Consider the following 144,179-nt stretch of genomic DNA (forward strand, 5'->3'; position numbering starts at 1 on the left):
CCATACAGGTCTATGCCGACGACTTCGAACGGTGCTGACGGACAAGGTAGCGGTTGTAGCATTCCAACAGGAGGTGACGTTGGCCGTTTACGGTGCTGGCAGGGCGCGCAGGAGGCTACGTATTTGGCGACACTGGTGGAAAGGCTAGGCCAAAAGAAGCGACTTTTCACGTGGTGGTAGGTCTTGTGGAAGCCTAAATGTCCGGCAGTAGCGTCGTCATGAAAAACCCTCAGAATATGCTGCTGTAGCGATCGCGGAACGACGGCAACCCACTTGTCACCGGTATACGGTCGTAATTATAATGGTATGAAATACCGTCAAAAAGTCGAAATTTTTGCAGTTGGCAGCGCAAGCGGTTGTTAAGTGCCTTCGTCGAACCAGCAAGTTGATCAATTAGGTTTCTGCAGTACCGGTCTTCACGTTGAAGGGACGGTAGATCGTCGATGCGGTCGAACTTTATATCGTCCAAAGGTGCCATTGGTAAGACGACTTGGGCCGCATTGGATGGCGAATCGTCTTCTGGAGACACAGGGCAGCTGGAAAGGGCGTCCACATCCATGTGCTTCTTGCCGGACTTTTTTTTTTAATTTTTTTTTTAATTTTGAGAGGAAGGGGCTGGAGCTATAAGCTGTGGGTCCAGCTTGACAAAGGCTCCAGCCCCGTATACAATGGCATCAGTGTCGGCGGTGCGACACTCGTCATAGGTAAAACATAATTGAAATAACCATTACACAACAAAAACACTCAACATAACAAAAAAAATCATTATACATATTGTAAGCATAACTGCCTCAGATTGTTTTTAGGATAATATATAATGTTGCTGACAAACTTTGAAAGACGTAATATAGGCATATTAAATACTCTTGTTGTTAACTAAAAGTTCAGGGTCTTTTTATGCAACAAAAAGGTATTGAGCATCAGAATAAAAATGATTCTGGGAAATCCAAGAAACACACTGATGTCAATAAAATAAGTGAGTTCAGACGGTGCTACACAATTCCTGGCAATGTAACCTAATATGCGAGTTGGGATGGGAAGTGACGTCAAAATTTTCTGAGTGCAGCCTGTTAAGCAGGACCGGCAGAATATAGGTTAGCGATTGTGTGTCATAGGTTGTTCGGGGAGTAGGTACAAACCATTTCTCTGCATGCCTTGTCGGAAGAGTTGAACTTTTTTCTGTCAATTTGGCCAAACATCTAATGAAGTTATCATTTTTATTAGTGAACGATTTGTACCTTATTAGTAACTGGTAATTATATAATGCAAACACAGGAAGAATGTCATATTTCAGAAAAAGCTGGCTGGTAGACGAAAGAAAGGGTATATTTGAAATGCACCGAATAGCTCTCTTTTGAAGCATGTGTAGTTTTTTTAAGTTAGTGATTCCTGTCTTACCCCAAACTAAGCTGCAGTATTGCAGAATGGAGTATACCAGTGCATTGTAGAGCAGTAATTTGATTTTCTCAGGAAGAATATGCCGCATTCTATTAATTACACCAACCGTTGAAGACATTTTAGATTGAATATAGTCAACATGGTCGTTCCAAGTTAGATTCTTAGAAAAAATAACGCCAAGTGTCTTTACGTTGTCCACAATTTCTATTATTTCGCTGCCTAAACAAATGTTGATGTCGCTCAGTGCTTTCCCCCTGGGTAGGTATAACACCACTTTTGTTTTATTGCTATTTATTCTTAAGCCGATTGCATCTGCCCAGTTCTTCAGTTCAACTAGTGCATCATTTACTTTTCCCTCTACCTCTGTCTCTGATACGCCAGTAACGAAAACAGTTGTGTAAAGTCGTATTCCTGTAACCTCAAAATCCAGCGACCAAGCTGTCCATTTAGGTTTTTGAGCAACGAAAGCCAACAGAGAGCATGATGGTCAGTGACCACAGTGAAATGCCGTCCGTACAAGTACGGACGAAATTTCTGTACGGCTCAGACAACTGCTAGACATTCCTGCTCAGTGACTGAGTAGTTTCGTTCGGCAGGTGTCAATGCGCGACTTGCGTACGCCACAACGTTCTCCACAGAGGAGGCGTTGCGTTGTAACAACACGGCACCAAGGCCATGTCCGCTGACGTCTGTGTGTAGGACAGTGGCTGCCGTTTCGTCAAAATTATGCAGCACTGGCGCAGATGTTAGGGCATGCTTGAGCTTTTGAAAGGTGGCTTCGCAATCTTCAGACCACACAAATGGGGCAGCGGATGCAAGAAGTTTGTGGAGGGGGAAGCAAGGGCAGCAAAGTTACGAATAAAACGCCGGAAATAGGAAGCTAAACCAAGGAAACTGCGGAGGTCTTTTCGGCAGGCTGGGGGGGGGGGGGGGGGGGGGGAATTGCGTACAGCATTAATTTTGTCCGGGTCAGGGCGAATTCCGTCTTTGCTCACAACATGCCCGAGTACCTTGATGGACTTGCTCGCGAATCGGCATTTTTTCGTGTTTAGTTGAAGTCAGGCGTTGGTAATTGACAGGTTAGGACTTCATCCAAGCGCTTTAGATGGTCGTCAAAAGTCGAGGAAAAAACGACTATATCGTCAAGGTAACAGAGGCAGGTTCTCCATTTAAGGCCACGAAGGGCTGTCATTCTCTCGAATGTGGCTGGAGCATTACACAGCCCGAATGGCATCACGTTAAATTCGGAAAGACTATCGGGTGTGGCGAAAGCTGATTTTTCTTTGTCTGCCTCGTGCATGGGAACCTGCCAGTACCCAGAGCGGAGGTCGAGGCTCGAGAAGTTTTCGGCACCTTGTAAAGTGTCTAGGGCATCGTCAATGCGAGGCATTGGATAGACGTCCTTGCGAGTTATTTTGTTCAGTGCCCTATAGTCCACGCAAAATCGTACAGAACCGTCTTTTTCCTGCACCAAAACTACAGGAGAAGACCAGGGACTTGATGAAGGGCGAACATATTTCTCTTGAGCATGTCGTCGACGTTCTCCTGTATTATTTTCCGCTCAGACGAAGACACCCGGTATGGACGACGACGAATGATACAAGATCCATCTGTGTCGATGCGGTGTACCGCTGCAGATGTCTTCCCTAAGACAGAAGAGTACGCATCAAAAGAACCCTGGTGTTTGGTCAACAGAAGCACCAATGCTTGCCTCTCCTCTGGCGGAAGGTCGGAATTTATGGCGGTGTCAAAAGCCGAAGCTGCCGGGCGATGGGGAAACGTATTCATAAGGCCACTCTTCGCGTGATCAGCGGACTGCCTCGGCACACCCGCATCCACAGTTTGGAGCAATCGGTCCCCCTTCCACCTGTCGTGATTGAGGAACCACGTCTTCGCCACTTCATTCAAGGACCAGCCAACATTCTTCAGTTTGAATGCGTCGTCCCACCGGTTGAACGCGCTCACTCGCTCAAACTGGTCAAGCCGATCCTCAACGTCTTCGCAGCGAAGGCCAGCGAAAAAGGGTGGTTCGCGTTGGGTGGTGGTGACAGTAAAGGTGGGCTGGACGGGAACTGCAGCGTTGCTGCCATCATTGCTGCTCTCGCGCTGCATGGGGCTAGTTGGTAAGCGCCGACCTGATCGAAGCCCCAGCTGGGCGATCGGCAGAGGTAGTCGGCAGGATCGAAGGCACCTTCCACCACTTGAGAGAGTCGAGGACTCGTGAAGGACAACGGTTTATTCCAAGAGCCGAGGACCCAGGAAGACCCCATCAGGAAGCGGTGATGATGATGCGAGAAGCCGATATGATGAAGATAACGCGATGACGATAGTGCGGCCTATCGGAGCACGGCGATTGTCCCAGGACTGTATATCCTGCTGTTGCTCACAATATATATATATATATATATATATATATATATATATATATATATATATATATATATATATATATATATATATATATATATATATATATATATATATATATATATATATATATATATATATATATATATATATATATATATATATATATATATATATTTATATAAGACAGAAATAACGGTTGGCAGTCAAGAAAACCTCGGAAAGCAAAGGGGAGGATATGGTAGGTTATTGAAACAGAAAGAATTTTAGGAAGAAAGAAAGAACGTGGAGAAAAAATGCCCGCCAGGTGGGATCCGAACCCACGACCTCCAGAATACCGGTCTGGTGCGATAACCACTACGCTACCGGCGGGGCTATTTTCCCCTCCACTTTCTGGGGTATTTATGTCAATGTAATTTTTTCCTGTGCTTGGGGGTGGTAGTCAGCGCCATTCCGACTTCTCGGGGTGAAGGGGACCTTTTCTCCACTTTATTTCTTTCTTTCTAAAATTCTTTATCTGTTTCAATAACCTACCATATCCTCCCCTTTGCTTTCCGAGGTTTTCATGACTGCCAACCCTTATTTCTGTCTTATTTTTAACGAGCCCCTCATTTCCTATTCTGATTCGCTACATGCATAGCGAGGGCCTCTGTTCTGGCAGTCTTGGTGCCATAGGGAGCTTAAGAGGGTTCAACGCTGGTCGACCACTCTCGACATGTCGTAGACACTCGAGTCACGGCCCGGGGGTTAAAAAGAAGGCCCCCTTCACCCCGAGAAGTCCGAGTGTCGCTGGCTACCACCCCCAAGTGCAGGAAACAAAAATACTTAACATAAATACCCGAGAAAGTGCTGGGGAAACAGCCCCGCCGGTAGCGTAGTGGTTATCGCAACAGACCGGTATTCTGGAGGTCTTGGGTTCGGATCCCACCTGGCGGGCATTTTTTCTCCACTTTCTTTCTTTCTTTCTAAAATTCTTTATCTGTTTCAATAACCTTCCATGTCCTCCCCTATATATATATATATATATATATATACACAAAAAGATAGGTGGGCAGTCTAGACTGCCCACCTATCTTTCTGTATTTCCTCAACGAGCCCCTCATTTCCTTACTATATATATATATATATATATATATATATATATATATATATATATATATATATACACCTATTTATTTATCAAGGAGTCCAACCGAAAAGAATACCGGTTCGGTTACGGTTCGGGTTCGACTGATTTCATTTTGTTTCTGTTAAGTTCCGTTTCGACTAAATCATGTATCACGTACCGAACCGGTTCGCAAAAAAACCGGTCCGATGAGTTGAATTATCAGCGGGGTGAGAAAAAATGTTTAGTAGCTTAAAACTACAACCAAAAATACAAACAAAAATTCAAAATGCTGCCTTTTTTTTGTGAAATTTCATAGATAAATTTGAACAATTGGACCAGATATAAGGGAAAACAGAAGTAGTAGTGACGATTTACGAGATGCTCTCTCGCCTAGCCCTTGTGTTGTCCAAGGGGCTACATAAAGCCACCGCCAAGAGATATAAGGGTGGGATACATTTTCTTCCTTTTCCCTTTTGTTGAAATTGCAATCCTCTCTATGGAATCTCCCATCACGCGCTAAACGTCCAACTTCTAGAGTTAGGCCTGAGTACCGGCGCATCACCTCTGTATATTAGCGGGGAATATGTTTAAATACCAGCGGTGTACTTGTTTTTAATTGTAGCAAGCATAAGAAAAAAAATGAAGGCAGCCCACACTAACGCGCAAGACCTGAGGGTGGCGAAGCTGTACGCAACCTTCACGACCATCGCGAAGGTTCAAGTCCACGAATGCAGCCGATTTGCTTCATCTTCGCTGCCGCAACGACCTTTACTCCATCATTGTTGCTATAAGTGTGAGCTTCCTTCATTTTTGGTAAGTGATAATCATTTGACGTCACCTTGGAGGGGCGTACGTAAGGTCTGACGAAAAATTACGATTTGCCAAACAGCTTCCCGTTCCGAACGCTAAAGTCTTCGTCGTTCCGAGCAAGTGTTTCCACGATTACGGCGAATGCTGAAGTTTTTTGTGGCCAATCTTGGCCAATCTCCCTAAGTGGGTAGGCATGGCTTGACAAACGTGCGCAGTGGACGCTGGGCGGTAGTCGCGAGGCACGCACACACGAGCGCTCCGCATTTCCTTGGTTTTGTTAACTGCCGGGCGGTCGCCGCGAGGCCCGTGCTTACAGCAGCCACGTAAATGCTTATCTTAGCTTATGAAGGTAACCACGATTGTTTGGTTACCCAATATAATTTGTTAGCTGTCACGCTCTTGAGGGTGTAAACCAAAATTTTGTTAAATGTGAACCTTAAACGTATACATTATTGCTCTGATCACTGGAATGGAATCTGAGATAGCTATTACGGAAGTGTGCGTCCCTATGAATGCGCCTTCATTCCGCCAGAACCGTGCACCATCGTTCGGTCCGCTATATACGTTGCGGAATCTTATAACAGATTACGCAATTACAAACTGAGAGGGTCATCTGACGGGCGAAGCACGAAGTGGAAATTTTTGGAGGAAACGCTTTTTAATTCGTCGACAGTAGTACTCCCCCTCCGGAAAGAGTAGCGGTAGCACAAGAAGAGCAAGTTGGGCAGTCAGCAAAAGTGCACCCCTGAAAACAAATCAGAGCTGAAAACTGCAGAACAAGCAGAAAGGACGAGAGCTGGGTGAATGGGACAGTGCGGGACCGGCCCACCTTTCGGCTTGCGTCATCTACTTCAGTGCTGTTTTTTTTTTTCCAAGACAAAATGCGTACTGCCTGCAAGGTCCGGGGTGCAGTTTCTTGCAAAAGGAAAAAAGTGCGTACCATACGCTAACCGTTTTCACTGGTATATCTATTATCATTACTTGGATCTGTTAAAAAATGCGAACTTGTCCCCTCTCCGCGTCCTGAAAAACTGACGGTTATATCATGGCACCCGGCGCTCGCTTCCTCCGCAATGATGACACGTTCAGTTGTGGAAGGTCCGCCAAAGGAGGAAAGGACGTGTATAGAGCAATACCCACGTATTGGTTTCTCGCTTATTCGATGGCTGAAGGCAGCAAAAAAGGGCAGAAATCATACGGGTGTGAACACTAACCATTTAAAAATAACTGCGAGGTGGGCGCGTCGGTAAAGGCTCATGTTAGGAAAAGCGCGAACAAAACTTGGGCAAGGAGGAACACAGGACGAAGCGCTCTTCCTGCGTTCTTAATTTAAAATCACAATAATTTAAAATCACGTGATGGATGGGCCTTTTCTTTTGTGTGTGTGTGTGTGTGTTTGTGTGTGCGTGTGCGTGTGCGTGTGCGTGTGTGCGTGTGCGTGTGCGTGTGCGTGTGCGTGTGCGTGTGTGTGTGTGTGTGTGTCGCCGCGAGGCACGCGGTCCGCCTAACGTCCCCGGCGCACGTTTGTCAAGCCATGCAAGCATACCCACTTAGGGAGACTGGCCAAAATTGGCAAAAGAAAAAAATCTTCTGCGTTCGCCGTAATCGTGGCAACACTTGTTCGGAAGTAGAAAGATACGTCACGGTGTATGCCCCTCCAAGGTGATGTCCAATGATTATAACTTCAAAAAAAAAATGAAGGAAGCTCACACTCATAGCAAAAATGATGAAGAAAATGTCGTAGCAGCAGCAAAAAAGGAGAAAATCGGCTGCAATTGTGTATTTAAATCGTCGTGATGGTGGTGAAGGCTGCGTACAGCTTCGCTACCTTCAAGTCTCGTTAGTGCCAGCTTCTTTGCATTTTTTTTTATTCCTGTTAACATGCCACTCCTCTCTGTAACGCCTTGCGGCCCTTAGAGTAAATAAATGAAATGAAATAACAGCACGTTTTGAGAAGATTAAATTGCTGAAATAAACAAAGGCTAGAATCTGCACTTGTTTCTTTTTTCTGTATTCCAGAATAAACGCGAAGCTTTCTCCAATGCAACCTGAGTCAAAGTCGAAAATCCAAACTGCTTAGACCGTGTTGGAATGGGGCAAACGGAGTGACGTTGACTTCATAGTGCGAGGGACCCAGGTTCGATTCCGACCGCAAGCAGAGTTTTTTTTTTTGGGGGGGGGGGGGGGGGAGGGGGGGGGCGCTTGATGTCCCTTCGCCTATCATCATCAGAGTTCTCCCACTGTGTAAAGTTGTCTTTCATGCAGAGCGTTTCGGTGACGGGATGGTCGTCATCAGTGAGGCATAGAAAGATTCGCTTAAAAGGGGCACTGACACAAACATTTTGCATCTTGTTTTTTTTTTTTTGCGATAAGTAGCTAATTACCTGTTTATCGCGTGTAGAAACCTAATTTGCTTCAGCGCGTGACGGTTGTTCGAATAAAGACGTCCATAATGCGGCCCGTTGCAGTTTCGGTTTCAGCGGGTGCCGCGAAAGGCTGGATTTGGTAGAAACAAGGCTGCCCACGTGACTGTCGGACGGAATCACAGAGCAGAGCTGCCGTAGCACTGTCGATTCCGCGTCGGCGGAAGTTTCTGTTAATGCCCCTACGTACTAATCTCGTCAGCCGCTTAATTAAAAACCGACCGTGGACGTTTTCCAGGCGCGAATGCAGATTGCTGCCGCGGCTAGAGAACGACGCGCGACGCTTGAGAAAGTGGGTGGGGAGACGCGCGCTGGGAGTAGCCGGCCGGTCTGCCTACAGGTCTGCCTACAGAGGTGTCAGGCTTTACACTGCGGAGGATATTCGATTGCCGCTCTCGTAAACGGTGCAGGTGACGATTTTTAATGCAATCCGCCATCGCATCATTAACTCCTTTCTCCTATGTGCTGCCTTGTTTGGGACTTGATCCCTATTCCGTGCAGCGGTAACAATTAAGCTATCGCTCGAGCTACCTGCGTCGGTCTGCAGCGCGCCACTTCGCGGCCGTGGCCGCCGCCTGCGCAGCGGCCGTACGGCTCACTCAGTGCGCTTTTCGTGTCCCCGGCGCGTTTTCGCGTCCAGTGTTATAAAAAGCAATAAATATAGTACCTGGAATAGCTGTAGAACTTAGGTCGCGGCCAGCTGCCCGATGGACCAACGAAATTCCGCCGCTTCCGCCGTTACTCGAGAGCAAAAGTTCCGACCTCCGATCGGAGAGGCGAGCCGGCGAGAAACTCCGGCAGTGCGGAAGCGGCCAACACAAACTCGTGACGTGTTTAGATGTTTATTTACTTCACATCCAGGGAATGTCGATTGCGCGAGGTCCTCCGCTGGCTGCTCGGTTGCGTTTCGCACACTTTAAAATTGACTTTAAATATGTTCTAGGCTGTATGTGCCGCTGATATTTTGCAGATGATATATATGTGTGTTTACATCAATCTATGTCCGAAGTTATCTCGCCTTCAAAATTTTGTGCCAGTAAAATAATGGGTTTTAACGCGCAGAGGCTACAGCTGGGCTATGAGGCGCGCCGTTGTGGAGGGCTCCGGATTAATTTTGATCGCCTGGGGATCTTTCACGTGCGCCGAAATCTCGACGCACGGGCCTTTCCGCCTCCACCTGAAACCGAACCCACGCCCTCGGGCTCAGCAGCACACTAAGCGACATGCATTCAGGAATAGCTTTTTTCTTTTTGTGCAGAAGTATCTCTGAAATATCCCAATACATCAAATTTAAACGTATCTTAGTATCAGTATTTTAGACGCCCATCACGTATGTAGCACGATATGTGTGATCCGGTACACTTCTAGGGGTGTCTCTGGTATCTCTGCCCAACCCTGGTGTGCATGTAAATAATACGTTTGTGTAGCGGTTTTCCCAGCCAGAGTTCATACTACTTACTGCGACGGTTTTGCCCCCTCAATGGGTGAAGGTTTTCGATAGACTCCTCGCCTTGTGAGACTATCAATAAACATTGAATATAAATATTTATACACAGAAAGAGTGTGTTAGTTGTATGTATGTATATCGCCTCATGTGTGCGGCAGTTTGTTTCTTCCAGGCTGCGTAAATACGCTGTAGATGCATTTCTGCATGCTATAAAAAAAGTATTAGGGGTATCGGGGTATGGTGGTTGGAAATGCGTGCTCGGCTCGCACTTTCGAAGACCCTGTGTTATTTATTTATTTTTATTTATTTAAGGAAGGAAGACGACGGCGAAGAGCCTGCCGGTATGGTTGCGTATCGGCTCCTGCTTCAACGGCTTTTAAACTGTGTTCGCTACCACCCACCTTCTTTTAAATGATACCCCGTTGCTTGCGAAGCACCACGCTTCATTTTAATACCCAATTTCCCCAGTTTCGTTGATCCACGGGGCTTTATTTAGCCCCATCACCACCACTGCTGCCTTAGGCCTCGCAGCTATCATGTCAGCACCGCCGGCCCCCTGTGCTGGACTTGCAGCCGGCGTCGCTTCAACTTCCTGCGTCTACAACGCGTACCAGTCATTATCACGCTGCCCCCACTGACCGCGGCTTCGCCGCCACCGACCCAGAATGTGACTGTCCCTCCAACAGTGCCCTGCACCTCTACACCACCAAGCACTTCATCTACCACCCATGGAACAGCGTCCCATAGTGACCCAACTACGGCATGTGAAGATGTGTGTATGCAAGACGACGTGCAACACCCGCCAAGTGTTCCCAGCTCAGTTGAAGCTCATCCGCACTTCCCAAAAACAGACTCTCAACTCGGCCCTCTCAATGACCGTGCTTCATGGACTCGGCCAACCTCTTCCACCAGTAGAACCGTGAACAAAACTGATCGGGTGAGTAGGCCACGCTCGCTGCTCGTGCTCAGACCGCTCACTAAAATCAGCGTCAATGAGATTCCCAAACATACCTTGGCCCAACTAATTGGCACAACTGCACCAAACCCTTATCTTGCTGAACTAGCTTCCCACCGGTACGACACACTGGGTAACTGCCTTTATATCACCGTCTACGACGATTCCCACACACAACGTCTCTTATCGGCTACTCAGTTACATTTCCTCCTGAGCGGCTCTTCAGTCACCATTCCAATCGAAATCAAACTGTCCCCGTATCGGCCCAACACGTCTAGAGGTGTGATTGAAGTTGAGCCCAATGAAACAAATGAATAAATTTTGAAACGGCTTCGCTGTGAACAAGCCAAAATCATTGCATGTCACCGTCTTGGCCGCTCCAGTAGAGCCGTCTTAACGTTCGACTCTCCAACTCTCCCAAAAGTGGTCAAATACTATATGGCCATAATAAAAGTGTCACCATATCAACCGCGTCGCATGGTCTGTTATAACTGTCATAACATCGGGCATATGTCTCGACATAGTCCTTCCCCAGCAGTTTGTCGCAATTGTGGGAAAATGCATCCCGACACTACAGACTGTGGACCCACCATTTACTGCGTCGTTTGCGACGAGTTGGGCCACATTGCACTGAACCCCACCTGCCCTGGAAGAGTTTCCACGCCACCCAACAGACCCCCTGCCAAGGACCGCCCCAATGGCGTCTCTTGGGCGGATCTTGTGCAGCAAAAAGACATTTCGTTCCCCCGTCTTCCTACTACCCAAAACATTACAAATGAGCCCAAAAATACTCCTCAATTGAAAAACTCTGAGAGCAATATGGCCCATATCCTCGCTGAACTGAATGCCCTTCGTGCGGAAAACCAGCAACTCAAGGCTGAAATCACGGAACTTAAACGAGCCCAACAACCTAGACCCCCGCCCTCCCAACTGCCCTCCTCCCAACCGCCCACTTCGACGCCCCCTTCATCCACAAGGCGCACTAGAAGCCCTAGTACGAAACGAACTCCTACCTCCAAATCTAAAATGGACCCCAAACTTACCGAAGTACTACAAACTGTACGTACTGACATCCATCAAGAACGAGTCGACCGACAGGAAGATTGAAAAAACACGCATGCCTACATCGACACGCATGTGAATCAACTTCGCCAACTTATACAGCAAGTCATTACTCGCCTTCCGCCCATTGACCCATCCAAAGAGCCCCCGAGAAAGATCCCACCTCCGCGTCCGCAGATTGTCTCATGACTGCTCCAATAACTGCACTGCAATGGAACTGCCGCAGCTTCCAGCCCCAACGCACTACTTTACTGATGAAGATTAAACGAACCCAGCCTTCATTTATTCTCCTCCAAGAAACACACGGAACTCCGAGCATCCCCGGTTACGTTGTACACACAAACCCATCAATCACTCAACTAACACGCGGTCGCTGCAAAGTAAAATCAGCTATCACCCCAGGGTATGCCGCCATTCTTGTACAGTCTCATATCGCGACCTCACCGATCGTCCTCCCTGAGTTCTCTTCCTGTAATCACGAAGTCGTTGCAGTTCTCACACGCCTTCCTACTGGCCGCAAAATTATTCTGGTCTCAGCCTACTATAAACCTATCGAGAGTAGCTCACGCTCCTCCGAGTTTGCCTGGATCCCGGCTCTCATCACCCATCACCATTTGATTGATTGATTGTGGGGTTTAACGCGCCGACGCAACGCAGGCGATGAGGCGCGCCGTAGTGGAGGGCTCCGGATTAATTTTGACCACCTGGGGATCTTTATCGTGCGCCGAAATCTCGTACACACGGGCGTTTTTGCTTTTCGCCTCCATCAGAAAAGCGACCGCCGCGGCCGGGAATCGAACCCGCGACCTCGTGCTCAGCAGCGCAACGCCTTAGCCACTGAGCCACCGCGGCGGGTCATCACCCATCACCAAAATATTCCAATACTAGTTGGTGGTGACTTCAACGCCCCTCACCCTCAATGGGGTTACAGCCGCACCTCTGCTCGAGGAAGCTCTCTCGCCGACACCATGGATATCCACAATTTCATTCTTATCAATGAACCATTTCAAAAGACAAGAATTGGCCTTCATAAAGCTCAGGAAGACACCACGCCGGACCTCACTTGGGCAACGCCCGGTCTCATCAAGGGCTGGTCCCCATACTCTACAACCTGGGGTAGCGATCACTTCCCCCTCCTTATAACGTTTCATGGAAAGAAAACGCGTACCAAGCAAACCCTATCACGACTTGACTGGGACATTTTCCGCGAACATATAGATCAAAAAGATTATCCCACCTTATTCGATGATTTTACGAATCTCATTCGAACTGGTACCCAAGCAGCCACCGAAGAAATCGAGTGCTCTTCAGACACACCGGCTATTGGCGGTGAGCGCGAACACAGGCGGCGCTGCGAAGCGCGCCTCCGTGACGTCAGCTTAGGGATTCGCGCATTTGTCGTCTGCTTCACTCAGGCTCGCTCTCCCTGCTGTTTCTTTGCACTCGGTCAACGTCTGATGCTTGTCCGCACCAGAATTGGCGTGTGGGTAACTTTTTATCATGATAATAGGCTTAAAATCGCATACACTAGCTCATGGAGTCAATTAAACTATAGTTTTGGATACCGCTACGGGAGAAGCATTGCCGGCGCCACTCCATTCCTTGCGAAGCCGGTCCTGTGCGGAGCGCGAAGAGTCGGAGCTAGGCGTCAGCTTCTCATGTAAGCATTCGAACAAAAGGAACAGTCAGCTGCTAATAACCGACAACAGCGATAATGGAAGACCAAAACAAATTATAGGCCTTCAGGGCTGTCGGATTTGGCAGACGGCATCACGATTCCCGGTAATCATAGGTAAGGTAAAAGTTTTTGCAACCTTGCCGAACGCTCGTACGTGTTTTGTCACATCACTTTACGTTGTCAAGGCATGGAAGTTTGCCGACATGCACTATAGACTGCAAAAACTGTAGGTTGAGTTCCAAATAACCTAGTGTGTATATACGCGCGTGCTGATTCTAAACTAGGCATCTAACCAGTATGGAGGTTTATTGAGCGAAACGAGTCACGTCTTCGTTAAATTTATAGTAACACATATATGTTAAGACCTGGAGGGATATTTCGGAACATTTTGCACAGCCATATCTTCCCGATATTCGGATATGCGTTATAGGAAAACTGCACTCAAGAGGAGGAGGAGGAGTAAGGGGAGGAGGGCAAAACTTTGTTTAACAATTAAATCGATCTGGTTAGTGGGCCGGGTCCTGAGTCCAGGACAAGAGAGTAAAAGTAATTTTCTTCAAATCATAGAACGCCATCCCGAGTAGAATAGAATTTGTTCTTCGTGCCTGCATGAAAGGGTTGAAAAGCAATAAAGAGCTACTTGGAATTCTTCTTCGGTTTCGAGTCTTGTAATATATGCAGGTATACTATTTATTAGGTTAGTTAGCGAGTATATCATGCCTTCAACACCGTAATCATGTCATCAATGTTCGATTTGAGAGTCAGTTCGTTATGATAACGATATACCTAATTACGATAGAAATTCGGAGCACAAAAGCCGCCTTCCAGTACTGTGGACCACATTGTTTAGGGCGCGATCGCGGTGGCGTAGCACAAATCTTCTCATTGTATTTGCATGTGAATAAACAAAACACGCTGCGGATATACACCTTCTTGCACGCAGCCGTAATGAAAGCCAATTTGTGAAGAAGGGAATGTATGCCAAACAAAATGAAGGAAATATCCACACGACCTTTGTGAGGCTACCAAACATCCCGAAACCTCCCAATAAGAAGTTGGTGACGGCGCAGAAAAATAATGCGTTGGGCAGAAAAAAAAAAAGCAAGAAACATTAATCCGATACAAGACAACAACGAAAGAAACAGAAGAAAGCCGCTTTATTCCCTGTTGTGCGATGAGCGTGTAGAGGCCGCTGCTTGGTAAGTAGTATTAGACTGTTGAGTCTTCATAGCAGCATCTCAAAAATACTGCAGGGGAGCCTACGCATTTTGAATACTTATCGAGAACCTCTGATCGCTGATCCTCGCGAATAAGCAAGAAAGGACGAGTTACACACGATCTTCTGACCGATACTCTAAAGAAAGTTGTTCTCTATCTCTTCGTGTGTTGCAAACTTGTGGGGATACCAAGTTATTCAGATGCATCAGAAGCTGGCAAAATAACTGAGTCGCTATAAATACGCTTTTTCACGCACTACAGCAACGAAACGGGCGATTTCTAACTCAGGCACTGCTGCCCCTCACAAGCGGAGTGTAGCAGACGACAGCGGCGCGAATCCCTAAGCCGACGTCAGAGCCAGGGGGCGCCACTCAAAGATCTCACCGCCAATCGATGCCCACCTCACAAACCTCTGGAAAAAAGTACACTTTCTCACACAATTGCATAGAGTTAATACTACTGACTCTAGAGCAAAAGCTGCCCGGCCAGCCCGTGCATTGAAACCGTGCTACACCCGGGCGCTGACATGATGCCACCCTCACAGCGTTGCCCGCTGCCTTTTTGCCTACTAGAGTTGGCGGCAGTAGTCGGTATTCACCTAGTAACCAACGCATTCCATCATGGCAGCCACCGTTGCTGTGAGTGCGCCGTGAAAACTTTGCTGTGCAGAAACGTTGTGAAGTTTTTCATTTGGTAGGTAGCGAACTTTTGTGCCATGCTTCCGCGTTAGATACAGTTTTGCATTCTCGGCTACTGAGAAGGGTAGCGCCTAGATGAGCGGGTATTTCGTACGCTCGGAAAGGTAGCTTTTGCGGGTGCGTCAGGGGAGTTCGGTCGTCGCTTCGGAGTTGAGCGGACGTGTTTTTTCGTGCTCCTGTGCTTCGGAGGGGCTTCATTTCGGCGGCCCGTTGCGCGCGCGGGCCGTTGGACGTCGCCTGGCCACGGCCGCTCGATGGAAACTAGGTCTAGTTTCTAGCGAGCGGCCGTGGCCTGGCTTTCGCTCTGCTGGCGTGGGCGGTCGAGTGCCAGCTCCCGCCCCCCCCCCCCCCCCCCCCCCAGTACCCGTCTCCAAAGCGGTCGGGACCGCTGCAGACTTCGCCCTTCGTCGCACCATGCTCGCGTCCGCGCTTCACTATTCCCTTCGAGGTTTCTCGTCTCCCGGACGCAGCATTACGCCAGCCAACAGTGTTCGTGGTGTGTTGTGCGCGACGGAATCGACCACAGTGGAACTACTCTTCTCTACTCTTTCCTCACCTTTCTAATCTTTACTTTTCTTTCTCCTATCTTATTTCACCGACTATTCCCGCTTCCGGACTGTGTTAAATGCAGGTGAGCTCCCATGAGAGCCTAATAATATCCCCAGTCCATTTATTTTCCTGCTTCCTTTAAAAAGAAATCACTTCCCCCTGATTGCTTTTTTCCCCTGATTTTTTTCCTGGTGGCTTCCCCTGTATTCGCGCATGCGCTGTTTCTGTATATATCATTTTGTGTATGCTGAAAGAGTTCAGTTGATATGCAGCGCTAGTCCTGTGTAGTCTTTTCTTTGTTGTCCCGTCTGTACAGCGCTATTTTAACATGTTTCACACGCCTCCCCCCCCCCTTCCCCCTGTATGCGTCAGCTGATTGTTTTCGCAATCTATTGAGGTGCTCTTTACAACTACTTGCTTTTCTAGCGAATGGAAGTTCGAACTGGACAACGCTTCCAAGAAATGCATGTAAATGGAAATCGTATTTGTGACCGCACTTTATGCTAAACAAACGCGCTTTCTGTGCCTGTTCCTGTGCCTGTCTACGAGGCCCCTGCAGCACGTGTGTCAACTTTTTTCTCCAGTTGAAATGCTTTTAGGTAGTGGCCCTTGCATTAGCTTAGATTCAATAACCGTGAAATACCCAAGCCTAATATTACTAAGTTATGTGCATCAAGAAACTCTCTCAAGAGATTTTTCGTTTTTCTAGGTACGCTTAGAGGATTTGTCATTGATTGTATGCTTGGGACGTCACACAAGGTACATGATTAATGTTTTCAGGTTACATTAGGTCGCAATAATTCTATTTAATAGCAGCTTAAACAAAATCTCGACAAAAAAAAAAACAACCAGAGACTAGAAGATATCATGTAGAACGCGCATTTCCATTCTGGGTTTGTGGAACTATAGCTTCCAGTACTTCCAACTACAAAGAAAGTAGTGCAAGTGTTCATTAGTCGCTGCAGGGCTCTTTACCTTTTAAAATTTCATGCCCCCTCTCCCAGAATAAAGAAAGAGGAAAATTGTGTGAGGAACTAACTATTTCCAGCAAAGCTATGGCAGGTTTAAAGCCAATAAACAGGCAGGGTTAAAAGCCAAAAAACCTTTTTGAAGAAAAAACAATTTCATGATAAAAAACCTAAGCACTGGAGAAGAGGAGAAGAACGAAATAAACAAATACAAGCAGAGGCAGCATAAAAGAGCAAAAAATGAACAAAGCAAATGCAATTCTACGAGGCAGTTAGTCACGAAAGCTTGCCACGAAGAAGCAGACACTTCAGGAGCAATTTTTAAAAATTAGAAATTACGTACCCTATTTACATTATGTACACAGATAATCAGACATATTTCAGTGGTTTTAGACAAGATGGAGCTGAAGTAGCCAAATCAGTTCTTGCCTTGAAGAAGCACGTTGCAGTGATTAAGAGAGAAAAACAGTCACAGGTGCTGTAGGGGTGTTACCAGCATGCAGCATCCTTCGTTTGCCCATTTTGTCATTTTGCCTGCTTCTTTTATGCCTATCTTCTTTTCGCCCATGGTGCTGTCTTTGTACTGGCCATTTCCTCGCCATGTTTTTTTTTTCTCCCGAATTTTTTATCCTTCATTTTATGCCAGTCCTTTCCTTTCCTTTCAAGTTTACAGTTCCCATTTCCACATGTAGCACAGCCAGCTGGACAGTTCTTCTTCTTCTTTCCTTGGTTAACCTCCCTAGCTTTCTTCTACAGTTTCTTCCTTTCTTTGAAGTCGCACATTAGGTCATCTTAGCCTTGCTCTTACTATCACAAACTTCCCTAGAGGTCTGGTGGTATTACTGGTGGTGAAATTAAATTTGTTGGATAAGAATTGCTTGTACATATGACCATCTTGCTTTTTCTGTGTTTATTTTTGCTTCTGATACACGGACTGATGGCATTGCGATGGCCCATTATTTTTGATGAAAATAAGAATGCTGATGACCACAATCTGAATGAACATTAGCCAGAACTTTCATAATCAGCTACAGCATTACTGGAACCCAGCTTCGGTAATGCAACTTCGTCATCATCCTTGTTGCTGTGAGCACGCTGGAATGGAAGCGTGGAAGCGTGGAAACGCCCCACCACACGGGTACCCATCTCACATGAACGAAATTTACTCCTCCCCCACCTCCTCTGTGCAGGTATATACATGGGCCATATGAGAGCAGAGGTGCAAGTATACGTAATTAAACAACGTCACTGATCCACCGAATTTAAGAAATGTGTCATGCAAAGCATAAAATATATTCTCGAAAATTTCAGATTGCGTGTTTCAGCGATCGAAGGAGCATGCACCAATCGCACACACCCATACAGGAGATTTCTGCACCTACATTCGGGATTACCTTTCGGCTTCGCCTTGTCCTCCTCTAGAAAACCACCTTATCGTGCAAATAAAGTTACCATTATTATTATTAGTTGGCGGTTGTTTTATCTCTGACTCATGTAAAACACCGTTCAGTGAAAGTATAACAGCACCCGTAAACAAGAGCCTAGTTATACGCTAGGCATGGTAAAATGGTTCGTACATTTGTTTGTTTTTAATTTACGAATCATATACGATTAAAAGGAGCCGATCTGCCCAGACATGTTTCGCGTAACATGATATGACCGGCTGACGGCGAGTTCAAATCGGCAGCAGCCACTACGGACAAGTAGAGAAGGTGTCCTTGAAGATAGGTGGCGGCGGCTTTATTCCGTATCGTCGGCAGTCTTCGCAAGCTTGTCTTCGCAAGCAACGAAGTGACACAGCAGACACTAAGGCGTGTTAGAGTGAACCTTTGTAAATTAGCCCCACACGACTGACGCTTCTCACAATATACCGAAACTGAATTTGGCGCCTCATCCCGACGTCTTCTTTTTGCTTATAATTTCATTTTTTTTGTTCGTCAAGCATGAATATTTCAAGAAAACTAATAAAAAGCATTCAAACTCGTAACAAAACTCAGTTATTGCCATAAAAGGTGCCTAATTTTAGCTTAGGGCCCTAAATTTGTGCCTCATTTTCAAGAAAAATTGTTAGCCATATCTTCAACTACTGATCTGGCAACTACAGCGTGGCATCATGGCGGCATCCGTGTTTAGACACATTTTTGAGCCAGCTTTACCCGCCTGCACAATTGTACCGAACTACCGGCAAACGCCATTCAATCCTTGTCCGCATCCGCCGCCAGTATAAACTCATCACGTCATATCAACGTCACCTTTCTCATAACCACTGGAATAATCTCTGTGCAACGCTCGGTCATGGAAAAGGTCTTCGGGCTCTATGGAAGATCCACCAAAGTCTTGGCCAGGGGAGTGAAACTTCCTATACCTTCCATGGGACACGAAATTCGCTCGCAGCGCCCGACAAACCCCTGGTGTTTGGGGGCGGTACTAAAAACATGGCGGCGCGTTGCAGACATGCACTGGGAGACGCCATCTTAATGAGGACTGAAAAGCCGAGCGGGGGGTGGGGGGGGGGGACAATTTCGCGCCAAATTTAATTGGGACGCACATGCAAGGTAAACTGAGCGAGTGAAAGATATTCCGATGGCCAGCGCACAATCTTGTTCCTGTTGCGCAACCCGCCACATTATCAAAAGGGATATTGTTTAGTCCTGATTGATGAAGTTTTGCGCGTCCACTTCTTTTTGCACCACTTAATCTAAATACGACGTTGTTTTGGTTTAGTAGTGCACACAATCTAGACAAGAATAAGGAGTACAGTTATTTTAATTTTTATTGCCTAAATGTACCATTCATACAGTAAAAACACAACTTAGATATTTTGCGCCTTTAGTCGCAAAGAAAAGTGTATGGCACAGCCAGTGCATATGTGTCCTGTGACTTGTCTGCCCAAGGTCCGCGTAGTCTCTGCTGGTGAAATGGGCAGGACACAGCCGGTAGCTGCTGTAGATCTGTCGAGGTGGTAAATGAGCCAGGTCCTGCCTTCTCGCGCACTGGAGCCAAACGCGAGATCTGGAACATCAACAAGCACATTTGTATATATGGGTTAGAATGAATACTAGCTTTAATGCTGCTTTCAGGCGCACATAGTTCTGAGTGAAAACTGGCATCTGTATCCGAAATAAACGTTATCTGATATATTAGGAATCTTTCTTTCTTAAATTGATTTTGGCTACAAAGACGACTTGTGACAACACCAATCGTAAAGGCAAATTTAAAATAAAATCAGCATTTATTATTAAGAGACGTGGATACGTTTTTCTATTTGTGCGATCATAACGTTCGGTGGCAACGACCCACCTTTCCTCCTAATCCAAAATACATTTCAGCAGACAAAAGCAGCCATCCCACACCAGAATCGCTAAGCAATTATTAATGCATATATACTTTCGCGCACTATGCATTCCTTAGGTATTTCTCGGGGCCTGCAGTAAACTGGTTATAAAAACCTTATTTAAAAACCTCTAATAAATTACTAGCAAAGGTTAAGCCTGCATTGTCTAATTATTTATCGGCTTATAGCTGTAACTGCGTTTTTGTGAATATATCGTTCTTGTACTTAAAGCTCGAAGCACGGAACTGAAGCGTAAGATATAAATTATAAGTGGCGGAATTATAATTGTATTATAAACATATTGCTACAAATTCATTCTTCTATGTTCCGTTGATTCACGTGAAGAGAAAATGCAGAACATACAATTGAAACGCTATAAAATAATTTGTGTAGTCACTACGTAGTTAACATAGTGCTAACAACACGATATGAACCTATGGACCCACCCTTTGAGCCACAAGTTTATGGGAGATGCCTTCCTCCAGCTGTAGACTTAAATAGGCTGATAATAATAACGTTAACAATAATACTGATAATAATTATAATAATCACAATAATATTAATAATATTATAACAACAAGAACGCATGCTACGAAAGCAAACTAAACGCAGGCAATCAAAAGCTAATAAAAAGAGTGCAGATAGGCTCGCATTGTTTCATTAGTTATTGTATATGTTGCCTCATATACATTTTGCTGCATATATACATGCATTCACTTGCGCTAAAATGCAAAACTCACGATCGAAACGCATTAAATCAATAACGCATGTATAAACAAACGTGCGTAGCTAATGTAGACATTGGATTAATTACTAGATGATCTGCCGCGCATTTCATGTGCAATTCAAGAATCACAGAAAACAATCAGAATGTAATAAATAAATAGTGCACGTGTATGCTCACTTAAATTATAAAGCTACTGCGGCAACCTCATCCTGCTATCTCGTGCAAGCGTAGAAAAGCAAAACGAGCAGCATGCAGATCGCACCTTTCGTCCGCCGGGATCCAACAAAAGAATTTCATGTGGCCTGGCGTGAAGAATTTTGACACCACTCAGTACAGCACGATCTGTGATGATGGCGCGAATCCAATCATGCGTCTGTTTCGATGAAATGAACTTTACGGTGGTAAAAACGGCTCTCGGAGCACTGTGCACCGCAGCATCCATGTGGGTGCGACAAGAAACGCCCCTTCTCAGCGGTGCCAGGAAGGAAGGCGCGATTCCCGTTGCCCACTCCGGGTGGCGCTCGTATTTTCGCTATCTCGAACTGCAACTTTTAAGTTCACTTGCATATTAAAAACTCCGTAATTAGTAAGCAACCTGGTAATAAATTTAAAAGGCAACAACAACTTTCATTTATGCTCGTACGTAGTACAGCCCCCAAATGTTAGGATCGCTGCAGTCACGGGACAGAAAAACGGCGGAGTTTCATCCCCCTGTCTTGGCCCTAAGAAAAAACAGCGACTTCCCCTCTTTTCTACTCTCACTCTCACGAAAGACCCTGTCACCGTTGAGCATGATATTATTATGGCTTTCTTCCCCCACGCCCAACTCAATCCCCCTCCCCCTCTTCCATACATACCTATTTCCTCGCCGCAGGACGACCTCGACCTTCCCTTCACCTTCAATGAACTTCACACGGCCATTCATCAAGGTAAACCCAAATCTGCCCCTGGACATGACGGTGTAACTTGGAAACACCTCCGCAACTTGCCGAAGACTTCCCTTGTTGTCTTACTTGACCATGTTAACCGCTGCTGGGAAACTGGTGAAGTTCCTGAACCTCTTAAGTTAACTCTCATCTTCCCTATTCCTAAACCCAAGAAGCCTGGTACTGGCCCAACTGACCTCACAAACCTCCGCCCCATCTCGCTCACTCCTGTGTTCCGTAGACTCATAGAACGGCTCGTAAATAACCGTATGACCCATTACCTGGAATATGTACAGCCATACTTTCATCCTGCGCAGACTGGCTTCCGCCCAAACCTGAGCACTCACGATAGCCTCTCGCTATTACGCCGAGTGATAAATCGCTCCCATCATAACCACTCTCCTCCCGACCTGATACTAGCAGTGGACATACGTAAGGCTTTTGATCGCGTCAGCCAATCCGCCATACTAGAAGAACTGGCACACGCCTACCCAAGCGCCCGGGCTCAAACCTGGATACGCAACTTCCTGAACGCTCGTCCAATACGAATTCAAGGATCGCACCCAGGCTGGACTCCTCGCACATACTACCTTGACCGCGGGGTACCTCAGGGATCCATACTTTCTCCGATCCTATTTAACCTCGCCATGGCGAGGGTAGCTCGAAATCTCGAGCGTGACTCTGCTGCCCGCTTCACAATATATGCTGATGACGTAACCATATGGACTGAATCAGCCGACTTTTTATGCCCGGAAGACATGCCTCAGTAAATAGCCTTGAATGCTCCTTGACCACTCTTGGTCTCGAATTGGCCCCTGAAAAAAACGAATTCTTACCCGTATTTGGTCACAAACCCCCTCCGCGCTATAATCCTCTAACTCTTCTTCTCGCCGGTACCCCTATAACCGCTAGTTTCCAACCCATGAGATTACTCGGAATCCCAATCGAACACAAAAATAGCCCGTCGATATGGTTACAACAACTCAAACCTAAATGGAAAACAATTAAACATGACATACGTCGCCTGTCGAACAAATTTGGTGGAGCAAGCCAGAAGGCGACCCAAACATTAGCACAAGCTGTCGCCATTGGTACTATAACTTACGCAGCCCAATCCTACGACCTTAACAAAACGCACATGAGAATACTTCAAAATCTGCACAGAGCCACCCTTCGCACCATCAGTGGACTACCCAAACATACTTGTCTTGAGAACCTGCAAGCTGCAGTTGCTCTTCCCCCTTTGGAAAATATCATTCAAGAGCAAGTACATCAATCCCTTCATAAACGCTCATTAACTCATCAAGGTGTCTCCATCATCGCCTGGGACAATCTGAAGCCGTTACAACCCAACGACATCCCACCGCCTTTGGCTCCCTGGAACCGCCCTTCTGTCACGGAATCTACAACCACCCATCCCGTCCCGCGTAACGCCCACCCCGTCCGCGCAGCCCGCATCAACGCCCTCCGGAAGAGAAAACGCCCCCAAGAAATTGATATTTACACCGACGCAAGCATAGCTAATCCACTATTTGGCACCGCATGGACATCACCTGATCTCCCCTGCATCCAAGGCAAACGAACCCTTAATATTCCATGTGCTACCATTCTGGAAGCGGAACTCCATACCATCATTCAAGCCATCGACTTCCTCATGTTCGACTTTCACTCCGCCGTCCCTTCACAAATACGCATCCTGACGGACTCATTCGAAGCCCTGAAGACACTACAAAGTCCCACATCGACCAATCCCATTGCCAACAAAATCCTGCATCAGATCTCCATCCTAAAATCTAGCGGCATTCATCTTCGCATCGACTGGTCGCCTGGACACGAGGAGTCCTCACCGGGGAACCAGGCAGCTCACTCGGCTGCACGGGAGTGTATAACCTCCAGTCCTCCGCTGCTACCCGACTTGGCTCCTCCGCATCCTGAGTCATTACCGCCAGCCATACAGATTCTACGGTACAAAAAAGACCGCCTCAAGACCCTCACTCCAACCGGCTTTTTATCTGCTCTACCCCCGCTCCCAAGATCAGCCGAAATTTTTATGAACAAATATTTTGCAAATGCTAGCTTAACCCCAGAGACATTCCGTAAATGGTACACCCCATCCCTGCCGCCTCGATGTCCCTTCTGCGCCTCCCTCACACCCGCCAATCTCCAGCACCTAATTTGGCACTGTCCGAAATTTACGCGTTACAGAAACTTCAAGCCTCCTCCAAATGCCTCCTCCTCATACATCGACCCTCGAACACTGGAACCCTCCACGCCGACTTTAGAAAGCGGTCTAGCGCGAGCAGTTTAGAGCCGTGAGCCTGCTCTCCTCACCCCACGAGGCCTCTTCCGCCATCGTTAGGAGCCAACCAGCTTCAACTTGAACGGTTTATTTTCAAGATGTCCCAAGCTACGAATATCCCACCCTCTCTACTCCCACTTCCCCCACTTGACCTAGCGTCTTCCTGATGTAATAAAGGCTATCTCCTCCTCCTCCTATTTATTTAAGAAATACTGCAGGCCATAAGCCCGAGCAGGAGGGGTACATACATCGCACACACAAAAAAAAACATCAAAAGCATCTTGTGTACATACTGGAAAATACACAAGATGAGCCAAGACATTGATAGTATCAGTAACTCAATGACAAAACAAGAGGAACAACAATGGGTCGGAACAGTGAAGAAATGCAACAGAGCGGTCAGCAAAACAATACGCAGAAAAGTGGCTATGACAATTAAAGCGTGACAGGTATACATTTTAAACGTTGGGTTCAAGGCGCTCTACTGATAGCAGGTCCTCTACAGAAGTGTTATTCCAATCGTTGACTGTTCGCGGGAAGAAGGAAAATTTGAACAAATCGGTCCGAGCAAAAAGAGGCGTGAGAGATAACGCGTGTGAATGACGAGTTCGCCGCGTTGATAGAGGGGTTACGAAGGGGGAGGGGTCAAGACCGAGCCTGCGGTTAATAAGAGAATAAAGAAACTTAAGGCGAATAAACTTTCGTCGTGATTCCAAGATTACAATCCCATGGTTTTACGTTTTTGTAACTGAGACATTTCTACCATATACTGAATATATGAAGCGCACTGCACGTCTCTGAATTTTCTCAAGTGAGTTAATGTTCTTTTTTGTATGGGGGTCCCAAACAACGCACGCGTATTCCATTTTCGGCCGTATGAGTGTGTTGTACGCTAACAGCGGCGTGACCTGAGGTGGAGCTTCTCTAAGTTCGTGCATTAAAAGGCACAACTTGCGAAAAGCGGACGATGCTACATTAGTAGTAATGTGTGTATTCCAGCTAAGGGTGTTTGTTAATGTTATCCCAAGGTATTTATATTCATTAACTTCAATTAAAGGATGATTTGAAACGGAATATTAAAACAGAAGGGGCTTTTTTTTGTTTGAAATTCTAAGAAAGACCGATTTGTCCAAGTTAAGTTCCATACCCCATTTACTACACCACGCAAGAACATTGCTAAGCGCCGCGTTTAGAGCGAGCTGATTATTTTGGGACTGAATGTTAGAAAAAAGAATGCTATCGTCAACAAAAAGACGGATTTTCATGCGTGACATCTACTATATCATTACAATAAATTAAAAAAAGCAAGGGCCCCAGTACACTACCATGCGGGACTCCGGGAAGGTCGGAAGATCGCCCGTTTACGTCAACATACTGTCTACGGTCCCTTAAGTAAGCCGCTACCCATGCAATTAGGTAATTTGGAAGTCCGGTGAGCTGCAGTTTGTGAATCAATTTATCATGGGGAACACGGTCGAAAGCCTTGCGGAAATCTAAAAAGATGACGTCAACCTGGCCAGCCTTATCAAGAACAGGTGCAAAGAAGTGAACAACAGAAACAAGTTGGGTGACGGTAGAAAACCCCTTTTCTGAAACCATGCTGAAATGGTGATAAGATGTGATGTTCATCAAGAAAGTTCGTAATGCATGTTGCAATTAAATGTTCCAGCATTTTACAGCAGGAGGAGGTCAAAGAAATCGGTCGATAGTTCGGAATAAGTTGCGGGTCACCCGTTTTTAAAATCGGCAAAACACGGCCCAATTTCCAATCAATTGGCAAGGATGCTGATTTGATGAAAAAATTGAAATATCACGACTAGAAATTTAGCCACAGATTCTGCATAGCGCCGCAAAAACGCATTTGGTATGTTGTCTGGACCAGGTGAGGATTTCACTTTAAGTCGCAGGAGCAAATTGAGGACACCATCCTGGGAAATAAAACTAACGTCTGGAGATGGAAAGGAAATTTCAGTGGTTTGGGCGATAGAAGAAGAGGAAAAAACACTATGGAAATATTCATTAAATTGTTCTGCAATAGCGTCCGGGTGCACCATCACGCGGTCGTTCAGTGAAATTTTGTTAATAGTGGGTTTACGCTCTCTAACAAAGTCCCAGAACTTCTGAGGATTTTCACTAATATAGTGTTAAAATAAAAGCTTTTAGCTTGCTTAATGGCTTCTGAAAGGGAGACACGAACTTGGGAGATAATGCCAGGGGCGGCACGTTTTTTCCTGAGCCGTTTGGCTTTCCGCTTCAGGTGTATAATTGACCGAGCCATCCATGGCGTGCCTTTTGCGGGTTTTTTTTCTTTGGAAGTAATAAATCGCTCCATGCAATAAGAACAGAGTTGCTTAAATTTATCCCACAACAGAGTAACGTCATCACTATGGAAATCAAGAAAATGCTGTTCGAGGTAATTTACCACACTTGCGTCGTCAGAGCGCAAAAAATCTAACAGTCACATGAGCATGCGCCGATTTCACAGATCTATTCAGCACCGAAAAGGAAACGTGAACCATTTCATGGTCAGAAATACCAGGCTCTACAGAAACGTCACACTCAGTGATCGTGCGGGGAATAAATAAAGAGCACGAGGAGGTATTTATACGAGTAGGTTGTTGAACAACTTGGGTAAGATTATGGTCGAGCATAATATCTAGCAGCACACTAGAACCTACAGGATCAGACTGAGATTTCAATTTGCTCCAATTGATGTCAGGATAGTTAAAGTCGCCTGCGATAATTACTTTTTGATTGATATATGCTAGCATATGAGCTTGTAAATTCACCAAACAATCAGGTGCAGCATTGGGTGCTCTGTAAACCGCGTACAAGACAAAAGAACAGCCAAACATTGAAAGCTTAAAGGGACCCAGAAAAGACTTCTGTAAAAGTTACAAAAGGCCTGCATTGTCACGTAGCACCAATATAGCGATGCAATGCCGTTGGAATTATTGATCTACATTCAGTATTAGCTGCGCCAGAAGCAATTAAATGCACCTCTCCCCACTTGCCGATCGACTCCTCCTCCCTCTCTGCCTCCTTCAAAGCAGCTAGCTACATTCCTGCGCCTAGGCTCGCGTCAATCACTGCGGACCCGCCTTTGCCGCCTTTGGCTCGGGATCGCGCAGGAAGGAGGAAGAGCAGCCGGAAGCCAATGGCAGTGACGCCGCCGGCGGCCGACCTTGCCGGCGATTGGGCGAATCAGGGGGCGCCTTCACCGTTGCGTCAGCAGCGATCGCCATTGCGTCACCCGCGGTCGCCGTTGCGTCAGCCGCGGTCGGCTCGCTGCCGCGTCGCGCTCATCGGCTGAGAAAGGCGATCTTCAAAAATTGTTTACAAATTATCTGTACAACGTATGGGGCTCACACTTGGCTCAAAAATCCCCCGTTATGTGTTCTACCACCTGAATGCATTTGATTGCCACCTTCACAAAGCTTTTCGGGGTCCCTTTAAGACATACACATTCATTGTCCGCTACTGCGGGCAAACAGGTGGCTTGAATGCTTCTTTTAATCAGGACAGCAACTCCACCCCCCCTAGTTGACCTGTCCTTTCGAAAAATTTTGTAAGCAGGGGGAACCAAGTCTTCATCACGAATTTCACAATGTAGCCAAGTTTCTGTTATTACAACAATGTGCGGATTGTGGGTCAAGAGTAGCGCTTCAAGTTGGTCGATTTTGTTAACAATGCTACGAGCGTTAATGTTGATAAGTCTGACCTGTTTTTGGGTAGCAGTTCATGAGTCGTTTTGCTGGCTCTCGGTAACCGTTATTTGCTGGCTCTCGGTAACCGTGCTATCGGTACCGTCCCTAGCCAGCTCTGGATTACTTCGCGGGCTTATTTCACGCGTGTTCGTCGCATCATTCCAAAAAAAACATATCGTCGTCAATACGCAACTTATCATGTACCAAAAAAACCTTTTTACTCTCCGCTTTATCGGCTTTCACGCTATCCCAAAGCAACTTTCGCCGCCTTACTGTTTGTTTTGAGTAATCATTCTGCACGTTCACTTTAGTGCCCTTTAGATAGCCGCATTTTTTCAGAACTGCTTGTTTCTCAGCGAAGTCCTGAAAATACAAGATAACCGGGCGTTTAGGTCCTGGTCTGCCAAGTCTGTGAATTCTGGCGACAGATTTGCATTGCACGCCCAGTTTGTCTTTAAAAATTTTAGAAATAATCTTTTCCCCAAGTTCTGAGTCGGTTTCGCGTTCTTCCTCGCGGATACCAAAAACGATTAAATTGGAACGCCTTCCTCGATCCTCAAGATCAGTTAATTTTCTAGCCTGGATGTCAGTCGATTTTTTGAGCATTTTCACGAGGTTTTCAAGGTCATTCAACCTAGCAGTTTTCGCGTTTACTTCCGCCACATGTTCTTCCATTTCAGCGTGTAATATCGTGTAATAACGTGTAATATCGGTTATCATTCCTTCAGTTTTGCTTTTCAGGTCTGCTACTTCGCTGCGTAGAAGATTTTGCCCTTCTAAAAGTTTAGCCAACAATCCCTCGGTAGTCGGGCCGGGATTAAGTTCCACGTCACCACATAATAATAATTCAAGAACACAAAAACAATCATAGGCAATCTCACAACACTTCCGTGGGCACGGCAGAATCACCAAATAACGACAGTCGCTTTTAAAGAAGGTATAGGCACAACTAACCTGCACGAAACAGAAGAGTGGCTTAGACATGTTGCCGTCGATCCCACCGTACCCACTGAAGGCGAAGTTGTGCACGAGCGCCTTAGGTAGGAACGGGACTGCTGACGTCACACGATAGTGCCCTGCGTCTGCGCAGAAGACTGTCCTGATGGTTCGTCGATGTAACGCAGTTGATGCAAAAACAGCGGGGTTTCGGCTGATGTAGACTGTGGGAAGATGCTGGTCACACAGAGCATGAAGCCCTGCACGAAACAGAAGAGTGGCTTAGACATGTTGCCGTCGATCCCACCCAGTGGAAATTTTCCTACTAAAAAACTCAGTTACTGTGATTTTATTCTATTTGCGCCGTTGGCTATTTTAGGAGCCGTTTCTGTGCTACAGAGGCCGGACAGCGGCTTTTCCGCTCAGTGGGCCATTTAATGCATCCGCATAAAAACTGTGCACTTAATTCCTGTTACACATACGCTACAATCCAAAGAAGCTTGTGATTGGGGCCAACGTGAGTTCAGTTTCTAAGTAAAAATCAACCAACTCGTTATCGAAATAACTGTGGCTGATCCAAGTGGGAATGACCCGCCCTGCCCAAAACAAGCGCCTTATGAACATGTGCACTGCCAAAACCATAAATTGAGAGCCGTTCGACACCGGTGGATGCTGTGGTATGAGATAGCTCCAGATGAGCCCGTGGTTGCCATCGCTTTATCAGACAGACCCGGCTTTCACACTAGGCGCTCGCGTTCGTGAGTAGCAGCGAGCAGAGACAGTCGAACGAGGAAGAAAGATGATGGGGCGGATCTCCACTGGCCTCCTCCACTTCTTTCATCGTACCCCCCTAGGCAGGCAAGCCCCTCTGTGCATGCCTAACGCGCCTGGGCGTTGCCTAGCAGCAGGGACGCGCCCTCTTCTGTCTTGCTAACGTGGCATTCTTTTTGCTCGAGCGAAAAGGCTTCGTGATCACTGGCTTTTCCGGAACGGCGCGTACAGTGCTGTGCCCCTAAAAAAAGGGAAAAAAGGAACAGCCTGAAGCAGGTACTTCTCAGTGGTTCAACAACTTTTCGTTCTTGTGGTAGGATACTGTTGCACAACTTTTGGCCACACGCAACAAACAAAATTACTGCATAGAATACGCAAGCCCCGCGGAAACTTTCGGGAGAGGCTCGACTGCTGAACACTCACCCCTGCGCATGCAGCGGTTGCGGTCACAGAAAGTCGTAAGATCGGGTTCCGAGTTTCATTAGTGCTCTTTCACGCGCCTCCTTTATGCCACGTAATTTCGCGAAGCATTCATGCATGTAATTACTTCCTGTAGCAGTTATTGCTTCAGCCCGTTCTTTGCTATGTTGAATTTAGTACTTCGCTCGTTTGGACCGCTTACCAAGAAACTTTTTGGATCATTTTGATTATTCTGTAAAATGCGAAGTACTGCGGTAGAATTGCTTCAGAACTGCCGCGAATGTGCCGGACTTGCTATCCGACTCATTTACGGGCGCTGGTTTATTTAAAGAAGAAACAGAAATACAGGAGGGGTATATATAACTGCTTGGCGGTATTTTACAGCCGGTCCACGCAGCCACAGATGCAGGACGTCTGGGGAACGAACGCTAAGTACGTATGTTCTGCGCCGTTTTCACGTGTGACGGTGAAACAACCGATACAACGCAGCGTGCGCTGCCTCGCAATCGCCAGGATCGCCGCTTCCGTACGAACGTCAGTTGATGTTATCCGCGTACCTGTTTTGTGCGCCGCGGAAAGTATGCCACGTAGTAGGCTAGCGAGCCGAGGCGGATACGCTGCGTGCAGCAGCAACTCCACATCGATCTCCTCTGGCGCAAATCGCCGTGAGTTCGATATAAGTTAAACCAGATTCTCGTTCGCAGCTTTGGAACAGTTATTGATGATAAGCGCCGCGGATTCGCTCGGTACTGCTGCTCCACTGCTGCTGCTGCCGCGCGCGTAGTAGCGCCACGCTGCGCGTGCGAGCGACAGCGCGGTAGGTCGCGCGCTCATTCCGACAGGTGGCTTCAGCTGCTTTCTTTCTGGGCCGGCTGGCGACAGTCAACAACAAGCCCGTGCGTCGGCGGACTTTCGGCGGCGGTGCGTGCGGACAACGGGGAACGCGCTTTTCGCCGGGCGGAAGCCATGAGCGGGGGCCCGCTGCTGCTCCTTGCAAGGGGCCGGACGGAAGCGCAGTCGGAAATGTACGGGCGCCAGGAAGCGGCTATGCCGGACTGGAAGCGAGAGCTGCTCCGCAAGAAGCGCACCATGCACAAGGCCTTCCCCAGCTGGGCGGCGCTGGCGGCCGGCTCTGGCGGCGACCGGACCCTGCAGAAGGCTGTTCACCTTGGCGACGCGGCGCGCGTTCCGGCCGGACTGGTTTGCCCGCAGTCGCCCCGCGGAGGTGGCCCCCCGAGCATGGGCGAAGACAAAGGCGGCCACGCCGAGCTGGAGAGTTCCGAGGACCACGAGTGGCAGTACGGCCCCGGCTTCGTGGACCGACTGCGATGCAAGTTTCTCAGCCTCAGCTTGCGCGAGCCCAGCGGGTTGCAGCAGCCCCTGCGAGCCTACGCCAGCGTGGAAAACCTGCTCGAGCCCAAATGTAGCGTCCGGCCTGCGGCGTCCCCGAAGCCTGCGTTCCAGCGGGCTCGCAGCATGGAAACGCTGCTGGATCCGCTCATCAACGAGGACGTCGTCATCGTCGAACGGAGCCCCTCTGCGCCCAGCGAACTGCCGCGAGCGGATATTGTCCGCACTTGTAAGCGAATTTTCGAAGCTTCCGCTGACAACCGGCGGCCCCTGCGCCGGCGGCCGCCCGTGTTACGTGCTCGCGCCCCTCTGCGCTCGGACAAGGAGAACAACCAGCCCCTGGGCAGACCGCGGGCGGCCAGGCCCGTGGCCAACATCAAGCCCCTGCGGAAGCAGGACGATCCGCCACCGAGCGACGACGAGCCGCCGCTGAAGGCCCCATTGACCGTTAGTCGCCCGGAACGCCGCGACACTGCGCCGGGACCCCTATGGCCGCAGCTGCGGCAGGCCTCGCCGACGGCCACCAGTGTGGTGTTTGACTTCCGGGGCAAGGACGTGAAGCCGCACGTGGCCGTGACCCGGGCCCCCTGCGGCAGTCCACTGGACTCTGACGAGCTGGACTCGTCCGACGAGCCGCTTCCGTTCCCCTCGGGCATCGTGTTCGTCGGCGAAAACGTGGTGGTCGGCGGCGGGGCCCTGCTCACCACCAGGAACAAGAAGGTAGGCCGCTGACCCCTCCGGGCCACGGCGGGGCACACCCCTCTTTCTCGCGCCGAATGCCGCACGCGCCGTCACCGGGGCGCTTGCTGCACCAGGAATGCCCGGCTGATGAGCAATCGACGTCGTCCGACCGAGGCTCCCCTCGCCGAGCACTCCTTGAGCATCGCGTTTGCGCGCCGCTGTCAGGCGTGCTTGCTTGGTATAACGCTGCCCTGGTCACGTCTCGCTCGCAAATTGTGCCACGAATTCAGCGGGGGCTTGCTTTATAACCGCTTCAATTCAGTTACTATGGAGCCAATTATTTGAGTAACTTTTGAGTGGTTGCTCGCCACTGAAGAGTTTGAAAGTGATTGGCTCTGTTCTAATTGAAGTTGTCCATGTAGCGGGACTACTGCGTTTTGAAAATTCCGAGGGAGGGCTAATTTCGAGCTCCAGGCCCTCGACGGGTAGATGCGACATTTTCAGACGAGGAAGTTTATGGAAAATCAGGTGCCTGCTTACTTCTGTTTCTCCCTGAGCACAAGGGTGAGATGAGAGCAAAAGGTTGACAAAAACCTTCCGTTGAGTATATTCACAAGTACTCCTATATCAGACCCCCTCCCCTGAAGGAAATTCCAGGCTACCCCACTGCTTGGCATGTCAGAAGGGGCTGAACTGATTTTAATGGAGCATTTAGAATTGCTGGAAGCTTTAAAAAAAAAACTAATTTGGGACAAAATGAACTTGCTTGACAATAAGTTGCAATAATGGGAGTCCACATCTGAAAATACCATAATTTTAATTGCAATTTCATTGAACCTGTTATGCTTGTACGCTAAGGCAACAACTAATCTATGACATTGCTGTTTTTTCATCTCGATCATGCAACTTCAAAACTGTAGCACTACTGAAAGCGAAGTTTTCCTTGGGCATAGTAAGACTAATTGCAAGTTGCTTAGCCCTGGGGCATGCAGTGACCCAAAATTGTTTAATAGGCATTAATAATTAAGTCTTTTCTTGGGGATGTAAAGTTTACACAACAAAACCTCGGAACTATGCATCCCTACATTGATTGGAGTTTTTATTAGCCGATTCAAAACCGGTATTAATACTTCCTTTTCCAGGGTATGGCTGACTATTTTGTGATGCAGCCTAGTCCTTTCATCTGTCATTAGGCTGCCATTTCAAGTGTCCAATTAATTGATAAAAGAAATCCGTATAGTTAGTGTTTGCTACAGTGTATATGTAAATAACAGAATATTTCACCAACCTTGTTTGATCACTGCATACATTGTGTATGCAATGTACACTGCACTAATTCTGTAGCAGATCCACGTATGACCATTGCTTGTGGTAAATGAATTTCATGGCTATTCTGGCCTGGTATGGCCATCACCATAGACCAGCTAAGATAAAAATTGCACCTGTAGCAGCAGCACTTGCGATCTCGAACAGTTATTGCAACACAAGCCACAGGCTCAATTCCAATGAGTTTTCCTGTGAGAGCTGCAACATCATGAAGAGTTGGGGGAGGGAGTGCTAAGAGGTAGATCAGTAAAATATTTCAAAAAGTCAATGTTTGCTCATGTGAAGGTGGTGCCTTCCTTGTATACTAGTCACAAATGGCAGGGTATTTTTTTTTTTTCAATTAAACGCTGATGTACCATCATAACCTAGTGCAAAACTTGTGCTGCCTATGGCAGTCTTGGAGGCAATGACAATGGACCTCCTCGATTTAGTAGTCCTGGACAGTTCACAGGCAGTCAGCCAGCTGTTCAGATTGGAAGTCCCCTATGAATAAGTAGGGAAATTGAGCACCAGATAGCGTCTCGGGCAGTCCGCGGACGGTCTGAAAGTGGTAATCGAGGAGACCCAATGTCAAACTTAGTCTTACGGTTATACTCTGGGCATGCTGCAGAACATGACAAAAGGTGATCGGGGTTTTGCCTTGTCAGCAGGAAGGACGCTTAATCTTGCCAGGGCTGCATAGCTTCGCTGTGGAAGCGTCATCATTGCAGTTTGTGTATACTTTGACAGAGCATTGCTGAGAACTTCGCTTGGTTTGGTACAAAAAATGGTAACCTAAGGACAGGACATGCTGTCCTGATTGCTGGCGTGTTTCCAAGCCACTTTCGTCTCATCTGCCCGGAAAGCTCTTTGCCAAAAAATGGGTGAAGTGCAACTTGAAGGAAAGGGTAGTAACACCACTGAGCAAGGAGGGCTGGAAGGCCTCTGCCAGCTCTCCAGGCCTGGTGTCGGCCAAAAGTGGGCCACTTCATCTGAAAGACTCATTCGAGTGCATGGTAAAATGACAATGTGCTTAGGTCATGTGGCTTATTGCTTGCTGAATTTGTTATTCATGATGACACAGTATTCTTAAGAGCTAGTAAAATAAGGCTTAATTATCAGTAGCTTTGTTAAACAAAGGACGTGAGTAGCTTCCTTTTAGGAGGTAAGATTTTTTATACGGCGACCTTTTTATTTGGACACTGCATGCTCCGGACACAACAGGTGTTTGTGTCCGGAACCATGGATGTCTATTGTAATGAACTTCAGTAATGTTTGTGAATGAAAAAGCAGAATTCTGATTCCTATTTGAAAGGAACTGCAGAAGAGTTCATTGGCGAAAAAGCACAGTGTGGTTTGGATGTTTACAAAAGATGCATACGTGACTCTGCACTTGCGTGTAGCATGTAAAGAAGCATATCGTAAGAATTTAAATTGTACCAAAGGTGTGCATAGTGATGCTCAGTGCTTCAATCACACTATTGCAAAGGATAGTGTAGGCTTTATAAATATTATTGTTGCTTCAAATGTCAGGGATGATAAAATGCATTATATGTCATTCTTAAAATACATAATTCCCCATGATGTGAAAGGGGTGCATGTATCTTTTGAGTTTCTTGAGTTGAACCAATCCTGACTTTTTTCCAAGTGAAAAATAGTGCTGAATTGTATTGTGTGGTGTGGAGGGCCCTTTGTTTTCTAAATAATCATTTTAAAAAAGTAGAGGTAAGGCTCAACACTATTTGCCAGTAACACATTTTGAGACAAATCTATCTTGTGTGGTGGTGATTCAGCAAACTAAATCTTGGCTCATATCTTTCAGGAAGGACAGCAATTAGCATTATGACTCTGGGGTATCATAGAAGTTTTTTGCTCTAATGAGTTACCAAAAAAGGAAATGTAGTTTTGTAATTTAGGTGGCATTAAACCCCAGATTAGATTTCCGGGTATGTTTCGTGTTTACAGGTTGGCAGTGCTCAGACCAAGCTTTCACGATGTAATGGTGGCTTCGACTGGGAATCCAATCTGGGTGTCACTGTTGGTAGTTAAGTGTCCATGAATGAAAAAGCAGAATTCTGATTCTTATCTGAAAGGAACTGCGGAAGAGTTCACTTTGGTCGTAGTCGAACTGATTGTATTTGACTCTCTTGGAACAGAAATATTGAGACGAAATTGTTCTTGCTTGAATGGAGGGCTCTCCAGATTTGCAGTGCAGTATAAAGCTTTCGTGTATATTGTAGTTTGTGGGGTAGTTGCATTGGAAGTGGTTTGATTTTTGTCAGCGAGAACTGGCCATCACTGCATTGAAGACAATGCATTGCATGATAATTTCCATCTCAGTGATTGACTCCTTATTTTTAGATTCGTGCCTTTTAGTGAGAACTGAAGAATATGGAGTAAATTGAGGAGACTAAGACTAAGGAGGAAGAGCAAGGACACTTCTGCATTGCCCTGCTTGCACAGGGGCTTGGAATATGATTAAAATAAAAAGCTTTTTAAAGGCCTCAAACTCTTTGGGCCCATGTGTGAGCCTTGTATTAGTTCAGGAATCAAGTAAAGCTGCTTCACTTGAGTAACAGCAATGCAGCGTCGAGTGAAATTAGCCTGTGGAGCCTAGGCAGAGAGCGGTGTTCATGGAAGAATGTCTGGGCATGCTGCTTGTCTTAAAAAAAAAAAGCTTTTGATAACTCCTAATCACCCCTTTATCAGTCATCCACAACAATCTCTGTGGTGAACCTTTAATAGGTTTTATAAATTGAGCGTTAATGCTTGGGGAGAAGCACCTGCCAGGATTTATGTCTACCAATATTAGCTTCAGCTCCAGCAGGATTGATGGAGAAAAATAGTGTAACTGCATTACATCTAATTCCTAAAACCACTAGGAAAATTTTTGTAGTAGATTTGAGCTATGAGAAGGGCACATATTTAGATGCACATGCCGTACATTCCAAAAATGTAGTGCATCCTGCTGCTCTGTCAATAAAATAACCATGTTTTGTAACTGAAGTAATAGAAAAAACAAAAAAACCAATTTCGTCCTTTGGTACAAAGTCGTTCGTTCTAGGGACACTGAAGTGAGTTTGATGGTCTTTTTTTGGGGCTACATTGTAATTTAACCCATGTAAATTAGTGACTTTTAGCCAAGTCTGTAAACTTGGTTCACCTGTAATGCTTGACAGAAGAGAAAACACTTCCAACTGCCACACAAACTACCGTAATGACGTTGCACTGGTTTGCAGTGGGGCTTCATGCTAGCTGAGCCTTCTAAACATTGATTTTCACCCATTTCATGGTTGACGACTCCGTGTTTGTTTACATCAAGTTGTACAGGTTGAACATCCTAGAAAGTTGTTAAATTTAGCCCTGCAGACTTGCCAGTGGGTTGTCCAATCCAATGTCAGCAAACCGACAGGAAAGATAGATCTAGGGAGGTGGCACTTTCAACTGCACATTTCTCTTATAAAATTGCATGTACCGGCATCAAATCAAAAGTGTGAACAACAAAGATGCGGGTGCCAGTCAATGCATGGAGCGGCAGTTTGCGATAGCCATGGGCACATCTTTGGCATAATGGGCACTCACGAGGCTGGCCTTCTGCACTTGGCTGCTCCAGTGCATGCGCATAGCTTGTCTGACCAGTCCAGGCACTATTGCAATCTGCTGCTCTGTCTCGTTCTTTGTTACTTTTAACACTTTTAAAGACGGTACAAATCTATAAATATCTATTATGCATTTTATACTATCATCAGGCAAGGTAGTTAGAGCATACAATTCACTTCACTGTCCCTCTAAGTTGTTGTTTATTCGTGTCTGACTAGTGTTAACTTTGTTTATTGTTGGCACTGTTTCTTTCCAAACTGAAAAAAAAGGCGCCTGTTACTGTGCAGTTAAATGAACCATCCTATAGGCAGTGTTTACTGTTGTCTTTTAAAAACTGCACTCAATGTGGTGCATGAATTTTCATCCGGCGCTGAGATCATGTAGTTATGCTGCACATGTAAATTTAACGCTACATTCTTGGTTCCTTTAATTTCTAAGGCTTTGTGGTCTTGTGTGCCTATTTATGGCTGCTGGTACATTCTACAAATGGGGTTCCTTGCTAGGAATAGTGCAGCCAAGCAAATGCAGTGCTGGACTAGCAAGATGCACGTGATGGATGGAATTCCTGGCAGCATAACACCAGGACTAGCGAGATACAGATAGGGGGCAAAACATCATCATAGCTTGGGATACATTTATGGATTGTAGTCACCTCACCTTATTATTCTTCAAAGCTGAGAGTTGGCCTGGTTGGCTACCTGAATTGTGCATCTTCGCTAGTGATGTTAAAGATACCCAGACTGTCAAAATTAATCTGGGCCCCTCTATTGCGGCATGTTAAACGCACCCTAGTTTTTTTTTGTCAGCATCTTAGCTAGCACAAAGGAGGGAGGGACAGCACTAGCCCCATGTTGGACAGCATGGGACTAGCGCTGTTTCGTGTTCAAATAAAACATGAGCACAGTGGAATGGAAATGGGGGGAAAAAAAGTACAATGAACCAACTTGCCCAGCCAGGCATCCCTTGCTCCTTATCCTGTCCATGTTGGGAATACGTGCGACAAATCTTTGCCGAGGGTATTTGGCACACTGTAGTGGAAGGCTGCAGATTTTAGGCCACCTGTGGTTACGTGTGTCGAAATCTTTTAGGTGTTTTAATGTGTTACTTTTATCATACGTGCAGGCATTGCAGCAGGGAATCAACCCCATAACCTTTGTTATAGCTGCACAAGGGGCCATGAAGACAAAATACAAATTCAGTTCATTAAGTAGACTGCTTTGCCAAAATAACAATGAGGCAATTGTAGTGCAGACTTCCAGAACTAAGCTGGATGTTAAGAAAACTAAATGAAGCAGTGGCGACTTGCCAGCCGCTATCTTGCTGGGTCCTTATGACGTCACAGGGACTTGTTTGCGCATTGGCGGCCGGAAACTGAAGCTATTGCCAGAAAACATTCCTACAATTGCAGCGGTGCCTCTTGTTCCATTTCATCCTACTACTTGAGGTGTGAGGCCTAGTCAGAATCACAAATTTTTTTTCAGAATGTCAATTTTTTGTTTCCCCTTTGTTAGGTGTGAAATTTATTGGACATCATTTTGCTGAAAAAAGTTTCTTCCTACACAGTTTCTTTCAAAAGATACATAAAAAAGTGTAAGCCCACTAGGCATTTACGAAACCGAAACTGAAGCTGCGAGTTTTGTGTGCAACACAAAAATGCCCTGGTTTGGAGTTCTTAGCTTGTTATTTAACAATCATATACGTTCAAAAATGTAACAATGCTCCGATAGAGTTTTCAACACTTTATTTCTCAATTAAAATCAAACTTCTCAGAAGGCAGATGCGCGATGTTTTGCACGTGTTTACATTCTGGAGCCTTCGTGCATGCATCAAAGGAACTTCAGATTGTTTGGTAGATGTGCTTACTCTCTGTCGCTTACTTTTTGCTTACTGGCAGCCAAAGTATGGGGAAGTTTAGAACGCGAAGACGCACAAAACGAAAAACCAAATACCAAAAACGAATGATCAGCCACACATCGCAAAGGCATCCCCTCAGAGCACTGACACTGCATAGCAAGCTAGAAAAAAAAAAGGCGAGGTGTCACACGAGCAAAATCAGACCCGAGCAAAACCCAACAAGGAAGTGGCTACAAATTTGGGGAATTTTAGCTCTACTTATGTTTCATGTAAGCGCTACACTTGCTTGAAATCTTTTTTGTTGATTTTCTCAGAAATTACTTTTTGGCAAATTCTCCAAATGCGAACATTAATAACTTTTTTTCCTAATAAACATTTTTTAGTGAAACTTGGCACACATCTTCCTCACATTATTGGGTGTGCAATGAACCTCAAGAAACCGAGCCAAAGGTTTTGATATGGCCACCTTTTACACCAAAGCACTTACAATCAAAATGTTCAGTTTTTTTGTTATTTCATCACTATGCTGCAAAGATTTATCTGATCTTGTTACTTTTGGTTCATTGCACAGGCCAAAGCCTCCCCTATACCACTACCAAAAATTGTGTTCTCATGGAGATAAATCAGTTGTGTGCTGGCGCGAGATCCACATTTAACAATTTTCAAATAAAAAATATACAAACAAAAAAGGACATAATTTATAAGGCTCTCATGGGCTTAAAAAAATGTGCTTATGATAGACCAAAAATCTGCATTGTTTATCTATTAAAAAAAAAAACTTTCTCCACCACTAGGCCTCATACCTTGAATGCTAATGTATTCTTTCTAGTGTGCTCCTATTCCTCAGTATTCCCCCTAGCATTCCCTCTATTCTGTAGTATTCCCCCTGGTACGTCATTGCTGACATCTTGTAAGGCAAAGGTTGAAATTTCTTCAGTATTTATAAAGTTTTTTTTTGCTGGTAAATTCGAGTAAGTTGTTTTGTCTTATATTCCCGTTAACCACCGAGTCACCATAGTGGGTGGACACTTAAACATGCATCAAGCAACTTGTACCAGAGGAGATGGTTCCTTGAAATACTGGAAACAGCACGAGGCTGAAATTTATTCTCGAATGGAAAAAAGTGCTTAGGGTATCTTCCTAGTCAAACTATAGACGTGCCAAGGGAGTGACTGCCCTGGGCTGTAGCAATTCTTTGCTGGGCTGTAGCCATTGGATGCGACATTCTTTTTTTGTGTGTATATTTTGGGAGTTTTTGTTGTTAATTACTCTTCGTGACATCACATTTATGGCGATAACGATAAATATTAGGGGTTAATGTTTTTACGCTATGCCCACATGGGCATGCCTGCTTGAAAGTGTGTCCGCTAAACAGTGTGCATTTCATGTGGTCTACAATATCATGTTAATAGATGGGGCTCTTAGATGTTTTTATCATCGGAGAAAAAAATATCGTCCTAATGTTTTTAGCTGTTCTATATGACTTGTTTATTCCTTTACTTATGGTTATTGAAAAAAAGAATGACAGAGCATGCAAGCCCTACAAAAATTGAATTTAGCCAAGATAAGTAAACTTGTCATTAGCACTGAAGGGTTAGTGGTATGTTGAATATAAACGGGTGTACTATTTACGTACGTGGATGAAAAGGAGAAAACAGTGATTTTGATGGTAATGACGTCTGTAAGTAATAACGGCACTGACAGCATTTCAAATGACATCCAAAGCTGACATCTGCTATGACACACTGGTGGGTCCGCCGGGCTAAATTTTAGGAGATTGTTAGCATGTACAACCTGTGCGCGAACTACCTAAAAGTTGACATAAACTATGAAGCGTGTGAATATGAACATTTTGAACGATGAAGTAGTATGAAAACACATTTCACACCAGTGCAAGATCAGTCATTGGTACGGCAGCCAGTGTTTTCTCTTCTATCATCCAGTACACACAAATTCCGCTAAATAGTCTAGTAACGAATGGCTTGGGTTAAACTGCACAACTTAGCCACAAATAAAGCTTCAACAGACATATCCGCTAGCCCTTTAAAACTAAGAAATTTGTTTTGTGTGTGCTCAGTTTTGAACGAATTAAATTGAAAACATTTCCTGGATAATTAATTGGAATTAAATTTCACGAGATGAAAGAAAGAGGATAGTCACTTCTCATGAAGCCTTGGCCATTTAAATTTTCCCGATGTGTCTTCGCTCACTATGCTGCGCTGTCTGTGTGTCTCTTCGCTCACTACGCTGCATTGTCTGTGTTAACAATGGCTCAAGTCATGAGGGACTATTTAGCTACTTTAGCCATGTCGTGTCGCTGCATGTGTGCGATCTTTATACCAGTTAGTGAGAACACGAGTGCATGGCTTCTCGTACTGTTTGGAGGAGCATAACAGATGGGCGCAGAACTGGCGAAATTATTACTGCTCCTTGCCTGCGATCGTGGGTAATTTGCCAGGATTTTCCGACAGCACGAAGAGCCACGAAAGAGATTAAAATGATTTAGTGCTAAATGTTTGGAGAGCTGATCTCCAGCAAGACTCGCGAGCTAGTGTAATGAAACTAATATATCCTGGTAGCTTTGTTGAAGTCTGAAGACCCCAAGAGCTGTATAGGCGCTTTCAAAGGGATTAAGGGTTTGTTGTTCTCAGGCGAAAATTGTCATTTTTGTAAGGACAAATCCATCTGAATGTAACTGGGTACATTTTTTTTTTTTTTTCCAAGCATAAAAGCCTTCAAAACTGCCTGCACGATGATAATGCCAGAACCTTTGAAGTCGTGTTTTCGAGCAGCTGTAGGGTGTGATATGACAGAGCACACAAGTATTCCTTTAAGTGCTTGCTAAAATTTCAAGAGTTGTTTGTGCAACCAATTTTGGTGAATTGATGAACACCTACAAAAAATTAATCTTTGAAAAAATTAAGTTCGGAATATTATGCTTCTCCTGTTATTGAGTCGTTGAATTTTGGCTATTTAAATCCTGTTGCTCAATTTGGCGATGAGGGAAATGCGGAATCGCGATTGCACTCCAGACAGAGCAGGATCATGAAGATTCATTCCAGCTCTACAGTGACAAATAGTTCGTATTGCAGCCACAATGGACACAACCATTTGGATTAGGAATTTTTAAATGCTTGTCCGGTTTGAAATTAGAGGTGTGGGTTATATATGTAGTATTAATACCGTATGGAGGGATAAATAAGTATTAATAAGCTGTTGCTTTAACTGTGAGCACATGTACTGTAAAGTACTGTGTTGCTTCTTTTAAAGGAGCCATGAAGAGAAAACACAAGTTTGGTTCATCAAAAGATTGTCTCGTTAGAATCATACTGACACCACTTTTAACGTAAACTTCGCTCAAATAAGCTACATAATTAGGAAAAACGGGAATGGTCATGCGACACACCAGCTCATTTCCCGCAACAGAACCTGTGATGTCACATGAGCTTAGCTCTGCGATTGGCGGAGGCTGGCAGAAGCAGACGCAAATTAGGTAGAGCTTACAAACTAGACGAACGAGCGATTTGCGCTTAAATTTAGGGCACATTCTTTACAAAGCAATAAGAATGATGGGACAAACAGTGGAAGTTACGAAAGCACATGTAAACATAGAAGTACTGATGCGTTCTGCTGTTCGTACTGCACACAGCATGCTTGGTTTAGCTGCACAGCACTACGGGGCTTGGGGTTGTCTCAGACGACACTGGCCGATTGACGCAAGCAACGGTGTCTTACGTGACCCCATGTGTCGAGCGAGCACTGTTTCAGGGAACGAATATTTTCTCCCAGAACAAAAACAAGCCAGGTTTAAATGCGGGAAAAAACAAACCAAACGCTTGCCACGGTATGGTGGCGCCATCTAGGTTACGGAACGTAAAGAAACGCGGGAACAAACCAACACCGCTGTACAGGGTGGAGACAACCTTTGAACGGACAACCTTTGAATTGGGCCAACGGGCTCAACGCGTTATTCTTTTTGTTTCCGACGAGACCTAGCAACGCAAAACAGACAATATGATTCAAACTTCTTCAGTAAACCACGTTGCGGCGATAATTTTAGCGCGGTTTTGACACAATGACTTGCTTCGGCGGCGAGCGAGCAACCGATAATGACGGCGCCAGCGTATACGTGTCTCTACCCTGTACGGCGGATGCGTGAATGAAGGTACTCTAGGCTGCAGAGCGGTTGGTTCCTGTGATGTCATTTGGGACCACGAAAACGCACGATTGAGCGGGAAAATCAAAATTTTAACCTAAATTGTTTAATTTCTCAGTGAATAAAGCACCGTTTGTATCCGGACAAGCGCTGGGGGCACTATAAAACACGAAATCTTTCGAATAAAACCAACTTGCATTTTCTCTTCATGGCTCCTTTAAAGGTACCATGGGTATAAAATGCATGTTTGATTCATTTGAAAGATTGCCATGTCAGAATAAGTCATGCCATATTTAAAGCAAAATAAAAAAAAGGACAACATGAGAGTGGCCACTCACAGCCACTGTCTCGCACTGTTCCTATGACCTGACAGGGACTAGTTTGTGCGATTGGCAGTCGCCAGCAAAAGCTGCCGCCAACAAACCCGATTGTATGATTGTAGCGGTCACTCTGGTTCTGGTTGATCGCGCCACTTTAATGCGAGTATGGAGTTAATGCAGTGGCTACTGTTTTTTGCACCTTACTCGTGGCATCACTGCTCACTTTGTGCAGCAGGAGATTTAAGAGTTTGTCAGTACTGAGGGTCTCACCTTCCTTTTTTTCTTGTGTGACAAAAGAAATCTGTGGTCAGGATGGAGTTGTGCAAGTTACCAAGGGTTAGTTCTTTTAAATAAAACAAGGGTGTAAGCTGTCTTCGTGGGCAGTTTAATGAAAACAAGATGCGTGCACTTCATATCAGTATTTTGAGGACTGAATACGAGTGTAAGCCTTACAAAGTAGTTTCTCGTCTTGTCTTGTCTTTTGCACAGAGGACTGAAAACAAGTGCAGTCATTACATTTCGTGATAAGAACGGGCTGTGGCAGATGGTACACTCCGATGTAGTTTGACTGCCTAGCAGGCATGACTCTGCAACATAATTTTGGCCTGTTTGTTTTGCCTTTGTAAGGTCTAAAACCTTTGCTGCTCTTTCACAAACTATGGTGATACGGCAGGGCAGTGTTAGTGTGGCAGCACTTTCCAGACGCTGTCAGCATGCTGGTTACTGAAGCATGAAAACCAGTGCAGTGAAGTGCCGGCTGTATCGTGTTTTGTTTTTGTTGTTGCTGAAAATTTACTCATGTGTGAGCACAGTTTTATCCTTATCTTTAGTGTGAGTGTTTCGGCCAACTTGATGTGTTGAGTGCGATGATTGTGAGCTAAGCCAGTAAATTGTTGTGAGGTTGGCAGCAAGCTAAAGCTCAGTAATCAGTGGCATTGTCTTGGTTATAGCCACATTTCATCCATTGAATGCTTGCAGTCTCTGTGTTACACTATGGTGCAAGAGTTATTCAGTCTGATTTCAGGGTGTGAATGCTTATTTTGCATGCAATAACACTGACGGAGAGAGATGTAGCTCTGGGGCTCTTAAAGCATGTTCTGTGTTTGGAATCTGTCGCTGCTGCAGCTGAAGATCCAGTTCAATGACAGTGCCTTGGTAACCATTGAATATGCTGCTGAAGAATGCCACAGCCCCCGGGGAAATGGCCAAGACTTGGAGGCGCCTACATTGAACGGCAGGAGTTGCGGTAAGTGGGCTCTTCACTGCAATCTATATTTCTTTCGTGTATGAGACAAAATGCCCATCCCTCCTTTCCTGTCCCTCTTTTTCAGAGTAAAATTCTTTTTAGTGCACAGGTTTTAGTGCAGTCTGGGTAAACCCAGAAAACACACTTACATTGATCATAGTCACCACCATCAGCAGCAGCATTTTATTTGCGCCCACAGCAGGCCTCTTGCGTAGATTTCCAGTCGCTCCTATGCTGCATTGTCCCAATCCATTCTGTGCCCCCACTAAACTTTTTTTTTTTTTTTTTTTGCATCTTGTTCCTTCGCTGAGTTCCCCTATGTTACATGCCATCCTTCAGTGGCCATTCTGTAACTCAGGTGGGGGGTATGTTGTCAGTCCTCCCCATCACATGACTCCCCCTTGTAACTGAGCTAGGATTCACGCCTTGCCATTGTGGTCACCATCTGTTACGACCATCTTCACATTTTAGGTAAGATTTCCAATACACGTGCGTACTAACCACTTTTAAAGGGGTGATGAAGACAAAACACAAGTTCAGTTCATTTAAAAGACTGCCTAGCCCTGATAACAATTATGCCAGTTTTATTGCAAACTTCAAACGAATGCTGGAGACGTTAAGGAAAACAGATGAAGCAGTGGTGACTCCCTGGCCACTTTCTGGACATCTCTGACATCACAGAATCTTGTTTGTGCGATTGGCAGCTGCCAGTGAAAGCCACTGCCAAGAAACATGACTGGGCAATTGTAGTGAGGCCTCTAGTTCTAGTTCATTATATGATGTGTAACTCGTATAACATTGTATAACTTGTATGTATAACTGCATGTATGACATGCAGTCAACCCACTGATACATGCTTTTAGTGTTTCCCTTTGTCGGAAACACTAAACATGTGGATTTGGGTTGGAGGGTCGGTTGACCAGCTCCAACCCGGATCACTGACATCTGGTAGACCGGGCGAGACAGGCCGCCAAGACCCAGGGCTTCCTGGACTAAGGAGGTCCCCCACCTGGCGGTCAGCCCAACAACATTGGCTGCTCAATTAAATGTTTATTCCTCCTCCTCCTTTGTCGCATAACTGCTCCCTCTATTGTGTCACTGCTGACGTTGTGTGGTGCAAAGTGTGATCATTATAAAATATTTCTTACATTTTTTAATCAAAAATTCTTCGTAGCTGGAATAGAGCTGAGTGAGTTACCAAAGGGTGCTGCTTTTAAATCGAACAAGGTTTTATTTTGTCTTCACGGCCTTTTTAAGCACATTACGCCCATATCTTGGCGTTAATTGGTCTTTAGTGGCTGTGCGCCCTTAAAATATGTATACCTAGTACCACTGCTAGTTTTATTTTCAAATCTGTGACACTCCATTCCCTATCCCTAAACGTTACTGTTATTATCCATCCCTTCGTGGTTGAGTTAACCCAAGTTTGCTTCAAGGTGCTTATTCAGACATTTTTTCGTATTATTTGTTTTAGTGGCAGGTAGTCTGCTGTTAATTGCTGCACAGTGCTTCCTAAATGCCCCCGAGTTCTTACTGATCCTCCACTTGATTTCTTAGGGTTAAAACCAGCAGTGACAACTTATACAAAATTTTATAATCATCCTCCTGTTGTAGTATTATTACATGGCTGTAGGGCTGGCTTGCTATTTGGCTGTTTAACAAAGCCTTTGATTTCTTCATATTTACCTTTAAACTTACTGCTGCACTATCAGAGTGCACTTCCTGAACCATTTTTTGCAGTTCTTCTGCGAACTCGCTGAACAAAATCTGTCCACAAATCTCAAGCTGCTCAAATACCCAAATTTACTTGTATCCTGATTTCTTCCAGTCGGACCTTTTAACCGCTTAATGGGGCCATCAATACAAACTTTTAACTTTGTATAGATTGATTGTAGGGTTTAACGCGCCAACGCAACGCAGGCGATGAGGTGCGCCGTAGTGGAGGGCTCTGGATTAATTTCGGCCACCTGGGGATCTTTAATGTGCGCCAAAATCTCATACAAATGGGCGTTTTGGCTTTTCGCCTCCACCAGAAAAGCGGCCGCCACGGCCGGGAATCGGACCTGTGTCTTCGTGCTCAGCAGCATAACGCCTTAGCCACTGAGCCACCGCGGCGGGTCACTTTTAATTTTGTTCAGTTTAAAAGAACTAGCCTTTGGTAACTAAGTCAGCTGCATTTTAGCCTTGAAAGACTTTTTTAACCCCCCCAAAAAATCAAGAAAAATTGAAAAAACTTTCTAATTTTATGCTGCAGTGATATCATGCAGGCAGGCATGACGTCATATGGGCCAGCACTAAAAACATTTTCACCTGTTTTAACTGCACGTTTGCATTCAAGTAATACGATCAGATGAAATTAGAGGCCCCACTACAATAGCCCAGTCATGTTTCTTGGTGGAGGCTTAGGTCAGTGGCCACCAGTAGCACAAACATGATTCTGCGACGTCATAGAAAGTTGCCGGAAAGCGGCCGGGGAGTTGCCACTGCTTCACGTTTTCTTAAGGGGGCATTGGGATAAAAAAATTGCCCAAAAAAAGCATTTTTTTAGGTGCCACTTTTTCTTTAGTTTGCACAGTTTTTTTCTCTGAAAAGTTGGTTTTTGAACAGTACCAGGTACTTATTAAAGCCGTACAGGCCCGATTTTGATGAAAAAAATGAGTTTCTCTAATTTTTTCCTTTTTCGCCATGAACATAACGTTATTGCAGGGATAGGAAATTTTTGAGAGGCATATCCCAGCATGTAGAGAAGCTAGAAAGATAATTTCTTTTGCAGCGTAAAGCTGAATGCTTAAACCATCCAATAAGGGAATCAGATTTTGCATTTTGCATTTCGGTAGTTGTTCAGTGTTATTTTTAATTGGTTAGCAGGACTACTTTTAACCTAGAAGATAAAATCGATGTAAACTTGTATGTGATTGCAAAAAAAAAAAAAAACTGCTTCCCACATTTCATTCGTCACAACTTCTGGTATCGATTTATACCTTGCTGGTAATTTTTTGTTGATTAGTTTTTTTTTCTATTCTCAAGAACAATCAAGAAATATTTTTTATTATCTTGGTAACTAAATATCTTACATCAAAACTAATTGGATATTTGAAATAGGCTAAGAAAACTGAACAAGCCCATGAAGTTTCATCAAGATTCATTTATAAAGGCCAGTACTTAAATTTATTGATTATTTGTTTGAAGTTTGTCTTTTTGATGAACTAGACGTTCATTTTGTATCCATGGTCCCTTTAATGACTAATTTTTACAATGATAGTGGTGCCAAAATGGGCCATTTTATTGGTATGTGAAATACACCAACCACAGGTTTAAAGGGCTAAAATAACTATGAATGTATGGCAAAGGGTGATTGTTCATCTAGCATTATGTATTGGTGTTGCCCACTTCACTCCTTGAACTCTGGGAAAGAATGATTGGTTTGAATAGCAATAGTGTATTGATCTGTTTTAAAATGCATTATCCCTTGACTGATGCCGTTCAAACTACTCGAGACTACCACCAGTGCATTTGTTTGAAAACACCGGAAAATCTCGTGCAAATAGGGTGATGTCAGCATATAAAGAATCATGCCCGCTGTCATCTAATATGAAAAATAGCAATCGGTAAAAGCGGTGAAAGTGAGACTGCTACTGCCACCTACGCTGTAAATGGCGAAGCACCCTCTGATGGCCTGTTTGTCAAAAGTCGTTCAGAAAGTGGCAAAATGCCCATGACAAGGTGATCTCATCATAAGCAGAAAGGGACTACTCATGATGAGCTGAGGTCGTCAAGAATTCTCAAGGGGTTAAGTGCCCCCTGTAGAGAGGCTGTCAGTAATTTTGAAGAGGCAATATTGCTATGTGTGACATCCTTCTTAGTAGGTAACTTCACTCTATTTATGTAAAATTGTAACCGTACATTCTTTGGATGCCCTGCAAAAATTCTATGCGAGTCTCTTAAGTTATCCATCTTGCAGTGCTTCCATTAATGGGGTAGTTCACATTGAATAAAATGCTTTTTTATAACCTATGAAGACTGCATACAGAGGTTTATGTTCCATGTATTTCTCATTTGCCGGGTGATGGCGTGAATGTGTTCCATTCTTGATTGGCCTTTCCTAGCCTGTTGTCCCAGTTGGGGGAATGTTCCTTGTGCTGATCGATAGTGTTCCTCTTGTTGTGGTGAACGTTTATATAACAAAGAGTAGGCTGATGGGTCAATAATTCTTAACCTTTCTTTGACGTCACCCTTTTGTCAATTAGAATTAGGTTGGCATTTTCTCATGCGAGGGACTCTTTAGCAGATCTGCAGTTGTTCCGTCACCTTCTGCCGCTTTCCCTTGGATCTTCTTCAGTGCCTTTTCCACCTCTTTTAGTTGCTGCTCAAACTTCTCGTGCTGAGGTAGTCCTACACAGGATGTTTGTCAGCCTAACTTTGCTGGTGTACAAGTGCATATTGAACCTTTTCCACTGCTTTAACGGTCTCATCCATGTTGTTGGTTAAGTCGCCGCTGTAGTCTCTCAGTGCATGTATTTTGTCCCTACCAATTGCGAGCTTTTTGGTTCTTCCCCCAATCTCTCCGCTGTCTCAATCTTTCTAGTGGTGGAGGCATGCATATCATTAAATTTGCCTTTCTAAATCAATTTTGACAACCCTGCTGATTCTATTTGCTTTCTTGCATTATGTACTTTGTACTTTGATATGATATTTCTGAATAAGGTCCTTTATTTTCTGAGAGTTTTGCAGACTTTGTTTTAGGTTTTATTCGAGCTAAAACTACCGCTGATTCGGAGATTATCATAGGTGGTTATTCAGTGTATGCTATCCTCATCTTCATCTGCTAATAGTGAGTACTGAGTGCAGGTTTGCTTTGTTTTTGTGTTCACTAGTTGCAACTTTTTGCTTCTTGAGCCTAACCCAATTCTGCCCCATAGTGGCCGGTAATCACTGCTGTCATGGTCTTGCCTAGTGCCTCCCTAACAATACCAAGAATCAAGTTCATATTATTGTTTGTTTCAGTGTTGGGATAGCTCGTTTCACCTTGGGGTTATTATGTAGTGGGCAGTGGAAAATTCACAAAATAATGCCGGAGACAACTTTGTGCAGAGACTTCTTCATATCAGGGACTTCTTCATAATTGTTGGGACCAGGGTTCTCCCCAGGAAATTTTGAGAGGTGGGCATATGAAGACCGAGGGGGTGGGGGCTTGCCAGGAACATACTAATAAATGACAAGACAGCATCTGTTCGAGCGCAATCACTTTGTGTTCCCAACATCCTACACTTTCAGATTCCAATTTTTCAGTTTGACCCAGATGTCCACTACCGCACCTTATGGGTTACTCTCAACATCAGGCTCTTCTACCGCAATGCGAATGACAGTCCTTTGCTGTGATTCCTGTTGTGTATGATGAGTTTGAGCAAAAAAGTCTGTCTCAGTCCACTGTGGTCATGTCGTCGCGATTCCCTCCAGCTTCACAGCCTCTGTTTCTAACTCCTGAGGATGTGTGGCTGCTTCCTACCGGCGTCCGTACTTTCCCGTAACAGCGCGCTTGAGGAAGCGGGCTTCTCGGGCTCTTAGTTTGAATTCCGCTGCTGAGGCACAGGAAGCTGCCCACCAGTGGAGCAAACTTGAAGCCTGAGAGGCGGGCGGTGGTGGGCGGGTGGTCATAGAAGTGGGTGACCGGCCGGAGTGGTGGGCGGAAAAACCACTGCCACCCACCGTGGGGAGAACCCTGGTTGGGACAATTGATGGCTCATGTACAGTAGTCAAAAGTGTTAACATAGAAGTGGTGCCAGTCTATGCACAGAGTGGTAGCGAGCGGTAGCCACCAGCGCTTCTTTACCGGCTGATAATCAGTGCTCACGAGACTGGCCTCTGCACTCGGCTGCTCCAGAGCATGTGCACAACCTCGCTGACCAGCCCGGTCACTACCGTAAGCTGCCACTCTGTGCAAAGGCTGGCAACTCGTTCTTTGTTGTTATTCATTGTTGTGGAATGATATAGTAAAACCTACGCTTCTTTTGTGTGTTCAGATTTTCATGTCTGTATATCATAGCTAATGACTGCTTGCGTGCCCCTGACCCTGCTTTCTGGTACAATTCAACTGATGCACAATGCTTGTGCTCTGCTTGCAACTGGAAGTTTTGTAACATATGCGGTATTTGCATTGTTCCCAACATGTGCATGCAATCAGTGAGGGTACGAAGTAAGGTGCGTGCTTCAGGGAGGACACCAGAATTCTTCGATGTAGGCAGTTGTGAAACTCCACCTCAAAAAACGGCCTGCACCTAGACCGCTCCCAACTTTGGATCGTGCGTACGGTGGTGCCAACGCGGCTACCGGAGGCACACACACACCATCCAGAAAACATACGAATTATTAAACCTGACAAGTCAACGTTAAACTTTATTTTAAAGGTACATAATTCTTTATTTTTGTACTTTCATAAGCTCTGTCATTGCTTTCTTAACTGATGTTTTTATGTTGCGATTGTTTCTACGTCTGTGCAACTGCCTCGATCAATTGACGCTTGTGCGGCCACTTGGGCAAAACATAGGTCCGACGTTTGCAGTTGTCGCTTGGCGTACAGCCCACTGTATGCCAAAACTAATTCAGTAGCTGATCAAGTGGCTCGAAATAATCCTTTCAAGCTTGCGTAAAACCGTCGAATCGAATTTTTAACTCTTTTTTTATTGCTGGAAGTCCGCAGATGATGCGCAGCAGACGACAATGTGCAAGTGCAGACGCATTTCGCTGACCACATGGTCGCGTTTTTTTTACTACTCTTGTTTTGAATGCATCTAAAACATTTTCATGGTTGGAGGCATCGGGCTCCTTCAGCACAACAAATTTTTGTAAGCACCAAATACCATTCTTCGCCGAGGTTGCCAAGCAGTGAAGCACGTGTAGTTGATTTTGTCACCAACAGATGCCGCCACTGTATGAAACAAAAAAAAATCCAAAACAGTGGACCAATCATTCGGCCACGTTTTGATGCATGGGGTCTATGGGGAGTTTCGCAACTCCTATATCAAGTAACTCTGGGAGGACACCAGGTGACCCTCCTGTACTGGAGGCTTCATTGGCCCTGCAACCCCTTTTTGGCACTGTGCATGCAGGTGGCTCTCTGGGCAGCTACACTCCGAGTGCCCTGAGCACTGGCGAGGGCTTCCAGTTGGGGCTGTGCCGCCCAAGCCGGCCGCTGCCCGCACCGGAGCCCCCTGCGGCCCCTGAGCCTGAGGAACCACCAGCTGCCCCAGCCACGGCCTGGTCTCTGTCGGCGACCAGTTCGGATCTGCTCTTTTGAGGCCCTAGTCAGTTCGGCTCCTGTTTCCTTCCTGGCTGGCCCCTGCCGACTCACACATGGCAGGGGGCCCCTCCCCGTCTGTAGAGAATCCGCCGGTGTGCTGCCCCGATCCTTTTTTTTTTTCTCACTTGACTGTGCCTGCAGTCAGCAGGGCACTTTCCTGTTGGCCGTACTCAAGAATTGTTACTAAAACCACTGGTCGTGGTTTCTGCACTTGCTTTTTTCCCCCCTTTCTGTTTTAACGACATTCATGCGCTTTGTTGTCACATGTTTTTGTAGTCAAGGAAAGTACGCTTGCATAGTGTTTACATGTCTAGGGCCACAGTAATGATGTTGGCTGTTAAGTTTTTTTGCTTATAATACAGCAGTAGTGTGTGCCAGTGTTAATTTCTGTGGGAGTGACACACTGCAAAGATCTTCAGCATGTTTCCTCTGAGTTGAGTGTAGCCTGTTCATTGCACCAGTGCTTGATAGAACTGATGGAATGGCTTAACTGGTGTCATTCAAGTGCAGTTTATTTAAGTGTAGTTTCCTGCATAGGAATTGGCTGAAGGCGTGTGCTGATGCGAGTTTTAACGATGTGCAATGTTCCAGTGCTGCCAAAACTGCACACATTTGAAGTTCCTTTGTTTGAGCAAGATATTTCTGATTTTATGTGCAAGAAAAGAAGAAACCTGGTGTTGGTTTTGCACACAAGGCTTCGTTACTATTCCAACAGGTCTGAAAAACCGCACAATTTTAAAAAGGTGTGTGGCAAATTGTGTGCGGCGTGTGCTGTCAACTCTCAGGTTGTATATTTGCTGTGCTATAAAGAACTCGAGTATTTTGTTATATTTTGTGCTCTAATCTCTGTTCACCTACCTAGCCTGTTCCGACTGGCTATTTAATACGAAGCCTTTTATTTTTATTTTTTTACTGAAAGCAGTTAGGTTTCTGTGTGTTTCAGCGTTCTCTTCCATGTATGCTGGGGTAGCTTTTAGTGGTTACTTTCACGGGGCTAGAAGCTAACCCAAGAAAAGTTGACAAACTGCAGTGCATGGGCCAGGTCTTTTACATAAGATTTGCACTGAACCAGAATATGATTGAGTGAAGAACATGCTTTGCAGTGTTTGGAAAGTGACTTTTCTCTAGCTGTATAAGATTCTCAGTGATCTTTCATACTCAGTGAGTGGAAGGTGATTGATATGTGTGTGTTGTAATAAATTTTAGCCAAGTTTTGCTAAGTGAAAAGAAAGGCATTCACGTCAAAGGACATCGGCACTGAAGCTGCCTTTTTGTTGTGGGAAACATGGTAGGCATTGATGTTTATACTTTTCCTTGCCTAGGCAATGCAAGAAAAGAGTGTTACCCAGAGTGCGTGCATTTTGTTGAAGAATCTCATGTTGCTTAGACCCACACTTGTTTGAAAACTGCATGCAAGATTTGCAGAGAATGTCAGCCGAGGTGATATACGCAAAAGCTACTGGCCTATGTGTTGAAAGCATGCAGGCTGTCTTCTTTCTTTTTTAATTGCTAGGAGCGTGATTGTCTAAGTGATGTCTCCAACATGCAGGCCTTGTAGCTATGCTGCATTGTGAAAGGCTGAGAAGTTATTCCTGTTAGTCGGCATCAACGCGGGACGGCTGCATCCCATTCCACAGCAGCCTGCATTCCAGTGGCTGCGTTAACTGATGCTCTAAATAGCAACGTGTAAAAAAGTGCATTTCTTTCCAATAGATTTCTAATGCTCTCCTCCTCTCCCTTTAGTAGCGCCTCCTTGGGACATTCTGGTGCAAGGGACAAGAACCGGGCCAAAATTAACTTCTTCCCTGACCTGTGACCGTGCTATACGTACCGTGTATTGTTGCGACTCGGAGGACCAAGCTAGAGTTAAAATAACAAACCAACTCGCACGAGTTCAGAAATGGCCATCGTGAGGTGTGTGGAGTTGTACTATCCATGGTTCCACGCTATGCTACACCGACTGCCAAAGATTGCTTTCAGTATTTTAGATACGCAGTTCATGCTAACACAGCCCCAACTACAGAGTGGCAATCACAAATTTTGTTACTGTGGAAACTTTGCACCACAAGACTTGCAAATAGCTCCTACCGTTCCATAAATTTTTGGCACAGATGTTTCCAGGCTAAATAAATGACATTTTGGTGTCACCGTGTGCCTGTGTTTTGTTCACTTAATGATTTGCTGCCTGGAAAGCTGGCCCAGTGTGGAAATTCCAGCTCAAGGCAGGTGTGCATTGCTCCGTGTATGTCATGAAACGCCCATGGAATGGGCTAGATTTGTTTGGTCCTAGCTTGTGCGTTGGAAGTTTATTTTGGGGGGCAGTTTTGGACTATAAATTATGCAGTTACCAACCACAGAGGTGCTTTAGCCGTGTCTAATTATGCTTATTCGTGAGCAACTGTCACAAAAGCTTCATGCGTGCCAGATATTTTCACGAAGTGAAACGATGCACATGAAATCTGAGCAGGCTACATATAGGGCTATGTGGATGCTGCTACAGCGAACCACATGCCCTGCTTCAGTAGCTGCCAAAATTAGAAGTGACCATTTTTTAACGTTTTTTTTTTTTTTTTTTTTGCACAGGGTGCTGATATGCTCTATGGTCATCATTTTGCTAGATTAGAGAGTTTCGCAGCAAAATTGGGCATTGTTAAATGTTCATGCCTTTATTGCAAGGCAATTAAAAATGACTGGGAAAACGAAACGGCCGTGGGAGTGGACCCTTAAAAGGTCTGTCACATTTATCTGCATTGCCATTGAACAGCAGAAACTAGAGCAACTCTAGCATAACTCTAGCAGAAACAGCCCGTGAGATTAGAGCGTAAACCTCCTAAGAAAATTGGGTAGCCATTTTAGATGGTCCAAGTATTGAGAAATTAAGTTGTAGAGTAAAGCAATTGGTTTTTCTTATGTCCGAACTGACAGTGCAACACTCAAATTCCAATCATCCGCACCTCGGTTAAAATTTTATGTAGTTTGTAACGCTTATTTTAAAAAAGCCTGTCTGCTGTGGAAAATTAAAATGAAAACTGCCTCCTGATCTTGCATATTTAAAGATTTTGATATATTAATGCAAAGTAATGGCTTGTGAAAGACCATTTATACAAAGTGTCATGTTAAAGACTTTGCCAACAAGTGATTGCTACAGCCAGTTACAAATGAACTAAGCAGTCTGAAAGTGCACAGTTTATCTGTTCCAAGTTCATTTTTGAAGCATGTTGGCCTATATCTGTTGATTGGAGTGTCGTGAACACTTGCAGCAACAGCAGTTAATGCAAAAAAAATTTGCCATCCCTTTCTCAAGAAAGTTGAGAGAACCTCGAAAGCTAAAAGTGCGTGCAATTGATCATCGAAGCTTCAAAAACCCAAATTGCAAATGAAGAACGAACCCATGCGACGATTTTTCGGGTGCCAAGTAACAGCATCTACGAACGGCCTAAATGTATACCGATACGTGGGTTGAGATAAAGGTGTACTATTGTACCCCTTCTTTATGATCGATGCGTGTATTGTTTTAAGCGTTCCATTTTCACAATTTTCAAGTTGTAACCGTTTTGACACAATGGAAGCCCGGTTTCGCGCAAGCGCAGTGTGTCCTGAGATCTTATCGGAGCTTTTCGGTCGACCAATCGGTCTATGGATAAATGCATTAATTTTTTGACGGAACGCTGTCGGTCCCACTGAAAGTGAAAATGGGTATCGCTGCCCCATACACTCTCAACAATACGGTTTGTGACAGCATGAATCTTGAATGGTGGAGCAGGAGTGGTGAAGCTCGTGTGAGTTTTTTTTTGTTAGACACCGAGGCAGGGATGTGCAAATGCGAAAGAAGGTGTCCGGTAACTTTTGCTGAACACGTGGTTTTTAAAAGATGCAAGCCTCAGCTAGCAAACAAAATATGTCTCGCCACGGGCAGTAAGCTTTATTTCAGTGTTAGTTTTGTTGAAATGTTTTGCACCTTGCAGTACAAGCACGCTCAAGAGGAGCGTGTAGGTGAACATGAGAGCCTAATGCACTTAGTGTCTGCCGGTGCGTATGTTCAAAAAAGTCTGAAATTATTAGCGCAATCGGCCGTGGTGCTGGGACGGGACAGCTGTGGACCTCATTGGTGGACAAGCGCACTATTTTCTACATCTCCCACGCAGCAGGATCTCATGGGAAAGTAGCAATGTGGGTGGCATAGATAAATTCGGGCTAGATAGCCGTTTTACCTAGGCGCCACCATACCAATATGGCATCAAAAAGAACCTTCCTTACTGGCTTCCAATCAAGTGTAGTTGAGAATAGGGCCCTGACTTGCTCCAGGCACCTTGTGACGTGCACTTTGCCACGAGAAAAATGGAAGGGAAATAGGAGAGGGAAATGCCAGCCTTAATTATTTCTCAGCAAACAAGGCATCGTTGGCCGTCAAACAAAAAGCCTAGGGAGCTAGAAACATGGCATTTTAGTTAAAGCACAATCTGAAATGTCACTACGTGAATAACTTTCCACAAATAATTCGCACAAAAGTTATTCAGCCTTTAGTGTTCCTTTAACCGTGACCTTGCTGTACAGAATGGCTTGGTTTATTAAAGCCATGTACAAATTGCTTGAATTTGTTTGTTTTTTTATTCCAGGGCACATTTTTTGTTACTTATTGTTTGTACATTTAATAAAAACTAAAACTTATTCAAAATAGCTCAAAGACCTGGTACAGACAGAGCACACTAAAAGGTTTCATATAGAATTACAACAGTATGTTCAGAAATGTTAAGCTATGCAAATATTTTCTTAAGCCTAGGCTGCATGTAAATTATGCTGATGCACATAATGAAACACTGCAGTGAAAATCAGGCTGGATGGATTTAATCAGCTTTGGAGTGCACACTTGTAAAGAATAACTTAATCCATGACAATGCAGGGCCTAATTCTGTGTACTGGACGGGGCTCCTTTGTATGGTTTATGAATGATGCAAGTCTGCCAATTGGGAAGGGAACTGGGCAGCGTACCTTTATTCTCACAACAGGTTTATTTTTGGTCCGAACCTTCTAACCAACCAGAGGTACTAGCAGCCAGCTAAGCGTAGTAAGTGCAGAAACTGATATACCTTCAAGACCGATTTAGGCTGTTTTAAATTACATGTTACAATACTTCAGCTTCTCTTTATATGTTCAGAGAGTTTCCACCTGAGAAAGAAGTAACTATAAAAAAAAATTGACTCTAACATTGTTTTAAACCTCCAGTACGGCTACGGTAGGCCAATGTTAAAAATGTTTAACTTGAGTACCAACTTTTCTGTATGTTGATGCAAACTTGAGAAATGATCAATAAGTGCACATGCACTGAGTGTGCTGCCGAGAGCATCTTCTTTCCAGTATGACACCCCCTTTAGCCATGCGTTGAATGAGCATGAAGCATGACATCAAATTGTTTTGATGTAAAGTCTGCGACTTCCTTTCATTCAGGTGCATCTATGTGCAGCAAGGTAATTTTTACAATAAAAGGGGTAGCTCTTGTGACACCACACTTGAATGCAAAAAGAAACAAAAAATTGTTTAAACATGAATGTACGGTACAATGTTCATTGCGGACATGCAACAATGTGCTTCACATGTGTTGCCATTTGCACGAGGTATGGCTAACAAGGAAGATGAGGGGAAAAAAAAAAAAAAAACATCTGAACAGAGAATGCTCCTGGAAGTGTGTGCCTTGTGTGAATGCGATTAGCCTCAACCATTTTGCAAGTTTGCTCCATCCTAAAGTGCTACCACGCAGCAAAATTAAGCTCGCACAAGAGTAGTTAAGGGCTGGCCAGCTGTACCAAACGTGAAAGCTTCTAGCCCGACTACACTAGGTCCACAACATTGGAACAACACTGTAGTGCTTGAATACAGCAATTTTTCAATGTCAAGCACTCTTCACATCTCGACCGTGTCTTCAGTGTGTTTCCCACTGCTTTTGCGAAGCAGCCAAAGAAGGAGTGCTCTCAATTTGACCTTCCAGCTGAGCAGGATGGAGGGCTTGTTGGAGTGAGGGGGAGGGGGCTATCGGACTTTCAAACCGAGGAGGGTGGAGGGACGGGAAAGGGTGCGGAAGTGATTTTAGCTTGTCAACGCAAGTCTGTTGTTGCACACGGCCATGGAGCAGGAAACAAGACAAGTGGGGAAACTTCGCTTCCTAGGGCGGCCAGATAACATTGCAAGCGTTCGGCAGCATTTGTTGCACGCGAAGAAAGTGCGCCGTTGCCACGATCGGCATTTACCTGCACAGTCAAAACGTTGCCAGGGTGCTCTCATCTTGCCCATCAGGTGCCACTATCATATCCATTGCTGTCACAGCTGCAAAGCTTTGTAGTCTGCATTATTTTTCATTGTGACATTATCTGGTCGCTCCCCACGGTTCGCTGCAATGGGTGTTTCGCCTCCTTTAGTCTTGCTCTGTGCACACGGCTCTCGAGGAGCTTGATTCTTACCAAAATGCCCCGCCCGAAGGAGCTGCTCACCCAGGCAGAGTCCTCGGGAGCACAAATGTAAGTTTGCCGAGGCTGCTTGACACCATCATGTCGCCATGACCCCAGGGGCTCGCACTGCCATACAAGAATTGACACCAAACACCATAACACGAGCCAAGAGCTGCCCGAACAGCGTAACAAGAGGATGCCATTCTGGAGCAGCGTTGAGGGGTCGATGAGTGGTGTGGGCGGCTGTGTACCCCTGCGTGGCCGCAGACGGCCACTTTGAGAAGCACTTCACTGACAACCCATTCAGGACCTTGAGTGGAGTTTGTGTCTGGCTGTGGTTCTACTTGGACGTTGACCTGATTCATGGTGTCATTCGAGTACCAAACAAAACGCTTTGCACTGCGCTGCACTCAAATGGAGTTATGGCTGCCTTACTATTGAGAAAGATTGTATTTTGAGCATTACTGAGTGCAGTGCATAAAGCGCTGAGCATTCGCCCAATGTTTCCTTGATATGCTTTATTGAGAACTTCACTAGCGCTGCACGAGCCTGGCATCTACAGAGGAGCATCAGCCAGTGCTGCAAACTTGTTGGTCTGGAAATGGTCTTCCTCCTCCTCCTCTTCATCTTCCTCGTCACTGTCTTCATCCCCGCTTCCTTCTTGCTCGCTTTCAGAGGAAGCACCTTTCTCTGGGGGCTCCCCACGAATTCTTGCCAAGTGGGCCAGTAGAGTGACGTCTTCTGCGGAGTCTGCACGCATGCACAAATCCTCGTTGTAGCAAAGCTGATCGGGAACAATTGTTTCAAGCAGGTCTCACGAGGTGCCTCGGCATAATGCAGGGCCCACGATTTCAACACAGTTGCACTCAAAGATTTCTGGTATATTCTAATTAAAGAAAACTTATCTGTGCAAGATGTTGCCCAGTTTTACTCATTCTCGCAGACAAGCACAACGAGCTTATGAGCCACAACGAACGGATCACGTTTTGTGTCACTTTGTGCAACAGAGGGCAAAGAAGAGGCCCGACGGTCATCCCGGGTTTGTCCAACAAGGCTGTTTAATTTTTGATGAAGGTAGGCCCACACACCTTTGCTTTGTGAGTAGCCTTGTGGCCGGAATGCAAGGCAGAGTGTACGTCCATCCAGTGCCATGCGCAGCAGGCTGTTGGCTGCCCGGTACGCATCAGGCCGACCTGCCTTGGCCGTCAGGTAACCTCGATCCAAGGCCCAAGCTGCAGCAAACAAAAAGCAACCACGAGGCCTCAAATGCCACGCCTTCCAGCACTGCTCGGGGAAGGAAACCTTTTCACACGAGTTTGATGACGTCATACAAGCTATGTGCTATGTGTACAAACAAGCCCAGAGAGAGTGGTAGAAAAAAAATTCTTTAACAGGGCTGGCCATGGCAAATGCAACTGCACATGCAGCTCCCTACGGTTCTGCCTTGGGGCGTCCCTTCAGAGCCTTCCACACTTTCCCCAAAAGTAAAAACTGTCAATGCTGCTGTTCTACTATAATCAGGTGACCATCTCCGACATTTTCTTCACCTGCCCCATCTTGTTTCACAATTATCAAAACAACCCACTTATTTTACAGTTTTTGCTTGCTACAAAACAAGCAGACAAAGCAACATTTGGAGCATATACTTCAGTCATGCGTATGGATGCCATACAGGACAGGCTTGTTCTGTAGGACAAATTACAGCTGGTAAATATGATGAAACTCGTTATATCAAGCACACAAAGTGATTTAAAACGTTCTACCACATACCCAGGTGATGCAAGTAAGAGACAAAACACTTTCCTGTTTCAGTTATCACAATGAAGCATGCTATGCCAACCATACTTGATTTGCATTGGCACATTTCTTCACCATGAAGAGACAGTGAGCTGATGCAATCAGCACCAAAAAGTCTATTTCCAGGCTGGCTAATTATAGTACTGCAATTACTGAAACCTGGTTCCCACTTAAAAGCATAACGGTAAATGTTGAATGACCCTCCTACATTGGCCCGCACTGTTATTTTCTTGTACTAAACGGTTATTATTCATAAAACATCCTGCCTTGTTTTCGCACTTTCCACCACAGTAATATTACTGCATAATATTACACTTTACTACAATAATACGTTATTTTATTGCATTGATATTACATTGTATTCTGCTGACAATACGTCACTACCGAGATGATTTGCTTAACTGCGACTATTCTGGTGCTTTATTAACATCATGACAGAAGCTGTACAAAGACAAACGTCAATGCTATAATGGAGTATTACATCACATGCGCTGCCAAACAACAGCCACAAGGCAGCCCACAACTGGTTCTACAATGCTCACACGCTAGCATACCAATGATGCTTCCCCTGTAGCACGAATCCCTGCAATACTTTCGCTGATTAGTTGCTCTGCGTTAGCACAGGAACTGCGCTCTCCCAGTCTTGCTTGAGCAGCATGCGCTCTCAAGGTGAGAAAATAAGTTTTATATAATATAACAGTAGAAAAAATGGAACATTGAAAAGAAGTGACGTAAATAAGTAAGTGCTAACTAACAACTGTGCACTTCATAAGAAAAGGTGGGAAATACAGACGGAAAGGCGAGCCTTTTTCGTTTACTGTTTTTCTTTGGTCCCCTGCTCATGCTCAGTGCTGGCCTTTTTCGTCTATATTTTCCACCCTTTCTTATGAAGTGCACAGTTGTTGGTCAGCGCTTGTATACGACCCTTCTTTTCTGTGTCCCGTTTTTTGTGCTGTTATGTTCTAACATGTACCCACTCGCCCAACTACAAGCGTCCCTGAAAATAAGCTTTCTTTCCTCCATGCCCGCTCTCCTCATTATCATGTGAGCCAGGGTGGTGCTGCCACCTAGGCGAGTGCACAGAAAATACCCACACAATTAGCCAGCACACCAATGAGTAAAGGTGATGACCTCAACAGTCGCGTAGCTGACTGCACCAATAATCTCTGACGTTCGCAGTTGGTTGTCAGATATATAGACACTGGCAGTAAAACAGACGATAGCGCCAGTGTTACACGCACAACTAATTTGACTACATTAGCACTACGTGCCAAAACACTTGTTCAACACTGAACCGAAGCAGCCTGTGGTAGTGAGACAAGTTGTTTTATGACGTTAGTTACCTGGATTTTGTGTCTTTTCAAAGCAGAACTCACTACATGCAATCATTTACTCTCATGGGTTTTTTTCTTAGTTTTTTCTTACTGTTTTTTTTTAGAGAAATGCTTAGAGAAACTATGCCAGTCCTTTTGCACCACTGGCAATTTGCAACGTCAAAAAACGTAGTGCAGAAGAATATATTACTAGCTAATAATATATTTTTATTAATAGAGTGGAAATCTTGCTGATACGTCACCCGGACTTACGACGACCCACTTATGACGGATCACCATGGTCCCGGCAAACTCCCCATAGAAACAGTGCATTAAAAACCCCGATGGTATGACGCTCGGGTGCACGTGGTCTGCTTTATACAACGGACCCTTCGCTTCACCACTTCACCACCTTGTCCCGACCTTCTTTATTCTTAAACCCCCAATTGATGCTGCTTGATGTGCAAAGGTCCGCAGGCGGGCATGACCACTTGCTGAACAGACGCAAGCAAGCAGGCGGGTACTGGCACGTGGGAGTTAACTTGTGGCGGCACCATGTGGCAGAAGTACACCAACACGCCAGCCAACTGTAAGAAGTCGAAGTTCAGGTGGCAGGCAGACTATAAATTTGAAGCTCCCACCGAGCCGCCGCCGAACGCGAAAGCACACACGACGCAATCCCACGGCGATGAACGAACAGCCGCTTTCCCCACCCGCTCGATCCAAGTGTCTTCCTTTCACGACGCTCCGTCTCCCTATATCTCTGTTCTCTGCTTATTTTAGTGTCTTTCAAAGCTGCGTTGTAACTCTGCTCCTTCCTTTGCTAGAGTGCCTCAATTCACGCGCGTCCGCCGCGAGGGTGGAGACATGTATATGTTGGCACCACTATTTTCGCCGCCGAAGCAAGTCACTGTAGCAAGACTGCCCTATAATTTTTGCCGCAACACAGTTTACTCACGAAGTTTGAATCATTTATTTCGCATTGCGGGGTCTAGGTAAGGGAAACGAAAACAGCTATGTGTTGAGCATCTTGACCCAATAGTAGTGATGGCATGGGACCGACCGTTCAGAGGGTGTCTCCACCCTGTATAGCAATGTCGTTTTTTTTTTTAATCGCCGCCTTGTACTATCTTTCATTTCACTTGGCCTTGGCAGTTTCACACTCGCCTTATCCCCTCTCAATTTGCTCAACCACGTCGGCCTTTTGTCGTGCATGCAAGGCGTGGGGCTGGCGGGCTATAAATAGCGCCGGACGGCACAGGTATCGCGTAGCGCGTGACGCTTGGCTGGCGGGCTAGCTAGGACGCCATGGAGGGGAGGGGGGCACAACATAGGCGTTGCCTTTTTTTTACACTGGGAATTTCACGTAAAGGTTTGCAAATCACATGACAACGCGCTAAATATAGTTTAAATGTGTTCTTAGCCCACCTGTCGCGTGGGACAGTCATTTACCCGCACCCTGGTCGTACGACACCCCGGTCATGACGCTTTCTAACGGTCCCTTGAAAGTCATATTACAGTTAAACGTCGATGTAACGAACTTCAATGTAACGAAACCCTCGATGTAACGAACCACGCAAATTTTCGTAACTTCAAGTGTATGCACACCATGTATTTTCACCCTCTGTGCAACGAAGTCCCATTTGCCGGAATTTCAACGTAACGAAGTTTCATGGAAAACTTGGCACGAAATTTAAGTTGTAGAGGTATATTTTTGGTGACGCAAGCGCCGAAAAGGGGTCTCAATAAAACGCGAACGGCAACACGGGCCACCCAATGCAGCGAGCCACGGAGTCTGTGAGCGAGCCCCTTGCCTACAAACTGCGTGGCGTGCATACACGGCTGGCACACTGTTTCTGTTTCTGTCGGAGCTTAAAGGAGCCATGAAGAGAAAACAAAAGTTTGTTTTATTCGAAAGATTAGGTGTTTCATAGTACCCCAAGCGCTTTCCCGGAAGCAAATGATGCTTTATTCACTGCTAAATAAGGCAATTTAAGCCAAAATTTTAAATCTCCCGCTAAAATTGAACATTCCGTGACGTGTACAATGGCGTCATAGAGCCGGTCCATGAAACAGATACTTAGTATGTCGACTCCATATAGCACCCACACGCGGGAGTCGATCGAGACGGCGGCCATTTTAAAAATACTAGTAAAACCTAGTGCACCCGCAGCCCTAGTCATGGAATCGCCTGATCCGGAGAACAAAACTCTCGCCGAGGAGCTCGGGCTTGCATTTAACAACCTCACACCACAAAAACGCTCAATGCTTCTAAGTGCACGAGCGGCAAGAGTTGTGGGATACGCGGTGGACGGGAAAGCGACCATTCCGCGATAGCCACAACAGACGAACGCCCAGCCGTCGGCACCGCTGCCTCGTCAGCCCCGTCGCGACGGACGAATATAGACTGGTACGTATGTGCCGTATTTTGATTACGGTTAATAATAGTTCAATTTCAGTAGCAGTATCACTTATGCCAGTTGGCCGGTGTCGTGTATGGAAAGCCGTTCGCGCGAGCTCTCTGCTTCGACCAGAAAGATACGAGCGTCAATGCGCGGTGTTTATGGCATTTTTTTCCCCAAGGTCAGAGCGATTTGACGAAGTCGGCAACGAGCGCCAGCATGTTCCAGGAGTGAGCTAACGTAAGGGTCCCTGCCGTAACTGAACAAACTGAAGTTTTCAGTGGTTGTAAACTGGAAACGAGCTCGTAACGACAGCAGCAAACCAACACCATTCGAAACTTACGCGACGACTGGCACTATCTCGTCGCTTCTTGCTGTTCCTTACTCCCCTCGTTTCTATTTTTACCTTTGCTGGTTGGCGATATGACGGCCAACCTCCTGTGAAGGGATTACGATACGAAGCAAGGTCGCGGCTGTGCGTGCTGGAACGGTTCGTTGGCCCCGAAGAGCCTCGAACCCGAAAATTCGTCTGCGCGACGGCGAGATGTCGAGCTCGGCCGGCGCGCTAGTTTCGTACGCATTGGCGCACACGCTTGCGAGTTCGTTCGGACCTTCAACCGTTTACTCCACCGTTCTTTGTCATAAAAAGAATGTGCAGTATGTTTCACGGGCATTTAGCTCGCTATGCAAGCTGTAAGCCCTGCCTAACATGCGTTTGCTTTTGCCGGCCTCCGCCAATCGCAGAGCTTAGCCCATGTGACGGCATAGGTTCTGTTGCGGGAAATGAGCTGGTGGGTCGCATGACCATTCCCGTTTTTCCTAATTATGTAGCTTATTTGAGCGAAGTTTGCGTTATAAGTGGTGTCGTTATGGTTCTAACGAGGCAATCTTTCGAATGAACCAAACTTGTGTTTTCTCTTCATGGCTCCTTTAACGTCTACGCGGACATCAGCGTGAACCGCATGGAGCGTTTTCTCTCCGCAAAAATGCAAAATGCGCCCCGCAAGCCACAGGCGCGCTGACGCAGCCGCGAAGACCACCCGCACGATGTGGGTAGCTCCATCAACCGCTTTTAACCGCTCGCTGAAACGCAACTCAAGGGGAAAACAAGAGGGGCATGTGAGAAAAAAAGCGGATAACGTGGGCGAAATTTTCACTGTAAAAGGTCATACGCGCCTTACGAAAGCGCCCATCAAATATCCTCCGCGGTGGTAAGCCTAATCGCCTCTGGCGGGGTCGCCGCCGCCGCATGCCGCCGCTTTGCGCTTCGTTCCGAGTTCACTCATGCTGGTTGGGTTTCATCGTTCCAGCAAGCATTTGTGAATCTTTATGAGCCTTGCGCACGCGTTTTTTTCACACCTGCCTCCGCGACTGCGCGCCGGCGGAGGAAGCGACTCGCGCGGCGCGCGGCAGTGGGAGGAGCCTGACCAGTTTCGCCAATGGGGAGGCGCGCACCCTATGGCGGGAGCTTCGAAGCGCTTGGGGATGCCGGCTGGCCAGACGATTAGGCTTACCGCCGCGGAGGATATTTGATAGGCGCTTTCGTAAGCGGCGTGTATGACCTTTTATAGTGATAATTTCGCCCACATTATCCGCTTTTTTTCTCGCATGCCCCTCTCGTTTGTCCCTCGAGTTGCATTTCAGCGAGCGGTTAGAAGCGGTCGCTGGAGCTACCCACATCGTGTGGGTGGTCTCCGCGGCTGCGTCAGTGCGCCCGTGGCTTGCGGGGCGCGTTTTCGAGGGGAGAAAATGCTCCATGCGGTTCACGCTGATGCCCGTGTAGACGATTAAGCTCTGATTGAAAGAGAACCAGCGCGCCAGCCGTGTGTGCGAGCCACGTTTTTTTTTTTTTGCAGTAAACGCTTCACGGGATAAACACTTCATTATAATTACGAATTTCAATGTAACGAAACTTCAATGTAACGAAGTAAATTACGAATTTTACCAAATTCGTTACATCGAGGTTTAACTGTATCGGGGTTCCACTGTATATTAAGTTCCACTGCATATTAAGTTAAGAACAAGACTTATCAAGAGCAGACATGTCAATTAGCTTGTGCATAAAAATATGGGACCCAGAAATAGGCTCCTACATCCATCAGTGACAATTGTGTGCCTGACAATAGTGACCTTGCATGCTTGACAATAATGTTTGCAGCTACTGCCTGTGTACACTTTCCAGTACCCACCACAGAAAATGGAAAGTCGCTGGAAGTCACTGCTTAACTGTAGTCCCTTTTCGTATGTCCTTTGCACGTCGCCATCCACTCAATCATGTTAGTACCAACCAACCAGCCCCCTCAGGTTGCTCCTAGACTTGCCTTCACAAAGGTCAAATGCCGACCAGGCCTTGTGGCTGTCGCCAGCGCCATCAGGTGGTTGCAGCCTCAAAATAGTCGGTAGGTCCAGTCGCTCAGCTAAGAACTGGATGGCTGAGTAAGGCTCCCTCAGCTGAGCTATGGGGAAGCAGCCAGTCAACACCTGCGCATGACAAAAATGTCTTGTCAAAGATCTTTTACACGTTTTAGACCTGACACACTTGGCAGAATGGCATGCTCGCACATTTCCAGAAGTCACTAAAAGAGGGCAATATTATACGTGCTTCAAGACTTCTCCAATGCTACCACTGAAAAAAGAGCAGGAATGTATCCTCACCTTGTACTACCGCGCAGCAAACAAGGGCAGGACGCACAAGCACTCTTTGCCTTTGTCTTTCTTTGTTGCCCAAATTGCCACATTACTCGACATGAATATACCAAACAACTGAGAGAACGGGAGAGAGAGTTACCAAAAACATCAGAAAAGCAGACCACTACAAGTTGCCACTCTTGGCATCGCTCTCGATAAAAATGCTAATCGTGCTTTTCTGCAGGTGGTGCACAATTTTTTTCCCTGCAGTACCAACTAGTCCAACAAAGGTGCTTTCTTTCCTTCAAGCGCCTGACACCTCTTATAACAAAAGAATTGAAACTTACTTGACACCAAGAGTATACACACGCAAGAAAATGTTTGAACAAACTTAGCATGGAAATGTGTGTGGTTGCCGCTTGTTTAAATTGATGACAAGCTAAATAAAGAGAATGATCAATTTTTATCTGATGCTGGTAAGAATGCTTTTAATGCTGGATACGTACATGAGGTAATTTTTTTGCAAAGCAGGGTAACAAGCAGCGCAAAATACAAGGCCAAAAGCTTATGGCCAAAAGTTTCTTGCCCACCACCCAAGTAAAAGTCTGGGCATTAAAAAGCACCTGAATCACAATCATGTGGTTCGGTTCGCTTCTATAAAGCTACACATAATGCGCAGACTGAAAAACGCACTTCTACAACAGTCAGGTCGGGGCCAGTGGCACAGCTTCAGGCATGGCAACCATCAGGTCCACAAGTGTTCCAGCTGTTTTGGCTCCAACTCCAGAATGTTTGACTCGGTGCCACAAGCATTCCAGCTATTCTGCATTGCGCTCAAGAATGTTCGCCTAGTAAGAAGGTCTTGAACCACAAGTTTGGATGGTGCACTTCTGAGAGAATTGCTGCCTTTGTCTCTTAATGTCTTACCACACAATCAATGCCTTTCCAAAGAAAATTTTACACATAAAAATGAACTTTCAAAGGTTCCATGTTCGCATTTTCACGACAGTAACAGCAAACTCACTTCTGCCTATAACGGTAGCCAACATCTGCAGATTATAAGCAGTGTATTCGAAATGCAGCGGATCTGGCCTGTCTGAGCAATGAAGGCACACCAAAGTGGCCTTTGTCACCCACCTTTTAGTCAAAGAAAACCATAAGTTTCAGTCAAAGGAAACGAGAAGTTTCAGTAAAAAAACGCTGTCACTGACTGTGCCACCAAATGGGCCCTACTTCTCACTATCAATTCAACAGAGCTTCTGAGCCTCAGCCAGAGATCAGTCTGCAATGTTATGACTGAGGCTGGCAAGAGTATAATTTGTATCAGTAATGCTGCACTATGATTAGCCAACATTTCTTCAATGCACGGTGGCAAACGCAGCCAAACACCAACAGTATGTTTTCCACAGGATAGCAACAACAAGAAATTATGCATGAAAAATTGCCCCAGCAGAGCTTAAGCACATAGTTAAAACTCGTACTAACAATCCTGGCGGCCATGAAAAACTGAATAGAACCACCATTTATTTGCATTCTTATTTGGGATATTGGCAGAAGTGAACGTAGATTTGCAGTAGAGTGTTACAGCGCAGCAAAAGTTATATCAACGTTGTTTCGGCTCACTCTTTTACCTTGCCACAACAAGATTTTGCCACAACATTTTAAAAAGTTCCCACAATACCAGTCTGCAGTAAAACCAGGTGAGAATTGGAATGCACTCTGACTTTCCTCAGAAAAGCTGTTTCCTTCATAAAATTTGCACTATTCTGTCATTTCAGAACAACCTTTTGATAAGCGCCACTTGGTTTCCACATGTGAAAACGTCTTCACGCGTGACCATTTGCCTTAAAAATAACTACTGCTGGGATACACTTTTACTACACCCAGAAGTTAATTTCTGCAGCCACAAATTACCGTCAATGAAATGTTTGGATTGTTCGCTGAGCTAGGAATCTGCTCCCAGATTTACTCCAAGAAGCCGTACACAATGCGACGGCCCAACACTCCTGCAAGGGGCCTTACCTGCAGTGCCTTGGGCTGCAAACTGGGAAACACCAGTCCGGGACAGTCGCAAAGGCGCACATTTTCCGTAAGGAAAATGGTCTGGAAATGCTTGGTGTGGCCTGGGGTGCGTGATACGCTCACCACTTTGCGCCCGACCAGGGCATTCAGCAGGGACGACTTGCCCACGTTGGGTTGCCCTACGGATGGGGGAGAGCCGGAGGAAAGAGGACACTCCATGTAGGACGCGGTAGTTAGACCGGTGACAAAACTGGCGCCTCGAGTAAGCGCCACAGTCTTGAATGGACAGTTCACAGCCCAAGCAGATACACGTCTGCTGCCACTGTTGCCACTGCCTGTCCCCCTGAAGCACTTCGTGACACTGGCATAGAAACAAATTGATGGCAATAATGCACACTTACTTTCTGTTTGCCTTAATGAGTACATCGCTTATGTATACACGAGACGTTCCTTAGAGAAATCTCTTCTTGCATTCACGTGCTCTGAAAGTCACAATGAATAACCGGGCAACTTAGATGCACGCTGGCCAAAGCCATCTGCATGCACTGCAACCCCATCCGCTCACTGCCCTGGTCTGTAGCAGTACTGACGACACATGAATCTTATTTTTAACATACTGCATGCACAAAAATGCAAAATATGGGTGTCAATAAAGGCATTCTATGACAAATATAAATGCACACAAAGTGTTGAGATAGAAGTAGCTGAAAAAAAAAAAAAAAAGTGACCTGCAGACTAACTCCTAGTGGTGCACTGTGAACACCATGTAAAGAAAGCTTTATACCAGTGTCACAGGAGAATGAAGCTAGACAAGCCTGTAGCTTTTTGGTATGACCCAGATAACTGAAGCAGACATTACATGCATTGGAAAAGGACCAATGTTGCATATTATTTGGTTAGAAAAACGGGGGCTATGAATCAGTGTTCTACAGGGTTTTCTTATCTACACTGGGACCGCTCGTGCATGACCAGGTCACAAAATGAGAGCACCTTTTATCTCCTTGGCCCAAAGACAGGGAGATAAAGCCCCCCTCACCCGAAGCCCTCGCTGTCCAGCCACATGGAGCCCTGTGGGTATGCTTGGTGCTACTACTGCAAGACCTTTGTACAATTCGAAAGTGGTTGTAGGACTTAAATCGCAATTGTATATCCTACGCCCAACTTATAAAAAACATATTTTAAAGCTGTATTTAGTGGGCATTTCTCGTTTTTAAGGGGGGACACTGGTCTTGAGAACCGAAAATTTGCCAAAAAAATCCAATTTTTGTATTAATTTTATTTGCCGTCTACAGCTCCCAAAAAATGTACCTGCAAAATATTATAGTTGTATCATAAGTATTCCCAAAGCTGTCGCCCTTTGAAGTCGCCTAAATGACCATTTTTGCCTATGTTTCCAAACTTTGTGCCCTGCTTTCTCAGAACCAATTTTTTTCCCACATGGTCAGCTGTCGGGTATAACATCTTGGGATGTGCTGGTTTGATTTGTATCATTTTTGCTGCATTCGAAAGATTATGAACTGAACAGTGCAATAAAACCACAATAGTATAGAATTTCTTTTTGCTGGCACAAGGATTTATGCAGTTAGTTTTACGAAAACATTAAAAATTGATGACCTGACATTTCTGAAGTTTACAGCATTTGCAGTAACAAGGCTAAAATTAATGCTGTGGTATAGTTGCACTACCTGGCCCTTCTAGAGCACAAAGGGACAAAAGCCATTTGAGTATTTCTTAGGTAGATAATGAAAATATTGCCCAAAACGGAGTGGCATAACATGTTGCACAATTCTAAACTTACACCTCAGAGATGAAAACTGCCTGCATATTTGTGCTCAGCATGTTAAAATACACTCAATGTGCAAATCTCAAGCACATAGGTTAAAAAACAACAAAAATGTCCTCAAGACCAGTGTCCCCCCTAAAAGGAAGGCAGAACTCCATGCATCCAAATTCACTAAATAAATTTTTTGAACTACAAAACACACTCCAGAAAAATTTGAAGTTTCCAAATGGTGCCGTTCAACTCAAAGTGAAGTCAAATACAGTCGAGTCCATTTATAACGATACCATTTATAACAATATATCAGCTATAATAATAAACAACTATGGTGCCATCCACTTTCGTATGCATTCTATGGTAAAATAAACTGCTTATTTTATGGTAACACAAACCGGATATAACAACTGAATCCGGTTACAGCATGCACCGAAAATTCGAGCTGCCGCTGGCTCACCGCGCCGTTGGCATGTGCCATGAGCCGCGATGCACCTTGCATTCCTCCCAACCCTCAGAAAATGAGGCGACTGCGCTGCTTACGAGGAAATGAGAGGAAGGGGGAGAGCAGTTTTTCTTCCAAACCCCCTCCCGGTGCTGCCACTTTGGAATTGTCCCCGCGCCCACTCACGAACTTGCGCCGCTTGCTTGCGCGTTCGCCTACGTTCGCCTGTTGTGTCACATGCACACCGCTCTGAATTTGACTGCATGCCTCTTCAATTGCCTCCGTTTTTCCATGGAAGGGACGTCAGGGCCAATGGAAGCGTCCGAGTGCCTCACTGAAGAGGCGATCGTTGCGTGGATACGTGCTGCGGATAGCGGGGACGTGACGACCCTGCTGACGTGGTTGCACAGCCTACGCAGGTAGCGTCTTCGCAGGAGGCCTAAAGCCCTTCGTCTCCGCCAAGGACCTTTCACACAGCTAGGTAAAGCACCTATACATGCTCTTGAAAAAGATGAGTGCCATCTTCGTGTGAAGAAAACAAAGCCCACCGACTAAGGCATCTTTTCTGCAATTAAGTAGTAGTATGGACTTGCTTGCATGTGAATAAAATGTTTTGATCTCTGTTTGTCTTTCTTTTGCGCAAGCCACTTGTAACACTTAGCAGTTATAACAATGGAATTCATTTGGCACTTGGACATTGTTATAAGTGGACTAGATCGTACGTACTGCCTTATTTGCTTCACTTTTGTCTATATCTGGATGATTCGAATATTCCCATACCCGTAACACCTGAAATGTCAAATGTAGAGAAGTGGTTTAATGCAGACACCGGGTAAGATAGCTCCCAGTAGGGGGGAAGGAGGTGGGGGATTTCTGGGAGGGACGTGGGTAGGTCATCAGATCAACAAAAGGATGGTGCTATCCTTGGAGGATGATTGAAGGCATGGCAGTTGGGCCTGACAAGCAGCTGTTCCTTCAATATGTTGATGACATGAAGATTCAAAGTGAAGTTTGAAATGTTTCCGAACACATAAGAGAAAGAGAGAGAGAGAGGGGAGGGGGTTGATATTGAGTTAATAAATGCCATTATGCTTCGAAAAAAAAAAAAAAAAAGTTGCAATAGAAAAAAGATTTTCAGTTCAGTGAGCACACTATACCCTAAGCAAGAATTAGTGAAGCTTCAGCGTAGGTGGTTGCCCCGAAAATTCCTTCCTTATACAAAAGACAGTCACCAGATTAAATTTTTAAATATCCTGCTGCATATACTTGTGGAATGCACATACCTATTTTTACAATAATTTGCGGTAGTTTTCAGGGTGTGCCTGTTGTGTACAGAGTTATTTTCCCGTGATCAAAGAAGAGGATAACTGTGTTCCCCCAATGTCGCTCACCATCTTTAAGCAAATAAATTTGGCTTTACGAAGCTGTACTGCTAACGCGGTGGACAACCCAAGCGAACGTAAATGAGAAAAGTGAGCAACAGGGCAGCAAGAAGGGAAGGCTGACCAACAAAGCCCAAGGTGAGGCGGCCGCCTTTGAAACGCTCCTCTTCGTAGAAGCTGGTATCAGGGGCTACGAGCTCGGTGGGAGCCGAGGCCAGCGCATCTGGCTCTTCATCATCATCATCATCCACCTCTTCCTCGACGAGCTCTTCCTCAATCTTGTTTTTCCAGGAGGACAGGTCGACTGCAGTGGGGAAAAACAAAAACGAGGCTGAACAATCTGAATGCACAAGGGAAGTCGGTGATCAAAGGCAGCCTTTTTCATCCATTCCACAGAAAGGAGGGGGAAACAGCCTTGTACGGATAACATACACAGTTTACCACCCAGAAAACCCTAAGAAAGTCACGTGCAAAGCATTATCTGGTGTCTGAACAAAATTTGCAGCAGCAAAGTAACAGAAATGACTGAAGATTCTACATGCTTTAGTAACATTGCATTGTCAACAAAAGAACCTGCCACTGAAATTCATATTAGCTGCGTGTAGCCAGAAACATCTCATCAGATTTCCATTTTGCACCAAAGCGGGTACGTGCCTGTTTAACGTCCCTATTGGCTGTGAACGGAGAATGCGCCTGCACAACGTCCCCTTTGGGTATGCCACGGCCCGACGTTAGCCCTAACGTAAAGGCAAGTGGCAACACTAACACTGAACTAAAGGTTGATCTCAAGGACGAATCAGCTGCGTTATGGGGAAACACTAAATTGCAGTGTGAAACCAAAAAGTGAACTGATAGGAATGAGACTAACAGAAATTAGAAGCGATAGTTTATTTATTTATTTATTTATTCATTTACCCTAAAGGCCCTTACGGGCGTTACATAGGGGTCGCAATGAAAAAAAGAACACATTGCAACAGTAAAAACAGCAACACCCAAAAAAAAATGCGAATACAAATACATTCATGTCGAAATGCATAGTTTCAAAAAAGGGGTACACAAAAGGCGCACAACAGTTATCCAATCCCTAAAATGCGAGGGTTAAAAAATGACCCAGGTTCAAAATAATACAAACATCGAACATTGAACCAATCTAAGAGGTTCAAAAATGACACAAACACTGAAAAATGATTTATACATTGAGGAATAACTGCAACTCTTTGATAAATGAGTTGTGATTACTGAGGGTGACGATGTTACCTGGGAGCTGATTCCAGTGACGAATAGCAAGTAAGAGTGGCGAAAAGAAAAATAGGTTGGTACGCGCGAATATTGGTTGAACTTTGAATGCATGATCTAAACGGGAAAAAACGCGACCAGCGGGTCTTATGTGCGAGGCAGCGAAAGAAGACTGGCTGTGGTATAGCCTATGAAAAACCGATAAAAGACTATAAAGCCGGCGTTGTTGTAGAGGTGGTAAGTTCAGGGATTGTTTCATATCTGTTATACTTGATGTTCGTGAGTAGTTCCTGAGAATGAATCGGGCAGCTTTATTTTGGAGTGCCTCAAGTTTATTTACGAGATACGACTGATGGGGGTTCCAGATTAGCGCTGCATATTCAATCTTTGATCGAACAAGTGTTTGGTAGGCCAGAAGCTTTGTGGATGTGTTAGCTGAATGCAGATTTCGCCTAATGAATCCGAGTGATTTAGAAGCTTTGCTGGTTATTGTATCGATATGGTGATTCCAGGTTAGATCAGACGTTATGTGGACCCCCAAGTATTTTACCATAGTTACGGTTTGTACAGGCATACTATTGAGAAAATAGTGACGGGGCTCAGACGCGCTAGTTTTGGTAAATGTTATGGCGTTAGTTTTAGCACATTTACTTCCATCTGCCAATCCCTACACCATTTCGTCAGTTGATTAAGGTCTGCTTGCAAGGATAAGAAATCTTGGGGGTTTTTAATTTGCTTATAAATGACGCAGTCATCCGCAAATAATCTGATAGTAGAAGAGATATTAGTGTTAGTGTCATTGATATATATTAAAAATAAGATAGGACCCAAGACTGAGCCCTGTGGAACACCGGAAGTTACTTGAGCTAAAGAGGAGGAATGATCATTAATGGTTACTGACTGAAACCGATGGGTTAGGAAGTTCTTAATCCACCTGTTAATCTTAGGGTTAATATTAAGAGCAGAAAGTTTTTCCATTAGACGGATGTGAGGGACTTTGTCGAAGGCCTTGGCGAAATCTATGAATATAGCATCTATTTGTGAGGACGAATGTACTGCATTATGGAGATCAGTCATTAATTCGAATAACTGAGTTTCACAAGAACGGCCTCTCAAAAAACCATGTTGATTTGAAAAAAAGAAGCTCTCTTTTGTTAGGTAGCTCATTACGGCAGATGATATTATGTGTTCTAGAAGTTTGCAAACTATGCTGGTTAAGGAAATCGGTCTGTAGTTAAGAGGCACAGATGGGTCGCCTGACTTGAAGATGGGGATAACACGGGCAATTCTCCAAGCAAACGGTACGCATCCTGTGTCTATCGATTGCTGAAATAAAGCAGCTAAGATCGGGGATATGACCACTTTAGTCATTTTTAGTAGTTTGGTGCATATTTCATCGGGGCCTGGTGCAGAGTTGGTCGGGAGTCTATCAATGGCTGCAGCAATACCCTCCTGAGTGATGAGCAAGTCATCCATTGCTGAATCTAATGACTGTAAAGTAAGAGTGGCTGGTAATGGGCTTTCATTTGTAAACACAGAACAAAAAACAGAATTGAATTCCTCTGCAGCCTCTGATGAGGAAAGGTCTGTACCATTTTTAGACAATGATATGAATGGAGGGAACGAATTATTTTGAACGGCAGCGTAATATACAAAGACAAGAGGGCAGAGAAGACGACAGGATGACAGCGTCGTCCTGTCATCTTCTTTCCCTCTTGTCTTTCTGTATAACGCTCCCGTTCAAGATGCTTACCAGTTCCAACTCTTCAAAATGTCGATTCTTTTAGAGAATTATTCTGAGTTAACTATAATTACGCGTCTAAACGAACATTTAAAGACCCAAGGTTCCCACCTTAAAATATTGTGCCTAACAAAACAGAACAGCCACCAAATACACTCCAAATATATTAATTACAGCAATTGAAGTAAACAAATATGACATCCCATCATGTGTCATATTGTGCTTACATTTTGCATGAGAATTTTGCAAGTTCCTGATAAGCACAATTACTTCAGGTATGAAATGGTTTAATGTATCGATTTTGTCGCTTCAAGAGCTCGAAGGTAACCTGATAGCTAATGTTGGCCAGATATAATGTAGTCCAGATAACATTTAATGTTTATCAAATTTACAATTTTTTGTCTTTAAAAAAATTTCAGATCTCGCTCAAAATTTCACACAAAATTTTCTCAGCTTTTTTACTTTTCCCCCCTTTAAATGTCCACACCGCACACCAAAAACCACACAAAGGGACACTAAAGTTACTCATGTACAAGTCAGTAATTTGTCCAGTTCTTGAATATGCCTCGATCATTTGGTATGCATATAAGAATGGTTAAATTAATTAAACTAAATCTGTGCAATCCATATTCTTTGTCACTGCAACAATTGAGACTTGTCACCCGCATCTGCTCTACCCACTCTTTAAACTTCATTCCAAGCTTCATACGAGCAGACGGAACTATGTGTGCAATAATCTAAGATGGTGGTTGCAATAACCTATCCCAAGTATGGTCACCAAAAATTAGGCTGGCATGCCATCCAATCCAGTTTTTTCATACAACAATGTGTCGCGGTAGGAATGACAGCCATTGGGTGAATAGCACACTGGTCGACTGCAGCGCTCTTTTTTTTGTATCAGCCATGCTTGGCATTGTGAGACTTTTTTTCATTTTCTTACTTTTCATGACTGAAAATGTCTTTTTCGAAATTGAAGTGGAAAGTAGTCCTCACTGGGACAAGCAGTGGCATTTAAACTGCTACTTACACACTAAAATGCCTAGAAGCACTTATTGAGGCTTGAAAAAGTAAGAAAAAATACAGAAAAAATGTCGCAATGCCAAACATGGCAAATACAAAAAGAGATCGCTGCAGTCAACCGGTGTGCTGTTCACCCTGTGATAGCTTTAATCAAAGAAAGGACCCCGTCTAGGGGCTCGAATGGCTGACCAGGTAAATTTCCAAGGACCATATCCTAAATATAGGGTTGGTAAAGGTAAAACCCGATCTAAAATAGTCACCGAGCACTGCGCAATATTTCGTTATATCAAGAACTTCGCAAAATCTTCACTGTCATTTTACAAGCAGTTGATTCCATAAATTTGATCTCTAAAGGGAGGCGCATCCCAGCAGCTACCATGACATTATACCTAATTGCGGCGGCCGCAGCGCTCGACTGCCGATAATTCAGCAATGCACTAAAAGTTCGCAGTGAAAATAATAAGCCAGCCGGGGCTTGGCCTGAAGTCGTTGTACCCAGCACATGCGTGAAACACAGTGCTTTTTGGGAACGCTCCTGGCTTCATATTGGACCCCGTAAACAGGGCTCCCTCCTACTTCTCGTGCGGGGTGGTCTTGAGGTTTATTGTCTCCGATGCAATTCTAGACAAAGTGGCATGGATGATAGCGTTCTTTCCTGTCAAGATTGTTGGTCTGTGGCCATGGGACTGCTGAGTTTATCTCGTAGAACTCCGTAAAAACGAAACCAGGTGCCTTGTTTTTTTTTCCTGACGTGGCGCAATAACCTTCACGGCGTTTTGTGGAAACACATAAGAAATCGCTCTTTTTTTAAATGTGTTGGTTTCTCGAAATGCTTTGTTAAATTGGGACTAGCGCTAAATCTACTCGTCAGTTCAAGGTCGTACGATCATTGAGCCGTATAGGCACCTGCGGGGGAATCCAAATTAGTTCGTTAGATCGGGAAATTCGTAAGATCAGGTTTCGTTAGATTGAGGTTTGACTGTAAAAATTTTGCGATACAGACACAGTCGATACACTTTCCTGCCAAGAGAAGGAAAGGGTAAGGACAGCGTTAACCTCGCTAAATGCTTATGATGCAATGATAATAGCAAAGAATCAACTGAGATTCACAATTTTCCACATTCTCTAAGGCTGCAATGAGTGGTTATAGGCCAGTAGCAGTAAAAATACAAGGTTCATGGTGCTATTAGGCCAAATTTCCCTTTCCGCTTCTTAGCTCTCAATAGCTAGGGTATGACAGAGAATACAAAGGAGCGAATGGCATCGCATTCCAGCCAGTCAGTTATTTCAGCAGCCATCCTACTTCAGTTAAGGTATCTGAAGCCAGAACCATTGCCAGTTAATGCAGTGGTTCACAAATGCAGGTATGTCAGCAGCAATTCGTGGACAGGTGGAATACAATGTGAAAGGGGAACACAGCAAGAAATAACAGCGCAGTTAGAGAAGCTAGTGAAGGCTGGATAAGATAGCCAGGGAGTCAATGTTCCACTAGAGAAAAGAAAAAGAAGGCCAAATGAACCCTTCCCAAACACTTGATGCGCCATTTACCGACAACGTTGGCCCAAACAGCGAACAACTGCAAATGGCCATGTGTGCACTGCTTGCTTCAAGATCCACGAGAAAAAGAAATTTTTTCATTGCGACACAAATAAAAATAATATCGAGAGTGGTAGAAAAAAAGAAATGTAAAGACATTTTTGCTCGAGCAACCAGGTATTACTGAATATATAACTCGCTAATAAGTTTTGGCAACACACATTAAATGAGACCACAGGCATTTTCTATTTGGAAAAAGAATATCCGGCATGAGGCAAAAGGCCAGAGCCAGACAACGAAGTGGCTTGCAATGTTAGCACGCGTGCCCTGTTGGTAGAAGACACTTTGGACAATGCGGCATCCTGGAAGGACACAGTGATGACCAAGGAAGGGGTGCCCCCTACCTTTATCCCCGACCATTTCCTGGCAGGCTAGGAGGAGCCCCCGGCATGCTTCGGAAGCCATGCGTAGGCGACCCTGGCGCTTTCCTGCGCAGAGAGCACGACTCCCGTTACCACCACAGCTGGTTACTGTGGCACCGGGTTCCACGCTGCTCCCTTCGCCTGCATCACGCTGCAAGCGCACAGATGGGCCAGCACCCACCTCGCTTCCCCTTGGCCGTCATGCCCGCGTACGAGGCAAAGGGAAGCACCACCAGGCCGGGGTAACGGTCTCGGAAGAAATGGATCCAGGCCGCCGTGAGTGCGTCTGGCACCAGGTCAATCTTGTTGAGGACCAGCACAAGCCGTTTCCCCAGCTCCTTGGTGACGTGGGTGTACAGCGCCGGAGGGAAGTGCACCACCTGCGCGCAGGGAGACGGTGCCCCGTCACGGAGGGGCTGCTGCTCCACCAAAGAAGCACCCTTGACACACATTCTCTGCCCTTATTGCTGACACGTAGTAAACAGCCGAGCTCTCGTTTATCCTGACATGGTCAATCGAGTCGAAAGTGTTTTGCTATAAGTGAAAATTTTCGTAACTTGATTTGGCAATTGGTTCTTGCTCCCATTGCTTATGTATACTAATTGCGTCCTTAAAGGAGCCATGAAGAGAAAACACAAGTTTGGTTCATTCAAAAGATTGTCTCGTTAGAATCATACTGACACCACTTTTAACGTAAACTTCGCTCAAATAAGCTACATAATTAGGAAAAACGGGAATGGTCATGCGACCCACCAGCTCATTTCCCGCAACAGAACCTATGATGTCACATGAGCTAAGCTCTGCGATTGGCGGAGGCTGGCAGAAGCAGACGCAAATTAGGTAGAGCTTACAAACTAGACGAACGAGCGATTTGTGCTTACATTTAGGGCACATTCTTTACAAAGCAATAAGAATGATGGGACAAACAGTGGAAATTACGAAAGCACATGTAAACATAGAAGTACTGATGCGTTCTGCTGTTTGTACTGCGCACAGCATGCTTGGTTTCGCTGCACAGCACTACGGGGCTTGGGGTTGTCTCAGACGACACTGGCCGATTGACGCAAGCAACGGTGTCTTACGTGACCCCATTTGTCGAGCGAGCACTGTTTCAGGGAACGAATATTTTCTCCCAGAACAAAAACAAGCCAGGTTTAAATGCGGGCAAAAACAAACCAAACGCTTGCCACGGTATGGTGGCGCCATCTAGGTTACGGAACGTAAAGAAACGCGGGAACAAACCAACACCGCTGTACAGGGTGGAGACAACCTTTGAACGGTCCCGTGCCGCCGCAATTGGGCCAACGGGCTCAACGCGTTATTCTTTTCGTTTCCCACGAGACCTAGCAACGCGAAACAGACAATATGATTCAAACTTCTTCAGTAAACCGCGTTGCGGCGATAATTTTAGCGCAGTTTTGACAAATGACTTGCTTCGGCGGCGAGCGAACAACCGAAAATGGCGGCGCCAGCGTATACGTGTCTCTACCCTGTACGGCGGATGCGTGAATGAAGGTACTCTAGGCTGCAGAGCGGTCGGTTCCTGTGATGTCACTTGGGACCACGAAAACGCACGATTGAACGGGAAAATCAAAATTTTAACCTGAATTGTTTAATTTCTCAGTGAATAAAGCACCGTTTGTATCCGGACAAGCGCTGGGGGCACTATAAAACACGAAATCTTTCGAATAAAACCAACTTGCATTTTCTCTTCATGGCTCCTTTAAAGGAGCCATGAAGAGAAAATACAACTTCGTTTAATTTGAAAGAACTAGGATTCAGTATCTTACTCAGCTCCATTACAGCCACAAAAGATGTTTTTTAACGAAAAAAAAAAGCAAGAAGAATTTAAAAACTTTCAAATTTTGCGCCACAGTGACGTGTTATGAGCAAGAATGACGTCATACGGGCCAACAATAAAACATAATTTTCAGTGCGTTAACTGCACGTTAGCATTCAAGTGATGCGGTCAAATGGAACTAGAGGCCCCACTACTGACGTCCAGTCATGTGTCGTCGCGACAGGTCAATTAGGCGGCAGCCAATCGCACAAACAAGGTTCCGCGACGTCATAGAAAAGTTGCGGGAAATTGGCTAGGGTGTCGCGACTGCTTCACACGTTTTCTCTAATATCTCCGTTATTTGTTCGAAGATTGCGATGATATTGGTATCATTGTTATCGGGACTAAGCCGTCTTTTTAATAAACCCAACTTGTATTTTATCTTCATGGCTCCTTTAAATGAGGGAGTTTGAAAAAGAACCAGCTACTGGTGCAACTTTTCATCTCTCCAGAAGCTAACAAGCTACACCAGCACAATTCAATATACGGAAATTATATTTTTTCTAATAGAAACACCGTCACTTGGCTGCACAAAATAAGCTGTTCACGTGCTGTACATAATTATTTTCGTCCCCAATTGTTCCTCGATGACATGGTCCACATCTATCCCAGACAAAGACCCCAAGCACAGTAGCTTTTCCTTTGCCTCCCTAAAACATTTCAGATGCTCGAAACCATTGCATGCCTCATGTGCAATCAGATTAGTGAGTTAGTTGTGGACTCGCGACGATTCCACTCGGTGTGCAAGTGTGCACGCCCTCATGCATTGCACAAGCGGGGCAGTACCAGGCTGCGACTTGCATAGCGGTGGCCTCAAATGTCTGCACCAGTGGTGGGAACAGAAAGACAGGATGCCCCCAAGAGAACACGCCACACCTGCACGCCCAGAGACAAGAGGCCGCGCCGGGCAGTGAATGCTAAGACAGCAGAGTAGTACACACACTGGTGGGAAATGCCCCATGCCTCAAAGAATTTTCGGCTTCAAGAAATATTTCAATACGCATTTTGCCGCACATAAGGAGGCAAGATGTGGCTGTAGAAGTAACTTAAAGCAGTTTACTGTGTGCAGGAAGCTGCAGCTTGAAGTAAAAGCACAGCATCCTCAGCATATATGGACATGCCTGTGTGCATGCATGCGTATGTGTGTGTGTGCATGTGCATGGAACAAGCATACCAGCAAAACTGAGAAATGTAGCCTTTACGTTACTTTTTATTGTTTTATCTGAACACAACCTAAAGGCTCATGTTAATAGCAAGCAATGTACAAATTACGAGCGATCTGACTGCTAGAGAGCAATATCTCAAAACTATGCTTGCCACCCTCACCGTTCTCACTTCTTCCCCCGCGACTGCGGGAGAGGTGGCTATTGCTCTTGTTTTAACATTCCAGCCTTCCCCTCCGATTACAATCTCTGATTCAAAGACAGCCATTACAAATTTTGCCCAGGGCACTCAAAATCCTTCAAGATCTCCTGACTCCTCCACTGAGGTGGTGTGGACCCCAGCCCACACGGGTGTGAGAAGAAACAAGGCAGCACACAGAGCTGCTCGAGAGCTCACCTTCCGAGTGGGTCTTAGCCTTGATCCCTTCTCTGGAGCCCTGTCAGCTCGAGATTGGCTCCTTTCCTTTCATGAGATTATGGGCCATATTCTGACTCCCCCCTCCACTCCATTTGCTCCCTCCACTAAGCTGAGGGGAGGATTCCGCAATGCTAATGCATGGGCAAATCGATTTCAAAAATCCCCTCCACTGCAGGCTCGAGTGGAGAAAGGGCTCAGAATACCAGGGTACGCTCATTACCGCTTCGCCTGCCGTCCCCTGCACACCTGGCACTCTCTCACGCCGAAGAACGCTTATGCCGCTTAGTGCAGACGTACGCCCTTTCCTTGCCTCTCCCGCCTGAACCGCATGTACCCCACTCTGTACTCCTCACTCCACTGCCCCGCTTGTGGGGCGGTCCAAACCATGGACTACCTTCTCTGGCAATGCCCCCACAACCCATTCCTTCCACATCGGGACGGTGAGCACTGGGAGAGGGCGCTGGGCAGTTTGGATTCGGCGGTGCAAGAAGCCATCATCACTCGAGCTGCCAAAGTCACCAGGGACCTTCCTCCCTTGGTCACCACCCCTACCTTGAATTAGCCCTTGGGGCAACAAAAGTTTTGTCTCTATCTCTTATGGGGGTTTAGTGTGCCAAAGCTACCCTTGGGCTATGAGGTGCACCCACCACGGTGGCGCAGTGACTAAGGCGTTGTGCTGCTGAGCCCAAGCATGCGGGTTTGATCCAGGCCACAGAGGCTGCTTTTCAGATGGAAGTGAAAAGCAAAAATTCCCATGTGTCGTGATTTCAGTGCACATTAAAGATCCCAAGCTGGTCAATATCAATCCAGAGCCCTCCTAACTAACCTACAGCACAGATGTAGTTTAGTTGCGTTACCCCTCCCAACAGATTTTTTTTTTTGGCTATGACTTGCACCACAGTGGACGACTACGGATTAGTTTAGACCACCTGGGAATCTTTAACGTGCGTCGAAATCTCGACACGTAAGCGATTTAGTTTTTCACCGCCATCAGAAAAATGACTGCCTGCCGGGATTGAACCCTTATCCTTGGGTTCAGCAGCACAAAGCCTTAGCCCCTGATCCACCATGGTGGGTAAGAGGGAGAGGAGAGATGGGGTGAGCTAAAGGAAAGATGTGCGCAGGCAGGGTGTGCTAGAAAGGTCAGAGAGGAAGATGAGAATTGGCTGTGCCCATTGTTTCGCTCACTTGACTCCACACCAGTCCACCACGGCCTCTGCCAACTGCCAACAGCCATTTAAGCAGGCACAGGCTCTATCAGTCTCAAACAAGCCCACATAAAGAACTGCATGCTATAAAGAAATCCAAATAACACTCATGCTGAACTGCTACAGCGGCACGTCTAACAGGAACACAATATTTGAGAATGAACAGAATGTTTCTGGAGCCCTTTGTTTTATAATAGCCCAAAAAAGCAGCCACTTTAAGTTACAGCACAGAAAGTCTGCTATCTTACTTTGATACTACATGATTACCAGGCAACAAGGAGGAAGAAAAGCCCTTACAGGATGTCGGATATCAGCAACCAGGAGTATGATCTCGGACATCTCCAGAACTCTCCACAGCTGGCGCCATGTCTCCAGGTTGAGCTCAAAATAACTCAGCTCCTTGTCAGCAAACGTGCTCTCGATTTTGTCCAAGTACTCCTGCACACGGTAGCAAGTACGCACGTGACGTTGGAGTCCTTGCAGAGTCACAAGAGGGAGGTCTTGACACATAAGAACCGGCAGCACTCACTCGAAAATAGTGTGCCTCCCTGGCCTCCAAGGCTTCTTTGCTCATAGAGCGGTTCCATGGTGGCCGCTTGGGCATGTCGAGGGCCGAACCAGGCAGGAAGAATTGCTCTGGGCTCACCTCCAGGGCTGACTACACAGGTCAGAGCACAGCACTGCTTGTGTGACAAAGCAATTGTAGGGACATTACGGGAACACAAGACACCGAGTTCAACCTGGTTTGCCTGCGATGCTGCTAAGTGCAGACCAGACATGGTGCTCTGTTACGACGACGGTGAGACACATGCCCGTGTTTACTGTGTTCCTTCTGAGCTTGCTAAAATCATGCAGTGGATGATTCTAAGCAGGATGTAACAAGTGCACCAAGGTAGCTTTAAAGAGCCTGCCAAGTCCCCAGCATATACCCTAAAGCTTAAAATTTTCGCCTTATTTTGATATTTCCTTAACAATTTCAGCAATAATGCCTTTTCCAAACTGATAAGAACACAGAATATGGCAACAGGTGATGAGTGTACTCACACACATGCAAACACACGTATCATGAATCCCCCTGCCCACAAACAAGAAAGGTGCATTATACACCACTGACCTTCCCAAGTGCAGTGCCCCTTCTCGTTCAGCCGGTCAACACATCACTGCCCCTCATAAGGATCCCACTCATCCCCCAGTCAGTGAGGATGGCGACGCTGAAAATTCCCCCTTCTTTGGAGCCAGGCATGCGTGATATTCAAAGATATATTCAACTTGTGAAAACATACAGAAAGGGCTATTGACAAACTGCAACGCTGCACGTAGCATCTGGCACCATCCCAAGGTCATGCAAGGAGCTGCCAGAAACAAAATTTATGGGTGTTACCCAGGAACCTACTTGGGGCAATGGACAGTAGCATAGGGCTTGGCTTGAGCAAGTGTACATGAGAAAACGTCTGTCCCAGGCAAAACAGACAATAATCAAAGCAATTAAAAGTCCAAATCACTTTGAAATTCCTCAAACTAAGAACCAGTTGTGTCTGTGTGTGTGTTTTTTATTATTTTCAGATGCATCTCAGCCCCCCATTCTACAAAATGACCTCTTAAAAATCAGTTAAATCCACACGATAAAGAAAAAAATTCCCTTCTTCCCCACACCCCCGACACTTTTGGCAGGTTGACAGGTTAAAAATTAGCTGACGATTACGGTACTCCTAATGGAAAATTTGAACGCAGCTGTTTAGGTGTTCTGATTTTGCAATATATACTGATGCAAGGAATTTGAGACATACATGCATGTAGTACATTAAAGACCATTCTTATTTGTATTATAATAAAGAAAACACTAGCATGCACAGTTACAAACCACTGTTTTTTGAATTATGATTAAGAAATTGCTGTGAGCAGCCCGGCTGGCACAGACAATGTGCCAACTGATCAAGTGTGGTGCGAGTGCCTAAATAATGGGAAAGTTGCGGAGCATTTGCGTAGTGTTATATGAAGGGACGCACAGGCAATCAACCAAGCATATTTTGTAGGAGCCTCTCAGCAGTCCTTTAGAAAGAAAGAATTTATGTCTGTTTTCTCCTCTCTGATATGGTAGTACTGATGAAATTCACCTCATACATCCATGCTGAAAATTTGTCATTTTATTACAGGAATGATTTAAATGGTCAATATAATGCTCTAAAAAAATGTACGAAATAGATATCCTCGACAAGAAGCAAGAATTCATTGATGAGCCGGAAAATCTCACCTCATCTAGGAAAGTGTATGGTTGCCTGGCCATTTTCTTGCGCTTCTCTAATTCCTGAGGTGACTCCCTGCGAAACTGCAGGCAGTACCGAAAAACCCTGCAACAATGCAAGAAAAAGGCACTTACATCTTACGGCACTTTTGTAGTACAAAACCTTCCCAAATGGGCACACAACTCTACCTTAAAAATGAATAAACAAATAAGTGAACTGTTACATGCATGTCTTCACACCAATTGATGATATTATGAGAGGTGTTCAGAGTGATCCCCATAAAGTAATTTGTATAACTGCCACCTATAAATGCTCTTTTTTACAAAAAAATAGATCTGTCGGGAAGGTTGCATACAAACAAACAATGCACTTCTTTTAAATGAGGCTCAAAAGGGCCTCATCAAAAGGGTTTTCGTCAAAGGGGCTATACAACTGGCATGCATAACCCAAACTGCCACCAGGCTGAGTTCTGACAAAATAATTCTTGACTATTATTTTGTTTGGGGAGCTGGATCAACACGAAACACTGCTGCTCACTGGGGGCCTTTTGTGTCACATGGACTATCTTTTCTGTGACATTGCTGTATCCTTCTGTTCATATGCCCTATATTTTTTATTTCTCAAATCCAGGTGCACATTGCTTAACACTTGCCCGTGTTGCCTTTTATTTGTAAGCTACTATGAATGTCTTGTCAGGATGCGTGCAGTGCGAGCTTACTTTTGAACTCATAGGCATGTATCTGTCATACATGCCCAAATAAACTCAATTATATTCTTTTAATGTTGAACACAGGGCAATGTGCTTTATGCACAGTATGTACCAGGAACTTCACTGACCTCACTGGTCCCAGAATCACCTCAAAACTTGCCCTTTTGCCAAGGCATCAGCGAACCACTGCTGTCGCATTTCAGCTCATTTTTTCAAAGCCACTGAACATACTTCTCAGGCAAATCCTTTTCTCGAAGGCACCTTCAAGCCTTTGCTTTGGTACTCTGCCAAAAGCTTCCTCTCATTGATGAAGATCATGTAGAGTTGCCCACTGTGTTCTGGAAACTTCCGTCAAAGATCCTTTTTAAAATCTTCTAGTGTGTGACAAGAGCTTTGTCCTTCTTGCATCCTAAGTTCCAGTCTCGCACATTACGTGGCTCTTTGTCCCATGTTTCAAAATATTTCACATTTTCAATTACTATGAAGTACACGCTCTTTCTATGAGGTACACCTCATGCAGGCCTGAGGTATTCTCCTCACCCATAAAAGTTTCAACTCAAAGCATTTCCTTATTTCACTATGCATGCACCAAAAATTATTAGCACATGGTTATTTAGCATCATTACTAAGCTATTTACTTACAACAGTGTCACTGCTTACAGCTTTCAGCAACTGGGAAACTCCTCACAGCATTTTGAAATAGTTTAATGGTGTTGTGAAAGAATAAAAAATGCACTTAAGAAAACATTTAGGGAGCTCCGACTGCAGCGCACACTTGTACTTTTACTCCCTGCAACTTTTATTACCTTCAGCTTCATACATTTTTCAAGTATACAGATAAAGTGCCATTTTAATTTTAGCTAATTCAAAATTTTAGAGAGTTACTCGGTTATTATTTAATAGGCAAAATTGTCCGGACAATGTACTGGTCCCTATGTTTTTTGAGGGCAGCACACAATAATGCAAGAGGCAACACTTCTTCCTACTGAATACATTAGCATATTTCTGTCAAAAGACATAAGATATGGATGACCTGCATGCTGTGGTTATAGAAAAAATAAAATAACCCCCCCCCCCCCCCCCCACACACACACATCAGAACAACATTTGGCACATGGAAGTCTCTAAGCACACAAGCTGTGATGAGAAACAGTAGTCAATGGATAGGCAGAACAAGTGGAAGTGAAAGGGCATCCAAAAAAGAAAGAGTAAGTATAATGCATTGCTTATTAGAGCACTGCATTGCACACACTGTTCTATGTTCCAGCTCACATGGCATATTAAGTGGCATTCAAAATTGCACTTTCCTCTATAGTTGATGCACAAACGTGGCAAAGCACTGATGGTGGTGTACGAAGCAACAATTTCACACTCAAGGTAGCGTGGGTTTTAACCACAACACTCACATGCTCTTAGTCTTCACTTTTCTGCAGCAACCATACATGCAAACTTACACAAAACCGAAATACCAACTCCGCTAAGAATAGTTCAAAAACATGTGACATATCTGAGTTCCAATGCTTTTCCTATTCTATTCCTCCAACACTCAGCAAAGGTCATTAGTGCGAAAAGCTTCAACCAGGGAGGTGAAGGCAGCGACAATAGACAGTGAAACCCAGATGATCCAGTGCCAGATGCTCCTAACAGCCTACACATTCTCCCTTGCTTAATTAAGCCAACACCACATGTACAACACTGCCTGTCAAATCCCCTGCTCCCCAATGGGAGCTGTTGGGACGCCTCATCTTTCTGGCCATGCACAATGTGGTATGCTCTGGCCTGGGCCCCACGTTATTTCATTGGCCTTTTGAAAACTGGGAGTTTCCTGCTGCCTCCAAGCAGCGGCACACTCCAGTGGGACGGTATGTGACTAGTTCAGGACAGGGGCCCAGGCAACAGGCAAGGGTGACAGGAAAGTGGTTGTTTGCCAATGCTACAGAGGCGGTGTTGTTGAAAAGACACTAAAAGCTGAATAACTTTTTGTTTTAACTGATAGATCATGCCTTTTGGAGTTCTGGGTTTTTGCTTGATGACCAATGATGCTGTGTTTGCTTAAAAAGCTAGTGTTTCTCTTTCCTGTTTTCTTTCACTTTTGGCGACATTAAAAAGCCCATCACAAAATGCAATATGCAGGCCCTGCTGGCTGCGTCCCAGCCAGTCGCTACTGCGCTGTCTGTGCTGCTACCTAGATGAACGCATATAAAATGCCCACGCCAGAGCGGTGACCAGTAAAGTTGATGGCTGGCCAGCAGCTTAGCTGATTGCATTAATTATTTGTATTTGCTAGCTGTCAAGTGTGTGTGTGTGTGTATATATATACCGATGATAGCTCTGGCGTTAATCCATACAAATGCTTTTTACTGCCCTTGGACAAGGCTATGAGATACTCAACAGAAACCAAAACTGAAACAAAGCCTACCACTGGGGAAGCGACGAAATGTATCATAATGTTTACTAACAAAGTTTGTGTCCTTTCAAAGGGGTCATAAAGACAAAATACAACTTCATTTAATTTGAAAGAACTAGCTTTCGGTAACTCACTCAACTCCTTTCCAGCCCTGAAAGATGTTTTTTAAATGAAAAAAAAAAAATTGGCGCAGCTTGCACTAGTGGTGCAAGGCTGGAGAAACAGCAGAGCTGGGGTTCGACCTAGCTTTTCCCCACACTGACAGCGGATCCCAGGAGAGAGGGAGCAGAAAGAGCAAGTCTATGTATGTTCCTTGTATGGCGAGCGGCAACCCAAGATTGTCACCCTCGACATTAGCAACGGCCAAGACGTCGCCGCCGACCGAGTCAAGCTTGCTTGCATTGCCTTCCTCCGACCCGCCCAGGGCTTTCCTATCTCAACGACCCCACCCCAGAATTCCCAAGCTCACCAACCAAAAACGTCACGTGGGCAACACAACTCCCTCTGGCTTTATGGGAAGGAGCCCTGTAGCGACCGGCATGCCACAGGCCCACTGCGCCAAAGATGACAACGACGAAGGTGTAAGCTCCTCATGAGGGGCACGCTCACGTGCGCTCAGTATTTTTTTGCTAAAGCCGCTGTACAAAGGTCATGCTGGGTGCCTCGGGCCGGGGGAGTTTTTTTTCTTGGTATTTTTTTTTTGCTAACGCCAACGGACCAAGCCCAGCTTAAACAGCTCTGCTGTTAAAAGGTGGGAAATAAAAAAAAACTTCCAAATTTCATACATGTGATATCAGCAGTGATGCAATAGAGGGAACACCGAAAACACAGTTGTAAGTGCATCAGCTGCATGTAAGCACTCAAGTGGTATGGCCATAAGGAGCTAGAGGCACAACTGCAATCGCAGTCATCGGGAACAGCCAATAGCACAAACCTGATCCTGCGACGTCATATGGACCCAGTGAAAAAGTGACATTGGGAAGTCACCACTGCTTCATCTGTTTTTCTTAATATCCAGATTATAGTTTTGAAGTTTGCGATAAAATTGGTATCATTGTTACTCGGACAAAACAGTCATATAATGAGATAAATTTGTATTATGTTAAGTTGACCCCCCTTAACAGCATATGCTCAGAAGTTGTCAGATGCACTTATTTTACACGTACAAACCCCGGCAGGCGCCTTGTAGGCGTTGTGAAATCCCCATCACCCCCCCCCTTCCCCGAGACGGCCGCCGCGAGAGCAGTCTGTCTTGATTTTACCTAACCGGCCAAACCGCTTCCGTTCACTGAGTAGCCAGAGTCACTGTTAATTATTGATAGTGACGCTGCCTAGTCAGTGAGCGGAAGCAAACCCAACGCTCTTTTCCAACGTAACCGCATCAAAATAACTACGTCAAATGTGGGCCTTGCCTAAACGAAACACAGTTAACAAAAACAGGGATTTAAGAACCGCATGCTGCGTACCGACTTGAGCGCTGCCCAGTATCTCCTTCCGCATTGATGCGTATGACATCGCCCAAGGATCGCATCTCTTGCTGCTGTACAGCGGTTTGTGCAGGTTTCGACTGTGGAGCTGCGCCGTCCTCGTGGGCTGAAATCACACGAGATACACCGTAAACACAAACAACTAGTCAAAACAAGACGCCCGGTTCATATTACCCATCTTTTTGCGTTCACGCTTTTGCTGCAACTGCATTTTTTTCTGTTTGGTGCTGAACGGAACCTTCCTTGATCCCTGCGGCATACTGGCGACCTGAGCGGTTTTCGCACCGTTGACGTCCCACTTGCTGTATGTCAGCACTTAAAGGGCAAGTAAAAGCAAAATATAAACTATCTGTTGCAAACTAAGTAAGGCGATTCAGCTATATTTGCCCTACAGAAAATAAATTAGTCGAAAAACAGCCGTTACTCGCAGCAGCTGGAACGAGTTCAATTTACGACGATATCCCAGTGTGGCGAGCCGGCCTTATTAGTAAGGCCAGTAAGGCCGTAAGGCCATGCCAGGAAACGCGCACACCCCAATGAGTAAGCCTTATTATCAAAACAAAACTACTGCAGCTCTTTAGTTTTTAAACAAAAAGTAATAATAAAAGCATACTCACAAGTAACAGTACTTATTTGCTTTGCATAAATGAGCTTCAAAATTACGAGCCTGAAGCCGAAGTCATTGTTAGCCGTGCCAATCATTTCTGAAGCCAACAACAGCCAAAACAAAACAGCAGCCGTCGCCACTGTCGCTTTGGGATGGTCGGTATGGCAGTAGCAGTGGTCTTTGCGTGTATTGTAATTTTTTTTGCCGTTTCAGTCCGTGGCGGCGCATCTGCCTTGTTTTTTGTAGAGCGTTACCTAGTCTGATGTCTTGCGCTTGCATTTCGCACTGGTATGGAATTTCCATTCAGTGTAGCCTTCCTGGAGTTTCAGTTTAATGTTATCGAAAGCGACTTCAAAGTTAGGGATGCGTCAAAGGTAGGGCCGCTACGGGACCTGCCCACTGAAGAGCAACCCAGGACAACTCGGTCGTATCCAAGGTAAGCTAGATGACTCCGTTTGAAAGAAATAACCCGGGTTTTAGGTTTTGACAAGGCAAGCGAGTGACATTACGGAATCCAACATTGCTGAACTGTGGTTGAAAGCTGCTTGCGAGTGGCAACAGAAAAGGTTGCGAACCTCTCGCGTAGCAGATCCCAGTGCTGCTTGTGAACAAAGTTAACCGGAAAATAAGTAAACAAATAATAGAGATCGGGTTCGTATGCCTGTCTACCGTGTGTATATATAAAGAGAAGAGGAAGACGTGTTTGTTGCGTAGGCGGGCTGATAAATGCGTCGCGTATTTTCAGCAATGTGCAGGAGCGCCTGGGCCTGGTTATCGACGCGTTGGGCGAAGCTTCCTGCGCGGTGAGTGGAGAGTGTGTAACATAGCGCGATTCGTGACGAGTGGACGATGGGCGCAGGCGCAGGGCCTGCCAGCACCGGTGACTAGTACCCTCCGCTTGCAAGGCTCGGGCCACCGCATCTACATTCTGGTCGAGCCAACAGCTGGAGGGTGAGGACCCGTTTCCGTTCTGAAGCAGCACCCGTGCCACGCTCTTTGCAGAGTGGTTCGGGAAGGTTGGTTCTGCTTTGTAATACCTCCACTGAATTCCAGAGGCATTGTGCTGGGCCTGCTGAAGGTAGGCTTCAAGCAGCTGTTCCTGCGCGACGAGCATAGCCGGCTCCGGCAGGGGCGACCTCTGTGTCTCCTCGACTTCTACGTGCACCAGAGTCGGCAGCGACAGGGCTGGGGGCGGCGGCTGTTCGACCGTATGGCCGAGGTGAGTGCGGGGGGTCCACCGGGGGAGCAGTTCAACGCCACCAGCGCAATCTTGCAGACGGAGCAGGTGGCTGCAAGCAAGTTGGCCATTGATCAGCCCTCGGAGAAGATGCTGGCCTTCATGGAGCGCCACTTTGGCCTCACCCAACCGCTACCCCAGAGCAACCATTTTGCCGTGTTTCCCGGATTTTTTGAGACGCCTGTCGAGCAGCCACGGCCCCCAGAACAGGTATGCTGTAGAGCTAACAGGGTTGGCTTGTAGTAGCTGTTCTGGGGGCTTAGTTTGGAGGCACGAGAAAAGGACGATTTGCTGAGTGTTGAGAAGGTACACCCAGCAGCAAAATGAGCCGGAGCACGTGAGCGCGTGGCAAAATGCATCGCTGCGACATCTGACATTGCACTTCTAGTTTTGAGACACCCGCGTGCGCGTCCGCCCACATTCGATACCCTGTCTTTTCTTCCACTTCAAGTAGCTAAGCTGACCACATTCAGCATTTGGCCGTAAGGGTCACTTTCTTTGCCAGCATGCCTCGCACACGCTTCGGCTGCGAATGACGATGCTGAAGTGTGTGTTGCTCGCTCTGCCCCGATCCAACAGATAGCATGTCTTGCCCATTTCGGTGATGATCTTGTGCCTAATATTTTCCATCGTGCCTGCATTTTTTGCCTTAAACATGCAGTTGTTTGGTAACTAAAAATGAGCCCACCAAAATGGAAAGGAATTGAGGTGAGAAATAGATTATTTTAATAAAGCGTGATGAGCAGTCACCTTGCGCAAGGGCTAAAGCAGGTATAGACGGAAAAAAATGCGAGCAGAGATCGGCGTGGTCGTGGGATTGACAAAAAAGAACAAGAATAGTAATAGGTTGCAATATGCGTTTAATTGATTGCCGCAGACACAAAGCAGAAATATCGCGTTTAAACAGCGAAACAAATGCTATCGCCCTTAAAACTAAGGTATAGAAATCTAATTGCAATGCGTCCTTTATCAGATCCAGGCAGATGGAGCAAAGCAGGCTTCACCTTTGTTGCTGAAGCATGTGCTAGCGAGAGGTGTTGAGCATAAAAAGTCACCCCTGGCGCCAAAGCACTCAATGCTATCAACTTTGCCACTTGAAGCAAACGAAGACAGGGTAGTATGCAGGGGTTGGATGCGCATGCGCACATCAGTGTCTCGACACCAGAAGTGCAACGTCAGATGGCGCGGCAATGCATTTTGCCATGGGCTCGCAAGCCTCGGCTTATTTTGCCACCGGGTGTACTGGAAATAATTAACTGTACTGGTAATGACGATGAATGACTGTAGTTACAATCAGCATTGTTTTTTGTGCCTACAGTTGTGATTCGTCACTAGGGCACATATGCCTAGAAGGAAAGTGGGAACATTAAAAAAAACAACTGAGTATTGCTGATTGGCTGTGTTTCTTTTTCTGTTCCGGACAGACTTTTGTCTTTAGGGCCAGGGCATGGCACTTCTGAAATCTAGGTCAGGGTGTATTGCTCCCAAGCAGAAAGCTGCTGGGACCTGGGAAGTAAGGGATGGCTGGGACACGTCAGAAATTGCTTTTAGGCCTCAGCCTTGGCAGCCATCTTGAGAGCGATTGACGTGTTATAGATGACTTCCATAGCTTTGTAGTGTAAAGCATATATGTTCCTGTCGCTGCCTTTAAGGCACCCTTAAAAAACCAGTGATAGCAAATTTTTTGCATTTGCAATAACCTTGTTATAAGTAGTCTGTATATAGTGTATAAAACCATGAAGTATGCCCTTGTTTCACAGTGTTCCTAACATGCATTACAGGGGTCCCACAATTGTAGACTGGTGCCATTCACACCGTTGATTGGATTTTTGTGGCCTTGTAGAGGCAAGTAAACAAAAGAACAAGTTGGTCCATGCTGACATAGCCTATCGTGGTACTTCTTTAAAATTTGTATTCGCAAAAAACCTAATATTAAAAATAAAGGGATATTTCATTAAGTAGTATGTGTATATTTCGTTAAGCATTTAATTAGTGAGTGTAGATACATGGATTTCAATTTCTGATGGAGGCGAAAAGCAAAAACGCCCGTGTGTACGAGATTTCGGCGCACGTTAAAGATCCCCAGGTGGTCAAAATTAACCCGGAGCCCTCCACTACGGCGCGCCTCATCGCCTGCGTTGCGTCGGCGCGTTAAACCCTACAATCAATCAATACATGGATTTCAAATATGGATTGTATATTTTTATAAGGGAATTTAATCACTGTTATGAAAGTTTATTGATAACTGTTCAGGAATGAAATAATTATTTGTGGCTGTATTGGCAGCTATATTTCCATAAAATTCAGTGTGAGTGAAATATATTCATTCACCTCATATCTCTGGTTGCATCTCCCATGAGCTATTGAAGGGTGACATTATAGCAGTAATGTTTTCTTGGAACAGCGCAAAGTGACGAGGACGAGGCGTAGACGGGACACAGCGCAGACAGGTGTTTATTGCACAAAATTAGTACTTAAATACAGAATTCTGTTGCAACAAATGAGGGAAAGAGGGAAGAAGAAAGAAACACGCAGACATTTCAAGCCGTCACTGCAGCTCGCGTGCTGTCACCAGATAAGAAAGCAATTTCTTTGTCCGTTAACAACACCGAAGGGTAGCTGACACTCTTGTCTTTGTTAGAATATATCTCGTACGCTTCAACGATCTCCTGTGTCATTTGATGGTTACCTTTATAAATTATGGAGCATTTTCTGAGGTCAGGATAGCAACCACAATCTTTACAATGTGCGCCTAGATGTCTGCTACCTACCTTTTCCACGTTATTGCGATGCTCACGCAATCTGTCATTGACACATCTTCCTGTTGGTCCGGTATACTTTTTCTTGCACTTGTTTAGCAGCATTGAATAAACCACGCCATCCGAGCAAGCCATGGACGGCGTGCGATGTCTGGTGCTACACGTATCAGACTTGACGTGGCCCTCATTAACTTTGTTGCAAAGCTTGGATAGCTTCTTTGGAGTGGAGAATAGCACGTTGACATTAGCGCATTTTCCATTCGTCTTCAGATTATGTGAAAGCGTGTGAAGGTATGGGATAGTAATGATTTTTCTGTCTCTCTCTTTTTGAGCATCTTGCCTGTGTCGTTCATCCTTCACCTGTTTTAGAACATTCTCAGCTACCGAAATCTGTAATTGTAGCGAATAGCTGGCGGCAGTCAGCCGAGCTGTCTGACTGTCAAGACTGGCTTGCATTAGGTGAATACAAGATTTGTTAAGTGCATTCGAGACACACAGCTTCACGAGGCCACGCTTTACCTATTTAGAATGGGCACAATGATATGGGAGTATGGGCTTCAAACAACGAGGCTCATAAGGCCAACAGATATGGTCATTGTAAAAATGCAGTCGAAGATCCAAAAATCTGATGCTGTCTTCGACTGCATTTTCGACTGTCTTCGGCTGGCTGCATTCGAATGCAAGCCTTGACGGACAGATGCCTCGGCTGACTGCCACCGGCTATTCGGTACAATTACAGACTTCGGTAGCTGAGAATGTTCTAAAACAGGTGAAGGATGAACGACACAGGCGAGATGCTCAAAAGGAGAGAGATAGAAAAATCACTACTATCCCATACCTTCACACACTTTCGCATAATCTGAAGAAGAATGGAAAATGCACTAATGTCAACGTGCTATTCTCCACTCCAAAGAAGCTATCCAAGCTTTGCAACAAAGTTAATGAGGGCCAGTCAAGTCTGATACGTGTAGCACCAGACATCGCACGCTGTCCATGGCTTGCTCGGATGGCGTGGTTTATTCAATGCTGCTAAACAAGTGCCAGAAAAAGTATACCGGACCAACAGGAAGATTTGTCAGTGACCGATTGCGTGAGCATCGCAATAACGTGGAAAAGGTAGGTAGCAGACATCTAGGCGCACATTGTTAAGATTGTGGTTGCTATCCTGACCTCAGATAATGCTCCATAATTTATAAAGGTAACCATCAAATGACACAGGAGATCGTTGAAGCGTACGAGATATATCAACATATCCACTCGCCATATTGCCCATATAAATGAAGAAAATTTACTGCTGTCTGCTTTGCTTCTCTGATGTTGTAGTTTGCACAGAAGTAACTAATTGAAGGCCAACTTGGCTTTCTCCAGACTTGTGAGTGGCGGCACTGTTACCATGGTGACGCATAGTTTTGGCATTGCACCATGGCCACACTTGATGGGCAGAGCCTTTTTTACACAAGCTGGCTGACAGTATTCACCAGGCTGACAGGTATAATGGAAATCCAGTCTGCTGTGAGAGTATTTGTTTTTTTCACCAGTGTGCAGTGTAAATCTGGCCCGCTTGGTGAGGAGGAGGATCTATTTATAGAGCTTAGATGTGAGCGCACAGATATTTTAGCCTGCAGATATTATTGGAACTGGTATGGAAGTACAGTTCTTGTTTCCTGACGTAGACACGTGCTAGTTTAGCAGCTCCAACACGCAAAATGTTTTTCATGACTTTTTATGGCTAGTGGATACAAGTGGAATGGCAGGGTGTGTACAGCTGACAGACTTTTCATATCTTCTCGAAACACAGCTGATACATGGCGATGCTGTTGATGGCAAGATGGGGTTTCATTGTTCAATTACAGCAGGGAATATTTGGATCTTAGTGCTTATTCTTGCACTGAGGCGTCTCCACAGTGTAGCATGCATAGTTTGGTATCTGGTGTCTGCATGGTAGGGTATGCAATATTGTGCAACAGTTCAATTACTTAAATTGACACTTAATGTAGTTATATCGTTTCTAGGTGTTCAAGTGAATACAAAGTAGTGAAACTGAAGTATTGGCATTGTTTCTAGTAGTGAAACTGAAGTATTGGCATTGTTTCTAGGTTTATACTCGAGCGCGGCGTCCGCACTCTCTGGACTCTTCTCTGGTTGGCAGGTAAGTGAAAAAGCAGAAGTTCATACAGTCTATGTTGCCACCCACTACAATGTAGCCTTTTGTTTGGCGTGGGCAGAGGTAGGAGGGGAGCTGTTGCTTTTTGTGAGATTTTGTAAGTCGTTACGAGTGCTCGGGAATATGAATTAATCCTTTGCTTATCACTACGATGCACATCACAGGCCAGAAATAGTTTTATCACTTTTTAAAGCTGGTCATAATGTCGGTTCTAATTGCAGTATTACAGGAAAACTCTGTCAGCGCTTTAAAATACTGCAGTGCTGGAAGTTAACACAGTAAGTTAAAATGTTTGTGAAGGGTAAACCTGGTTGGGACTTGTCCGTTAAACAAATGGAACATAGTCAAGTGGGGAATTACTGATGAGGGGGCACAGTCAAGTTTCTTTGGTTAACGGTTGTTTGCTTGAACTGATTACAGCTGCTTGGACTGGCGCAATTACGAAGCGCCCCAACTGACCAGCCGATCCAGGCAGGTCTCTCGCGGCCGCCAGCCACGTGAGTCCTGGCATTCTTGCAGTTCGAATATGTTTTACAAAAGTAAAAGTCTTGCTGTTGGCTTTTCAGCGGAATGACACATAGTAAGGATTTTAACTGCGGCCTTCTTGAGTTGTTTTTATGTGTATTTCTCACCATGTGCCTAGTAAGTAGGCTAGCTTAAAAGCATTGTTTCAATGAAGAGGCCTAGTGGGAAAAATGTAATTGCTGATGGTTGGAGTAGAGAAAAGTAAGATTGCAAGTTAATTCCAACAGGCTGCCAGAAGTGTGTGTGGGGGGGGGGGGGGGGAAGGGGGGGGGGGGGTGGAAGGGTAATGGGCGTCCAGGTATTTGGAGCTCTGGTATTATTCCTTCCCACAGTGGACCCCCCTCTCCAAAGACAAAGGGGGAGGGAGAACCTGACGGGAGGAGAAATTAAAAGGAACAGAAACTAAATAAAAACAATTTAAAATTTAAAGTATGAACTTCTAGGTCAGCCTTGGAATAGTTTTTTTTTTTTCTTTTTGAAGAACATTGCGAACTAGCTGGTGGTGAGAGCATACATCAAAGCCATGTTAGGTTTGTCTGTAGCTTTTGATGGGAACATGATTATTGGTGCTTGTTATTTAATAACAGGCAGCATTTTGTGGCCTCATATAACCTCCGGCCTCAAAAATGGTATTTCTGTGAGATGCTTTCTTTGGTAGCTAAAAAGCTATTAAAGGAGCCATAAAGACAAAATACAAGTTGGGTTTATTAGAAAGACTGCTTAGTCCCGATAACAGTGATACCAATGTCATAGCAATCTTCGAACAAATAATGGAGATATTAAAGAAAACGTGTGAAGCAGTCGCAACCCCCTAGCCAATTTCCCGCAACTTTTCTATGACGTCACGGAACCTTGTTTGTGCGATTGGCGGCCGCCTAACTGACCTGTCGCGACGACACATGACTGGACGTCTGTAATGGGGCCTCTAGTTCCATTTGACGGCATCACTTGAATGCTAACATGCAGTTAACGCACTGAAAATTATGTTTTATTGTTGGCCCGTATGACGTCATTCTTGCTCATAAGACGTCACTGTGGTGCAAAATTTGAAAGTTTTTAAATACTTCTTGCTTTTTTTTTTCGTTAAAAAAACATCTTTTGTGGCTGTAATGGAGCTGAGTGAGATACTGAATCCTAGTTCTTTCAAATTAAATGAAGTTGTATTTTCTCTTCATGGCTCCTTTAAACAGCACTGCAAAATTCTTGAAGTTTTTGCCCTGCAGTTCATTGTGTAGGCAGTTTTGGAGTGCATGGCACTCGCACGTTCAGTGTATTACTTCCTGCAACATGTAGCCAGTGAGTCTGGAATCCAGTGCAGATAAATCCTAATAACTCAGGCTGGTTGAACAAAGTGAACTGGTGTCACAGTTCTGATGCAGTTGTGTGCATCTAAAATATAGCTTCCTTATAACTCCGAGCCTCTTAATTTGAACATTGCTTTCCCCTTCAAGTTCAAATGGATGGGGTTGCACTGTATGCCTATACAAGCAAGGTTTCTCACCTATGGAGAGCCAAGATTGAAAATTACAAGCAGGCACTTTAAGAATGCCGAACTAAGTCAGTGCTGTAAGCAATTGTGTGAACCAAGTTGAGCTGTTTTGAGCTATTTTTTGTTCGCCACCTAATTGACTTATGCACTTCGTACCTTTTTGTAGTTAGTGCAAAATTGTCAGTTACAAGTTGTAAAGCTCCTAACAACCATCCAATCTTGGGCTTACTTTTAATAAAACATCCGAATTCAACATACGACTTCATCACTACATTTAAAGGGCTTATGTGATCGTAATTAGCATACCAATTTAAACCAAAATGTATTTAAACAAAGTAATTAGGAAAACCGAAGGAAGGGGGGCAGAACGGCAGCAACTTCCGCACACCTTCCGTGCTATTGTTGTAGAAACCAACGTGTGCAGTTAGCACATGTAGATAGAGCAACTGCAAATTAAAGGATATTGGATACTTCAGGCACACTTCATATGGTAGGGAAAAAACACAGCGTAGGACTAGTACTGTGGCTGAATCAGTGATGCGCCTATACTGTGCTTGAACTGCCAGCATCCTAACCAGCTGTCACTTGGCTTGAAGTGGGTGCATTGGCACACAGGCACAGTCGGGGGGGTATGTGTGTGCAAGGAACACTTTCCCCTTGTAAACTGTGGACGGCAGTCACCTTAAATGGGTGGAAAAATTTATGGGTAAATTTGTAGTGAGGGAAGTGAATTTTAGCATAGCAAATGCTGAAAAAACTGCAATAGGTTTTCATCCTAGTGCTTGTTTAAGAATGGCCGATTCGCAATTGGTGATTCCCGCGAGTTGCAGGAGTGGAAAGAAAACTGGCTGTACTATTTGGCAATCCCTATGTCGGTCCAGATGCAGCAGCATTTGTCAGGAGTGCCAGCAGCTGTTGCACAGGTGTGCAATGTCGTAAGGCGCCGCTGCTAACTGAGGTGAACACTTCTCTCCTTGGTCAGACATGATCAGTTACGGATCACTGGGTGACACATTTACATGGCTTTGAAGGTTGGCTGCCTCGTAAATGTTGTCAATTTAGGCGTGAGACATGATCACAGGTGTGTGCGCAGGAGGGCGGCTGCCCCCCTAATCATCTGATGGGGGGGGCGCTAAATTTTCCGTTACCTTTACTCAATCGAATCTGTCTCATAAGGTTATGACCGCGTGTGTGTTTTCACGATAATGGCAGCCAAAGCACCCTCATGTTACCTTCCAAAAGCTCTTTACTTTCAGCCCCGGAAAGGCGAGGAAAAAAAGCAGGCCATTGTGAGAAACATGTCACTTAGTTTTCATTTTTGCATCTATTGCCGAGCTTGCCCTCTTTCTACTTTTCCTTGTAAATAATGTGCGTTGCACCGATCAAAACAGCTGGAATTGCAAAACAGATGTATTGCAATTCCATCTCTTTGAAAATAACAATTTTATAACCATTCCTCCTCTTTGCACTGTGTTCTGACCATGAGGCCTTCAGTGGGAAGAGGTCAGGAGTTGCAGGGGGGGGGGGGGGGAGGTGCTGCAGTAAGACTTTGCCCCCCCCCTAGTTGAGAACCCTGCACACGCCTATGGACACGATTATAGTGATTACTTCAGTTTCGCCTTTGTTGTTGCTACTCATCTGTCGAGGGCGATTCTTTTAATGCATTGAATGCATCTGTCGTGTAGTATATACTGTACCATACCGGACAACTCTCCTGATTTGCCTGGGAAACTCCCAATTTTTACCTATCCTCCCGATTGTATGGGAACGGTCATAAATCTCCTGAAAAAACGCCCCAACCACTCTACGAAAGAAAAAAAAAAACATGGCAAGCTGCACCGCCGCGTCGAAGTTGCCATCATGAGTCAGGTAGCCAGCCGAAGTCAGCAGAAATTGTGTGCAAAAAGTTTAGTGAACGCAAACGTGTAGGCCTTTTTTAATAGCTCCATTGACAACATGGCATTGTCGAAGCTGAAGAAGTAATTGCAGTTTTTGAGGTTTTATACTACAGAATTTCCGTGTTTTCTGCCGTCCTAAAAAGGCAAGCACTCTGAATTTTGCTTGAATTGTGCATGCGACGTGAACGTGGTGTACAGCAAGGAAAACAATATAAAACTGCATTTGGCGACGACCAAAAGCACCATGCTGCTGAGAAGCAGGGGACCGTGGGCAATTTCTTTGTCAACAGCAATGAAGACAGTATTGTGCGTGCCGAGAGCCACTTCACCAGATTCTAGTCTGGGATGGGCTATGAGCAATCATACTCTGACAAGTTTCTAAATTAAGCTAAGTCCCCCACAGTGAAGTCTCTGGAAAATCATCAGTATGTGAACTAGCTGGGCAGTTCCCAGTGTACCCTGCTCCTCCCAAGTGTAAATAAATGTAATTTTGAATTTGCTTGGTTGGTAGCATTATTGTGGCGTTGAAATCAAGGCTGATCTTGTAGGCTAGACAGGCCATGTATGCTGCAGCCCCCCCCTTGCGACTAATCTCCCGATTTTCGAGGTCCCCAGGTTGGAAGGTATGCTCTATCTTCACTTTTATGATTGTGTGACCATGTCTGACTTGCTGGCAGCTGTTGTGGGAAGAACAGTGGCACTGCGTGGCCACAGCGCCCTAATGAAATGTGGGTGTCCTTGCAGAGAGCCGCACCTCAGAAGGCCGAGGTTCGTGGCCGTCGCCTCGTGATCAGCTGCGGCTGCGCTGTTCGTCCAAGCGCTCCAGCTCCTGGGGCATCTTTGGCTTACCACCGCCTGACCCCTGCCGGGCTAGCTTGGACTGAGCCCGCATATCGCATATATTTATTTATTCACGTTTAATAAAGGCCCCACGAGGCAACACCGGTGACAGGGAGTGCCCCACTTATTTATGGCAGCAGCAAGGGGAAGCAGAAGCTTCATCTAGAGCCAGAACTGCTGTGCACCTACTGCCAGCATGGGCTGTCTAGGGCTCCTGCTTCCTGGTGGGCCACACAGTGACCATCTTTTGTGTGAAGTGTGCCTAGGCACAGGGTGCCACTGGTCTAGGCATGGTGTGTGATGCAGCTGAGTGCTACGGCCTTTACTGGCAGTCGCACGTGCACCGCAGACCACAGTGGGCGGGTACTCTTGGGAAAGCACTTTGCCTTATGTCTTAAATGGTCATAGAGAACTCGATGAATAACTTGAGCTAGGCGAGGGAAGCCTTAAGATGTGAAGGCGCCATAAAAATACATATTCAAAGCAAACGCCAGGTGCAGTATTCTCGTGTTTTGCCCCCTTTGTGTTTGTTTCAAAAGTGTCCGTTTTGAGCGAGTCCCGATTGGCTAAAAGCGAACAACTGGATGTGACGTAACGCAAGCGCAGCAGAGCTAGTTTACGTCTTCTCGGAACAGACGATTTGAATTTGAAAAAGGCGAAGGTCAATCGTGAATTTTCCATTTATCGCCTTGTTGTTGGCTCGCCGGCGGAACAGGCGGTTGAGAAGTAATGTATATGTATTCGAAATGCCTGCAGAACCCTTTCCACCTCTCAAAAAGGACTGTGCGGTGTCTTTGGTTCAAGCTCTGGGATGAACTTGGCCGACTGCGGCGACTGCAACTTGGCCAACTGCAAGGATGATGCGTCTTGCATCATCCTTGCTCAGTGTCGAGGACCAAGTGACATGCGCCTTTTGTTTCTTCACTACTGGTGGCTTTCATTCAGCAGTCGCTAGAGAAGAAACAATATTGCTGTCGCAGCTCTCTCCATGAGCCGGTGTATCCACGCCGTCACCATCACAGAGTGAAATAAACGATTGTCTGCGAGCTCAATAGCTGTCGAGCAGATGACCACAATTACACAAGAACTCGACATGAAATTCACAAGCGTTTATTGGTACTTGACGATTACACATACCAGCTTAACGTTCGTAGGCGTCGCACGCAACTCGTCAAACAAAAATCGTCACCACTTACACATTTTTTTCACTTGTAGAGCACAACGAAAATGTCAACAGCGTAACGCACCATTCAAGGTTCTTGGAAAAGATTGCGTCAGCATGCCGGAAGTGCATCAATGCCGAAATACGTAACGGGAGGGCTATTTCGATGCATGGTTATTGTCACCGACCTCAATACGGGGACAAGCGCAAAAAAGAAATAACTGGGTAGCCATAGCATTGCTTACATTTTACTGTCACAGGAAACAGCTGGCTGCAGCTGCCATCTTTGGACGTTCATCCCCTTGCGGTTGAAACGTTCAACGTCGTCGCAAAAAAAAAAATCTCGTCGCAATTACATTTTCAAAACATGTTCAAATAAACACATAAAAGATAGTTTTACATGGTTTCAGTTCGTTAAAATGCGTTTGCAACCCGCCGCGGTGGCTCAGTGGCTAAGGCGTTGCGCTGCTGAGCACGAGGTCGCGGGTTCGATTCCCGGCCGCGGCGGCCGCTTTTCTGATGGAGGCGAAAAGCAAAAACGCCCGTGTGTACGAGATTTCGGCTCACGTTAAAGATCCTCAGGTGGTCAAAATTAATCCGGAGCCCTCCACTACGGCGCGCCTCATCGCCTGTGTTGCGTCGGCGCGTTAAACCCTACAATCAATCAATCAAAATGCGTTTGCAAAAACAGTCATGGTACTATCAAAGGCCCTCTACTTAACCGGAAGTACGTCACGATGAAAGGGACGCAAAATGGACGTTTTCAAAATGGACAGTTACGAGAATACTGCCCCAGGTTGTGTACCGTGCAGTTTGCAGTAAGTCTGAGACTAGGAATGGTCAACATGACCAGACAGCCATGGCTGCGCATAGTCTCATGGCGTGGGAGAAGATGGGAGGCTCGCAAACAGGCCGCCCTCGCAGAGGCATGCTGCACCCTGCCCGACTCCAGCCCATGGCAGGCTTAGCTTAAGAGAAGGCCCACAAAGACAAGTGAGGAAAAGCTTGCTGTCAGCCAGATGTGGGCAGCGCAACTTAGAGTGTTGAGATTCAGAGGGCAAACGTTCAAAGTGACACCATCCATGTCAGTGTAGGCAGAGCCAGAGGTCCGTGCTTGGTCGGCCGATGAAGGCTGTCAAAGGCATCTGTATGGGCCAGGTGGCCCATACAGATTGTCCAAGCAGTATGCACTTCTTGGCTCTATGTGGTATTGTAGCTCAGGTTGGCAGTTCTGTAGTGCAGGTATGGTGCCTCCTACATGATGAGAGGCACTCCCAGGATATCCTGCCTGTTGATGCCAAGTGCCAGCTACACTAAGCACCACCATCTCCAGGATTGTATGGGTGGCTGGGCATCAGCGTTTGCGTGAGCACCACTCCCTCTCAACTTCACCTGCCACCACAAGTGAGTGCAACGCGTCTTGCATCATCCTTGCTATGTGGCCTTATAATATTTGCCTGGACAAATGAGCATGATTAAGGCAATTGCCACCATTTGGTCTTCATTTCTGTTCGTAAAATTGGTACATCACCTCTGAGGATAAGTTTATTTCTCCAAATGAAAACTTGCATTATCCAGCCAGCGTAAGCCCTAAGACCTGGATTGGCAATTGTCTGTCATTTTGAAGGTCAAAATACAACTGCTAATTGTTATCATATAGAAAATCGAATGTAAATAAGATGGGAGGTGAGGGGTGGTGAAAGTTGTGTCACGTACCCATAGTGGCAGCTTAAGACTAAGCAACTGGGATTGCTTTATGCTTCACCTACCAATGGCAGCTGGGGCCAAGCATACGGATTGTTTAAACGGGCAGTGGTTGGGAATTTTGTAGGCGAAGAAATGAATTGCCAAGAGAAAAATTGGTGCACAAAACAAAACGCATTTATCGTAATTCGCGATGAAGCATATTTCCTAGCCGATTAGCTGAATGAACATCTGACGGATCCAAGCTTTGTTCTTGCAGATAAACATGGAACTGCCTGTGTCCCTCCCGCGTCGTAAGCATCTTACTGTTTTGTAAGGCCGGGTTCAGACTGTTGCTGCAACTTGCGTAATAACTTTAAAGAAGGACATCATTTCACGTCTCAGCCAACCGAACTGCGTGACATGGCATTTTTTACGTTCATAGATCACGATACGGGTTTTGTGTCGGTAATTGGAACATAGCCTAACACACAAACCCAATCCACTCTACCACTAAGGACTCCGGACAGGTCCTATTGGGCCGTTTAACGTCCGCGTTTATAACGGACATGCCATCCAGCAGTACTGGCATACAACCTAAAGCTGCGCGTGCACGCCTCCCCTCCTCCCTCCCACTATTCTCGACTACAAACCTGCGCACGCATAAACCGGCAACTGGTCACGTGCGCGTACTTAGAAGTGACAGACGCCGTCGAATATATCTCCCAAAAGCCCTCTGAAGAAGTGATATTGGCTCACACCGGCGTTCCAAGCGGGCAATTTGCTGTTCATCTGGGAGGGATTCGCCGCTACTCGACGAGCTGAACTTGAGGCAGTAACGGCGGCGCCAGCAGCTTTCCGTTGTTTTTGCACCCATTCGTGCTTGGGTTCGGGCCACCGCTTCAATTCTTGCTCTTCTTCCTCTAAACGAAAGGCATGCATCCGTCCCATAACGATTTAAAACCTGGAAGCCCTTGAGCTCTATTCTCGTGTGCAAACATGTGGCTGTCCGTTTTACTGCCCCCTCACATGCATCTTACTGTGTGTGTAGATGTCTGTGTAACACATCAACCCACACCCGATCCACTCGATTGCGGAGGACAGCCGGCTAACAGCATTGAGCCATGTAATTTTGACATCTAAATCTCCCACGAGCACAACCGGCGTTTCATTGGTAGCGGTATGAAGCCTGGCTGTGCGTGCACGCCCCCCTTTTTTCTACCCGCACACCATGCAGGCATAAACCGACAACCGGTCATGGCGCATACCTAGGCGTGAAAGACACCGGCGAAAATGTCGCTCGGAAGCCCTTCCAGCTGAAAAAGAAATATGGGCTCAAGCTGGCGTTCCAACTTGGGAAGTTTCTCTCCTACTGGGAGGGATTCGCAGCTACTTGGCGAAGTGAACTTGAGTGGAAACAGCGACGGCGAGTTTCGGTCGTTTTAGGGGGGGCAGCCCTTTGGCAGCCGTTGCCTGGGCTTCGCGGGTGCGGCGTCTGTTTATGTCCGCGTAACCGAGTGAGCGAACGCAGCAGCGACGAAAGAAAGAAATCGGAGAGGAGCGTCTAGTGAAGAGTGAAGTGGAGTATGACACGTGCGGCCACGGTGTTATCTCTCTCACTGCCTTTCCCTCACACATGTTTCATGTGTCCCCACCAAGGAGCCCCCTCCCCTGGACACTTTCCCCAGACGCTGTTCCATTCTCCATTAATCCGAACCACATGACGTTTGCGCGGAAGGTTCAAATACGATTTGCAACATGCTGTCCGGCGGCGGCGGCGCACTGCGAGGTAGCAGCAGAGTAGCGCACGCCGCCGTACGTTCGCGGATCACGCGAACACTTCCTGAGACGCAGCAGAAATGTGCCGTGACCGAGAAGACTGCAGTTCGCGCTGCGCACAAATTTCATATTAGGGAGTGTAGTAATCGTCAGTGCATCTGTCCTTGCATCCAGCGTGGCATGGAACATGCAGCGTGCAGCCTGGGATGACGTATCACGTCATTACGCGCCGCTATCTGTCATCGATCCCAACTGCAAATTTAAAATGCCACCAGTAGTCTACAAGCGGGTAGAAGCAATTCTACATCGCATGCGGTTGAATTGAATGTCGCATACACGCGCAACTTCCTCTTTAAGATGAAACAAGCTACGTCGCCACTCTGCCCACACTCTGATGTGCGAGAAACCCTGCAGCACCTGCTCTGTGAATGTGCTTGATTCAGTGCTCAAAGAGTGTCCCTCGCAGTGGCTTTGGGACTGCCGCTTTCCGTGGACATGCAGCTAAAGGACGTTTTAGGACCATGGGCTTGTCGCCAACGTGCTTTACGGGCTACCAAAGCACTGCTAGAGTACCTGCAACACACAGGTAGACCAGTCGCTTTGAATAACTCGCCGTTTCTGTGCGCATCAAGTTCTTGAACATCATCGCCATCTGTGCACGTCATCAGCTGGTGTAGCAAGTTAGGCATTTTAGCCGAGCTAACATCGCCAGACTTCATTAAAGATCTCTCTCTCTCTCTCTCAGTGCATTTTTTTACGCCCATCCGTGTTTCTGTTTATTTTTTGCAATGATCTGATAACCGCACAACCGCCGTTAGCTGCCGAGTGCACAACTTACCAAAGGGGCATCGGTGGAGGCGAGGGGGAAAATAGTTGTGCAAGAGGTGGCAGCAGTGGTGAGGAGGAGACCCGGAGCGGCGCCGAGTAAATCGATGACACCGGTACGAAAACTGGGGGGGGGGGGGGGGGGGGGGGGTTCTTTGCAGTAATAACGAGAGCATGTGCAGTGCTTTCCGCGTTCCCATCATGCCCGCGCGAGCTCTCGTGTTCGTGCGCCCATGAATTCCGCTACTTTCAATTTTAAATGCAGAGCATTTCAGTAACTCATGATGTCACCCGCGTTGACGTCCGTCGTAGTCCGCACCGTCGTTGTCCGCACCCCTCCCCCTACACTATATAAAAAAAAATACTATCCGGCGCCTGGTTTCGATCCCTCGACCCTGCGGGCGGAACGCAATGTACATGGTGCTCTACCCACTGCGCCACAAAGCCGACACAGAATGGGAGGCTACGAACGCGCCTTATATCCTTGACTCATTCAAACTACGTCAAGAAGCTGCTGATACAACGCATTCACTACCACCAACTCCCCAAACACTAAACGTTAACGCAATACACCCACCCCCTATGCGACGCATTTACTCGAGTCCCCCTCGCGGGGAGATGGGCCCAATGTTTTTCTGGATGTAAATGGTACGTTATCCACTTTTAAGATGTGAGCGGGCTCATTAGCCCCCTTCATGCCAGATTCCTGGCCAATCCCCCGCGTTGGTATGCGCAATGAGACGAAGAACAACAACATTCCACGGAGGCATTCGAAAAATCGCAGCTCTCTCCTAGCCCTGAAGACCAGTCTCCCTCCCGTTGAGTTTCCCACCGAAGCTTTGGAAAATCGTCAGTGAATGTTAGTCTGGAGCTATTGCTTGGACCCCAACGGCACCTCTATTAGATTCCGGTGAGACTACCTGGAGAACCGCCTGGATCGACATATACAAGACGAACATCATTATCAGCTTCAAGGCGCCTAGACCTGTACGGGTTCCCTAAGGTTGATCAGCAACGCGGGGTGATCGGGAGCTATCCGGGACGCGGCCCTATCTGCTGACGGCGGCGCAGGACCTTCTTCGGGAACGCCGCGCTAGAGCCCCGGGCCCGTGCATGGTGGCCGCGGACTGCACGGCCAAGGAGACGGCATGACATCGTTCCACCGACAGGCGGCGGCGAGGCGCGCCCTCGACTCGCAGCGACGCAATGCACAGCCACAGCCGCTGTATGAGAACGCACGCAATTGCGCCTCTCATCGAGCGGCCGTAGCACAGATGACTCGCCTTGAGACGCCATCGTCGCGCCCATCCGGCGTGTCGGGCCAGCACTGCCGAAACCTCATCGGACATTACGGCCTGCGAATACAACTGCGCCCATGGGAACAGTGTGCGGTGGAGAGCTCGCACTACTCGTCCAATGACACTGAGACCAGTGATGAAGAGGAAGAATGCCGCTCATATTTGCCCGTCCATGAGGACCCTGCACCGGCGTCGGCTGAGTCATCCTTGAGGGTGGCTGACTGTCGGAATAGGTGTAGTCGGCCATGCAGCTTCGTCTATGACTTGATTCAGCGGCAGTGGCGGGTCCCGGGAGCTGCCGGGAGCCCGTCGAAGAGCTACGTCGATGAGATGGCGGCCCTGCCGGACCAAACCAACAACCAGCCTCGTACTAATTTTGCACGGGTGGGACTGCGAACTCAGCCTTACGCCGTCGACAGATGGCATAACTGAAGCTGCTCGCGCTAACCTGCCCCATCAACATTTCTATATACATTATGATTATATACCGATACTTCGCCGTAAGCATGGACCGGCATCCCGAAAGTTACACCTGGCCGACAAGAATTGACCCTTCTCCCTGACTCGCTGTTCCCCACCGCGTCTTGTTTGTTCGCCATTTTTGCAAGAAAGTGGAAGACACCTTGAGAGGGCTCCTAATTACGCTCCCGCAGCACTGCTTCCGAGGAGCGCGTTCCTATTGTTGTTCGTACCGTCCTCCTCCCACCCAGAGTGTGCACTGGGTCTGCGTTTGTAACCCTTTCTCGTGGCGGCTTGTCGAGTTGAGTAGCTTTTTGGTTTATTATTTCCTTTAATTCTAGTGCGTTCTGGCTAAATTACAGCTGTCTGGACATTAAAAAGAGGTTTGGACCTCATTGATTCGTTGTGTCGTGTAATTTGGTGCGTTATTTGCACAGATTTGGGTATCGTTCTGTTGCTTTTTAGGCGCATAATACTCCATTTTTTTCTTCTTTTTTATTTCCCAATTAAAGTGTTCGCGTCGCGCCAAGTGGGTAAGAAGTATTCCAATAATTTACGATAAATGCACGCGTCGCGCCAAGTGGGTAAGAAGTGTTCCAATAATTTACGGTAAATGCACTTGCGAGAGGATAAAAATCAACGTGATTGTCTACATTTTTTTACAGCAGTGCCTGTGATTGATGTATTATACGTAATTAAAAATGAGCCATTTTGGCACCGTGATTGTTTTAAAAATTAATCCTTAATGGGTCAAAAGACTTCACGAGAAGAAATCCGGGACAGTAGTAAGTTCACTGCTTGTGATTTGTGAACGTGCTTTTGCTCAGTGGGTCTAGAGTAGACCTGCAAACCTGCAGAACCCGGGTCGCCAGAGCAGCTGCGGCTCTGGCGACCTGAGTTCCAATCCCACACGAACCCAATTTGTTCTTACAGCGGCGTCCATACTGGTGACATTCAAGTTCATGTTGACGGCTGCAACTAGGGCGACTACGGTTTTCATTCGCGTTTGATGAGACACAATCTGACGGTAGGGGGGGGGGGGGGTGCAAAGCGCGAGGCTCAATTGCCTTTGCTTCAGATACCGAAACTGGCCGCATAGCTGTGTACACTGGATGATTGGATTCATCGTTTGGTTTGCGCTGAAGAGCACGCACAGACTTCCCAGCCAGCGCGCCATCGATGGCGAGACTGAGAAACCAAGCGCCGGCACAGCCGCCAGCACAGCCGCCAGCAAAGCAGCGCTTTCGTGTGCGTGAATTGTGCCTTTCTCTAGTCTTCGTACCTGCAAACTCAGTCAGCGCAGTGTTTTTATAGATCAATTCACACATTTTTGTGTCTTCGTTTACACAGACGTTTGTTTGCTGTTTTCACTGTTTTTTTTTTACACGTCTCATTTTGTAATACTCAAACATTTGTATCCCCACCCCTCATGTAATGTCCGGTCCAGGGACCCTTGAGGAAATTAAATAAATAAATAAATAAATAAATTGTTAAGCGTTCGTCTAGTCACGTGGTTCGCTTGCGCTATACCGCTTGATTGATACTAATATACGGTAGAGGGAATACTGGCGCCAGTGTCTATGCGAGCCGCCGATTGTCTGAAGGATGACTGAAGCCGCCATGACTGAAGGATGCGTGACTTTCGAACTTGGTTTGACTCAACTGTCATCTTCACTTGACTCAATATACTTTTTTTGAAATAAAAAAGCTAAAACTAATGTTTATTAGTGTATGAATTATTCGAGTAAACAACTTTTACTATTTTTTGATGTTAGATTGAGGTTTAGAAGTATTATTTTATGATACAGGGAGAGATTTGTAAACTGCATACACGGCTGAGCTAAGCGGAGCCAGCGATTCGGCGGCGAAGGGTTTTGTGTGTGTGTGTGTGTGTGTGTGTGTGTGTGTGTGTGTGTGTGTGTGTGTGTGTGTGTGTGTGTGTGTGTGTGTGTGTGTGTGTGTGTGTGTGTGTGTGTGTGTGTGTGTGTGTGTGTGTGTGTGTGTGTGTGTGTGTGTGTGTGTGTGTGTGTGTGTGTGTGTGTGTGTGTGTGTGTGTGTGTGTGTGTGTGTGTGTGTGTGTGTGTGTGTGTGTGTGTGTGTCTGCGTGTGCGTGCGTGCGTGCACATGTGCGTGTGTGTGTGCGCGTGCGTGCGTGCGCGAGTTGGCGATGGCGTGCGGCTGAAGAAGGGCCGCGGTACTGCGTTTAATTTCGTTCTGGAAGACTAGGAGTAGGGGAGCGACGCGTCATATAACCACAACTAAGTATACACGGTTGTGGTCCATTTCACTCATAAGTTTAACTGTGACGTGCGGTCTACATGCTGACAAAATTGTGAAAGGACGCTTCATTTACGCTGACTAACAGCTGATCGCTTACTTTGGTGACTCAAAGAAGCGATAACGGCCAACTTGAACATATGCGCTACCTCTGTTTGTCGCTAATACGTAGACGATGTTTTATTGACCGGATGGTTAATCGATTGATTGACTGATGATTGATTGTTTGTAGGGTCTAACGCGCCGACGCAACGCAGGTGATGAGGCGCGCCGTAGTTAAGGGCTCCGGATTAAGTTTGACCACCTGGGGATCTTTAACGTGCGCCGAAATCTCGTAGGCACGGGTGTTTTTGCTTTTCGCCTCCATCAGAAAAGTGGCCGCCGCGGCCGGGATCGGATGGTTAATCGGGTTCTTTGTTTGCTTTACTATTTGTGTATTCATGTGTGTCTTGACGCACTAGTAAAGCCGCTTCTGTGAGCAAATGTTAATTTTATATGTTGAGAGCAGCATACTTACAAAGCAGCCTTGTATCTTATTAGGCCGCACAGCAAAAAAATTCATGGTAACCTTGCAGAAGACGGCCTCTTTTTGCTAAGACAGGCAGGCAGGCAGGTGGTTAAAGGAGCCATGAGGACAAAACACAAGTTCGGTTCATTCGAAAGATTGCCTCGATAGAATCATACTGACACCACCGTTAACGCACACTTCGCTCAAATAAGCTACATAACTAGGAAAAAACGGAATGGCCATGCGATCCACTAGCTCATTTCCTACAGCAGAACCTATGATGTCACATGAGCTCAGCTGTGGCTGAGGACGGAAAAAGTAAGCGTAAATTAGGCACGGCTTATAGACCAGAATTTTGCCGAGTCGGCCATTTTGCGGCCACCGGTGCGCCATCTGGCGGGCATTTCTTGGGGACTGCGCCGCGAGCAGACGACGCCCAAGGAGGTTGACGACGCCGCAGTCACGCCCTGTTGTTCCTTGCCGCGCGTGCATATCAGACGTCCCAGCGGCATCAAAAATCGGTAAGTGCCATTTATTCAGTATGTCAGCAGCGCGAAGTTTAACAGTCCTTTAAAGTGAACGTTCAAAACGTCCGAGAGCTGTCAGGTTTGCCCATAAATTCCGTTCTCAACCCGCTAAGGCGGCGTGCCACCCTATACGCACGCTTTGTCCCCGCGGGGGTTGCCTATGAGGCTACGTTTCACCGCGCCAGCAGGACGCCCGACATTTTATTCCCAATGATGTCTATTTTCTTAATTCTGGGCAGGTTGCCGTCATTGCCTTTACTTTCGATGTAAAGAATCTTTGATTTGATTGATTCTAGTCTTTAACGCGCCGACGCAACGCAGGCGGTGAGGCGCGCCGTAGTGGAGGGCTCCGGATTAATTTTGACCACCTGGGGATCTTTAACGTGCGCCGAAATCTCGTACACACGGGCATTTTTGCTTTTCGCCTCCATCAGAAAAGCGGCCGCCGCGGCCGGGAATCGAACCCGCGACCTCGTGCTCAGTAGCGCAACGCCTTACCCACTGAGCCACCGCGGCGGGTCGATGTAAAGAATCTGCTCGTCGTGGCGTCACTACGGTGTTGTTGGCTGCATCAATAATCAGCGTAAGCGCAAAGTGCACCACGACAAAAGAAGTGTTTGCATGAGCGGAATCTATTCGCTGCACAAATTTCCTGGGTCCCTTGAGTGCCGCCGCGAATGAGCGAGCCGTCACGCTGAATTGGAAAGATTTCGAACCTAGCAAATTTGCGAGGGCAACTACGGTCGTGCGCTCATTTGGGAAGCGCTGTGTATTCCCCCCAATCCCTATCTCACATTTCTGCGCTCTGGAGGCATTCTCTGTTCATTTTATTGACGGGAAGCGAACAAAAAAGGCGAGCCGAAAGTGAAATAGCAGCATCGCGGTGGCGGAGCACGCCCGGTCGTATCGGTAATTAAATTGCTGTTGGTTCCCACCCGCCGCTGAAACGCAAAAGTTCTTTCGAGCAATCCGTGAAATCTTGGTGAACCTAATACGTTACTGCTGTGTTTGTAGCCGGAAATTGTGTTATGCAGCGGCGAATACATGTCTCACGCTAACGCACGCTCAGAAGTCAGTGGTTCGGTACATTCAGCGAATGCCTCCGATCGCGCGGTAGGGCAAATTTATAAGCATGGCATCCTGCTGCTGGTGTGTGAACGTGAGTCGGTTCTTAAACCAGGCCATATATTCGATTTGCCTGTGCAGGTCGTAGACGTTACTTGCTCACAAAAGTAAAATATGTTTTAACAATATCTGCCACCGCATAACAAGCTCATAAATTTTCCCTACCACGCGAACAGAGGCATTTGCTGAATGTACCAAACCACTGACTTCTGGGAACCGCCAACAGATATTTAATTACCGACACGACCAGGCGTGCTCCGGCACCGCGACGCTGCTATAGCTATTTCGCTTTCGGCTCGCCGTTTTCGCGTACCCGTGCTGCAGCATTTATGTGTCGGGTTGTTTTTTGTTGGCTGCCCGTCAATAAAATGAACAGAGAATGCCTCCAGAGCGCAGAAATGTGCGGTAAGGATTGAGCATGAGGGTGAATAAACAGCGCTTCCCAAATGAGCGTACGACCGTAGTTGCCCTCGCAAATTTGCTAGGTTCGAAATCTTTCCGATTCAGCGGGACGACTCATTCGCGGCGGCACTCAAGGGACGCAGGAAATTTGTGCAGCGAATACCGTATTTACCCGATTCTACCGCGCACTTGTTTCCCAAAAAATAGGCCGAAAAATCGCATGCGCGTTACAATCGGATACAAAACCGAAACTGCCGAAACAGCGGAAATTTCGTTCCACCCATCGCCATCACCATCTCAAGATGGCGCCAAAGCTTTTAGCAACATATTTTCGGACGCAGCAAGCCTAGGCGCCTAGGCTTTTCTGTAGGCGTTTACACAAATCGTCAAATCGTTTCACTTACGCACTTGATAACAGCAATGGCAGCAGCAGCTCCCACGCGTTCAAAACGAGCGGTCGGCTGAAGCGTGCACCTCTGGAGAAGCTCTCGGGATGGGCGTGCGAGGCGTGGGCCACGATCCCATCGACCATGGTTGAACGTTCGTTCAGAAGTGTGGCATCGCGAACGCGCTTGAAGGCACCGAGGCCGAGATGTTGTGGTCAGCGGAGAGCGACGAGGAGCGAGATGAGTGAGATTACTTCGGGAAATAAACTGCCCGTTTCACTCGCATTCGTTTGTCTGGGTCACAAAGTCCCGTGCGCGTTACAATCGGAGGTGCAAGTTTTTTCGGTTTTTTTGCCAGGAAAATCGGGTGCGCGTTAGAATCGGGAAGAATCGGGTGAATACGGTAGATTCCGCTCATGCAAACACTTCTTTTGTCGTGGTGCACTTTGCGCTTACGCTGATTGTTGATGCAGCCAACAACACCGTAGTGACGCCACGACGAGCAGATTCTTTACATCGAAAGTAAAGGCAATGACGGCAACCTGCCCAGAATTAAGAAAATAAATTTATTGATTGATTGATTCTGGGGTTTAACGCAACGCAGGCGATGAGGCGCGCCGTAGTGGAGGGCTCCGGATTAATTTTGACCACCTGGGGATCTTTATCGTGCGCCGAAATCTCGTACACACGGGCGTTTTTGCTTTTCGCCTCCATCAGAAAAGCGGCCGCCGCGGCCGGGAATCGAACCCGCGACCTCGTGCTCAGCAGCGCAACGCCTTAGCCACTGAGCCACCGCGGCGGGTCATCATTGGGAATAAAATGTCGGGCGTCCTGCTGGCGCAGTGAAACGTAGCCTCATAGGCAACCCCCGCGAGGACAAAGCGTGCGTAGGGTGGCACGCCGCCTTAGCGGGTTGAGAACGGAATATATGGGCAAATCTGACAGCTCTCGGACGTTTTGAACGTTCACTTTAAAGGACTGTTAAACTTCGCGCTGCTGACATACTGAATAAATGGCACTTACCGATTTTTGATGCCGCTGGGACGTCTGATATGCACGCGCGGCAGGGAACAACAGGGTGTGACTGCGGCGTCGTCTGCTCGCGGTGCAGTCCCCAAGAAATGCCCGCCAGATGGCGCACCAGTCGTTAAAAAAAATGGCGGCGCCCAGTGCACAGTGGAAATTCTTGTCTATAGGCTTTCCGAACGAACTATTTGCGCTTAAGTGTAATGCATATTCATTTTACAGCAGTAAGAATGGTGCGGTAAACAATGAGAGTTAAAAAAAAAACGCACGTAAGCATAGAAGTACCCATGCGCACTGCTGTTGGTACTGGGCGCACTATGCTTGTTTTAGCTGCACAGCACTCCGCCGCTTTGAAGTTGTTTTACAGGACACTGGCGGATTGGCGTAATCGGCGCTGTCTTACGTGACCCTGTTTGTTGAAGATACCCCAGGTTTCACGAGACGATCACTTTTTACAGTAACAAAACCAAGCCAGGTGCAAATACGCTCAAAAACAAAGAAACGGCGGACAACGGTTTGTGGATGACTATAGCAGCGCCATCTGGGAGGGCTGACGGACAGCAATGCCGGAAACCCGAATGACGCAGTGGAAGTTCGCTTGAATACACGCGCTTCTGACGTCATTTGTGACTACGAAAACCACCTACGATTTGGCGGGAAAATCAAAATCTTAACCTAAATTGATCAATTTCTCAGTGAATACGGCATCATTTGCTGCCGGACAAGCGCTGGGGGCGCTATAAAATGCGAAATCTTTCGAACAAAACAAACTTCTATTCTGTCTTCATGGCTCCAGTAAAGATGGTTGTGGTCCGTTTCCCCGAAGTCCGGTGTCGATCAGGAACCCAATCGCCCGGGCTCCGGTTGATTTGGCAGGAGACTGGCAGGGCGATTGTGTTGAATTGCTTGGAGACGGTGGTCGAATTGACGAACTCGAGGCGTTGGGGTTGATTAAGTGAAACGACGAGTTTATATACAGCTATTTACAGTAGGAAAACTGGGTACGTGAGTAATGAAAAGAAAAACTTCAAACTTCAGCTAGACGCTAGCTCCGAGTGCGCACAAATCACTCGAGCTCCTCAACTTCGTCTAACTCTCCTATCCTCGGAGCGTACACAAACCGCTCGAGAAACTACGGCCGAGACTCTGTCTCGCCGCAATATCCGTCTAGTTGCCCGGTACGGCGCTGTACCCTAAACCTCCGACGCGATCTTAACCTCTAACCTAGGGGTCTCACAAATCCCAACCTAGCTTCAACGCTCGAGACGCCTTGTTCCGCCGGGAACTGCCCAGCTCGGCGCTCAGACAAGAACGATTTCCAAAGGCCAAGTTCGGCCTTATAACACCTCGAGATCACCCTCTCTCGGGAACGCCCCTGTAGCGTTCGTACACGCGTAAGGGAGTGCCCAAATTCACGTAGACAGCTGTCACTCAGCGCACTACGGAATATTCAACGAGGCGCCGCTATCTTTGGGTCAACGGCACGCTCGCGGACGAGCAGGTGCGCGCGACCCCGCGGGGTGAGAGCGAAAGGCGGCGACAGTGCACCGTGCCGCCCGGGGCGCGTTACAATGGTGTCTCGCGCGGCGCGCGCTTCGACGCCGGTAATTCTACCACCTCCGCGCGTCATGTCGACAGTTCTCGGAATCCGGCGGCGCCGTCTGCTTTCTCAATGGGGGATTATCCCCGTGGTATTCGGTGGGCCAGACAATCCGTCTCCCGTGCGCGCCGTGACGAATTGGCGACGGCTGCGGCGTAGAGTCCACCGTGCTGGGCCCCCAGACAGAGTGGCGGGTTCTCACGCGCAGCCCGGGCGCCTGGCCGCTGATCTCATACGTGGACCTTACAGCTCCTTTAAAACTGGAGCAGTGGACTGCGTTTTACCGGAGTTCTTAATTTTATGGCAATTCCCGTGTATACATATATAGAATGTTTCCATTGGATGACCAATAATGCGCACTGATATACATAAGCACAGTGTGTGTACATAGCACGCCCACAACCCTGCTATCCTGCGATAACTGATCATCACCTGCTTAAAGACAGAGTGCCAACGAGGTTTCGCGCCCAGATGCAGACAGGTATATGTGTGCAATTGAAGGCTCACGGTGTTTGCCAGTGGCACCTATACAAGCGTTCCGAAGCGAAGTGTAAGTTTTAAATTACATGCGAAGGTGTCAACAGTGTAAATGTTGCTGATCAGACTATGCTTGCCTAAATAGCAACTAAACAGTGCTTCGCGGTATCGTTTCCATGATGCACAAGCTGCCTTCATGCATTCGTTGTTCTGAAGCTGTTGCGAAGTAAGTTCAGGACATTTACCCTTTGTGCCTGGTGCTTGTTCTGTCTTGAATAATACAAAGGCTAAAGTCATGTCTTGTTACACGACCCTTTAGACCTCGGATACCTATCCGATTCGCTATCTGGGCAACTGTGTTCTCCGTCACTTTCTCCTTCTCCGTAACAACGTAACAACGCCCCTGTTGTTTCGCTAGGTACAAGATTTGCAATTATGACTGCATGCATCTTCTACTCCGTTCAAATGGTTTTGTTGAACTGCTTGAAGTTTTTCTGTTTTTTTTTTTCCGCACGCATCTTGCGTAAGCGGTGTTGTCTCCACCGGAAGATCGTTTTTTTCTAGTACATTAAACCAAGTATACAAACACCGCAACTTTCAAAGCATTTCGCTGGCGGTTACAGTTTGCGCGCGGAATAAAACACCGCCTGTCAGGTAATTTCATCAGCGGTAGGCTGCGTTAAAGGAGCGCTTTATGCCGACTTGATTTTTTCCTGGCTTCCTTTATGCACCTGTCGCGCTGCGGCTGTGAGGTTTTGCCCTTTTGGCGCGAGGCGTTTTGAGAAGAGAGCACGTTGCTTGGCGGCAGGGTAAATGGAGCGAGCCGCCCCTTGTGCAGCAGGGACTGAGGGGGACGATTAGGGCGTCCCCCCGGAGCGGCTTTTGTGCGCGGCCCACGCCATGGGAGTGCCCGTCCCGCGGCCAGCAGCTGCGGCTCGTGGCTTGGCCCGCGCCTCACGTATTATGCGACCGCGATCAGCGCGGGCGCGCGGCTCGTTTTATCCTCGCGCGCATTAACGCGCTGCTGGCCTGTCTTTTCTTTGCTCTGCTGGCGAACGAAATGCTTTGCGGCCACGCCACGCTTCACTGAGGGTTGTCCACCGCAGACTCGGTCAGGCCATGTGTACCGTTGATATGCGCTTTTCATTACACGTAATCGATGATGACAAAAGTATTTGCTGCGGACACACTGGACGTTATGTATTTCCGAGTGTCTGCGGAAGACTAAGTGTGTGACCTAATTATTTGCGGTTTGGCGTATTTTATTCTGTTTTGGAGACGGACGGGAATTGGGGTCAAAATTCCAGTACCGGGCTCTCGCCTAGCACACGTGCGCAGCACGAAGGCTTCCCGGCAATGCTAGTTTGCACTCACAAACGTTGTTGCCATTCTGGGCCTTGATGGTGATGTAGCAGTCGCATGCACGTTTCGTGGTGCAGACTGCTGTGCCCTTTCCAAGAGTTCGAGCAACAAAGCAAAAACGCCTGTATGTCCGAGATTTCGGCGCACGTTAAAGATCCCCAGGTGACCAAAATTAATCCGGTGCCCTCCACTACGGCGCGCCTCATAACCTGTGTATAGTTTCGACGCGTTAAACCCATAATCAATCAAATCAATCAAGTTTGAGCAATAAACTCAGCTCGTCAGCCTTGTCATACAGGCAGACAGACGTCACTTACAATGACCTCCAGCAGTTGCATAGCTGCGCGTAAAACAACTGCGATGTACATTACTCCTTAAGATGCACCTACACCACCTCGTTCACCGGTAGCTGCTTTCGCCACCCAAATGTGCGTTGGGACCACCGAACTTAAAGAGACAACCGCTTTCCATGCGGGCATTGGGTCCTATTCAGTGGAATGGCCTATGTTTACTACAATAAACCGTGCCCGCTAAAAAGTGCCCCAAAGATTGAATAAGGAGGAGCCTTTCCGCGAGTGCGGAAAGCCCATTGCGATAGCATTGTGCTTGTTTATTTACAATCACAAAATGTGATCTGTGTATAGCTCCAGAAAAAAAAAAAATTACTTCACGAACCCCCTACGCAGGCACACGCACACCACGGGGTCTTTTCTCGTTCGATATAGCCTTCATGGTGGCGTGTGTCCTTAGTCCCTAGGCCACCACAGGTCCCGTTCTCGGGAATGATGTAAGGGGATGGGGGAGTAATAGTCACCTCTTTGCCTCGCTGGGATGCACCGCTGAGCCCCATTTCGTCGGGAATGACAAAACAGGAATGGACTTGGGAGGGGGACGTATACGTGCAGTTTATGTACCGAAAAAAAAGGGCGCAGCGTGCACTAGTGTAGCAAAGCTGGAGAAACAGCAAAGCTGGCGGCCCCTTTCCCTTTCGTCGGAGACCCGGCTGTTGCACCTGACATGTATTTCCGAACTTGCCATTGAAAGTTCTCCGTGACTGGCGGGCACGGATCGTTTCGTCCGCAGGCTTTCACATCTCTCCCACAATGGACCGCGCGCGCTAGAACCCGCCGCCAAGTCCACAGCAACGCCCGCGCTACGAACCGAAAGGAAATGCTGTGCGCCAGGAATGCGATGATAGCTCATAAGCGGCAGTTGCAATTAACCCCTGAAACCGTCTACCATTGATTTGTTTTGTGCCGGGATGCGGTGTTTTTCTGGGATGCATTGCAATGAACTGTTAAAAAGGACGTGGATCGATTCTTTCCTTTTGAAGATGCTGCTAAAGTGCCCTATGACATATTTGATGTGATGGGATTGTATAGCTTGCGGAAGTGACGCATGATTGACCGGCATGCGGAACCCGCTGGCCCAACGAAGTTAATTTTTCGGGAGCAGGCTGCGTTGGTGCGGGGCATTTATGCGGCGCAGAGTGACCCACCAGAGTGGCAGCATCTGCTGGACGCATGTGCCTGCTTGCCGGAGTTTTGACAGGCGCCTTATTTCAGCTGCAGTGATGTGCATTTTCTTGGATGACTGATAACTTTTGCAGTCTGTAATTTTCCATGCAGTAAAGGAAAAAAATGATAGCTCAATCGGATAGACGCCGGTTTCATAACGCAGCGGACCCAGGTTCGACTCCGACCACGGGAAGCGTTTTTTTCCAATTGGCTGCACATGTTTTTGTTCCCCGCCGCTGCTAACTCCGTACCCTTCGGGCCTTTGGGGTGTCTCAGTGGTTAGGTTTTCGGTTTCGATTACCGGGACCTCCATAACCACATTTTTTCCTTGAGGCTTGGAGGTTCTTTGGTGCGACGGACGGACAAAGCTCGGTCTAAACAGCTCTGCTGTTAAAATAGACAGGATAGTGGATGGAAATATGCAAGACCCGCTGTGGGGTTTACAATGATCTGCCGCAATCCATCCGGTGTCAAACGGGCATGCTCGCTAACTAAACGATTGCGGAAGACGTAAGACCCCGAGCCCTCACAGAACAAGTAATAGGTACTTTCTGTGGAAGAAGGAAAATGATAAAAATAACAGAAGGTATAAGCTCTCACTGCAATGGTTAAAATTGACAACATTAGTGCCCGATCTCGGTCCTCGATTCGCCACCCGACGGGATGTCATGGTGCCATAGTTGCTCTTGGATCACGAGCATGCCCACCTGCTCGTCGGTGCATGGGTGCCCGACAATCGCCTTGTTTTCGCAATGCATAGAGCAGAGCACGGCTGTCTTCATTTCGGGCCCATACCCAGCTTTCTCGCTCAAAATTCCGACCTCTCAGGAACCTAGCGAAGCCGCTTCAGGGAAGTGATATTTGGCAAGAAGTCAACGTGAAGATAAAAACGCTAAAAGAACTTTCCAGGATTCTGAATATTTTGTGTGTAATTAGCTTTCAAATCTTACTCTCCATGCATTTCTATGGGACAGTTTCGATGGCTCAGAAAACTAGTCGCGCCATGTGCGAGACTTGAGACTATGCACAAAGCACGTTTTCACTCCCAAGTTTAGCTGCGCAAAAGAACTTTACATTTCGCCAAACAACTACAGAGTAATCACTGTTGAAAGGATTGCCATGAGCGGGAAAGCTGCCCATGAGAGGCCCGAGACGCGCCTGCCCAGAAACGCCAGTCGCTGCGTGTGGCAACAAAGGGCTAGCACCCCTGACGCGGGAGCGCTTGGCGGCAACATGGGAAGACAAACAAAACTCCGAGGGCCACACGCTTCACAAACTTTCCGCTGAAAAGAAAAAAAAAAAAACAATTGCCGCGCATCTGTTCGCTTTGCTGCAAGTGTTGTTGAAAGGCGACGTCTTGAGTCACCCCCGCCCCGTAATTGCCTCTCCTGCATCTCCGCCCATCCCTCACGGTGGTCCCCTCCTGTCTCGGTCTCATGAGCGGAGTTCAGTTTTGACGCGTTCGGGAGCCAGCGTGGTTTGTATTTTGTGGTTAAAACGTTCTTCTTAACGCGTTTTAAGTGCAGAGCACTTTATGGGCTCGCCTTGTCGTCGCAGCTGACTAACGGTCGATGCGACTGCCGGAATCAGGCGGCGCAGCGAGATAACAGACCCAAGAAGAGCCTTCCGTATACCGTAGTCAGGGGGTCAAGCTGAGGCTTCAAAAACCACGTGGTTAAAAAGTCATAACCGTTCGAACCTCGTGAACCGCTGGCGCTTGTCATACATCTCGCCGTTGTGTAGCGCAAAGAAAACTGCAGGTACATTTCAGGCAAAATCTGTGTATATTGCTGCGAACCATGCATTGCGTTTGTTTATTTATGTTTTGCTTTTACCACCCGGCTGCGCCGGTCTGTGTCATCTGTGTGCCAAGTGAAACGCTTGTTCCATTCTTTATTTTTATGCCGCACGTGTTATCTCTTTTGATAGGGAGCGCGTTTCGAACTAACGTGAACAGTCTAGAATAATCTTCTTAAATCTACACTGTTCTGGATGTAATTCGATGGTTTCGAGAAACACTCGCACCGAAAGATAAACGCCCGAAGAGCGGATGCCGCGGTATTCGATTCGCCGACATTCGCCTGCGCATGTCACTTTGTTGACTGCTGCTTCGCCGCCTCTGTATTCTTTGAGTTGTTAGGGAAGCAGAAGTTCGCTCCAATAAACTTGTTTTTCCTTCAAGAGAACTGTGTTGTCTCCTGCTTCGCTACAATATAACCGGCATCCCCCGCGTTCATTTAGTTAGGAACACTCGTTTGGTTCGTTTTAAGTGCAATGCACTTCTTAAGCGACCCTGAACCTGCGTCCACCGGCGATGTCCGCGCACGTGGAGATGGGCGCGCGCAGCCTGGCCGCTGACATGGCACATACCCACGTGGGGGATTGGTCAGGAATATCCTCGTCTACCTTGGCAATTGGGGGAGATGGGCGCGCGCTGCCTGGCCGCTGACATGGCACATACCCACGTGGGGGATTGGCCAAGAATCGGGCGTGAGAAGGGCTAATGCACCTGCTTAAAGGAGTACTGACACGAAATTTCAAAGCTGAGATCCGCTCTAGCAATCAAGTACAACGACAACACAAATAGGTGTCTGTGAATAAATGCATCTTTCTTTCTTTGTAGTTGTGTGTGTGTGTGTGATCTCTCTTTCGCGAACATTACCGAACCGCGCAAATTCAACTCGTGCATTCGCACTTTCACATTCTTCCCCTCGGGGAAATGCGGGGAATTTTTACGATAGTAAGCGAAAAAAGCGGCCGCGCAAGAAAAAAATTGCGCGTTCGAAATGACGCAAAACAGCTCCAGCATACGTAATTAAAGCAAGCAAAAAAAGAACAGAACTCCCACGGGCACAGTTTCAGGCAGTGGGCGCGCGAGCACTGCGATGGCGGGAAATTTGAAATGCATCGGGTGGCAGCAGTGAGCGGATAACGGCGCTGCAGCCCATTACGGCGAATTACTGCTCTGCACGTCCAGCTTTCACATTGAGTAGAACGGCTTTAATTTTTTTTAAATATGTTCTCGCAAAAATCGAGCACATAACCACTATTAATTAAAAGAACACTGCAAACACCAGTTATCTATTGACGTTAATCCTCAAATGAGCCAGTTATCTTTTTGCTGAATAATGTTGACAAATATGGAGCATATTTCTAGATTTATTAGACTGAAAATGTTTTGCCTATATAAATGTCTCGCTCAAGAATTCTCTCAACTTCGGCCGGGCGGCTGAATCGAGAGGCAGGCAGGCAGACAGACAGGCCAAAATTTTCGATTTTGAGTAACCCAAGAAAAACTATCGTTTCTAAAAATTGGTGAATTTCACGCAGAGGTGTGAATCAACATAACGCGGAGCTTTCAACGTATCATACCTGGGTTGAAGTGAACTTGCGTGTGGCATTTTTTATGGTGTCATTGTGCTTGGCGTAGTGCCTGATTATTCAGAACGGTGATCCGAGGCGATTGCGTCGAGACTCTACGAGACGCACAAAGAAACGCTAGAAGTTTCAGTCAGAGAACACGATACGTGGCACTGGCAACTACTGCCCACCCCAAACCCCCCGTAAGACGCTGCCCCAGCCATTCGGGCGTGGTGAGCATTATCTTTCGTGTGACTTATATGACCGAATCCCGGCCGCTCCATACGTGCGTGGCGGGGATTTGGTAAGGACAGGTACCAGTTGTGCCCCCGCACATCACAATCTCTGCGGAGACGATGACCGGAATTTTGGCGAATGAGGACGGGATTGCAAATATTGATTATCCCGCCAAAAATGACAATTTCTCGCAAGTTCCCATTCGGTTTCCGCCATCAGAGGCGGGAAAAATTAAATAAAAGACGTTGCTGCTTCTATACCCCACGTACATACACACTCCACATTGCACCAGAAAAAAAAGTGCGGATATTACAAAAAGCTTCCCGTCGCCTGGGAAGAAAGAATTTGGAAACAGATGCGCGTGATGAATTGACGCTAAGAGGAAGCTGGGTTTCAACACACAAAGCATTTGTTGCTGGCGTCTCCATACGTATACGTTAGGCAGCGCTCATCCCATATGATTATTCTTGCTAAATCAGGACGGTGTTCTGTCCATTGTTCCGCTCAAGTACTCGATTGTTATGCACAATTAGGTGCCAGTATGGCGGCTCAGGCCATACAAGAAAATGCGGGGGAAAGTTGAACAAAACAATTAATTATACTACCACTTAGAATGTCCAAACCAGCACATCGCGCGCTCATTAGTAAGGGGATGTGGAAATAACAAGAGCCTCGCTTCTTCTGAAAAGCGAAATCCTTATAGCGATGTGGAAATTAATAAGCGCTTTGACGTTATGAGGGTACGGTAGCTTGGAAGAAAAGGGTCATTCGTCTGATTCCAGTCAGGCTTAGAACGGTCGTCGTATGTTTACTTATGGAATGAAATAAGCATTCACTTAACAAAAAAAAACATTTATTTGACAATGTACACGTGAAAGAGAGTCTATAAGTGTTGCCTCGCTTTGTTTCAGAGCTAAAAAAAGGGTTTAGTTGTCGCCACCGATGTAAATAAATCTCCGTAATACTGATTACGCCATTGTATTAATCTTCTTTCTAGAAATCACTGGTTACAACTTAACAGGCAGTTTACTCGTTCATGCCCAGATTAAAGTGATTATACAAAAAACGGAAATATTTTTGACCGCGTCGTTCTGCCCTTACCAATCGCTGAACGATGTAACGTGCATGCATGTACTTGTAATGAATCACGGTAACCTTTGTTGCTCTATCACCGCAAACGCTGCTCTGAGTTAATGGTAGTGTAGCGTTAATCCAATATTATAGAACGGTGCGATAGATACTCGTTGCATATTAGGAAGCATTACTACTTTGATAAGCAACGCCGGTGCATGCAATATGTTAATTAGAAATCAGTATGAGATTGAACAGGCATAGAACAAAAGCCTCGGACGAGAAACAGAACTTCATTGGCAGCATCTGTTTTTGTCATTTCTTTCTTACCTGCAGTGTTTTTATTTAAGTGGCCCGGGACGCTTTGATTTCGTGGGTTTAAGTAACTAGAGTAGCTTATTTAAACAGCTTAATTATAGTTATGCATCCACAGAAATTTTGAAGTTGAATTCAAACTGGCGTGACTATGTCCCAATGCAAGCGTTTTAAGAACCACCTTGAATTTACCGCTGGAACGCGAAAAAAAAAAAAAAAAAAAAAGAAGCGACGGAGCCGCGGCCTTCACCGTAATTTCCCAGCTTGGGGAAGAGAGTATGAACGAGGCCTGCCCTTACATTTGGCCATCATGAAGTCCTACCTAGCGATAATTATTTTTATGTCACCTTAAGTGGCTCCGATGCCTGCTCTAACACCGATCAATTCATTTACAAAGCCCCTGAGTAAAAAGAAAAAATGAACAAAACAACCGAAATTTTTTCATAGTATTGCCATGATGTACCAAATATTTTTTTATTGAACCCCTATTCAGGCGTGTATTGTTTTTGCCCGTTCTTTAAGTTTTACCTTTTCACTCCTTTCATGCTGTCAATCTATCTTTTTCAGGGGCCCGCTCTCCCCCACAACGAAATGGAATCCTGCGTATGCCACTGTTCTGGGTTGTTTTTGTCGAACTTGCCCCATTTTGGCAAAGCTAGCTGTGAATGCCTTTGCTCCTGTGTGTGTGGTAAGTGGGTTCAGAGTGGAAATTACTCCGTCCACAACAATGCTCAAGTGCCAAGTTTTTAACCACAACAAGATCGTGATGAAGTACAGTCGGGGACTTAATTTTGCAGACCACGCGAGCGCGTGGCAAAAGCCACCGACGCGCGCTCTGGAGGCCCGGCGCCTGTTGTCGAGACCGGCGCGGCGCGCATGCGCGTCCTGTTTTACTCGCAGGCACGCCGATTTTCTCGCTTCTTGCAGCGGTGCGGCAATGGTCAGCACCGCTAGCGACGCCTTTGTAGCATTCCTTTCTTCCCAATGGCGCATTTGGGGCTTAACGGGGGGATTGCGAGGGCTTTGGCGAAAGTGCTCCTCGCGTCCTGATAAACACTTGCTTGTAATGTTTTGTTTGTTTGTTTGTTTTGTGCTTTATCGTTTATAGATGATGAGACTAGCGGCTTGCGAACGGCGTCCCCGAATGAAGCGCGTACGAAGCACAGTCTCACGGTACCGCGCTACCGACGACGAAATGCCAGCTATATCAATAGCGAACCTTTATCCACCTTGTTTATTGTGTAATTTGGCCACTGAACATATGGCCACTGAAGATGCGGTGCTTGAGTGACCATTGCAGCACCGCTGCAGGAAGCGAGGAAATCGGCGTGCCTGCGAGTAAAACAGGGCGCGCCCACTACTGTACGTTGAATAAAAAGGTGAATGTATGAAGGGGAAAAAGGCAGTGTGCGTGTGTGTCCAGTTAAACATTCATGGCCACAATGTCTTAAATTGAGAAAGAAAAAGAAATTGCGAGTTACTATAACGGAAACGCAGCTCAACCACTTGGCACGTGGTCATATTGAAAAACTGCACTGCGCGAAGCGACAATAAAAAAAATAGAACACTGATGAGAGCTCGGCTGAGTCCCATCTTGTATTTGTTGCTTCACATGGTGCAACGTTTTCTTTACTCTTAATGGCTTTTGTGGCAACGCACTTTGTTATACAACAATAGAAGCAGTCGTACTACGATTTGAAGGCCGCTTGGGGCTCAAACATTAAAAAAAAAACAACTCCATGGTTAACAAAAGTCAGTTTGAAAGCGTTATCCTCTTTTTCAAGTGTCCAAATCAGCATGGCCAATACGGCAGGCGGCGCGGTGTCCGTGGTTTTTCAGTGGCAGCACCATGTCTTTAACTCTCAGAGTAGCTCGAGCAGCATTTGGGATATCGGCCCGTACACAGTCGAAATATGTGGCTCGGTCCGTTCTGCACTGGTATTTATTTTTTATTATTTATTGTTTATATACATACGCTAAACGCCCGGAAGCATTACAAAGGGGGCCGCTGATTTATGCGCAGAAAAAAAACACATCTTGACAACACGTGAAAAAGGAATCACATGAACAGTAGGAACGTCGAAAAAAGAAAGAAAATCACACATGGTGCAAAAAGCGCGAAAACAACAAAAATTCACAAATAAAAAACCGTAATAGTTCAGAAACGTCACAAATATTCAGGAGTATGAACTCGCGCTAGCGAAAAGAACTTAATAATAAGCACACACACACACACCAGGACAATGAGCATGACGCACAATGACTGCAGGGAGAGAGAAAGATAACTTTATATGGAAAACCCCTAACTACGGAAGGGGTTCTTGCTTGTGTCTGCACGGGTGTAGCGCATTACACCGGGGCAATGCGGTGTCTTCCGCTAGGCGGCGCAGTTCTTGTAGGCGGCCTCCCATGACGAGGGTGAGGCGATGCGGGTGATGATGGGGGGTAGGCGCTTGCGCTTCGACGGGATGGATGGGCATGCGATACCCTCCAGTTTCTGAGCAACTAACCAGGCCCCAACAGACTGCTCTTAGTCAACTCTAGGGGAACACGTACCCACACCCTACGAGGCTGCACGCTATACACCCCACCCTTTACGATCCCCTGTGCAGGCACTGCGGCGTCCCTGCCACGCTTTACCACATGGTATGGGAATGCCAAGTTAACCCCCACATCGACCCTATTCCAAACACCTCCCGAGAGCAGTGGGAGAGAGAACTCGCTAGCTCTTACCCCAGCAGACAGCCGCAGCTGATCGAACGGGCGAAGACGGCGGGTTGCTCCAATGGCGCCCTGGACTGAGGGCTCCACCCACAAGCCTTTTCGAAACAATAAATGTTGTACTCCTCCTCCTGCTCCTCCTGGGAATGAGATGGTGCAATATGGACAAGCATCACGGTAGAGTTGCGGGGGGGGGGGGGGGGGGAAGGGGGGGGATGTTGTGCTCGTGCTTTCACTCGGGGGCTGAGGGTGCAACCCTAGCACGCTCTTTATTGAGGAAGCAAGCTTTCGGATGAGCACACTACGATTTGCCTGCATGCTGACCGAGTGGCTGCAGCGTGTAAGCACTTCGAAAGGAAAGAAAAAAAATAGCGGATCCGATACTTTCGTTGCAATCGACCTAAAGCGAAGCTTCACACTTGTGCTTGTACACTGACATCATCGCTTGCATGTTTTTACCGTGGATGTATGGGTCTACAATGGGTCCACAGCAACCATCGTCCTCCATAAGAAGGGGAGTACAATACCTATAAGGAAGGGCGTCAGCCAAGGAGACACAATCTACTCAGTGTTATTCACAGCATGTTTACAAGAGGTATTCAGAACATTGGATTGGGAACAGGAGGGTGTAAGCGTTATTGGAGAATACCTCAGTAACCTCAGATTTGCTGATGACGTTTTTTTGCTAAGTAACTCGGGGGACGAATTGCAAAGCGTGGTTACCGCACTGGACAAGCAGAGTAGGATCGTGGGCCTGAAAATTAATATGCAGAAAACTAAAGTAAGGCTCATTAGCCTCGGGAGAGCACAGTGGCTCGAGATAGGTGAAAGGCAGTGGAAGTGGTATGCGAATATATCTACTTAGGCCAAGTAGTGACCCCGGATCCCATCCCAACCATGAGGCACAGATAATTAGAAAGAGAGAAATGAGGAGGTGTGCATTCGGCAGGCATGCTCAGATAGTGAATGGCAGCCTACCATGTTGTCCTTGAAGATGAAGCTGCATAACAGCTGCATCTTACCGGTACTCACCGGCGGAGCAGAAACTTGGAGGCTCACTAAGAGGGTTCAACTTAAACTGAGGACGACTCAGCGAGCAATGGAACGGAAGCTGATAGGTGCATTAAGGGACAAGAAGAGACCGGAGTGGGTCAGGGAACAAACGCGTGTTTAGGACATGTTAGTAGAAATTAAGAAGAAATGGGTGGGCGGAGGGCATGTAATGCGAAGACAACATAACCGTTGGTCATTAAAGGTAGCAGAGTGGATCCCAAGAGAAGGCAAGCGTGTCAGGGGGTGGCAGAAAGTTATATGGACAGATGAGATGGAGTTTGCGGGGATAAATTGTTCGCAGTTAGCACAGGACCGGGATAATTGGAGATCTAGGGGAGAGGCCTTTGCCCTGCAGTGGGCGTAGACAGGCTGGTGGTGGTGGTGGTGGTGGTGGTGGTGGTGGTGATGATGATGATGATGATGCTGATGATGATGATGATGATGACTGTGGACGTAGATTGCCTCGTCGTCGGGAACGCCGCCTTGAAGGGTCGACGTTTCCGACGTTAATAGAGTTGTATTACCATGTGGTCCGCCGACGTCGACCATCACGTTGACGATTTTCCCGACGACACCGACCTGACCCTCGTGCATCAGGCGCTTGATCTTCACAAGTTGGTCCGCTTGTCTCTTCTGGACGTAGTGCTCACCACGTCTGTCGACTTTGACAGCCGCCTTGCCTCGCGTCTTCTAGCCAGCATACATTCGAGGTTCGCAAAGTGGACCTCAGCCGTCCAAGGTACCCCGCTTGGGAACGCATGCTGGGGATGCATACGGTGGCTAGAGGTAAACAGCCTCACTCTAAAACACCATTATAGGGCAACTCAATTCGGGCAATGGAGCATAGGCACAATGCGATTATCCGGCTGTCGCGTAGTTTATGGCGACTAAATGCCACGTCGTTGCATCTTGAAAAGAAAGCACAGAATTAGGGCAACCAGCTTGGCACGTAACAGCAGGAGGAAGTTTCTAGCCCTGGTTTCACCTTTAACTCGGGATTCGGAAGGTGCAATGCCCGCGGGTAGTGCAACCGGGCTGACGATCACGTCCTGCGTCGAGGTGCGTGATTGGTGAGCTCCTTGTATGCGAGAGGTGCCCCCCGTTTGGACGACAAGGAGTCAGACGCGGAATTTAACTGTTAAAACACACACACACGCACGCACGCACGCACACCTTAACTTCGGTGGAGGAACGCGGTGTGAGTCACGTGCCAGAGCCTACGCGCGCATGCGCAGAGGGTCCTGTCCGCTAGCCGGCGCCGACATTGTTCGGTTCTGTCCAATGAGTTTTTTTGACACCTCCTTGGTTCTGTTAGCTGTTTTTTCCGCTGTACACGAAATCACACGCGGTTGGCGTAGCCCGGTTTGCTCCACTGGGCAGCGGTCAATTCCTTTGCGCGTGAAAAAAGCACTAGCGATACCTTTATGAGGCGCGTATCAGGCGATTCGTAACACGGGTAAGCCGGAAGACGGCCAGCCTTGGTGCCAATGGGATGTTACATTCCACCGCAGTTGAAACTCAAATAATGATAAACGAGAGTCTCGACATATATCAGTGCGGGAACTAATTACAATAGCTGGGTAGGTTAACTTTTTTGTGTTGAAGATTACTCCCGGATCCGTAATTGTACTGCTACGGGACAATAAACAAAACTCACGAGGCATGCATGCTTTCTATCAACAAATCAGCGCATCCAGCCACGCATCCGATTATATGCCTCTCAAGAAAGCTTTTGGTGATTAGACTTACTGTGCCTTGTCAATGACTTGAGTGAGATCACGCAAGTCGGGTGAGACGTTGCAACTTTCTTATGGACGTACCAGCAAGGTTTTACAGGTTTTAGGTGCAACCTTCTGATCTTTCAGGATAAACGGCGTCTACCGTGTACGGAACGGGTAATTGAAAAGAACAAAAAAATTGCGCACATTACATCCAATAAATAACCTCGTAATTTATGCGGGCAGGGACTGAATGTATATACATGCGGATACCAATTCACGGCAGTTTCTTTGTTATAAGTTCCGACTCTCTTGGGGAACTTTCAAGAAAAATGTGCTCAGACGGGCGAAGCTATAATGACTCTTGGCATGGATGTCGACAGATAGCCGTTAAATTTCATCACATTGTTAGAATCAGCGTTTGTACGCGTGTATTAAATAGCAGTTTGAACCGCACCTATTGCGTGAAATCGAAATTTCACTCGGGTGCTGGGCAAATAAAATTGCATTATTTTCAACAGAATTCTCGCATTAAAATGAACATTTTATGGCCTAGAAAAAGTCCGCGCGAGATATATACGTGCGTACTCAGTTGAGCGGGAATTTCGTGTTATTTTTTCAATTAATGTGGCACTAGATTTGGAGAGGCTGCAGTTCCATTGCGGGCTGTCGCGAAAGCAGGAAGCAGCGTCCGCCGACGCCACTCCAGTGATTTACGAGTCCAGAGGGAGCCAGGCCAAGCGTGGCGGCAGCGAGAAGGCAGTGAGCCGGTCACGCTGTGGCCCGTTTCTTGCCAAACTCTGCGTGCATTGCCTTCTTCTCCCTCTCTCCCTCATCCTTGCGCTGTTTTTTTTTTTCGTTTTGTTTTGCGGACACGGCGAATAAAGTCTATTGGCTGCGTCTCCGTTGCTCTTATCCTGCCGCGTTTTCCTTCTTTTAATCAGCTGTATACGTGTACATTTTTTTCATCACGAGGATTGTTGTGATGAACCAACGAAGTTGTCGAAGAAATACGTCCAACCCTTAGAGCGGAAGATTAAGCCGGGATGCGCACTTTCGCACGTATCCAAAGGACCGTGAATGTAGCATCGGTTTAGCAGTTACCTGCACTAGGACGCATTTTCGGTATGAAAGTATTTTAAAGCCGCGTATGCTTGCGGAAGAAGACCGAACGTCGAGAAGTCCGACCAAGGAACCTGGCATTCTGCTTGGAGGGCAAGAGAACAGAGTGAAAAAGAGAGGGCGGTCAAATCGATCGGAGAGAATTCCACATGAAACGCACAAAGACACACCCACACGCACACGCACGCACACACGCATACGCGTAGACGCGGACGCACACGCGGAAGCACACGCGCACGCACGCACGCACGAACGCATGCACGAAGTCCCTACCAATTATTTAGCTCGTAATACATTCTTGCTTTATGTAGTGCTAAGCCAAGTACCTCGCTCGGGTTCTCTGTTATAAAAGGGGAACGCTTTTTTTTTTAATCTCATGCTTTTGCAGTTGACGTAAATGGAGACAACGTTGTCTGCTGTAAGCTGCGCATACAAGATGGCGGCCTTCAAGAACTTCGTTTCTTCAAAGGCTGTGTGGTAAATGCGGGTACGTCTTTTAGAAAAAAAAAAATCATTTGCTTTAGCAATTCTATGCAGGGATTTCGAATGTGCCTACCAGGCTTAGAGGAGCAAGAGCCAGTTCGATTTACAGTAATGAGATGTCGCTACAGCCACGGCGCTCGGTCACCCGAGCGTCGACTCGCTCCGCAGTTTTCGCGACTTTATGGACGGAGGAGCTACGTTCAGTGCAGCATGAGCTTGGATACAGCATTCGGGCTCAGTTCCTGAGCTCCAGCTGCCGTTGTACAATGACTGATTTGCATTTTTTATGCGATGTTAATATATGTGTACCCGCGCGTATCCGCTGGAAAGCTTTATTGAAGCCGTTTAGTCATTTATAGCGTAACTATAAAAATACCGTATAAACTTTGACACTCCGTCACAAACAGCTCAATACTTTTGGTTCTTTCGATGAAGCGAGCTGCTATGTCATGTCATCATAACTCACAATTAAACAGCGCAAATAGATGAGACAAGGACAAAGAGTCTATCTGCGCGGTTTAAATATGTATCCCAATCAACTGGCTGGAACGTTCCCTTTGTTGCATCGATGTTTGCTTTTCTTTTAAGTTTGTTCGTTTTGTACACTGAGTAGAGCAAGGTCACAAATTCTGCCCTGACCCACTGAGTGCCTAAAATAGGGAAGTATCCACTCCAGTTTGCTGAATGATATCTCACACCCAGCGATAGCAACTGTTACGGTTAGTATAATCTGAATGGGGGAGGGGCTGGGGACGGGGTAGTTGGGGGATAGGCTCTTAGCTCCATGCTCTCCATACTGGGATTGCGCCAACAATTGCTGCAAATAGCTGTGTTCTAGTGGGGTGGGAAATTCTCGTACGCAGGTAAACATGACACGGGTGTATGCACTGGGTTAGTGCCGATGCTGCTGGTAGGCGCACGTTAGTTGGTGGAAGGAGCCGCTAATAAGTGTCTACGAAAAAAAAAAAAAAAACAGGAACTCACAACGACTACAAAAATGCAAGAATCTCACACTAATGCGTAAGACTTGAAGGTAGCGAAGCTGTCCGCAACCTCAAGTCCGCGATTGCAGCCAATTTGCTTCTTCTTCGCTGCCACAACGACCTTTACTCCATCTTTGTTTCTATAACGGCGAAAAAGAAGCAGATCGGCTGCAATCGTGGACGACGCGAGGGGGGTCTCCTTCCACGGACGAATGAACGGAACGCGCACACTTAAACTAGGCGCCGCAGGTGCAACGTGTACACTATCACGTGTTCTGGCTCGATCAGGTGGCGTGATTCCTCTACCCATAGTAGCGGCTGAGTGAGTGAGTGAGTGAGTGAGTGAGTGAGTGAGTGAGTGAGTGAGTGAGTGAGTGAGTAAAGCAAGCAAGCAAGCAAGCAAGCAAGCAAGCAAGGAAGGAAGGAAGGAAGGAAGGAAGGAAGGAAGGAAGGAAGGAAGGAAGGAAGGAAGGATGTGGGTATGCTTAGCTTGACGAACGTGCGCTCGAGGCACGCGTGCACGAGCTCTCGGCATTTTTTGTATTTGTTAGTTGGTTGTGATCATCCACTGTTCTTTAGGACTTCGATCACGGCCCCACGTCACGCTGTGTCACAAGTCTTGTTTAGGTGGACTGCCAGGAGCACGGTGGTTATTTCGGTTTCGCGTGGGGGCTTGCAACCGGTCAAGAAATGCTGAAGCATGAGGCTGCCGTGGTTACAAAATCTCTGCCAACAGTACGGCATTCTACGTTCTACCGACGTACTCATGAAGGAACATTAGTCTCGTTAGAATCACGCGCTTAAGCAGCTTGCAAAGCGAGATGGTAATAGCTGCTTATTTTTTACCCGATCTTGGGAATGCCGTAAGACACGTAAAACACAATGCCGTGAGCGCTTCCACTCGACTGGAAACACAAAAATTCATCCATTATTGATTTCAGATACTACCTTTTCTAGGCGTCTTCATCCAAATTTTGAAGCATGCCGTGTGCGCTTTCCATGTTAATCGCCCTCAGCACCATTGCCCCTTTCTGCCAAGAGAACGGATAGTTCTACTGGACATTCTTCTTACCCGGAAATTCCCACTGGTACCTTCCCAGGGTCATGACCATGCTGGGTGTGGGGAAAAGATGCGTGCCTCATCTTCCCTGAACTCGTTCGCAGAAATTGCAGCGTTGACAGATTTTGCGCTGAGATCAGGGCCTTTAACGCCCCCGCCACGACCCGGAAGTTTGCGCCATAGTTTACCAGAACCAGTTTCTTTGTTGAAAAAGGCGCAGTGATCAAGCCATAGTGATCTTGTGAGTCGTTTCGCGTAGTGCTAAGCCTGGGCCGCCTCTTTATAGAATTTTAGGGTGTTGACTGCCTCACCAAGCCTTGGACTCGATGCAGAGATATTGCCATTGAAGGAGTCGACATTTGGCTTTCCTTTCCCCAGTGCTCCATCTTCTGGGATTAGGCTTCGCCTTCCAAAGGCTTCAAATGCGGTGAAGTGATATTGCCGCTGAAGGTGGTGAGCACCGGCCTTTACTTCCGCTGTGGCCGATTTTCTGGGTGTAAGGCTTTGCGCTACTAAGTCCTCAGATATGATGAAGGGACACTGTCGTTGAAGGTGGCGAAATTCGGCCTTTCTTTTTGCAGCGGTCCACATTTTGGGGTTAGGCTTTTCCTCTCTAAGGCTTTACACGCAGTCCAGTGATATTGACAGTGAAGGTTTTTTTCCTTTTCTTCCGCAGTGATCCATTTTAAAGAGTTAGGCTTTGCCTCAGTAAGGGTTAAAATAAGGTGAAGTGACACTGCTGTTGAAAGTGCCGAAATTCGGCCTTTACCTTCTCTCTAACCCGCTAATTAAATATGCTCTTTCCTCCCTCATCCCACCTCCCCTACACCAGCAGACGTTCCGGTGCCCACTCCTAGGCGCGACAATTTACGCCTGCTGGTGGACCTTCCTCTCTTACTGATTATCAATACACACATACATACATACACACACATACATACACACGTACATACATACATACATACATACATACATACATACATACATACATACATACATGCATACATGCATACATGCATACATACATACATACATACATACATACATACATACATACATACATACATACATACATACATACATACATACATACATACATACATACATACATAGTCCACCTTTTGGGGTTAGGCTTCGGAACATTAAGGCTTTAAAGGCGGTGAAGTGACATTGGCGCTGAAGGTGGCACAATCCACCCTCTTTCTTCGGAAGAGCTCTGTTCTAGGGTTAGGCTTTTTGCCACACTAAAGCTATAAAGGCGGTGAAGTGACATTGCTGTTGAAAGTGGCAGATAACCAGCTTTCAACAGCGGAGCTGTTGTACAAGCTGCAAGTTCGCTGTTGCAGGAAAAAAAAAAAAACAAGAAAATGCCCAGCGCTCCTAAGCGCGTGCCTCGCGGCGACCGCCGGGTGTCCTTGGTACGCGCAGTGGTTTTAGCAAAAAATAAAAATAAATAAATAAATAAAAAAAACGGCAATACCCTAGAGGAGCAAGAAAATGGCGAGCACTCGTGAGCGTGTGCCTCGCGGCGACCACCGAGTCCCCGGCTCGCGCGGTGGCTTTAGCAAAAAAAAAAAAAAAAAAGCTCCAGCGCTGTTGTAGAGCGCTACCGCGCACGTTAAAGAAAAACTCCGGCGCTAACGATTTTTTGCGCTTAAGATGACGCTTTTTTGTCTAAAATCAATGATTTCTGTGTTGAATATTCTGGAAGCCGCCTAATAATAACAGGGGATTTTAATTTACCTAATATTAATTGGTCCAAACTAAGCTCTTCATCCTCAAGTGATCAGGTTGTTTTTGATTTAATGCTGGCATGCGATCTTGAACAAGCTGTGAATGTTGCGACAAGGGTGCAGGATCACACATCGTCGATATTAGATCTCGTGTTTCATAGCAAATGCCTTTCTGACGTACATGTATCTGTTGATCATGGTCTATCTGATCACAAATTTGTTCTCTTTACATGCCGTCTTGGTAATCAATCTGACATTATGCACGGGAAACAAAAAGTGTTTAAAATTTTTTTAGAGCCCATGACGAGACAATTCTAGATTACCTTGATGTAGCCTTCGATCGCATTTCTGGTGATGATGTAAACTATCTTTGGAATATCTTCCGGTCACATTGTGGCTATTGCCTCGACAATTTTATTCCAAACAAAACTAAAAAGCAACATTCCAAAAATCCAGGGATAACTAGAGAAATCATTAAAATTGCACGGAAAATAAAGCGTATGAGAAAGCGCAACTCAAAAGGATTGCCATTTCAGAAATTAAAGAGAACGCGTTCGGAAAAAATACGGTCCAGCAAAAACGTATTTTATTCTGTTAAATTACCCCAATTCCTTAAGAGTGATCCAGCCAAGTTTTGGCGCCACATAAAAGTTAATCAACAGAGAACTCCAGATTGCATTGTGCTTGGAGATCAAAATATTCAAGATGAGAAACAAATGGCCACAGAGTTTAACCGTTACTTTCACTCTGTTTTTTCCAATCCATGCTCATTTAATAGTGCCATTGGTAGTTATTCTGTAGAAATTTATCCTGACTTCATAACATTTGAAGGTGTCTTTTCCATGCTTCTGAACCTTAAAACAAAATCTTCTTGTGGGCTGGACAACCTGCCAAATGCTTTTTTACGTCGTTACGCCGAGCAGCTTTCCCGTTTCCTTGTAGTAATATTTCGCTTATCGTTATCCCAAGGCATTGTTCCCTCCGACTGGCGCATTGCTCGAGTAATTCCCGTACTTAAAAAAGAAAATAACACTTTTTTGTCTAACTACAGACCAATATCACTTTTTAGCACTTGTTGTAAACTTCTAGAGCACAATTTCTAACTATATGATTACTTTTCTAGACGAGCGCAACGTACTATCACCATTCCAGCACGGTTTTCGTAAAGGTCTATCCACTACAACCCAATTAGTTTCCTGTATACATTCTCTCTCCTCAGTCCTAGATAAATCCGGTCAAACTGACATTATCTTCCTTGACTTCAGCAAGACATTTGATAAAATACCCCACTCCAAATTAATTCACAAACTTAACTTGCTTGGTTTTCCCTCGACCATTGTCGTATCTATCTTCTGGCACACAGTTTGTTGATATAAACGGTACCTACTCCAATCCTCTTCCTGTTAGCTCCGGAGTTCCCCAGGGTAGCGTCCTGGGACCACTACTGTTTTTAATCTACATCAATGATATTACCTCCTGTGCCAAACATGGTGTTGAAATGCGGCTGTTTGCCGATGATTGCCTTCTGTTTCGTTCAGTCAAATCCACAGATGACCAAGTGTTATTGAACCAAAGTATTGATGCAGTTAATACCTGGTGTGAGTGCTGGGACATACACATAAACCCCGAGAAAACTGTATCTATGCGTATTACTAACAAAAAACAACCACTAATTTACTCGTACAGTATAAAAGAAACTCCCATTTTACTTACACAAAGTTATAAATATCTTGGCGTCACAATCACCAACAATTTATCTTGGTCCTGCCACATTGAAAAGATTTGCTCATCTGCCCGTAGAAAATTCGGGTTACTAAGGCACACCCTCAAAAGCTCTCCCCCTAAAACTAAACTCCTCGCATTTAACACAATAGTCCGGCCTTGTTTAGAGTACGCGTCTGAAGTCTGGGATCCGCACACTAAAAAAGATATTAACAACCTTGATAGAGTCCAAAGATTAGCTGTTTGGTTTATTTACAATCGCTTCCGCCAGTCTGACTCCCTGACAGAACTAATAATTAATAACAAAATTCCAACTTTAGAATCCCGAAGGAAACTAGCGAGACTTAAATTTCTTTTTCACCTATCCAGGAAAAACAGCATCATGGATCTTTCGCACGTCCTCACTCCGTTATCTTCACGTCCTACTAGAGGATATCATTCTTACAAATTCACACCTATCTTTGCACGCACTAGCAACTTCAAATACTCTTTTTGCCCACGCACAATAACAGACTGGAACGAACTGCCGCACCATATTTTTGAGTCTGGAAATGTACTAAAATCTCAGGAAAATTACTTTGAAGTGTGATTTATGTGACTTGTGAATATTTTGTATACCTGTCTGTTTTTTTTTCTTTTTTTTGTTTTTTTTTCTCTACACCTGTACGACCATGTAATTGGTCATATCATTATCATTGTACCACCTCCCACTCCTGCTTGGGCCATTTTTATGGCCTGCAGTATTTTCTAAATAAATAAATAAATAGTGCTAAAGTTGAAAAGACATCCTGCTTAGTAGAGGTCACCGCGGCAGACGCATTCTCTAGAAGCCATTATGGATAATTCGAGACAAGGCTAGGAGGGTGCCAATCCTTCCCGAGACGACTTGCAGATCCCTCCAGCGCTGCCTCGAGTCAATGACAAAGAGCTGGTGGAAGCCTACAATGCTGAGGATGACTTTGAATCCGCCCCTCGTCGCGAAGACGACGACTACCCCTTCGATGCACATGACGACGATTACTAGCACCGCAACTACGCAAGTAAACAGTAATACTGAACCTTAACTATGTGTCCGGCCATTGAAGTCTTGCGCGGGAGTGCAAGCTTCCCTGAATATTTTTCTTTCAGCCCTGTTGGCTTCAAATGCGGTGAAACGACATTGACATTAATTAAACAGAAAAAATGCGGCTTTTCTTTCGGCAGTTGTCACCTTCTGGGGTTAGGCTTTATCTCACTGAGACTTCAAATGTTGTGCAGCGACACTGCCGTTGAAGGTGACAAAATTCAGCTTTTCTTTATGCTGTGGTGCACGTTGCGGGAAGGGGTGGGGGGGGGGGGGTGGGGGGTTAGGTTTTGCCTTCAAATGCGGTGCAGTGATACTCCTATCGAAGGGGCACAATACCACTTTTTCCCAGCAGCATTACATTTTCAGGAGTTAGGCTTTGCCACACCAAGGCATCAAAGGCGGTGAAGGGACATTGCCGTTGAAGGTGCCAAAATCGCCTTTCTTTCTGTGGTGTTTCATCGCCTGGGGTTAGGCTTTGCCACACCAAGGCTTCAAAGGCGGTGAAGTGACATTGCTGTTGGAAGTGGCAAAATGCGGCCTCATCCTTCTCATCTGATCTGTTATGGGGTTAGGCTTTGATGCAATACAGCTTTGAAGGCGGTGAAGCAACATTGGAATAGAAAGTAGGAAATTCTGCCCTTTCTTTCTGCTGTTTTTCGTTTTCTGGAATTGGGATCTTCCTGACTGAGGAGTCAAACGCGGTGTAGTGAGACCGCCATTGAATGTGACTAAATTCGGTCTTTCTTTTCAGAGTGCTCCATGTTCTGGGGATAAGCTGTGCCTTCTGAGGCTTCAAATACGGTGAAATGATATGTTCGTTAAAGGTGGTGAGCGTGAAGCCATAGTGGTAGCGGTAGCAGCGTGACGTAGAAGAACTAGCGCGGCCACCTACTGGAGGTCTTCTGCGCCCCTGGCATCAACGGAGTGGGATCCCAGTGCGCTCTGAGAATAAACCAGTTTGGTCACTGCGGTCTAGTACTTTCCTTCAATTTTTTGTTGGAGATGGAGATAGAAATAACCGGACGTGCTCCCCGCGCAATGAAGTCGGAGAGCCATTTACAGCAACGACCAGGAGCCGCTAGCCCTGCAAGCAGCCACCAACAAGATCGCCACCATGGCTATCCACTTGCCACCCTAGTGGGGCCATAACCCGGCGATCTGGTTCTTTAGGCAGAGTCACAGTTCGCGCTATTCGGAATCAGCCAATAACAACGCAAATACTATTACGCCGTGAGATGTGTACCCGCCCCTGCGGCCGAATAGGTTGTGCACATTCCGTCCTAGGACCAGGTCAATAGAGTGCTTCTCGAGAATTCAGCTAAATCTGACCGCACGGCAATACAGCAGCTCCTGTACTCCTAAAATCTTCGTGACGGCAGACCGAGCCAACTCCTGGGGTGTATAACCCAGCTTCTCGGCTTGCGAGCCCAGGGCATGGACGCTTTGGTGTGAGAGCTTTTCCTGCAGCCCTTGACAGCGAACGTCCAGATGGTTCTCACCACCGCGTCAATCATGGAGTTGCATGCCTCGCAGACAAGGTCATGGAGGTTTAGAGAGTGGCTTTACGTGTTGCTGCCATGACCGGGGTGCCCTCATGACCGCCCCTCGCACCATGCAAGCCCCAGCCGACCAATGTACGCCTGCTGCGCCGGCTATTGTCGATTTCATGTGCTACCGACTCGTAGTGGTGAAAAGTCGAGAAAACCCATCATATTCTCCACGCCTCTAATATCGACGCGAGCGCTCGTCTTTCGGCCGTCATAATGCCGCGCGTAGGCACAGCCCACCGTCATTCCCCAGCGTGCACTTCTACCATTCTCGTTGCGACGCAGATGCCGGTCATCGTATTTTGCCATGAAGAGGCGATGATCGGTTTCGGACATGCGGATGAATGGCGCATGTTTTTCATCTTTGGCTGCACTACCGGACCGGAGTTTCTCGTTGACATGGGAGCTCGCCTTCCACCTCCAGGCAGTAAATAAAAACGCGCCTTCCCTTTTTCACGCCGCGATTCATGACTGAACATGGGACTTCGAAGAACTTCTCGGTGGATTTTTGTGGTCGCCTACGTTTCTACAGCAATTCTAGAAGGCAAATTTTTCTCCAAACATGATCTTCTTGTCGACGTAAAGTAACGGCGGCTCCTTGACACGACAACTCTCCTCTCGGTTCAAGGCGTCGCAGCGATAGCGACTGCTGACGTTACGACTTCGTACGCTGCAGTTGCTGAAGGACCATTTGCCGCCATGCTGAGGGATTTTCCGACCATCACTTCACCACCCGAATGGACCCATGCAGACCGCCGTGGCATCACAAAACCGACCCACCGCCTTTCCATGCCCGTGACGTCTCGACCCCGGCAGGCACAAGATCGTCCGTGCAGCATGTGAGCATATGCTATTACTAGGCATTATACAACCTTCCAGCCGTCACGCCTCACGCTTACACGTGGTGCTCAAGAAGGAGGGTGTCTGGCGCCCTCCTGGCCACCACTGGTTCCTAGAGTGTCCACAATCCAGGATCAGTACCCGTTCACATCTATACAGGATTTCACCGCCGGTCAGCACGGTTCTACCGCCTCATTTAAAATTCAGCTTTTCCGGCGTATAACCAGACAGAAGTCGCTGAAAAGAAAATGCACAAGACCACCATGACGACACCTTTCGGGCTCTGAATTTATCCGTATGCTTTTCGGCCTCCGGAATGCTGCACAAACATTTCATAGTTTTATTGGCTCAGTCAGGCGTGGACGGTCTCTTTCTACGCCTATGTGGACGCTCTGACGGTGGTTTGACGGTCCTTTTAAAAACACCTTAATCTCCTCATTCTCACATCGATGCCCTATCCCCTCACAGAATTATAATCCACATCCCGAAGAGGAAGTTCAGAGTTCCCGCCCACGATTTTCCAGGGACATCGCCTAGATGAACAGGCATTCGACCCCTCCCGCTAAGGTGCAAGCCATTCTCGACTTCTCGACACCAGTTTGTCACCATAGCTTACCAGTTTCTAGGTCTGGTAAATTCCTACCGCCGTTTTATCGAATTGTGTCAGTCTGTTTGAACCAATCGACCACCTGCCTTCCTGGAAGCACCGTGCCACCACATTAGAGCAGAACGAAATAAAGGAGCAAGCCATTTACAGCATCACGACACCGCTCTCCTCGATCATCGTAATACAGGACGTCCACTCGCACTGATGACGGATGCTTCAAGCTCTGAGGTGAGTGGTGCCCTCCAACAGCACGTGGGCGGTGCGTGGCAACCTTTCACCTTTTTCTGGAAATGTTGCAATTCCTCGCAGACCCGGTACAGTGTTTTTTCGCGTGAGCTCTTGCGATTTACCTGGCTGTGTGTAATTTCCGACTGTGAGGCCGTGTGTTAAGCAGGCGGGCGTGTGGCTCGAAAAGGAGAATCAACGACAAGTGATGTCATGGGTTCAGCACAACTAAAAAAACATTGTTCTTTGGAGGACACACAAACACTCGGGGCAAAAACTAGGGATCTAATGGCAGTAAAATGCAGCACACGCTCAACGCAGAGGAATGGCTAACACTCAAGTCCGAACAAAAGTTCGAGCGGAAGGGAAAACGAGGGGACACGCTCACGTTCCAGTCTATTCGACGCTGGGCGGGATGACGTCGATGGAACGTGTGGAACGTCGCCTGTTGAGTCTCAGTGGTGGCAGGTCAGAACGCCGATGCCCGCGCTTGTGCTTGCTTGGCAACTCTAGGCCTCACCCCGAATCTTGGCCCGGAACACGCCTCGGGATCACGCCGGCGGGAACAGGCGCGTCCTGTCGCGGACGCCAAAAATTGTGAGGACGTTGGGGTTAAGCAGACGGGTGTGCGACTCGCGGAGGAAGATCACAAGGAAATTGACACCATGGTCTTGAACAGATAATTCAACACTGAATATATTGGGGACGGAACGCGCACACAAGCGAAAAAAAATATAAACAGGTCCGACCCACTAGAGTTCGGGAGAGAAGCGGGGGAAAAAAATACAACGCCACGCTCACGGCTCTGTCCCACAGTGATGGCGCTCAGTCGCCACGGCGTCGACGTCCTCGCCGCAGGGTTTTGGAAGACGGCGGACCGGTCGCGGTTCCGCTGAGTCACGCGCCGCTGGCTCCGCTCGCAAGGCCTTGCCTCGGAACTACGGCTCCCACGGACGTCGCGGCGATCCAACAGCTTCCCGAACGGCGACGTCGGTCTTCCGTGTCAGAGGCCCGTGGACATCACCCCGCTGGAGCGACCACGAACCTCGAACCTCGAAAGCCACGAAAGCCTCGAACCGCCTGCCCGCCGTTTTTGTCCAGCTGCCCTGCGGAACCTCCGCCGCTCGCCCCGCTTCCCCGGCCGGCCCTCCATGATGATGATCCTCCCCTCGCTGGCACACACCCTCTAAGGGAAATTGGCCCGGTCTCCATCTTCTTCTTCCTCTCGAGGCACCTGCTCTGCGCCGTCATCCGGGTTTTTCCCCACTCGTGGGATGCCAGTCACCACACCGACATTTTGTCGAGTGTTGCCAGTTCTCTATCTTCATTGGCCACAAACCTCTGACATACGCCATCAGCTGGCCCGACACACTTTACGCGCCACGAGAAGTGCGGCAGCTCGCTTACCTCTCCGAGTTCACCACGGACGTACAGCACGTTCAGTGGAATTGAAAACACTCCCGCGGACGCTTTCAGTCGCATGGGTGCCATCGCTTCTACTTTATCGCCTTCAATTTCCCCTGACACCCGGCATCTCTGTGCCGTGCAAACAAGCGACATTGAGCTTTTGTGCTTTCGCGCAGCACCCACTCCGCCAAAATTTGAAGACGACGGTCGACAGAGAGCAGTCCGATCGCGAATCATCGACAGGATTACCGCGACTGTTCGTTTCCTAAATTTTCCGTCGCGAGCTTATTCACACCCTGCACGAGATGGCCTGAATTAGTACGCGCAGTGCAAAAGCTCATAGCAACTCGTTTTCTGTGGCCGCGAATGCCCATTGACGTTCGTGACTGGGTCCGCGCCTGTGCACCATGTCTGTGCACCCAGTTCTTCAAGCAAAGACACTTCTTCACCGTGATGAGCGCTTTGCCTTTGTGCACATCGACCTTGTCGGTCCCCTGCTTCTACGCCAAGGCTACCTCTATTTGCTGACGCGTGTGGACTAATTCACCAGCTGGCATGAAGCAGCACTGCCACCCGAGATCTTCGTGCTCACGGTGGCGTCAACATTCGTGTCGACGAGGGTACCGCGCTTCGGATGCACATCGACCATCGTCACTGACCGCGGTCGGCAGTTTGAGTCGACCTTGATTGCTGACCTCCTTCTAGTCTTACGTGCGACTCGTTTGCGTGCTGTGGTGTACTGGTCCCAGACGAATGGGCTGGCAGAACGTTTTCACCGGAAACTCAAGGGCACGCCCGTATACCTCGACTGCCAGACAGTGTATCCAGCGGTTTCCCCGTACACTTTTGGGCACACAGTGCACCTTCAAGAGGGGGAGACCTGTTTGGCGGCTAAACTAGTTGACGGCACCCAGCGTCGACTACCAGCCGATCTGTTCGCGGTGCCGCCTGAGACACCTGTCGTCGTGGAACACATGAAGTGGCTATGCTTAATCCTTTCTGATCTTTGCTCGCTCACAAAAAATGGCTAAGGTTTCAGTCTTCTAAACCTAGTTATCACGGGTGAAAGCAAAGAATATGCACACAGTGCATTTTCCCTTTGCTTGAGATTTTGCGGGCCACCGTCTGGCTATATGTACTGAATGATTAAATTCATCCTTTCGCTTGCACTGAAGGGCACGCACATACAATCTAGCCGCATTACCATCCATGGGGCGACTGAGGGACATAGCACCGGCAAACAGCCGTTAATTCCTCGCTTAGTCACGTGGTTCGGTTAAGCGCACGCACAAATGGCCCAGCCGATGCTAAATGACCAAGCGTAGGCGAAGCAGCAATTTGACACTCGCCTTGTCACGTGGTAATGCAGCAGCGAGGCTCCAAGCGAGTGAAGCAATAAGAAAGGAAGGCACAGCTTGAGCGCCACTGGCTGAAGGTTCCTTGCGACGCGATGAATGACTTTGAAAGTTTGTAGCACAGTAAAGCTTTCACTCTACAAAGCAGTGCGATTCTGCTCTGTGAATCTGGGTGGCTAGCGGAACTGTTCGCGCCTTATTAGTGAGCCACAAACTCCTGCTCAAACCACGGCGTCGCGACGGAGAAGGGTTCAGCGGGCCACGCCAGCGTCTTGTGTTTTGCGCATTGTGGTATTCTGGGTTCTGACGGGTATCGCGCTTACGCGTAGCATCCGCGGACCGATCGTCGTCAAAGGCCACCTTCCGCTGCATTCGCGCC

At 46.6% G+C, this 144,179-nt stretch overlaps 3 protein-coding genes across 5 annotated transcripts; 2 read left to right on the forward strand and 1 right to left on the reverse strand.

Annotated features, from left to right (window-relative positions):
• Positions 1–30,613: 30,613 nt before the first annotated feature.
• LOC144148325 (uncharacterized) lies at positions 30,614–53,762 on the forward strand. Its single transcript, XM_077679876.1, has 3 exons — positions 30,614–31,871; positions 44,193–44,313; positions 51,420–53,762. Exons 1-3 carry the CDS (start codon positions 30,768–30,770, stop codon positions 51,605–51,607), a joined length of 1,413 nt encoding a protein of 470 aa, XP_077536002.1. The 5' UTR covers positions 30,614–30,767; the 3' UTR covers positions 51,608–53,762.
• Positions 53,763–58,553: 4,791 nt separating this feature from the next.
• On the reverse strand, positions 58,554–89,746 carry Ns4 (Nucleostemin 4). Its single transcript, XM_077679874.1, has 12 exons — positions 89,418–89,746; positions 89,223–89,349; positions 84,649–84,745; positions 82,927–83,055; positions 82,695–82,835; positions 77,950–78,148; positions 77,751–77,834; positions 71,938–72,117; positions 68,213–68,391; positions 65,884–66,043; positions 59,139–59,282; positions 58,554–58,800 (listed from the first exon to the last, which is right to left on the reverse strand). The coding sequence occupies exons 1-12, from the start codon at positions 89,500–89,502 to the stop codon at positions 58,607–58,609; spliced, it is 1,719 nt and encodes a 572-aa protein (XP_077536000.1). The 5' UTR covers positions 89,503–89,746; the 3' UTR covers positions 58,554–58,606.
• A 205-nt stretch (positions 89,747–89,951) lies between these two features.
• On the forward strand, positions 89,952–100,871 carry LOC144148330 (alpha-tubulin N-acetyltransferase 1-like). Of its 3 annotated transcripts, XM_077679894.1 has the most exons (9): positions 89,954–90,286; positions 90,596–90,653; positions 90,710–90,801; positions 90,904–91,069; positions 91,127–91,297; positions 92,869–92,932; positions 95,943–95,995; positions 96,431–96,507; positions 100,667–100,871. In XM_077679894.1, the coding sequence occupies exons 1-9, from the start codon at positions 90,141–90,143 to the stop codon at positions 100,710–100,712; spliced, it is 873 nt and encodes a 290-aa protein (XP_077536020.1). In that variant the 5' UTR covers positions 89,954–90,140; the 3' UTR covers positions 100,713–100,871. The 3 variants fall into 3 exon arrangements, with proteins under 3 accessions (XP_077536009.1, XP_077536020.1, XP_077536015.1); XM_077679889.1 differs by lacking the exon at positions 92,869–92,932 and having other exon boundaries at positions 89,955–90,286; XM_077679883.1 differs by lacking the exon at positions 92,869–92,932 and having other exon boundaries at positions 89,952–90,286; positions 90,904–91,297.
• Positions 100,872–144,179: the final 43,308 nt, after the last annotated feature.

The sequence above is a fragment of the Haemaphysalis longicornis genome, unplaced genomic scaffold (genome assembly GCF_048455015.1).
Source record: "Haemaphysalis longicornis isolate Haplotype H1 unplaced genomic scaffold, Haemaphysalis longicornis Haplotype H1 scaffold_1, whole genome shotgun sequence".
Lineage (NCBI taxonomy): Eukaryota > Metazoa > Arthropoda > Arachnida > Ixodida > Ixodidae > Haemaphysalis > Haemaphysalis longicornis.

What these genes read in the sequence shown, in the direction of transcription:
- LOC144148325 (XM_077679876.1), top strand. Translation starts at nt 30,768, where the DNA reads ATGAGCGGGGGCCCGCTGCTGCTCCTTGCAAGGGGCCGGACGGAAGCG. An exon ending in TCACCACCAGGAACAAGAAG is followed by an intron (nt 31,872 to 44,192) that starts GTAGGCCGCTGA and finishes TCGCTGCTGCAG; the next exon opens with CTGAAGATCCAGTTCAATGA. An exon ending in ATTGAACGGCAGGAGTTGCG is followed by an intron (nt 44,314 to 51,419) that starts GTAAGTGGGCTC and finishes CTGTGCATGCAG; the next exon opens with GTGGCTCTCTGGGCAGCTAC.
- Ns4 (XM_077679874.1), bottom strand. Translation starts at nt 89,502, where the DNA reads ATGCCGCAGGGATCAAGGAAGGTTCCGTTCAGCACCAAACAGAAAAAA. An exon ending in GGCATTTGACCTTTGTGAAG is followed by an intron (nt 59,283 to 65,883) that starts GCAAGTCTAGGA and finishes TGTTTGCTGCAG; the next exon opens with CTTGGGCCTTGGATCGAGGT. An exon ending in AGGCTACTCACAAAGCAAAG is followed by an intron (nt 58,801 to 59,138) that starts GTGTGTGGGCCT and finishes GCATGCGTGCAG; the next exon opens with ACTCCGCAGAAGACGTCACT.
- LOC144148330 (XM_077679883.1), top strand. Translation starts at nt 90,141, where the DNA reads ATGGAATTTCCATTCAGTGTAGCCTTCCTGGAGTTTCAGTTTAATGTT. An exon ending in TGGGCGAAGCTTCCTGCGCG is followed by an intron (nt 90,654 to 90,709) that starts GTGAGTGGAGAG and finishes CGATGGGCGCAG; the next exon opens with GCGCAGGGCCTGCCAGCACC. An exon ending in AGCCACGGCCCCCAGAACAG is followed by an intron (nt 91,298 to 95,942) that starts GTATGCTGTAGA and finishes CATTGTTTCTAG; the next exon opens with GTTTATACTCGAGCGCGGCG.